The sequence below is a fragment of the Mya arenaria genome, chromosome 17, assembly GCF_026914265.1.
Source record: "Mya arenaria isolate MELC-2E11 chromosome 17, ASM2691426v1".
NCBI classification, from domain to species: domain Eukaryota; kingdom Metazoa; phylum Mollusca; class Bivalvia; order Myida; family Myidae; genus Mya; species Mya arenaria.
In genome coordinates this window covers 28,838,269-28,982,447 of record NC_069138.1, presented here as the reverse complement: position 1 = coordinate 28,982,447, position 144,179 = coordinate 28,838,269, and the positions used below count along the sequence as shown (strand labels likewise).

Below are 144,179 nucleotides of genomic sequence, written 5' to 3'. Positions count from 1 at the left end.
TTTCAGAAAAAGAACGAAATAATGTACAAATATGTCATACGTGCGGCATAGGTCCGGACTGTCAAACGTATATTCCGTTGACTGTCCTTTATGCAAACATTCCTCTTAACTACAAGTGCCATAACGAGTGTAAGGAAACACAGGACTGCAAAGCCACGTACTATTATGAAGCGAGCAATTGTTACAATTATCAGTGCAGCCAGGTTCAGCAACGCGTCGGTGGAACAGTGTACAGACTTACAAACAGTTCAGGTATATATACATGTCTACTAGTTTGGAATAAAACAACAGTCGAACACCGTTGGCTCGAACTCGCTTGATTCCAATTCCTCGTTGGCTCGAACTGGATGTTAAGGACCAATTTCGTTATACTCTTTATACTAAATGTACGCATTCCCACTTGGGTCGAATTTTACGAGGCTCGAGTTATTTTTGCCGGTCCCTGGGAGTTCGAGCCAACGGGGATCGACTGTGTTTAACATAAACTTTATGAGTTAGGTTGTGTTTATCAACACTACAGTTTGCATACCAAGTTACTTCGTTTTCGGGTTAGGTTTGCACTAATGTGTGGATATTTCTTTTTGTTATGTTTTTCATAATTACATTAATGAAAAACATGTTAAATGTTTGATTCATAACTTAAGTGTGATGAAAGTTGGATTCTAGAATTTCGCTTTCGGTCTAGCCTTCGCCTAATAATTAGCATCTGAACTATGTTCTGTGTGTCACTGCTTGTGTGTGTATATAGGTGTGTGTATAAGTACTTGTATGTCAAATATGATACTCTTCATATTATGGAGGGAAATAAAATATATATCCAATATATATCTAATCGATTATAAGTCCATTTTAGTCTAGGCGTGGTATTCAATATTCAACTTAAGTAGATCTTATGGCCATGCACCATTGACTTCATTCACTATATTAGTCAGTTATAAATAACAAGTAATCCGATAAGCTACATCGTTCTTAGATCCAATTAAGACCTATACTGAATACCAGCCCAGACCCAGTTTAGACTCAGACTCAGAAAATCACTTTCATTTAATTACAAAGGATCATTAGTATTCCTTTCGTTTCCGAAAATAAATGTATAATTGTACAAAGACAAATAGTAATACAAATCAGCACATTTCATACTCATTATTTAACTAGAAGCATATCAACAGTAAATGATGATTTACAGTTTTGCCACATAAGTTTGTATCTATGTTCGTTTCGATGGTCCAATGCCTCAATTTCACAAAAATACTTTTGTATGGGAGGCCACAACTGTCTTATGTTGTGACATCAAACGTTCATGTCACTCATGATAACATGTAAGTTAGACACGATAATATGTAAGTTAGACATGATAACATGTCAGTTAGACATAATGACATGCTAGTTAGACATAATAACATGTCTTACATGTTAGACATAATAACATGTCGGTAAGACATAACAACATGTCAGTTAGACATGATAACATGTCGGTTAGGCATAATAACATGTCTTACATGTTAGACATAATAACATGTCGGTAAGACATAACAACATGTCGGTTAGACATAATAACATGCCAGTTAGACATAATGACATGTCGGTTAGGCATAATAACATGTCTTACATGTTAGACATAATAACATGTCGGTAAGACATAACAACATGTCGGTTAGACATAATAACATGTCAGTTAGAAATAATAACATGTCGGTTAGACATAATAACATGTCAGTTAGACATAATGACATGTCAGTTAGACATAACAACATGTCGGTTAGACATAATAACATGTAAGTTAGACATAATAACATGTCAGTTAGACATAATAACATGTCAGTTAGACATAATAACATGTCTGTAAGACATAATGACATGTCAGTTAGACATAATGACATGTCAGTTAGACATAACAACATGTCGGTTAGACATAATAACATGTAAGTTAGACATAATAACATGTCAGTTAGACATAATAACATGTCAGTTAGACATAATAACATGTCTGTAAGACATAATGACATGTCAGTTAGACATAATGACATGTCAGTTAGACATAACAACATGTCGGTTAGACATAATAACATGTCAGTTAGACATAATAACATGTCAGTTAGACATAATGACATGTCAGTTAGACATAATAACATGTCTGTAAGACATAATGACATGCCAGTTAGACATAATAACATGTCTTACATGTTAGACATAATAACATGTCGGTAAGACATAACAACATGTCGGTTAGACATAATAACATGTCAGTTAGACATAATAACATGCCAGTTAGACATAATAACATGTCAGTTAGACATAATAACATGTCAGTTAGGCATAATAACATGTCTTACATGTTAGACATAATAACATGTCGGTAAGACATAATACCTTATCAGTTAGACATTTTCATGTCAGTTAGACATAATAACATGCCAGTTAGACATAATAACATGTCAGTTAGACATAATAACATGTCGGTTAGGCATAATAACATGTCTTACATGTTAGACATAATAACATGTCGGTAAGACATAACAACATGTCGGTTAGACATAATGACATGCCAGTTAGGCATAATAACATGTCAGTTAGACATAATAACATGTCAGTTAGACATAATAACATGTCGGTTAGACATAATGACATGTCAGTTAGGCATAATAACATGTCAGTTAGACATAATAACACGTCAGTTAGACATAATGACATGCCAGTTAGGCATAATAATATGTAAGTTAGACATGATAACATGTCAGTTAGACATAATGACATGCCAGTTAGGCATAATAACATGTCAGTTAGACATAATAACATGTCAGTTAGACATAATAACATGTCGGTTAGACATAATGACATGTCAGTTAGGCATAATAACATGTCAGTTAGACATAATAACATGTCAGTTAGACATAATGACATGCCAGTTAGGCATAATAATATGTAAGTTAGACATGATAACATGTCAGTTAGACATAATGACATGCCAGTTAGGCATAATAACATGTCTTACATGTTAGACATAATAACATGTCGGTAAGACATAATAACTTATCAGTTAGACATTTTCATGTCAGTTAGACATAATAACATGTCAGTTCGACATAATAACATGTAGGTTAGACATAATAGCATGTCAGTTAGACGTAATTACATGTCGGTAAAACATAATTACATGTCAGCTATACACAAAAACATGTCGATAAGAATGCTAGTTCGACATAATAACATGTCAATTAAGCATAATGACATGCTAGTTAGACATAATAACATGTCTTACATGTTAGACATAATAACATGTCGGTAAGACATAATAACATGTCGGTTAGACATAATTACATGTCAGTTAGACATAATAACATGTCTTACATGTTAGACATAATAACATGTCGGTTAGACATAAGTACATGTCAGTTAGACATAATAACATGTCTTACATGTTAGACATAATAACATGTCGGTAAGACATAATTACATGTCAGTTAGACATAATAACATGTCTTACATGTTAGACATAATAATATGTCGGTAAGACATAATTACATGTCGGTTAGACATAATTGCATGCTAGTTTGACATAATAACATGTCACTTAGGCATAATGACATGCTAGTTAGACATAATAACATGTCGGTAAGACATAATTACATGTCAGTTAGACATAATAACATGTCTTACATGTTAGACATAATAGCATGTCAGTTAGACATAATTACATGTCGGTTAGACATAATTGCATGCTAGTTTGACATAATAACATGTCACTTAGGCATAATGACATGCTAGTTAGACATAATAACATGTCTTACATGTTAGACATAATAACGTGTCAGTTAGACATAATTACATATCGATAAAACATAATTACATGTCAGCTATACACAAAAACACGTCGATAAGAATGCTAGTTCGACACAATAACATGTCACTTAGGCATCACTACATGTCGGTTTGACACAATAACATGCTAGTTAAACATAATAACATTTCATTTAGATGTAACATCATGTCAGTTAGACAATAGACAGTAGCATAAGACATTAGATGCCAAAACATAAGACGGTTGTGGCGTTTCATAAACTTGTCTAAATATAGGACACTATTAAAATCCTCTAAATAGTGTAAAAGGAAATAGGTCCGACCGGTTAGCTCAATCGGTAGAGCGTTGGACTGTTAATCGGACAACCCGGGCTCGATTCCCGGGCGTTCCAAGTCACTTTGGTTGTGATTGGTTATAAAATCCTTTCTACGACCATTCGCCTTGGCACGACAGAAGTTGTCAGTTCCTTGCAGAGGTGAAAGCACCTAGTACTGGGTCGGTGTGCGGTGGTTGAACTGTCACTCTGGGACCCTTCAATGTGCTCACGCCGGAACCAGGAGTATAAACTACTAACACCACCACCAAAAGGAAAGAGGATTAAATTAAGGGCATTTTAAGATATCTAAATAAGGCCCTTAACTATACAAAACAAAACTGAATGCAATGTGTTGTTTTTGAGTTATTTCTATTTGATCGTTGTGCTCTAGAATGAGTTTTCTTCAGAATATTAGGAAATGTTAATCCTTACAATACATAAGAAAATATGCTCTTACACTAATACTAGTACTGTTGATCGTTCTATGTTACTTATGCGGAAAGCAATAGTTGAGTTTAAAACTGAGGAATTACTGTGTGTGCCAGTTCTTGCGTATGTTTTGAGAGAACAAGAGATCGCTACCCTGGTGGCCCCCAACGAAAAGCCCTTTTGGTAACATCACCTATACAGTCGAACTCCGTTGGCTCGAACTCGCTTGGCTCGAATTTCTCGTTGGCTCGAACTAAATGTAAAAGACCGATTTCTTTATGATAGAGGTTAACAATCCCTCTTGGCTCGAATTATTCGAGACTCGAGGTATTTTCGCCGGTCCCTAGGAGTTCGAGCCAACGGTGTTCGACTGTATCTCCATCCCGCTTGTTTACTTTGTAAGGATCAATCCCATCGGTTTGTAAAAAAAAGGTACCTAAAAGTGTCAATATCTACCAATCAATGCAATAATACTACAATAAACACTACAAGAGCACATCCCCAAAAGCTAATATTTTAAAAAAAAAAAACCCTAGATGCCATATTATCTTATTTCACAGCTTGTTTGGAGTTCGAGCTTTTCACGTATAAAGGCTACAGAGGAAGCTGCAATGATATCAGAGTTGACGAAAATGCTGGGGGCCCACATTACTGCCTGGATATTTGCCTTGAAATGGACAACTGCACTGGTGAGTTTTCTATATATAAAAAATATATTACAGCCAAACCCCGTTGGCTCGAACTCATTCGGCTCGAATTCCACGTTGGCCCTAAGCATTTCCGCTTGGCTCGAATTTCCCGAGGCTCGAGGTATTTCTCGCCGGTCCCTAGGAGTTCGAGCCAACGGGGTTCGACTGTATTTATGTTTGAATTTGTTATAAAAAACATAAACTGCTACTTTATACTTAGACAATAGCTTTTAGTAACAATAATTTAGTTCAAACATGAATGAAATAAATTGACGTCAAAAAAGACGTCAACATAAATAATTATAATAACTTCTAGTACGACACATCAGAAAAAAAATAACAATTACAGTCTAAACTCGCTATGTCGACGTCGGATATCTCGACTTTCCGGTTGTGTCGACTTTTATCTCCGGTACCGAATTTATCCCTTCTTATTCTATATATTATAGTATATTGTATAATAATTGTCATTATCGAAGTTTTATTATTCTTAAATTCCTCATTCTTGATTTATAACCCTGTAAAGAATCACGTGATAAACACATTAAAGTGAATTTCTGGTGAAAAAACACGTAACAGAAAATCAATGAAATATAATCAACTTTTTAAGCTAGATCATCCTCGGCACCCCGGCGTATCATAACCTATATGATACCCTGGGCAAATCAGGTGTAAAAATCTTGTACTCCTGAATAATTAATGAGGTGAAATCCAGTCGCTTGATTGGTCGCATGAGACACACCTTATGCGGTGCGGAAATGGCCGAGAAGTTACGGATGTAATCTCGGTTCAAAATAATCCAATTAGATCACGGCTTACAAATCGTTTTAGGCAGGATATTGTTAAATGTGCCGTTATCTCTTCACAAAGGAGATTCTTTGTTACGTTTTGTTATCGGCTACTTCTTGGTCAGAAAATGCTTATGAATATTCATGATTTACGAAGTTTTCCTAGCAAATTTGCCCAGGGTATCATATAGGTTATGATACGCTGGGGTGCCGAGGATGACGCTAGATATGCCTTGTAAAAAGTTTACTTAAACATAACTGACTTGCATTTTCGCTCTACCAGGGACAACATATGATTCAACAACCAGGGGGTGTCAACACCACGGAACATGCACTGGGATGACAAGTGACTCGTCGGCAACTTATATCAAGCGAGTGTGTTGGGATGGTAAGTAAAACTCGCACTCGCGCACAAGGTTGAGGGCGGTCTGGTGGTTTTGGCGTCCGTCCCTCATCCAAGAAGCTTTGGTTCGACCCCTATCTGGTTGAGAGTGGTATTATGGTATTGATGTCCGCTTCTCAGCCAGAAGCCGCGGACTCGATCCCCGCCTAGGTCAGAGTGTTCTAGTGGTATAGGTTAGTGCCTCCCAACCAAGTGTCGTATGTTCAATTCCCACGAAGACGACATTCTTTCTATTTTTTCAATAGGGAAATAAAGTTGCTAGTAATCTAATCCTCGCACACGATATTTTGAGCGGTTGGGTGAATATGTTTTACCTAAAAGAGAGCGATAATGAACCGAAACTAGTTTTGCGAATTTATAATCCATACCAAAGCATAATATTTCTATGAACTAAAGACATTTCTTCATCATAGAAAAACCCAAATAGCTTTTGGGTTGATAATGTATAAGACTTAAGCTTTTTTTAATCATTATTAGTATCTTCCATGGCCGAGTGTGTAAGATAGGTTCATTCTGGACAACCCGAGCGTAGGGTGGTTTGCGGAAACGAGGTTTACATGTTGTCATGGATATGTGCGCAGTGATTCAGATTATGTTAATAGCCAAATCGGTCTTTAGATAGTTCTAAGGAGTGTGAAGCATTATTTCTTGAAAGGTGCGTGAAAACTGTTTTATGGTGACTTGGTAAACCTCGTTTCCGCTAAACACCCTACGCTCGGGTCGGAATGACTTTATCTTTCACTCTCGGCCATGGAAGATACTTATAATCTGTTGGGAGAAAACGTTTTCTCCCACCTCAGATAAGTAGATACATTAACTTAACCATGCTAGAAATTCTTATCTTGCCCACGGGCGAAGATAAAATGCCCGTATGGAACTTCTTTTAATGGTCACCACATTGTAATTACCTCCCTTGTTGAAGACTGTCGTCTGTAACGCATCATGGAAACCTTGTCTGGTGGCAATATTTGAACGCGAGTTAATTATTGCTCGCTTCAAATGTCACCAGAAAACAGTTTTCACGCACCGTTCAAGAAATAATGCTTCACTCTTCATAGAACTATTTAAAGACCGATCAGACCATTTACATACTCTGAATCTCTGCGCGAATATCCATGACATCCACGAATTATTGCATATCCGTACGCAATTATTTTCACTAAGCACAAAAGAGTTCCGGCAAAAAAATACTTTTTTACTTATTTTTTTTTTAAACTGAAGTGGGAGAAAAAGCATCTACCATAGCCGCTCGTGTAAGATAGGTTCATCCCGACCCTCGCGCATGGTGTTTTGCGGAAACTCGGTAAACCTCGTTTCCGCAAAACACCCTACGCTCGGGTCGGAATGAACCTATCTTACACTCTCGGCCATGGCAGATACTTATAATCCTACATGATTCTTGTGGTACGATGTATTTTCAGGAAAAGATCGCTTAAGCTAATTCTTGAAATATGTTCAAAATATCGTGTAACTTTGATGGTATGCATTTAATTTTGCAAAGATGTAAAATTAATGTATCAATTGATTTGGAATAAACAAATTAATCAATATATAAAGCAGTTCTGTTAAATCTTTAAACGTCCCTGCTAATGTAAAAGCATTTACAACGGTTGCGTTTCATAGACGGTCATTAATGTAACAGTAGGTTGATTGGGTAGTACGACCGAATGTAACGATCGGCACCGTTTCAGAGACGGTCGTTAATGTGATAGTAGGTTGTTTGGGTAGTACGACCAGATGAACGATCAGCACCGTTTCAGAGACGGTCGTTAATGTGATAGTAGGTTGTTTGGGTAGTACGACCAGATGAACGATCAGCACCGTTTCAGAGACGGTCGTTAATGTGATAGTAGGTTGCTTGGGTAGTACGACCGAATGTAACGATCGGCGTCGTCCCAGAGACGGTCGTTAATGTGGTAGTAGGTTGATTGGGTAGTACGACCAGATGAACGATCGGCACCGTTTCAGAGACAGTCGTTAATGTGATAGTAGGTTGTTTGGGTAGTACGACCAGATGAACGATCAGCACCGTTTCAGAGACAGTCGTTAATGTGATAGTAGGTTGATTGGGTAGTACGACCAGATGAACGATCAGCACCGTTTCAGAGACAGTCGTTAATGTGATAGTAGGTTGTTTGGGTGGTACGACCAGATGAACGATCGGCACCGTTTCAGAGACAGTCGTTAATGTGATAGTAGGTTGATTGGGTAGTACGACCAGATGAACGATCGGCACCGTTTCAGAGACGGTCGTTAATGTGATAGTAGGTTGTTTGGGTAGTTCGACCAGATGAACGATCAGCACCGTTTCAGAGACAGTCGTTAATGTGATAGTAGGTTGATTGGGTAGTACGACCGAATGTAACGATCGGCGTCGTCACAGAGACGGTTGTTAATGTGATAGTAGATTGATTGGGTAGTACGACCGAATGTAACGATCGGCGTCGTCCCAGAGACGGTCGTTAATGTGATAACAGGCTGATTGGGTAGTACGACCGAATGTAACGATCGGCGTCGTTTCAGAGACGGTCGTTAATGTGATAGTAGATTGATTGGGTAGTACGACCGAATGTAACGATCGGCGTCGTCCCAGAGACGGTCGTTAATGTGATAACAGGCTGATTTGGTAGTACGACCGAATGTAACGATCGGCTCCGTTTCAGAGACGGTCGTTAATGTGATAGTAGGTTGATTGGGTAGAACGACCAAATGAACTATCGGCTCCGTTTCAGAGACGGTCGTTAATGTGATAGGAGGTTGATTGGGTAGTACGACCGAATGTAACGATCGGCGTCGTTTCAGAGACGGTCGTTAATGTGATAGTAGGTTGATTGGGTAGAACGACCGAATGTAACGATCGGCTCCGTTTCAGAGACGGTCGTTAATGTGATAGTAGATTGATTGGGTAGTACGACCGAATGTAACGATCGGCGTCGTCCCAGAGACGGTCGTTAATGTGATAACAGGCTGATTGGGTAGTACGACCGAATGTAACGATCGGCTCCGTTTCAGAGACGGTCGTTAATGTGATAGTAGGTTGATTGGGTAGAACGACCAAATGAACTATCGGCTCCGTTTCAGAGACGGTCGTTAATGTGATAGGAGGTTGATTGGGTAGTACGACCGAATATAACGATCGGCGTCGTTTCAGAGACGGTCGTTAATGTGATAGTAGGTTGATTAGGTAGTACGACCGAATGTAACGATCGGTACCGTTTCAGAGACGGTCGTTAATGTGATAGTAGGTTGATTTGGTAGAACGAATAAATGTAACGATCAGCACCGTTTCAGAGACGGTCGTTAATGTGATAACAGGCTGTTTGGGTAGAACGACCAAATGTAACGATCAGCACCGTTTCAGAGACGGTCGTTAATGTGATAGTAGGTTAATTGGGTAGAACGACTTAATGTAACGATCGGCACCGTTTCAGAGATATAGCCGTATAGCTCATTTAAGTGAATGCTTGACTACAATGTGCAGTGGCAGTCCAGAGGGGGCACAACCGTCAATCCTCCTCAAATCCTTTATTTCACTGAGTTTTTGAAAGGACACGTATAAAATCCTTGAAGCATTTCAACCCTTTTCAATTATACTTTTACTTTTATACAAAATATAAACAGGAAATTCTTATGAAAACATAAATATATGTACTATTGTTAAGGTATCAATTTAAGGTTAAAATTACGTGTTTTAAGGTTCATTTGCAGGCAAACATGGGGAGCACGGATCCTTGTGTACCACTCTTGAACCGCCACTGCTGTGCTACATGTTATACAATTATAAACATGTGTAATAATTGAAGGAATGTACACTTTTTTCAGTGTTATTTAAAACTGCACTCTCACAGATTGAACATTTTGACAACTTTTTTTATTTGTTGTCTTGGAACGAGCCAATTTTTGCGAAAATCCATGGAAACCAGTCATATAAGACTGCTGACAAAAAAAAGATCGCAGTGTTAAATATTTAAGTTATTTTTTTTATGTTTTATGCTTATTTCTTAAACGGTTTAAGTCATAAAACATTAATTTTCGAACAGAAATATGAATATCTGCGATCTGATCTTTTGTCAGCAATCTTATATCATTGGTTTGCAGATAGTTACGGAAAGATTTGCTCTTTCCCAAACAAAACATAAAAAGATGTAAAAACGGAATATCTGTGAGAGTGCATCTTTAAAGGAAAGATACAGTTTTTCAGTGTAATTGAAGGGTTTATTAGAACACTTTGTACTTTTTGTCGGCTTAATTGGTGTATGCCCTATATTTATATTTTAAGGTTCTCAAGGCTGCGACAGAATTTATATTCAACAATGTCTCAACTGTATTCCGGGACCACAGTGCCAGTTTTACTTCAGCTACAACGACAGTTTCGAGGGCAAGCCACATACGCACCCCGTCGTCAATGCTGTGTACAAACCGAAATTGCTGACTAATCCGGATGCCCTGCTGCTTGAGTATGCGTTTATGTTTTATTGTGGTTCAAATGCATAGATCTGTCATACATGTTTGATAAGCTTTTTACCCAAGGCTGTCCAGTGGCCCTAAAATTCCTAAAAATTCCCATTTTTTTCATTTTTTGCTAAAATTATAAAACTTAAAATTCATTGGGAATTTCTTAAATATCTCTTAATTTTTATGTCAATTTCTATTTTTTTCACTTTTCTTCCCTTAATTCCCTTCAAACAGTTTTGAAAATACAAACTATGCTACGTTTACACTATGTTCCCGGTGGCCACGGCAGCCCCGTTTCAGACCACCGTGGAGAAAACGGGATAAACGTGAGACAGCGCGGGTGAACGAGATATGCAAACATGACAGACCGTTATTGCCGTGAATGCCGGGCCAGAATTTTAAACTGTCAAAAAATTTGCCACGGCAGCCACGGTGTGGATGAGAAACGTAGTAGGTCGTAGTAAAACGGGGTAAACGTAATGACACGTGACAGTACGTGACAGTACGTAATAGGCCGTTACACAACTTATAAATCGTCCGTAGGGGGGGGGGGCGGGAATCATATGTTATCCCCGGCATCTGAAGTTCCTTTCCAGTTTTGTCACGTTGTGCTTCGTTTTGTCACGGTTTTCACGGCAAGCTAGGGTGAACGATAGCCGTTTCGTTACGTTTCATTTGCGGTGAAAACACAAAATCTTCTTCATCTTGGGAATTCATGTTTACTTGTCGAAGTATTCTGATACAGTGATTGCTGTTGTTCGGGGGATTTTATTTATACCGTGGACACAAACGTAATCCAAAGTTCTGCGGTGTTCGCGTTCGATGCATAGGAAGCCTTGACAAAACGTGGAAAACGCGTCAGACCTGGCTGAAGACGTGAACAACGTGAGGGATCCCATCAGAACGTATCGGACCGGGACGCAACGTACATGCATCCCTGGTAGACCGCACCCGGACCTTAGTGCGCCTTGGACGAACCACTTGTTCGCCCCTACGGCTTGTCACGGTTACCTTGATAAAACGTGAGGAAACTTAGCACAACCTAACAAAACTTGTTTATGGAGACAAAAATGGCCAAAATCCCACAGCGAAATACGCTTCGGGCAAACGGGGCTGCCGTGGCCACCGGGAACATAGTGTAAACGTAGCATATTTAATACAGTGAATGGCAGATGAGCAGTGGATCCATGTCGGCTTGTTTATTGGTTCTGACCTTGTGCATGTTGTGGCAAAGATTTAATTATAAAGGTTAGAGCCAATTAACAGCTGAGACAATGGAACCCTGGTGTATGTCATTCCTATACTTAAAAGTGCTGAACAGCCTGCTACCCCTACAAGATGTTTATAGTATTTTTAGACTGGCCATATTTCAAAACCAACTAGACGCATATTAATTCATATGATTAATGAGATGGTACATTGTTTAAAGTGACACTTTTATTCAAAGTCAGTACATACACATGTATTTGAAACATACATTTTGAGTAATAAACCTTTAACTACTTACTATGTAATGCATTTATGGAATATTTTAATTACTGATAACAAGATAGTAACCGTGTATTTAATAACTGAAAACACACAAATATTAAATGATTGCTTAGTGCGATCTACTATGGTCTCATAAGGTGTAGATACCGTTTTTTCTGCACCTTTCTTTCAAACTAAACTCGATATCCTTCATAAGAACCTTTGTTTTTGACATTTATTCATCGTTTTTTGGTAAATTAAAACAATTGTTTGAATACAGAAGAATTGGTCAATACTAAAGGGCAGTGACATGGGATAAGTGGCCGCTACTTAGTGTTTATATGGCTTAATGAGGTCAAAACATTGTTACGTCGGCCGCGTTAAACAGTTGGCCGCTTAATGCACGTAATATCATATAGTAAAAACGTAAGGGGGATTTGGAGTAACCCGATATGGCAGGTGGTCTTTTAAAGCAGGTGGCCCTTCAACCAGGTGTGACTGTACTATAACATCTTTGAGTACAAACGAATCAAAACATTCAGTAAAATTATTTGAGGCTTTTTTATTATAAATCGATTAGCTTTTAGTTAATATTATTGTCATATGTTATAAATATAGGGTAGGCATCTTCGTAAAACGAGAAGTTTGCTATGATACTTTTATTCCCATCCCCGGCACCCCATCGTTTTCATAACCAATATGATAGGTTATGGAATACGCTGGGTTGCCGAGGAGGATTTAGTCCGTGACGCATGTGATTGTTCTATGTTTAGACTATCCTGGTGGCCGTTCTTTTACCAGTATAAACAATGTTCCCAGGTGGATATGTGGCCCAGCAGAATGCTGTATAGACGAGCTTGCACTTCAGGTAAGCTATTGTAATAATCGCATTGCCTTGTTACTGCATTGTGTGCTCTGACCGAGTAAAAATATCGTCACTGACTATTAGTATGACTTAGGAAAATGAACAAATCTCTTGTCACTTTCATTTATCTATTGCAAGGAAAAAAATACAAACTGTTGCTGTGTTTTCTATGAATGTTTGATTAACATACGTTTTAAAGAAATAGCGTGCAGGTTTATGCGTATTCTTATGCCATCACGTTTTTAGGCAGTCCGTTTGTCCGTCTGTATTACCAAAGTGCTATTTATTGACAATTTATAATATATATTATTTTCTTTCATGCTTTTCGATGAAATATGGGGTTTTATCAGTGAAATAACAACAGTGAAAATATGAATTTGATATTTTCACTGCAAAATAAGGAGTGAAAATATCAAGTTTCAGAAATACTTTTTAAATCCTTTATAGTTTCTTCCCATTGATCAAAACAGAACACTTCACTTTGAAGTTGGGTTTGAACCAAAAAATGTTGGCTAATTATAGAAATGTTTTAGAAATTTAAATAAATATATATTTGGAAATTAACAACTTACCGTTTATTACCGGTTATCCCGATTTTCAAACGTTTTCTTTATCTTGAAGCTGAATGTTCGAACATTTGCTTTGAAAGCAAACAAATTACAGACGAAAACAACTGTTCGAACATAAAAGAATGTTACATCATCGTTCAAATGTTTGTCGTTGTAATTTGTAAAACGAGCTTCTCGGAAAAATCACACAACAATTTACAGATAATCGGATATTTTTTACCCCACCCACGACTCAAAATATGTCAACAAACTAGCGGGGTCCTCATCATTACCTAGAAACCGACCTGTCTTCAAGCAAAACAGACTGGTATCGGACAGTAAGATGATTGAATAACCATGTATCATGAAACACACTCTAAAACTATGAAAAATGTTTAAAATCCAATGATTATCCGCATTTGTTTTGCTAACATATTTGACCTTCCAAATGTTCATTCATTAAATCGCGGCGTAGTAATTAGGTTATGTATTCATGCCCCGCTTAAAATAAAAGTGTTTTCAATATTTTTTTGAACATATGTTGACTTATAAAACTTCACTGATTACTTTTCATAAAGGCTTTGCACTAAACAAACGAGCGAATAATAAAACTGACCGCAAGCTAGCAGCCAATAAGTACAGCAGCCAATAAGGGACTTAGCAGCCAATAAGCTATTTTACCACGAAACACGAAGTGTTAAAGGAAACTACTATTTTCTAGTAGCCAATAAGAACACCTGTTACACAACAACAATGTTTCATTGAAACATATCCTAAACTATAAGAATGAATAGCAGAGAATTTTTTCTCAACAAACCGGAAATAGAAAAGTTGACAGGTATAATTTTGTGCGAGGGGCGCCCCACGGGTAGCTTCGCCTCATGAAAATATGTTTTCCTATGACACTCGTGAAATAAAATACGATCTTACACTGAAATAAACAAATATCCTCTATATAAACTTGTATTTCACGCTAGTGTCATTATATATGTTGAGTGTTAAAGGCATCCGATATAAGATTAAGTTGATGATTTTAAGGTGATCCCGAGTCATTTTATTTTGGTATCATTTGAAGGTATGTGTTTAAAGAAAGAATATGATAGAATTTGAACAGAATAAATATTCTAAACAATCTTTAGTTGTCTTCATAGAACGTAAAATAGGCAATTTCACATCCGATTTGACTTACAATAAACACACACACACACACACTGCCATAACTTTAGCCGTCGAATATAATCGGCCATTTATGCTACATATAAGTAATCCGCAATACTAATAATAATTAATAAGCAACACTATTTGAATTATACCAAAATTTTATGGGATCCGAGGCATCCAAATGATTCGTCTTTGCAATTACTCGATGAAAGGGCAATTGCCTGATACTTTAAAAGCATTACTTACTAAGGTCTAACTTTTTTCTCCGCTTCCAGACTGTAATGAATTTGAGATGTTTGTTCATCAAGACACAGCTGGGACATGCGATCTTGTTGGAGAAAACATGACAGGTGGAATCAATCTACACTACTGCATGGAGATATGTATGGACAGATCCAACTGCAGGGCTGTCACGTTCGATACAGCGAAGTTAGCGTAAGAAAGCGATAATAAGTGGACATATATTTTAATATTTAAACCTCAACTTCCATTCCTTCCTTCAATGAACGGCCTTTCGGCAATTGAGAATATTTTTCGATGAACGCAACATCTTCGGATATGTTTGGATCGCGAATTATCGCGTACTAATATAAAAAGCATACTTTTGTTTGTATTGTGTCAGAAGTTGTGTTATTCGGACTCCACACTCTTTAACCAGCCCAACTGCGTTCATACCCTGATAATGACATCGATCACGCAATTTATTCTCAAATTTTCGTTATTCTTGTTACTGAAACACACGCATTTTATAAGAAAAAATGTAGATCCTTTTTGGAGTGAAAAAAGGATTCACTTGTTTTATACCATTTGTAGTTCATTCTCAGTTGGTGTTTCTTAGCTTATTGGTGCCTCGTTGTAACGAGTTGTTCTGTATGAAACGCTGGTTTGGAATAGCATCTGGAAGGCCGAGTTATTAATAAATAAATAGTTGTATTTATCGTTTATCTTTTTTGTCAAATTTAAATGATGTTTGTTTTGAAACAACTAGGTGCGTATTCCACCATTGCACGAACTACACTTCCGAAGTTGGATTTACGTTCATGAGAAAAATGTGCTTTAATACTTCACAACAAGGTAATTCGAATGTTTGTCCACAGTGTTAATCCTCTATTTAGTCATTTCGAGATTTTCTGACATAGTGAAACTGCAGTGATTTATAGTGATCTTATGCTAGATAGTTGGTAGGAGTGACCCCTTTGATAAATCTGAGGAAAAATAGGTATTTTAGGTTAAATCTCACTAAATTTTGTACAGGTCAAATGATACCAAAGCAGGAGTTCATTCCCATTAAACCACTGTGATCGTGCACAGCTTCATGTCGGTACTGCAAAATGTTGATGTATATTTTTCAGCATGTATTGCTAATGTTACACAAATGTGTGTAGGCTGCAGAACACAATGTCACTCCTACTTTGGACTTACAGAAAGACTTAATTACTTCAATACGAACTGCTCTTCGACATTGAATAACGGTAATTTATTTCAATCTCCACTTAATTTGCAATAATATCATGTTTACCTAATAGATGCAGCTTATGTCGCAATTTGGTAACCAAGCAAAATATATTATATGGGCTGGTATTCAATATTGGTTTTATTTGGATGTAGCTAATCGGATTACTTGTTTATTGATAACTGACAAAAAGAGTAAGTGATGTATTACCATAAGATTAACTTAAGTTGAATATTGAATCCCACCCCTGACCTATAAAATATTCCATTTTACTTCACAGATTCCGATGCTTATGCCGTGTTCTATAACAGGACGAAATCAGAATGCTTGAAGTATCAATGTTCAGAAGTTGACCAAGACGTAGGATATTTCGTGTACAGGAGGACTTGCAACCCCGGTACATATTAGAGTTATATATTCACACTCCGGTGGTATGTTTGTGGTGTTTGTACATATAATATTGTATCACCGGTGCTACGAAGGCTTACTCAAAACGAGTGGTATATTTAAGCTATATACCTGACTTGGTAATATCACGTGATAACATCGACTAGCCAATCACGCATAAGAATGAATTCTACTTGGTAGACATACCAGGTAATCTTTTTTAATGGAAAGATACGAAATAACTGCTAAACTTAATTTAATTTTTAACGATGTGGTACTTCAGTTAGTAAGTTTCAATGCATTGTACACATTAATACCAAGTTTATGTCAGTTTTCGACAATTTTCTTTTTTTCTTGCAAATTTATCATCTGGTGCACAGTTGCTTTAAAGCTGCACTCTCACAGATTTACGGTTTTGTCTAGGAACGAGCTTTTTTTCGTGCCTGTCTGGAAACCAGTGACATAAGACTGCTGGCAAAAAAAATTAGATGGCATATTTTCATATAAACTTTCGAAAATTGATATTTTTTGGCTAAAAGCGTACTAACGATTTAGAAAAAAGGTTCATCGGCATAAAACATCAACTTCGAACAGGTTTCCAATCTGCCGAAACCCTTGATATCAAAACTGAAACTAGTTACTCTACCACCTACCATTTAACGACTGTAGACTTACGTTTACCTGTTTTTGAAGGCTTAAATAACAGGGATATCATAAATTTGATTTCCTTGCAGATTGCCCACAGTTCGAGATGCTGATTCATAAAAATGCCAGTGGTACTTGCGATGTAATTGGGTTCGAAGAAGGAGGAATAGATTTAATATATTGCATTCGACGATGTCTAGATATGCCCGGTTGTCGCGGAACTACTTTTAATACGCCGCTTGAACGCTGCGATTTCCACAACTGTAGCACATACGAGTATTGGGCGAACGCCACTGGAACTAACCAAGTTCAGTTCATGGAAAGAAATTGTCTAGGTAATTAGTTATTTTATAGTTCATAATCGTAAACAAATCAAATAAAACACATTTACAGTCGAACCCCGTTGGCTCGAACTCCCAGGGACCGGCGAAAATATATCGGGCCTCGGGAAATTCGACCCAAGCGGAAATGCTTACATTGAGTGGAAAGAATTCTGTCCCTTACATCCAGTTCGAGCCAACGAGGAAATCGAGCCAAGCGAGTTCGAGCAACAGGTTTCGACTGTATTTACAAATTGGTAAAATACCCATGTAGAAAATCAATTGATGTACGAGTGTCCATATAACTCAGACTCATTTGTGTAAGTAAACATTTTAATGAAACAGAGACTGCGCAATGAATATAGTACACGTCTAACAAACAAATCTTAACGTCAAGGGACCGTTTGATTTGTACCAAGGAGAGATTTTCCAACAGCACGACGCTGAACATATCTTCAACAGTGTGTGCATACCGCGTGATAAATTGCGTCATTAATGCTACGTCGGTAGGCATTTTTTTTGCTTCGATTGAAGACTTGAAACAATGATAACTTTTCATTTTCTTTACCTTTTTAAATGAAACATAGCGCAGTCTTTGCCGCTTACGGAGCCCCGCCTTCGGTCTTTTACCAAATTTTGATTGAGAGTTTAGTTTCTTAAAACACTTCGACAAACCTTTTCACAATACGGCCGTCAGACAGAGTACTGTCAAAACATTGTTTTAGAAACAGGTTTGTCGTAGTGTTTAATGAAACTAATCACCTTATCAAACTTCGATTGTAAAACAAAGGCGTGGCTTTTTAAGCGGCATATACTGCCCGTTGTTTTATTTAAAATGGTGTAGTAAAAGAAAAGTTGTCTTTAAGTTTTCATTTTAAGCAAATTATTGCCTTCCGACGTAGCATATATGACGATATTTATCACGTGGTACACACACTGTATAATGAACAAATCCGCGCCTAGTATTCGTGATTTAAAGGTCTCCACTTCAACTAATATTTAATATTAAATATGACAAATCTTCTCATTCAAAAAAGACGTTACAACCAGAATATATATATGAATGTATACATGTATTTCAGATGAACTGTTCAAACCTCGTCCGTTCAAGCAAGTTTGCACAAATTGCAAGCAGGCTTACTTTTGCCAGGAGAACTCGGATTTCGTTTCATATCACGCTACATGGCAGGAATGTGAAGACTCTTATGACAGTGTCGTCGGCGGCGGCATTCGCCCGCATGATATGTTTATTTATGACAGAGAAACTTCGCGCTGCTTCTTGACGAATTGTTCGGCCGTACAACACCATTTTGGAAGTGTTGCCTTTAGATCAGCATATTCGCAAGGTGTTTATGCATTATTCACGGAAACAGAATAATAACTAGTAATCCGATAAGCTATGTTTTTTTATATCCAATTATATTGAATACCTGCTCTGGTGTATTTGGATTGCGTTCAAACCCCGTTGGCTCGAACTCAAAGGGACCGGCGAAAATACCTCGAGCCTCGGAAAATTCGAGCCAAGCGGAATTGTTTACCTTCAGTATAAAGAAATCGGTCCTTGACATCTACTTCGAGCCAACGAGGAAGTCGAACCAAAAGAGTTCGAGGCACCGGGGTTCGACTGTATTTAACCTTTATGAGTATTTTAATGTGTACCTAGTTGCGCTACAATAGAAAAAAAGCATCAGAATAACTTATGAGAGTAAAGAATATCATTTATATTTTCCTGCTTTTTTACTTTGTAGATTGCCCAAATTTTACGATCCATGATATACAAGGGAAAATCGGAAGTTGTCCAATAATAGGAAAAAGTGAGGGCGGTATTACGGTTGAATATTGTATTGACAAATGCCTTGATATGGACGGATGCCGTGGTGTAACATATACCAATAACAAGATTTACACGAATTGCACCTACCATAACTGCAGTGACGTTGATCCTAAATGGTTTGGTAACGGATATCAATTTATTGAACGCATTTGTTTAAACGATTCGTTGACAGGTAAGGATTCAAAATAAAATAAAAACGGCATTGTGAATTACATTGTGTGTATACCACGTAATAAATTACGTCATGTATGCTACATCGGAAGGCAACATTTTGCTTAAAATGAAGACTTCAACAGATAGTTTTTCTTTTACAACACCATTTTAAATGTAACAAATGGCAGTCTATTCCGCTTAAAGAGCCCCGCCTTCGTTTTATTACCAGAGTTTGATAAGATGATTAGTTTCATCAAACACTTCGACAAACCTGTTTCCAAATAATGTCATGACAGTGCTCCGTCAGGCGGCCGTTCTGTTAAAAGGTTTGTCGAAGTGTTTTAAAAAATAAACTCTCAAAAAAAATCTGGTAAAAGACCGAAGGCGGGGTAATCCATAAGTGGCATTGACTACGCTATGTTTCATATAAAATGGTGAAGAAATAGTGAAGTTATCTTTGTTTTAAGTCTTCATTCGAAGCAAAATGTTGCCCCCGACGTAGCATTTATGACGCAATTTATCACGTGGTATACACACACTGAATTAGTTCTCAGGGAATCCAGGATTTTATATTAGAGGCGGCGTAACTTGGGGGCGTAACATTTGACTTTCGCCCCTCCCTCAGAACCGAAATTGTCTGTGTTTTAAAATATTGGCAATGGGGTTGGGGTACATCCCTAAGACTATTTCAACAATTTATAGTCCGAAATGGTGCATTTTGAGCGTATTACCTTGTTATTACTTTTCTCCGATATTGACAAAAAAGTAAAGTTGGGCGATTTAGAGGGAACGCGCGCTGGATGCCCCCCCCCCCCCTCCCCCTGGATCCACTAGTGTTGTTTTATATAGCTAATGGATACTCTGGCATAATATAAGAATTTTGTTTCATGGAATTACAGTTTGTGTTTTTATTACAATATCAAATAACCTAAAACTGTTCTAATCCAAATACTTTCAGAACTGGAGCCGCAAAAGGAGTTCCCACAAATTTGCCATAACTGTCATAACTTTTGCAACGGGAATGCTCTGTCGAATATGACATCAGTCTTACAATATACAAACCAATGTCAATCTGTAACAACAAGCGCTTATTCGGTATTCTATAACCCGTCCACTGAGGTGTGCCAGGAGCGCCAGTGTGACCATCCTTTTCCTAGTTACAAAATTGAAGGCAGCAGGCTGCACAGGATGTCTAGCGACCCAAGTGAGTGTACCAGGCTAGCTGGCCGGTTTATAGTTCATCAAACTACGCTCTTCTGTGTATTCCGTGCCACAAATCGGACTAAATTTCTCATAAGGTCGAAATACCGCGTTTTATGCACATTATTTTTTTCAAAATAAACTCGGTATCCTTCATAAGAACCATATTCCTTTATGGTATATTAAAACAATTGTATTAATTGTGGTAAATATTATTTGGAAGTAAGAGTGCATCTTTAAGATGTCCACTTAATATCTCGTTGTAGTGTTTTAAATGCGTGTGTGATCTGTTTGTTTTCTTTGTATTTGTGTATGTGGAGTTTATACGTTTGTGTCTCTAGTTCATTGTCGTGTGTACCTTTGCCTGGAGTCTCTTAACATGTTTTTTTTTCTAACGTAAGGCTACTAGGCTTGTCCCTGCAGTCTTCATTGTTTTAAGTACGTCGTGTTTAAATATCTCTGGCAGGTTGTCCGGAGTATACCCTTCATCTCACGCGATATGCGAGGCCAGTCTGTGACCCGTTCTACGAGAGGACTGGCCTGGTGAACAGACATTGGTCAGGGTTACCTGACGGCCTTCTCTGGTGTATCCGCAAGTGCCTTGACACAACAGGTAGGCGAAAAATATATCATATTGAAACACATTTCTGAGTTGCATTACGTTACAAATACTAGCTTCAACCATTTTGTTTCACCACAGTGATATCATATCATGAACTTCAGTTACATTATTTTACATATAGGGAAATTTAGTTTTACTCCATTCTGTTATTCAAACATGTTTTTCAATAAAGTAGTAGTAGTAGTAGCAGTAGCAGTAGCAGTAGTAGTAGTAGTAGTAGTAGTAGTAGTAGTAATAGTAGTAGTAGTAGTAGTAGTAGTAGTAGTAGTAGTAGTAGTAGTAGTAGTAGTAGTAGTAGTAGTTTTAGTAGTAGTAGTAGTAGTAGTAGTAGTAGTAGTAGTAGTAGTAGTAGTAGTAGTAGTAGTAGCAGTAGCAGCAGCAGCAGCAGCAGCAGCAGTAGTAGTAGTAGCAGCAGCAGCAGCAGTAGTAGCTGTAGGAGTAGTAGTAGTAGCAGCAGTACCAGTAGTAGTAGTAGTAGTAGTAGTAGTAGTAGTAGTAGTAGTAGTAGTAGTAGTAGTAGTAGTAGCGGTAGCAGTAGCAGTTGCAGTAGCAGCAGCAGCTGTAGCAGCAGCTGTAACAGCAGCAGCAGCTGTAGCAGTAGCAGAGCAGCAGCATCAGCAGCAGTATCTTTATTGTATTGGTATGTCCATTTCAGAGTGTTTAACCGCGTCTTTCTACTCGCGTCTTTCTACTTGTCGTTTGCATGCATGTACAGGGTACACACTACAACCGAATCCATGGCAATACTTTGTTTCCCGTACCTGCCGCCAAAGTAAGGAATACCCTAAACTAAGTTTTATTGTTTGATTTGTTCTTTTGACCTCAATTGTAAAGATGTATATATAACTATCATAAATCGCCGTCAAGAATGTATATACCAGTACTGTTGTTCATTGTTAGTGACCAAGAGGACGTGTCTTTAAGAGGAAACGGCTCGATCGCACAAACCTCTTTGGCGTAAATCTGTACAGACTCAACGTACATTATATTTACGCATTTCAAACAAAGGTTAACTGAATTGCACCTTTTCGTATCCATAGTTGGATACCTTTGATACACGTGAGTTATTAACACGTTCTTTTCCCTTTTTACCAGATAAAACCGTTCTGCAAGGTTGCGCCAACTGTGAGGCTGAGCCTTTTTGCCAGAATGCATATGTAACCAGTTATGTTGACCACCAAACATGCTATAATGAATGTCAACAAACGGCCGCGTGTACCGGGGTTCAGTATAGCAATATCACGGGCTTGTGTCAGAGATATCAGTGCAGCACACCCAATCCTCAGTTAATAAATGAGACCAACATGTTTTACAGGCGAACTGACAATACACTAGACGGTACTATATTTTCTTTACTTAATACTAAGTTTATACTTCAGTTATTTGATTGTTGATGCTATCGTTTTTCTCTATCCACGCTTTATTTATTTGACTTTATTCGACAAAAACCAGGTTATTAGAATTAGGATATCGTTGGGCGGTCGGACCGACTGGCGGGCGGACGGGCGTCATTACATTGGTTTCCATCCCAACAACTTAAGCTAGTTTCGTATCTAATTTGTTAAATTGAAACATTCTCATTCTATGAAAAGGTACATGCCCATTGAATTAATTTTGTTTATATATTATATAGGTATGTCAGTACCTGAATGCCTTGTTTGAATAAATGGAAGATTTTCATATTAACCTGATAAAAGTCATTCAAGTCCGTTTTTTTTTTTCTGGGTGTTAACTAGTAATATTTACACCTCAACTTCCATTCCTTAAATGAACTGCCTTTCGGCAATTGCGTTCATCAATCGATGAACGCAACATCTTCGGATATGTTTGGATCGTAATTCATTGCATAACAATATACATGAAAGCTATTGATCTTGTTATTGGTTGTATTGTGTCAGCAGGTCCCGTAAAATATAGATCAACATTTTAGGAAGTGTTAGTTTATTATATTTTAAATATATTGGTGCCAGAAGTGTTTCAATTTTTACGTTTTAAAGTGATTTAAAGTGTTTAATCTTTTCCCGCGTTATTGTGACGTCATTTGAAAAAAATGTTTCCGGTTATAGTCGGGTCGTTCTATTTACAGAATGGGTAAGAACGGATTACTGAAAAGTTTTCTTAAATGAAATTTAATAGTTTTTTAACAATTCTTGAATGAAATAATGAGCTATTGGTGTAAATATAAGGAATGAATTGCGGGGTTGATGTCATTATCGGGGATATGAACGCAATTGGGTTGGTCAAAGTACGCGTGGAGTCCTTCGGACTCCACACACATTGACCAACCCAATTGCGTTCATACCCCGATAATGACATCAACCCCGCAATTCATTCCTTAAATAATGTCATTTTCATATTGTAAAACCTGGTTATCAGAATGGCGTACGTCGTTTCTCGGTCGATCGTTGTTGTTCGAGGCGGTCGTCGGCATCACCTATTAAACTGAATTACTTAAATTAGGGTTGTCTTAGTATGACCAAACATGGTATATAGGAAAAGTTTAAGGAAGCCTTTCATGGGATCTTGTTTGGGACCGCTAGGATCAAGGTCAAGGTCCCTGTTAATTGGTTGAAACTGATTTACGTAAATTAGGTTTGGCATATTGTGACCAAACTTAGTATATATGAAGATATTTCATGGGATTGTGTTTGGAGCCCCAAGGGTCAAGGTCAATGTTACTAAATATAGAAAATACATATAGGTTGAAACGAAATAATTTTGTTAATGTTGACATATTATGACCAAACTTGGTGGGCCTGTATGATAAAGATTACTCTTACTATTGATGCCCAAACTTAGTATATGGAAACAGTTTATGGGGGCCATTCATGGGATTGCGTTAAAGGCCCCTAGGGTCAAGGTTAGGGTCACTGTTACTAAAAATAGAAAAACGGTTGTAACTGTGGTTAACATATTGTGATGCATTTTTTTTAAGTTCGCTTGAGAGGTTTCGAAACCTGTGTAGGTATACGCGTGAGGTCAATGATACTTACATACAATTCCCGTATAACCCATTTTACCCGTTGCATCATAGTTCATTCTAGACCAGTGCAACGCACAGATACCTGGATGACAAAAAGTACTCCATACACTTATTCGTTCGGCATGAACAACACACTAAGTAACTTCGGAGCTAAAACAGTATTGCAACAAACATAAAAGTTAGGAAGCGTTTTATTCGTGTATATCTTTAAATATTGAAATTAAATGGACATTTTAAAGGATCATAGCTCCGACTATGCATATTCGAGTGTGTAATGAAAAGACCCTAGTTTGAAGATTGTTAGTATTTACTTACCTAAATAAATGGCTTGATGCGTCACTTGTAGTCGCATTACGATGAAGTTAGTGTAAGAACATACTAACAGTATTTTACTTTCAGTGGTGTTTATAATACGTTGTCGTATTGTATAAATTCCCACAAACTGGGCCACCCACTGTTTATATATACCGCTTCACCTGATTAAAAGTAATAAGGGCTGATTTACTGGAATAAATGTCCTGGAAAACTTGATAAAAACTGTCTTATCATTAGACAAAATATAATGTTGACCACTATAATAATGTATCTCATGCTGATACCATTCGAACAAAAATGTTTGCGTCTTCCTTGCTATGCCTCTTATAATATTAAATCATATTCTCCTCATTATTCAGATTGTCCGATTTACGAGATATTTAGCGCGGAAAATGAAATCGGTGAGTGCACCGAAGTTGTTGCACCGGAATGGCCCATGTTCTTCCCAAACCTGTGTATGGAACGCTGCTTGGACATGCCTGGGTGTAGAGCTATATTGCACAATACCACATCGAGCACTTGCCACTATTATGACTGTGACTGCACAACGTATTTTGAAAACGGAACGTCTTGGTGGGGTCTGACTTTCATGTGGAGATTCTGCATTCCCGGTAACAAGTATACTATTAGTCTAGTACTTGGTTAACACAATGCATGCAGATGCTTCCATAATAATAAAACTTGAATAGTCCAGTAGTCTTTAGAAGTGTAAACATTAAGCTAGTCAAACCCCAATCGGAGCACCATGGATTTTCTATCGAAAACAACGTCGGATGTATATGTCAGAAATCTTTACATTTAACTACGCTGAAAGTAGATCGCATAGTAATTTCAATTTAGCAGTTAAACCTAATGACTTTACTCTTAGAATTCTTTATTAGTTGTGCAATAATACACAACACTGGCAATCAATTTGAACTTAGTAATACAAAATACACGTTAAAACACTCAAATTAATTACATGTAATACATGTAACATTATTATTTAAAATTTAACGAACTATTTCTACTGATGTACCGGCATACATCCGAGATTGTTTTCGATGGAAAAAACCGAGGTGTTCCATATGTGCAAACCCAATAAAGCGGTTACATTCCTTGACGACGACGACGACAACGACGACGATGCTGCTGATGATTATGATGATTATGATGATTATGATGATGATGATGATGATGATGATGATGATGATGATGATGATGATGATGATGATGAAAATTGCATGACGTCATTTCTTATTTCTTTCATATCAAATTTAAATGTATGATCTAAACTTTGAAAATAACTTTATTTAGTGAAACTGTAATACCATATCGTATTGAATCGTTTCAATTGCTTTACAGTAATTAAAATTGTGTGACGTCATTCAAAAAGTCATTAATTTCTTTCATTTGAAATTGAAGATTTATCTTTTAAACTTTGAAAATAATTTTGTAACAAAAACGTATCCAGCTATTTTCGTACGTGACGGCAGAGATTTGCTCGTCAAGGGAGATTACTGCGTAGGAGATTGGCATCCAATGTTTCTTCAACGTTTTATTGACTAAAAAAGCTGCACGCTCACAGATGGACCTTTTTGACAACTGTTTCGTCTTAGAATGAACCAATTTTTTTGCGTAAATGTCTCATAACCAGTGATATAAGACTGCTTACCAAAGATCTGATCGCAGTTTCTATTATTTACGTTCGGAAATTGACGTTACCTTTGTAACGCTTTTGGTCACAAAACGTCAATTTTCGAACGTAAATTTCATAACCTGCAGTCTGATATTTTGTCACCAGTCGGATATCACTGGTGTCCAGATATTTACGCAAACATTGGTTCATTCCAAGACAAAAAAAAGAAAAAAAATGTCAAAACGGTCAATCTGTGAGAATGCATCTTTAAAGTACAATGTATACGTATCTATAATCGTTCCACATAGCACATAATGTTCCCATCGCTCACAAGGAATGCGTTGACCATGTTATATGGCTTTATGTACTATGTGAGTATTTTAAGGTTTCTTTTGAATCATGAACAGACATCTTCCGCAAAACAAACATAACGGATCCTTTGAATGTGACCGCGTACCCACGGGCAGGTGAAAACTGCATCAATTACTTCCCAACAACTACCAGCACTACCACCTCCACCACACCAACAACAACGACTTCAAGATTGCCATATACACGTAATACCATTTTCTTCTTGTCTAGGTAATATGAAATTAAAGTGACACTCAATTCAATATCAATGCATACACATGTATAGCAAACATATAGTTTGACTAATAAACCTTTAACTACTTACTTAATGATGCATTTATGGAAAATATTAATTACTGATAACAAGAATGTAACCGTGTATTTAATAGCTAAAAGTGCAAAAATATTAAATGATTGGTGAATGCTAAAAGATTAATTTACTGTGGTATACTATAGTCTCATAAGGTAGAAATACCGTATTATGCTCATTTCTTTCAAATACATTCGATATCCTTCACAAGAACCATTGTTTTCGACATTTATTCATAATTTTCGGAATATCAAAACAATATTATTAATTGTGTAAGATGTTATTTGGGAGTAAACGTGCATGTTTAATAATACCAAAAATACTGTACACACTAAGTGTCGTTTCTCAAATGGTAGAAATACTGTGTTTTATGCACATTTCTTTCAAATTAAAATAGGTATCCTTCTTTAGACATTTATTCATCCTTTTTGGAATAATAAAACAATAGTATTAATTGTGGTACATCTTATGTGGGAGTAAGAGTGCATCTTTAAGAAAATCTAAAATTATTTCATGTACCATACCGCTATCAAACTTGTATCAAATTTGAATTTTGGGGTGGAAGCCGTTCACTCCATTGCAAAAGAAAGTGTGCAATCGCAATGGAAACTTCTCTAACACATTGTTTTTTTCTTATTTTTTAAGTAGCTTTAACATTTCCTTTTCCACCCCAAACTGCCTTGTAATTAATTACTTTAATTTGAAAAACTTTCAAAATAAAGAATGAAATTAAGCAAAAATCGTTCTCAAGTGTCCTTATATTTCTGTTAAAAAACAACACTCTTTTGCATGTGAACCCAAACTTTATCAAACTTAAGAAGCAATCGAAGCTTGATTGTTATTGGTGAACCTTTCAGCTTCTACACTGAGTATGATCATTGGCGAAGCTCGACCCAAGCAATATAAACCGTGCATGCACACGATTTTCAAAAATATTCGTAGTATTTTCAAAAAGTCCAGAAAATCATTTAAAGCTGTTTAGCGTGTTTCATTTCTATTATTCAGCAATATAGTTGAAAACTCATTAATATAATATGCGCATTCTGATAGCATCATATTTTCTCATAGCTTATATTAATATAGAATTTGAGTCAAAAGAGCAATAAATATACATGAGTGATTACTTAAACAATAGTGATTTTAATTGTGTGGTTTTTTTTTAGATTTTATGACTTTACAAAAGAGGTTTACGCTCAAAATCATATTTGAAATATTAAGAATCAGAATTCATTTTCTTTATATTTACAATATACACAGGACTTAAAGGTACTCGCTCATGTTTTTGGATAAAAAATAAGTTTTCCCTGTAATCTATCTGAAATCACTTTTTTTCGTTATTTTACTCTATGGTGTCGAAATTGCAGAAAAAAATACAATTATAGTATAAAAAAACTAATTGGGATCTAATGGGATGTGACCACACGCCGGAAAAGTCAAGAAAAAATAGAAAACCGACGCCTGAACCACAAGACCAGATCGAGGGACTGTCACCAAACTTATAGATATTTCGACCTCTTAACAATACATTGATAACATCACGTGATAAAGTCAATCAACCAATCAAGCAACAACAAAGCTATAATTAAGTAATCATTAGCGTCATTAACGCTTATGAAAATTGTGGTCTTCAGACAGTATTTTAGCATATATCAACATTTGCAGAAGGGTACCAGCTTTTGGTATCTTAGCTTTACAAAAAAAACATTAGCGAGTACCTTTAAATACTGTACTGAGTTGGGTACGCTCATGAGGAATTTCGAGAAACTGTGGCCAGGTTTTGTATTTGTTTTGTTTACAGATCCGGCCGGTTTCAAGCCCATCTATATTTGGCCATGTCTCTGTGGAACGAAAGCTTTCGAGAATTTGACGAACGAGCAAATAATCGATATTCTGGTGAAGAATATGACGCTAGACGCGCGTGATCTATCTGCGTACCGTCGGAAACATAGTTCAGCCGAGGATAATCGAACATCGTCCATCGCGATTGGATGGATAGGATGTGGTGTTTTATGTGTAGTCTTTGGGACGTTTGTTCTGTTAGACCTCGGTAAATTAGTTAATTTTATCCATGGACTACGAAATGGCATGAATGGTATCACGGCGAAGAGTGCTTACGAAGTAGGAACACAAAGTAATGAATGTGATGTTAAAAATAATCAAAATGAAAACGTAAATGATGGTAACGAAGACTCTAGCGACTTCAAACCCGACGAAGATGATCAGCCCGCTGAAATGAAAACACCGTCTGAAAACATGCAGGATGTACCGGAAAACAGTCTGTTTGAACCGAAGAGACCCCCATCTCGACCAACAAATCCGTTATTCAAAAAATTCAAATCGCCAAAGATAGTGCCAGCAAAACCACACTCAGCATAGACCATTTTAACATGGACGCGTTGTTATTGTACTTATTTGAACTTAATATTTTATTTCTATAGAAATCTGACATTTAGAAATTGGGCGACCCTTCATGGTTTTCGTTTATGTTTTTTATGTATAATGCATGACAGGCGTATTCAATTTCAGTTACATTGTAACTTGATTAAAGCCAGGTAAATTTTAATCATATCTGTCATGCGCAATAACACAAACAAGGGAGGTAACTTTGGATTATATTTTCAAAAATTAATTCAATTTCAAAATTGAAGTCAAAAATGCGCTTAAAATATGTGCAAATGTACATATATTTATATAGTTTAATAGAAATGTATATGCCTTATCTCAAATAATTTCCTATTATTCTATTTTGGCTGAGAAATAGGAACAAAATCAATTTCTTATATTAAATGTTTTATTTGGCCTTTTTAATACACTATCTACGCATGTTTAATAACTGTGATTTTTATTAGATAAGTGTGTGTGTATATGGTTACAGTTTATGCATTTAAAGGTGCACTCTCACAGATATACCATTTTTAGAACTTTTATTTATTTATTGTCTTCGTAGATTTTCATATATCTGTTCGAAAATGAATGTTTAATGGCTTAAACCGTTTAAGAAAAATGCATAAAACATCAATTTTTGAATTTAAATATAAAAATCTGCGATCTTATTTTGTTGTCAGCAGTCGTATATAACTGGTGTCCATGGATTTTCGCAAAAATTGGCTCGTTTCAAGACAAAAAATAAAAAAGTTGTAAAAACGTTCAATCTGTGAGAGTGCAGCTTTAAAATCATAACGAGGAAAAAAATCAAAATTTAAACTCTTTGAACTAATATTTCAAATTTTATTGTACATAATTATAACTTTAACCTTTATCTGTAACGATTGCAATGCATATAAAATAAGCATGTGTTTAACGTGTTGCTTGTCAAAGCTTCTTTATGTATATATTTGTTAACGGGGTGGTATTGAAAATTGGTCTTAATTGGACCCAAGAATGATGTAGCTAATCGGATTACTTGTTATTGATAACTGACCAAAAGTGTGAATGAATTTAATGATGTGTGAACATAAGATTAACTTATTTGGAATATTATCAAATACCACCCCTAAATGTTTTTTTCATTCTTTTTGATGTAAATATTTTTTATAAATTGGACCGTGTTGTACACTGGAAAATGATGACATACGACTCCCAATGCACGGTTATTTAATATGTGTCTTTGCCGGTCACATTCACATGAGCTTATGTCAGTTACTTACAAAATGAGTCTTCGTGTGCTGGGCTTGAAAAACGAGATTCGCTGGTATTTGGATTTGAACCCGGCTTATGCTTAAGCGAATGAAATGTTATACTATTCTGGAATTTGTAATAACCAACAAGAGGACATGCTTGTAATTACCCTGGATTTTTCGCGCTCAACTGAAGTAGGGAGCTCTTTTAGGAATGACATTTTGATTACGCGCATGATAGGAGCAGTTATTATGAAATTTATATTCATTGTTTGCTGTAATATTTAGCTCATTGTTTGCTGCCATTTTAAAAATATATTGGAACAAAAATAGAAAAAGTTACATTATTTATTGAATGCGTCTCGCATGTGCTCTTTGTGTGTGTATTCGTACTTTTCGTAGAAATGATATTTGATTATATTTTAACAACTTTTTCCCTCAAGTTTGGTTTTCTTGTCGTGCTTTTTTGTAGACGTAGGCGAAAGTTGTTAACTAGAGTGTTCAATAAAACAACTAACTTATTCGTCTTTCCGAAGCACGAAACTACATTTAAAAACATAACAGGAGAAAATATAACAGTTAGAATGTTTTATATCCAATGGCAATAAATATATAAAGCTGGATAGAAATAATAGGGTAATTCTGGAAACAGGAAACAAACAGTTTTTTTTAGTTACGCCTAATACACGTAGATATAATTTTATGATAAATAGTATATAAACTGTTTTGTGTAAATGGAAACTTTAAGACATTTAATTGTCAGGTAAGTTTGCTATGTCATCTTCTTTAAAGGGACTGTGTCACAGATTGGCACCAAAAAAAGTTTTTTTCTGTAACGAATCTCAGTACAATTATCTTATAGAATGTGTTACGCTTTGATATCATAATTGTAAAAAAAAATACCAAAATGTAAAAAAAAAATTGTGTCGGTGACCGGGTTCGAACCTGCGTCGCCGAAATAGAAGTCCAACGTCTTATTAACTGAGCTACTAAGGCTTACTCTAATCGGGTGACATAATTAACCTATACACCTACCTCGGTAATATCACGTGATAACACCGACTAGCCAATTACGCATAAGGAATGAATTCTACCTGGTAGACATACCCAGTAATCTTTTTTAATGGAAAAATACGAAATAACTGCTGAACTTAAATACATTGTAAACTATGTGCTACTTCAGATAGTAAATTTCAATGCATTGTACACATCGATGCCAAGTTTATGTCAGTTTTCGACAATTTTCTTTTTTTTCCCGCTATTTTATCATCTGTGAGACAGCCCCTTTAAAAGCAGTGGTTAGAATATGGTGATGCAATTAAAATTAGTTGATTGATACTTACACTTAATCATTTCCTCTTCGACAATTATCACTTTTCTGTTAATAGTATATATTTATATGTGACCATTGAATATACAGTCAAAACTCGCTATGTCGAATTCGTTTGGACCGCGGGAAATTCTTCGAGATAACAACCATTTGATAAAACCAAAATACAAAAAGAGTATAAATAAATCCAACACATTCGAAAAAAGTTCGACATAATCAGAACATCGATGTAACAGAGTTCGACATAGCGAGTTTAGAATGTATCTGGATATGTATGTGTTATGTTATAAGTATGATAATTGAATAATTGTAATTTAGCTTTGCTGTTTGTATTTCGAGACACGATACCATATTACTGCAATTGAGTCAAATTAAATTTCCGTGTCATTCTGTTTTGTTTTGTTTTCTAGTTTATAAGAATTTCTTTCAGCTCGATCGTGACGAAAATTGATAGCGTATAGAATCACTTAAAGTTATTCTGGTTACAAACAAATACTGCTGTAAATTTCGCGAGGCCATGGGAAAGAACTCCTGGTATGGATCGAAGCCACAACCTTTTAGGTGAAAGGCGGACAATTTTACCCTTTGAACACAATCACCTTGTTCTGTAAGAAGAGCGTGACTAAAAATTGGCGAGATATCGTTTTGTTCATTTTGTTTAAAAAGTATACAGAATTAAATGGCATAAACATACAAGCACAAAATTTCATATTGAAACCGTGTGTACATCGCACTTGTCTTAGTTTTCTGCAATCGAATTAAAATCATTTTCGTTTCATTACGCTGTGTATGGTTATTGTTCACTGCGGTTGGACAATCTGGGGTATATAAAAAAGACACACCGTTATGGTGAAATACATCATTGAAAAAAGGCTGATGTGATTGGAAATAACTATAGACCCTATGTTACTTTTTGGTGAAAATCTTATCTTTTTGAAGAACAGAGAATGGGGGTACCAGTCTTGGAATTAAACGTTAGTTGCACGTCATTTAAGTAATGAATTGCGGGGTTGATGTCATTATCGGGGTATGAACGCAATTGGGCTGGTCAAAGTGTGTGGAGTCCAAAGGACTCCACGGGTACTTTGACCAGCACATTTGCGTTCATATCCCCGATAATGACATCAACCCCGCAATTCATTACTTATATTTACACCAATAGTTCATTATTTCATTCAATAATTGTTAAAAAAATACTTTATTTCATTTAAGAAAACCTTTCAGTAATCCTTTCTTACCCATTCTGTAAATAGAACGACCCGATTGTAACCGGAAAGTTTTTTTTTCAAATGACGTCACAATAATGCGGGAAAGGATCAGCCACTTGAAATCACTTTAAACGTAAAATTGAAACACTTATGGCAACAATTCATTTCAAGTGCAATAAATTAAAACTTTCCAAAATGTTGATTTATATTTAACGGGACCTGCTGACACAATACAACAATAACAAGATCAATAGTGTTCATGTATATTGTTATGCGATGAATTACGATCCGAACATATCCGAAGATGATGCGTTCATCGATTGATAAACGCAATTGCCGAAAGCCAGTTCATTTAAGGAATGGAAGTTGACGTGTAATTATAGCGAAATATCCGGTAGAGTAACGTCAGGAAGCGATTCCTTGAAATCTAATTTTTAAGAGAAAGGGTTTTTTTCTGAAATAAATCGCCTACATTTATGTTATTGTGTGTTTCGCATACTACAAAGAATTACGGTACATGTTTTTTCAATCTGTAATCTGAAGTGTTTGATCATTTTAGCGAGATTTGGAAGATATCGATAAAGTGGTATTTAAAAAAATGTCCAAATTTGTTTTGAAATTCAGTGGGGGGCGGAGTTCCTTTCAATGTCAAAATTTATAAGATTTAAAATATAAAACGACATTCAAACCTGAAATGCTCGGTCGTTCGGTCTGTATCAAGAGAGAAAAACTCACAATATTATTACTAGCGCATCGTATTGGTCGACTTGTAAATGTTGAAAGCTGGGAATGCCATTGCCCGAATAAACTGTATGTTTTTTTTTTAATGTTTCTAAAAAATCTTTATTCAAACATATATGATCTTTTCTAAGATCAATTTATTGTTTTGACATAATTTACGTGTTCAAAAGTGAGGTACTCAGTCTTAAAGTTGATATGTTCACTCCTTAGTTTGCAGTGAAAAATATAAATTGATATTTTCACTACTTTTAATTAACTGATAAAAAAGTCTGTTTTACGATAATTCGAATTGACAATTATTAGAAATTGACAGCATTGGCGACAGAATCGGTGACGTGAAGTATTTAATCGATAAGATTGTAATGTCGGCTACACGTTACCATTCTACATGTAAACTTATTAATAGTCCCATGAGGTCCCCTGCATAATTATGAAAGTAATATAAATTACTACTAAGATATTCAAAAAACATTTAAAAGAAGTTTTTGATCGGATATGCAATTAATTGGAGTAGCGGTCGATGTTTCACGACTTTAAAGAGGGACATTGAGAATTGATACCCCGCTATTGGTTTGCAAGATATACTTTTAATATAAACGTATGAGTTACCACCTTTATTAACTAGATAGATAGATCATATATGTGTTACGGACAGTCAGCGTACTCAGGCTATATGTTTTATTCTAGCAGCTGCGGCGGTACCATCCCCTGTCTTAGTTATATATATATATATATTATTGAAGAAATAATTGGAACACTACATTGTTGTTATCTCCAAAGATATGACACTACACGACTTACAATTTACTTCTATTTTCAAAGGTTTAGCTATATAGTGATGTGTTTTAATCTTACGCGTTTGCTTTCCTTGAAAACGCTATTTCTTGGGCTACTCGATGCAATTTGCTTCCTATATGATGTCATCGAACGCTAAACGTCACGAGTTCTGTGGCAGTCACTGTCATACTTATGGGTACAAATAGCAGATTTGCAATAATAATTATTTTCCTATGAAATGTTGTCTATTTGAATTCTGTACCTTACAACTTATTGAGAGGTCATCCCCGGAACAACCAAAATCTAGATTTGCAAACAGCTAGAGGACCAGTTAAGCAAAAAATACACTCTAAAATTATATCTTCTTCCACATCTCCGAATAAATAAAGTATTTTATCTAAAAAAAATCATTAACCCTTGTTCACGAAAATTTGAGACCTGTGCGTAATTTTTTTTATTTTGTTTATTGACCGTTTGGCCGTTCTGACTGAAGACGTTTTAAAAAGAGTTCATGATTTCGTTTGAACCAATAGAAATACGTGTTTTATGGCAAACTATCCAATGAAAACCACCGATAGATATTTTGTTTGCATTGTTTACAAAATGGTGGAACGGGTAGCTCTGCTTTAAATTGTAATCGTTAGATAGCGCATACAACTTGTAATTCAACGTTCGAACGTGGTGACATCTACTGTTCTGTTTACCTCAAAGTATGATTTAATGTTGACATGCTGTTCGATATAATTTTATGGAGATATCTGCAAAATTGGCACTGTCCTGTAGAACTTGTTCAAACATGATTTTTTTTTATAGAACTTGATTATTATAAGAACGTATACTGTACATCTGTATAACTATATCGAAATGATTATAGTTATAGGTGAGGTAATATATTGTTACAAATATTGTAATTTTTTTAAATTGTGGGTCAATCTCAAAGTTCCGAGTTTCGACTAGCACATCAATAAGTTATAACTGATGATACAAAAACAGTGGTTGAAATTAGCGAAAGCCGGGAAGCCCTGCACAGGTAAAATGTCTTTCAGGCTTGCTCAATTTCTGAATTTTATATAGCAGGGCTTGTTCAAAAATTTGATGCCAAGCAATAGTATAATAATTCGGGCTTGTTGATCCAAAAGTCTAATTTCGATGACTGCAAAAATAGTCAAATCACATGTACTTGACACACTTATGCATCAATGTTTTGCCCTATTCCCAAGGGATTGGCAGGCAGATCAAGAGGAGACAAACTGCAATTTTTTTTGAAATACCAACCTTGCAGAATGGAAATGTGTCAAAATCCCTGGTTTGGGAGTTTTTTCCACAGTTACCTGACATTTTGATTGCAATTTTGGCCAGTCCAGCTTACTTAATCAAGCGTTAAGGTTCCTGGGTTGATGTCTTGGTCTGGGAATTATAAAAATGTGTTTTTGTTTTCGGATGCTCTGAATAAACAATTTGAATAACAAAAACTTTCAATGTCTATTGTTTTAGTGGTTTAAGAATTCTGCATATCAAATCTACAAAATAATCTTTTTATAAAATCATTTAAAAAAAATATATGCATTGAATTTTGTGTAACTCTCTAAAACTTTTGTAAAATATTAAAAAATAGCGATTATATTTGTGTTTTGTTATCAATGGACCTGAGATCCTCATGAATCTATTCTGGGGTTAATATGGTTGTATAATAATATATTTTATGTACAATTTACAGAATTAATCATCATTCAAGATGTCATTTGTGAGTTCTGCGAGTGACGTCAGCATCCCGGACATGCCACCCTTGTCCCCAGGGAGCAGTGTCTCGACCAGACTTCAGGTAACAATGAAAACACAACTTTGCAACAGTGTTGAGTCAGACATTTGAGTTAAGTAATGCTTAAAGGTTATTACTGTGCACTTTCTTTATAAAAAAGCTTGCCTGGCTTGTCACAGTCACCGAGCCTATTTATTTAATAATTGCATACAAAAATGCTTAGTGATTGAGATTATTTGTTTGCTACTGATAAAGCATCAGTTTAAATCTACCAATGCACCTGATTAAAATTGATAACGGCTGACTTACCAAAATAAACGAACAGCAGATTTTAAAAAAACACTGTCATCCAATCAGATAAAATATTTTTACCATCACTAAGTTACGTAAGTAATGTTCTTAATTGGTAACTGACCCAATGACTTCAGATAATAAATATATGTTATTTGGTTAGAGTATTTCATAGGAATAGGCACCTGCAGCCAATCAATATTTTATAGGATTTCTTGCTTGGGGCCAATCAATTTTTTTTCAAAATAGAGGGCTGATTGTTCAGTACTTTGTTTAAGTTGACAATGTTGTGAACATTATCGTTACTGGTCTGGAAGTTTAATAGATACAATTTTGATTTTCTGTATTTCTAACAAAGTTTGAAACCTCTGTTTCAGCTGTTGTTTATATTCAAATATTAACTATTGTAGCACTTCATCAAATATTTCACATTTAAAAATTAACGACGATGTCATTAATCTCGTTGTGGGCTAACCACAATAAATAACGGTACATTTGTCTTGCGTGGTTTTAAAAAAAAACTTCTCATTCAGGTCACCAACCCCTGAAATAGTCGCATAACAGTACATTTTTATAGCCTTGTACAGTTCAACCCCGTTGGCTCAAACTCCCAGGGACCGGCACAAATACCTCTAACCTCGGAAAATTCGAGCCAAGAGGAATTGTTTACCTTCAGTATAAAGATTCGGTCCTTTACATCTAGTTCGAGCCAACGAGAAATTCGAGCCAAGCGAGTTCGAACCAACAGGGTTCGACAGTAGTTTAAAAAGCTAATCATTGAAGATTACCTAAATGCCATTCTGCATTGATGACAATATAGTTCTAACATGGAGTAATAATAAAAAAAACCTATCCTACCTGTTTTTGGACAAGATATAACCCTTACCAAACCATTTATTTCTTTTGCATTATTGCCAAAAATCTTTTCTATATTACAGGATGAATATGATGAGCTTCTGAAGTTTGCAGTTGTTATACCGAAGTATGACCCTAATCAGCTACCTCAGACATTGATGGACCCTCGGGAATCCTTCCTGCAGATGAGCCAGCGTTCGGCATCTAGACGTGAACCGCCCTCACAGTCTAGGCAACAGGAGGATGATGGTATGTTGGGTTTTTAAGGTATTGGCGTAGCCTTGATGTTATAATGTAGATGCCAGTGTTGTTGTGCAAAAATTTGAACCTTTTACAAGACTCGAAAACTTTTTCAGATAGTCATATGCTTCTAATGGCAACATACATGTGTGTACCTTTGCCCATTTCTCTCAGTCTAAAATAATTGTAAAGTTATAACCATTGACTGATGAAGGAAAATGGGCTAGTGTTGGTTTATGCTTGTAGTGCTTGAGTCAATATGTACAAAGTTATGTTTAATTTAAATAATTCTTAATAAAGTTGTTGGAATACGCACCAGCAATGTTATACAATCTGGTTTGTTGTTACAAAAGTATAATTTTAATGACTGATGACACATTATTGTCTTAAACTTTTATTGTAACCTCTATTTCACAGAGCTGTCTGATGCGACAGATGTGACCCCTATCAACACTGGCCGGTCCCCGAGAGTAGAGCCCCTCCCTGACTTTGGGGGTCATAGCCCCATTGGGTCCCAGGCCCGCGATACCAGTGATATTGAGGAGGAGCGACCCCATGGTGGGTGAAACTTCAAGGGGATTTTAAACGATTTTGTCCATTTACATGCTATATTATAACATCTTTATATTTAGGGCAAGTGGCCTTCATCATATAAACTTTCAATTTTATTATCTCAACAAAACCTGTGTTTTTAATATGTGAGTGTTGTAGTTTTTTGGCACGCAAACATGATCATTTTAGACTACTTATGCCTTCTGGCATGATCTCTAAGAGGGATAAAAAGCCTCGGAAAATTTCATCTATAATGGGCATTAACAATGAAAACAATATTTAAATTTTTCATATGCTTGACATTTTATGTATGTTGCAGACCCAATCCCCAGTCACTACCTGGTTTCGCGGGGCTCCTCTAGGAGTTCTGGGCCCAGAGATCGAGAAAGGGAGGTAAATACACTGTAGCCACAGTTTGCACTAGTTTTACATAATTTTATTTATTTTTTTAGCTAATTTTATTTTTTAGAAATAATTGTGTTGCATAGCCTTGGTGTCCTCTTTGTTCTTCATGGTGTAAACATGTTGGCCCTTAAAACCATTCAAAATACCATAATAATTATTATGAAATGTGCTGCAATTATTCACACATGGTACTATCCACATGTAATATGGAAAACATTGTAGTATTTTATATTCTTGCAAACCTGACCAGTGTTTCTTGTCATGTGACCAGTGCTGGAAAAAATAATTCCACCCCATGTAAGTGAATGAGCTGCTTCAACATGCCAATTTAAAATATTTAATGTATAATTTTATGAAAACTAATTCTTGATGTTTCAAAAAAGCAAGTTCAAATAAATGGTTAGTCGAAAAGGAAAATTACCTTACAAAATCGGATTTTTCAAACTCTTTAAAAAAAAATCGGACATTGTTTGAAACTCTGATTTTAAATCAGATGTGACCTATTTTGCAATTTTTCAAGGCGAGAAAAGCTTGTTTGTTCAGTACTTTTTTGTATAAGTGTTACATTTTCTGTGTCTGCACCTAAATTACTTTCAATTGATGCCAAAACAATATGGAGTCGCAAGGCATTCCCATATTTGTTTGTATGATACCTTAACTGAGCGAACAAATGATTTATATCCAAACCTCCTACCCTTTAACTGAGCGAACTAATGACTTATATCCATACAGGAGGTTATTGGAGAATATGAGAAGGTTTACACAGCAACAGTTGATCCGGACGTAGCCAAGATGGAGAACATGATGGACCAGTGGTGTCTCGACCTCAAACGCAATGTCATTGTACGTGTACATGGGTTGTATTCTTTATCGAGTGTTCAACCTTCAAATAAAGCCCAGGGCCTGTATTCTTAAAGCATTTTAAGTAATTTTCTATCATACATCACTTTCCTTATTTCAGTACAGTACCGGTATTTTTCTGTTCTTATGATATTAGAACATTATATTTTACACCTCAACTTTTATTCCTTCTATGAACAACCTTTTGGCAAATGGGAATATTTTCTGCTGAACACAACTTCTTCGGATATATTTCGCAAATGACTGCATATTGATAGAAATAAATTACCGGTTCAATTGTTTGTATTTTAGTAACAGGCCACAATGTTTTTTTAATCAACATTTTGAAAAGAGTTAATTTATGATTTGTTAAATGAATTGTCGCGTTTCAATTTTATGTTTAAAAATGATTTTATTTTTGACTATACATTCGGATATGGAAGTTTATTTATAGACAAAAGCAAAGCAAACATTCTCAATTATAGTACAATACACAGTTATACCCAAAAGTCACATAAAATGCCAGATACAATTGAAATATGTAATTGTTGAATGAACAATACTGATATAGAAATACATACTTCCATGAATTGAATCATTTATACACTAAGGACCGCAGTATAGGTTGCCACAAAAAAATGTTTTGATTTATGATGCTTTAAGTAAAACTAGTTAAACATAATCATACATTAATTTAAAAAACATTTTTTTAAACATTATTTATATAACAGGCCGAGTTCAGCCATTCAAAGATCAGGATCGTAGAGCAAGGGAGATTACAACTCATCAAAGAACAAGAAAGGTAACAGCATTATTGTAGTCATTTACTGCCCTTTTATTGAAAGTTCCAACTGTGAAAAACTATTTCCGTCATAGATACTAGTGTATGCATTTCACAAAACTAATGCACTCTAAAATTAAAGTAGATCTTTCTCACAGAAAGACATTTTATACCTGTGTATTATGAAATAAAAAGTGTATTACACTTCAGAGTTACAGTGTTTGTTGCCTGATTAAGAGTTGAGTTATTTTGAATGTAGTATTCCTACACATGGGAGTTACCAACCATGCTTTCTTAGATAATAAAACATTGTTATGCATACTTTACAGACACAAAGTATTTCAATTCTAACATGACAGATTAAATTGAATATTTTGGTAAAAGAAGACCCAATCTATCTTTATCCATACCCACCTTATAGACACGCATCCGAAAAGACCAAACTTCTTGAAGAAATGGACAGCCTTAAAGAACTACTTGCCACCTATGAGAAATCGATCATGCGTAAAGACCAAGTCATCTCAAACCTGACCAATGCCCTACAGAAACAGCGGGACCGGGTCGAGATGACAAAGACATTTTGTGAATGGAAGATGAAACATAATGACATGAAGAGAGAAGTATGTGTTGTACAGGGCCCTTATGGTACCTTTTCAGGACCCTCAATCTACCTTTTTAGTGCTCTCAAGCTACTTTTTTTCATGGGCCCTTAATCTATCTTTTCCCAAGGCCCTCAATCTACCTTCTTCAAGGCCTATCATTCAACCTCTTTCATGTCCAACAATCTGCATTTTCGGGACCCTCAACCTGCTTTCAAGGCCCTCAAGAAGCCTTATTAATGGGCTCTCAACCTACCTTTTTATGCCCCCGAAGGTGGGCATATTAAAATCGCACCGTCAATCCGTCCGTCCGGCTCTGTAACTTTCCCTTGTATGGACAGATTTTAAAATAACTTGCCAAATGTGTTCCACATACCAAGACGACGTGTCGCGTGCAAGACCCGTGTCCCTACCTCAAAGGTCAAGGTCACACTTAGTGTTTATTCACAATGGAGTGCTGCATATAAGGATATAGAGTATAGGTTGTCGTGTCCGGGCTGTTACTTTTTTTTGTATGGACAGATTTTACAATGACTTGCCACATGTGTTCCACATACCAAGACGACGTGTCGCGTGCAAGACCTGTGTCCCTACCTCAAAGGTCAATGTCACACTTAGTGTTTATTTACAATAGAGTGCTGCATATAAGGACATAGAGTATAGGTTGTCGTGTCCGGGCTGTAACTTTCTCTTGTATGGACAGATTTTAAAATAACTTGCCACATGTGTTTCACATACCAAGACGACGTGTCGCGTGCAAGACCCGTGTCCCTACCTCAAAGGTCAAGGTCACCCTTAGTGTTTATTTACAATGGAGTGCTGCATATAAGGACATAGAGTATAGGTTGTCCTGTCCGGGCTGTAACTTTCCCTTGTATGGACAGATTTTAAAATAACTTGCCACATGTGTTCCACATACCAAGACGACGTGTCGCGTGCAAGACCTGTGTCCCTACCTCAAAGGTCAAGGTCACACTTAGTGTTTATTCACAATGGAGTGCTGCATATAAGGACATAGAGTATAGGTTGTCGTGTCCGGGCTGTAACTTTCTCTTGTATGGACAGATTTTAAAGTAACTTGCCACATGTGTTCCACATACCAAGACAACGTGTCGCGTGCAAGACTCGTGTCCCTGCCTCAAAGGTCAAGGTCACACATAGTGTTTATTTACAATGGAGTGCTGCATATAAGGACATAGAGTATAGGTTGTCGTGTCCGGGCTGTAACTTTCCCTTGTATGGACAGATTTTAAAATCACTTGCTACATGTATTCCACATACCAAGACGACGTGTCGTGTGCAAGACCCATGTCCCTACCTCTAAGGTGAAAGATACACTAAGTGTTTATTCACAAGGGAATTCTGAATATAAGGACATAACAGTGTAGGTTGTCAAGTATGGGTGGTATTTTTTTATGTTTAGAGGCAATTTAAAATAACTTGCCATATGTATTTGACACGTAAAGGCAAGATCAACTTTTCATGTACTGACCTTGTTCGTAGGTCAATGTCACATTCGGGGGCATTCGTCACACGACAGCTCTTGTTATTGCTTTCAATCTACCTTTTTATGGGCCCTCAACCATAAAGATTTCAGGGCCCTCAATCTACCTCTTTCAGGGCCCTTAATCTTCTTTTTTCAAGTTCCTCAGTCTGCATTTTCAGGGCCCTCAAGCCCTCATTTGGCCTTTTTCTGGGCCCTAAATCTACCCTTTTAAGGTCTCTCAATCTAACTTTTTTTCAGGGCTCTCAATCTGAAAGATTTCAGGGCCATCAATCAACCTTTTATATGTCCCTTAATCTACCTTTCTAGGGCCTTTTACAGGGTTCTCAATGAAACTTTTTCAGAGCCCTCAATGTACCCAAATGTAGCACTGTTTCCCACTAACAAACATTTTCAGGTAAAAGGGTTGTGATTTCATTTTAGGATATAAATGGCAATCGCTGTTGACAGACTGAAATGTCGTCAATACTGTAAAACAGTTTCTGCCCATCAAATAGGGAAATCCTTGTCTGCTTAGATATTGATTGTAGACAATCTTTAACCATGACTGAGCTAGTGCATAATTTACATAAGTTCGAGCTAGCAACGTTGTCAAGTATCATATACATTCCGTACCTTTAAAGGTTAGCTGATGTGAAAGACATTTCTATGAAAACATTGAACTTTGTCAGTTTGTGGACAGCTGGTTCATAACTTAAAAGGTCATATTTTTGTTGTAAACAGTTTGATATTTTAAAGCCCACCAGTTGTTTTTAATGTTCTGCAAACATCCTTGAACAATCCTTTAGGTCAGTAGAGGTGGAATGCGTCTTTATTTTATATACATTTGTACATGTAATGACCTTTCATAAGAACATGAAGCTGTGATGTAATTTAAAATGATATAGCAAAATTATTTCTTTGTAAAAAAGCAAGAACTCCCTTGTTTTATAATCTTCATTACATAATGATAAAATATGATATCTTTTTAAAATCCGAAAAAAAACTTAGAAATTAACAAATTAGACCAAAGCTTAGTCCCATTATAAGGGTCCTATTATAAGCGTCTTGTTATAGGCACTTTCAAGAAATTGTGGCCATGATGTTATTGACTCTTTGATAAAACGTTTTATTCACTTCATATTTCAGAACTTCTGCTCAATGCTGGCTCGGAAGCACCATGAGCGGTGCCTGTCTCGGCGTGTATGGGACGCCTGGCACTCAGTCATTGAGACAAAATGGCGGGTGAGAATTGAGAAGGCATGTCAGGCGAAGGCTCAGGAGGTCTGTGTGCAACTCAGAGAGGACTATGATGCTAAACTAGCTCAGGTGAGGATAACTTTACGAGAGAAAAATAAAACCAGGGTTAAATACCTATCACAGTCTGGTGAACATGCAGTGGGTCTTGAGCCATATTCACAAAGCTTTTAAGTAAATGAATTCAACTGAGTAGAAAACCAACAATGTTCTTACTGTAAAAATATGAAAAAGGTCAAAATAGTAAATGCATGAGAATAGATTTGAGGAAAAAGTGAGTGCTCCCGGACCCAATTTAGGAATAGTCTCATGTCTGAGTCATTTACACTCAAAATTGTCTAGTAAACATGTATTTCATCTGAGCCCATGTCTCAATGCTTTCATAATGATCCAGTTGCCGGGAAGAAAAACCAGCAAAAAGTGTTGGCCTACCTGGCTCCTTTTGCCCCTTTAATACCTGATAGGGGATGTCCCCCAACCTCGGTCTAATTTCAGCAATTATCAGCAAAAATATTGCTACGGTACTTTCAAATAAAATAAACAACTTGTGTTTAGAGACAGACTCAATCTATGTTCAGACTCAAAACTGAAAAATCTTAAATTCATTGAAACTTCATTGTTGATGCTGAATTTTGCTTAAAAGATTACCATTCGAATGTTTCACTATGATTTAATTTGTAAAAGAAATGCAATCATAAAAAATGTCTTAATAAAAGCACATAAGTTGCAATTTTTGATGTTAGCAAATATCAAATATCTCTTAACACTATGTTATGCAATTTTTGATGTTAGCAAATATCAAATATCTCTTAACACTTTGAAAAACATCAATTTGATATGCTGTATCATGAAATTAATTCAGAAAAATATTCACAAAAAAAAAATAATAATCATAATGAAGATTTAAAACAATTGTTTTGCTGGCAGCAGGGATTGAACATCATACAGGAAGTAAGTTTTTTTATCTGGTAAAAGCTTGCAGTCATTTGCAATCTCTGTTTTTTGTAAATAGCTTTTAAATGAATAACCTATCAACAGGTAAATGATGAACTAGCAGCTGCCCAGCGTGAGGTAGCGTTCATGCGGCAGGAGCGAGAACGCTACGAGGAGATGATGAAGAAAGCATTTATGCGCGGCGTGTGTGCCCTTAACATTGAAGCTATGTCAATCTTCCACAATGGGGAAGAAAAAGAAAACAGGGATACAGGTGAGATTTTGTTTGAATTGTTTAAACAGGGAATTAGGTTGGTCAGTTTACATGTCCCAGCTGTCGAAACAATGGCCAAATGGTGATATCACCATTTAAAGATGCACTCTTACTCCCAAACAACAGGTAATTCAATTAATACAGTTGTTTTATTTTACCGAAAAGGATTGATAAATATAAAAAATAATGGTTATTATGAAGGATACCTGTGTTTAAATTGAAAGAAATGTGCAGAAAACACAGTATTTCTAGCTTTAATGTGAGACGATAGTTGATTACTGTAAATCTTAGACCAACCAGTCATTTAATATCTGCATTTTCAACTATTAAATACATGGTTAGAATCTTGTTATCAGAAATTTATGTTTTCCATAAATTCATTATTAAGTACGGTAAGTACTAGGACCTATTAACCATAGGTCCGTGATAAGTAGTGAAAGGTTCATCAATCATAACTTATGTTTGTTATACATGTGTATGTATTGATTTTAAATATGAGTGTCACTTAAAAAAAAATCTTGATGTTATTGTGTGTATATGTACTTTGAGATTTTTTCCTGATACAAAGGTCTTAAGTTTAACACTAATCACATATCACTTCTGTTAATAAATGTATTCTCCATTTTAGTTTCAAACCATCCTGATGATGTTAATATGGAGGGCAGTCTTCCAGAGAAAGATTACGGTGGTGGGAAAACCCTTCCTGCTCAAACCACTGCCCCACAAGTCATTGTTGAGAGGATAGTTACTAGTGAGGGGTCCCGTCCTACTACGATACAGTCAAAACCACAGGTTAGAAATGATGATGTTTGTTATGTATACAGGCTTGGTAGAACCCTTTACCCTCAAATAGCTGCCCCACAGGTCACTGCGGATATGTTTGTCACAAGTACTCCGGCACAAACTAAATTCCAGGTAAAATGTACATGTAAGCATGGGTTAACTGTTTCAATCGGAACACCTCTGCCATTTTCCATCGATAACAACCATGGATGTTTATGTAAGACTTCTTAACATTTAACTACGCTGCAAGTAGATCGCAAAGTAATATTAATTTAGCAGTTTAACTTTAATAATGACTTTACTCTTAGGAATCTTGGTTACTTATGCAATAATACACTTCACTGGCAATCAATTTATACTTAGTACTAATACATACACATTAAAACACCACAGTTAAATAATACTATTATTTAGAATTTTAAGAACTACTTCTACTGATGTACGGGCATACATCTGAAGTTATGAGAAAATGTCCAAATTTGGTGAAAATTTGACTGAGAGAACTTGAAATGGGTGCAAAGATGTGTAGAACTGTCCCATTTGATGCTTAGAATGCCATTTGAGTCAAGGTTCAGTTCAAAAACCTCAAAGAATGGCATTTTGGGCCAAAACGCCTTAGAAAATACAGACGCACAGGCACTTGGGTGACAGGCAGTGAAACTGGAAAACCTGACACAGACTATCAGACTGAGCTAGCTTTGGGTGTATTTATGTATGAAGGACTAATCGAAAGTGTTTTTCATAAAAAATGCAGGGACGGGTTTAGTTATAAGGGACCAAACTGCTTTGTTTAAAAAGTGTTATTTTTGGTAAGTAATGTATTGCATTTCACTATTTCTGGCAAATGTTCACAATTAAATGCATTTATCTTGTCCGGTTGATCAAAATATGCTATTTCTTGGTTTTCACAACTTTTGCCTATTTTTTTTTTTAAAATGAGTCGTCTGCAATTGTACGAGCACTGAAAATGTCCAAATTTGGTGAAAATTTGACTGCGAGAACTTGAAATGGGTGCAAAGATGTGTAGAACTGACCCATTTGATGCTTAGAATGCCATTTGAGTCAAGGTTCAGTTGAAAAACCTCAAAGAATGGCATTTTGGGCCAAAACGCCTTAGAAAATACAGACGCACAGGCACTTGGGTGACAGGCAGTGAAACTGGAAAACCTGACACAGACTATCAGATTGAGCTAGCTTTGAGTGTATTTATGTATGAAGGACTAATCGAAAGTGTTTTTCATAAAAAATGCAGGGACAGGTTTAGTTATAGGAATGACGTCACCATTACGTCATATGTACTTCCGTTGTGTGGAAAATTCTCAAAAAAATAAATGTTCTTATGATTGATAGACATGTTTTCACATGCTCAATACACTGTCAATCAAAACTATCATTATTCCTGAAACTTTTATACCTTAAGTATCTATTCTTGCTTGATTTATCATTTAGAGTAGAGATTAAAGCATAAACCGCTGCCCTATAGTTGAAAGGTCATTTTGGAAGATCTGTCATGGCGGACGGTACAATTTTTAGAGTTTGTTTTTCAAGTGGAGTGATTTTTCTGAGGAATAACTTGACCCCCCTTTTTTATTGGCTTAAAAGGTAATTTAAACTTGTACTTTAAGAATATATGTGGTTATCATAGCCTGCATTCGCTCGAAATGCCTTTAAATGTTGTCTAAAAATTATAATTTTACATTGAATTACATAGGGAATAACAATGGTGGTGTGTAACCAAAACCAGATATTAGTTATAATTCATGTATACAGGCTAGGTAAAACCCTTCCCCAGCAAACAACTGCCCAACAAATCACAGAGGAGTTGATTGGTCACTGTGTAGTGTCCTTGGAGCTTTGTATTAAGACTCCTAAGATAAAGGATGTGATTTGTCCGCAAATTCGCGGAATTCCGCGGATCTTATGGCCCCAGAGACCCCCCCCCCCCCCCAAAAAAAAAAAAAAAAAAAAAAATAAATAAATTAAAAAAAATAATATATATATTATTTTTTTTACCTGAAAAAAATTATTTGGTTACTTTTAGTTGTTTAAGTTAAAATTCCAGTTTGCTTCAAATTTAAAGTCGGGAGAGCCCTCAAAAGAGCATCTAAAAAGCCATTTTTTCTTCTACAGCAGTGCGCTTTTGATCCAAAGAGCGCCCCATAAACCCATGGCTGAAAATGTTTCAGCCCTCTGGCTGCCAGGTCAATCACATCCCTGTAAGAGCAGTAGTACTGCCGTGATGTAGACCTCGACCAGGTACGAACTTGATCCAAGGATCATTAATGCAACAACTCGTTATCTCCATGTCACAAAATAAACTTTAGATGTATCACATGCACTGTCTCTATCATAATATATATCATTTATTTCATGTAAAAAAAAAAGAAGATACGGTCAATCTTTCGAAAATAAGTTGGCATTGATGACTCATTCAACTTTGTTTTTTGATGAGCATGAAAAATGTACAACTTTTTTGTGCATTTCAACAAGAATCACATACAACATCCCTTTCTTTAGGTGTAAAAAATAATTGTTTTCGATTTCACTTTCTAAATATAGGTTAGGTTTGATCTTTTTTTAGTAAAGTCAGGCCTTTGCCTGCCCATTTCGAAAAAAAGACCCTACACAATTTGGGAACATTTACGTTGCAAACAATGCCATTTTGAGAAGAAATTATAGCTTTACATAAAAAAATGAAAATTTTACACTTAACAGAACAAGCTTTTCTGTCTTCTGTAAATGTAGAAATTATTAAGATATTAGTTTCTTCTTCCTCTTTCAAAAGACCTGAAATGGCTGAAATATCAATCCATGTAAGTATAAATATGTATTGCAATAAATCATGACAGTTAATATTGCATATTGATCTCTGAATGTGATGAAAAACAAGATCTGATTGTCAATAATCCCCAAAACTAAATTACATCACACAATTCATTAAGATGTTGAATGAATCATTACATGCAAAAAGACTTTCATGAAAAAAAATGTTGTTGTTTTTTTACTTTTGATTGGGATTTTTTTTGGCCAGATTGGGAAAATTATCACATTTTGCTAGTGGAATGGGTCCATTAATCGGACCCGTGGGAACTATAGAAAAAGGCCTGACAGTTGTGTCATTATATCATTTTCACACAGAGAGCTGGCTGTGGCCATATCATATGACTACATTAACACATCTTTCTCCGGTAAGGAATTGCCGAAAATTAATCCTAAAGAAGAACAATAACGGTCATAAAAAAATATCTACTGGCATGTCCAAATATTAATGTAGGTCTAGAAACCAAATCCCAACAGTTGTTTTTTTAAGCCTGAATGGAAAAGAAATAATGTCTCTTTGATTTATCTTTCTTTTTCAAAAACATTTAATTTTCACAAAAATGGCATTCTTTTAACAAATATGGCAATGAGGGCATCTTGAGTCAAAAGTCACTGGTTTTATAAACCTATAAAGTTATATTTAATTCAGCTAATTATGTACCAGTCAATTGTAACCACGGCCCCCCAGGTCCGGGGGATAGCGGGGACTTTGACTTTTGGTCCAGCCAAGCCCGGGTAAAATCCAAGCCCTGCGGGGACAAACTGCTGGTAAAATCCCCGCCAAATGCCCACACACCCCAGGGACCCTAGGTAAGGCTCATTCCCCGCTATTTTGGGCACGAAGGCAAAATCTCCGCTCACAATCGGCACTGCGAGACCACCTGGTAGGTAAAAACACGGCCCATTCCCCTGGTCATTCCTTATAATTTGAAAGGGAACCTGTTTGTATACATATTATTCAAATATTGTGATCTAGAATAAATCTATGGAAGTAAAGTACTATGAATCATTACATTTATGACAAACTTTTTTCCCCAGAATTGTCATAAATCAAATGCCTGCGTTTCATATTTGGTATTGCTTAATTTTATCTTTTAGTTGTTGTATGTTTAAAGTGAATACACTTTAGTTGTGTACTGGTGTCGGGGAATGTACATTCCCAGGAATTGAGGGTGTTTATTTACATTTATTCACAGTTTCTCATATATTTGTTTACCTTTATTCACAGTTTCTCATATGTAACGTTTGTTTACCTTTATTCACAGTTTGTTCGCCAGTACAGACAGTTTTCTATTTGTTTATTCACCGGTATAGACAGTTTTTTATAAGTTGGTTGACCACCAGCTTTTTTTGTATTCATGTACATTTCAATTTTTGTCTACACATCGTTCTGGGTTTTTTTCCTGCAATTTCCTTGTAACAAAGTTAAGGGGTCGAGTACAAATAAATGTTTCATTTTATCCAGCAATTGACGATTATAATGTTGAATTTTGATTATAATAAGGATACCCCATTATCTGTAGTATAAGTTGAAGGGCAATTTCTCGCTGATAGCTTAATTATATATAAAGAAAATTACCTAACATATATATGGATACCTTTATTACAGTTTTTTATTCCAACTGCAATGGATGTGAAATGGTATATTTTAGCAATCTTTCAAAACCTTGAGTTTGTTAGTACAGTTGAAACCTGTTGGCTTGGTATTACTCGGCTCTTAGTTATAATAACCTCGTTGGCTCGAACTTGATGAAAAGGCCCATTTTCTTTTAACTATATGTAAGCATTTCTGCTTGGCTCAATATTCGCGAGGTTCAAAGTATTTTGGCCTGTCCCTGGGATAGGGAACCAACAGGTTTGACTGTAATGTAATTTTGGTACATGTTTTTACATTCATGTAGAATAGTATAGGGTCCACCTGAGGCATCCAAAATACACATAACTGTAAGTTACCTTAAAGGCTGTTAACTGCAGAATTGGTCAGCTAAGTAATTACATTTATTATATACCCATCATAAATCCACACGCAATACATATCGCAAAATACTGTAGTCCGTATTCCACTCCAGTGCAATACGGCCTTATTCTACTCTTGTGACGTCACATCATAACAAGTATCATTGCGTGATGTTAATAAAAATGACATCATAAAACAAAATAGTGCGTCTTAAAAATGACATTTATTTTGAAAACATGTGGCTTTTAATTATCTAACCAGTAATGTATATAATAAAAGGGTTATTAGTACTGTGTTATGATCCGGAATGTCGTATTCAACTCACGTGGATTTTTGCAGATTTCTGCAAAATCCACTCGAGTTGAATATGACCTCCCGGATCAAAACGCAGTACTTATAACCCTATTGTATTTACATTACCTGTCATATTTTTCAAAAGGAAAAGTATTCCAATTATATTGCTACGAGCTGTAACATGTAACATCACGTTGGCCATCTAAATTTACAGGCCAATCAAAACACTCAGTTTCTAAACTTAAATTTAAGTTCAATCAAACTAGCTTATTGAATATGGCCCCTGCCACAAAAATACTTAAAACAATTCTCAATCTAAGACTCAACTTGTTTTACCACAAACAACATTAAGTTAATAAGTATTATTATTACATGCTTTTGTACCTTTTAAAAGTGCAGCCAAGAACATGCTGATTCAAAACTGTGGTTAAGATACTAACGAAGAAATACTCTACAGCATAAAATGTAATCGAGTACAGCTCAAAGATTTTAACAATATACTGCAGTGTTTTTTTTGCCCCCCTTTTTTGTCTGGTCGATTTCTTCATGATGCATGGACCGATTTAAAAAAAAATAACCACTTGAAAACAATGTGTGGCTTTCAAGACCTATGATAATTGCTCAACAGCAGGACCACAATGAACTTTTGCCCTTTTTCTTTATGTAACGGTGCCATAAGATGGTGCCATTTGTGTTGACTCATAATTTCTAAGATGATAACTGGAATTTAGTTTCTTACTGGGTTAACGTTCACCTCATTCGGACAACACACATATCTCATTTTTGAGCTTCTCCGACTGAAGGCCATCATGTCACCGTTCAATGTAACAGGATTTTGTATCTGCCCCAAACAAGTCTTTAACCATTTGAAGGATTCTCTTCAAACTTTGGTCAAATGCCTAACTTAAGACAAAATGCGGAAACAGTGTTCCCGGCAATTGCACCAAAAAAAATGGCAAAAAGATACCCTATGGACAACTATACTAAAGGTTTATACACTTTGCTGCTGTGTGCTAGCAAACAACTGACTTTGAGACGACTCTTGACTTTGATCACATCCTCGCTTCCATAATTTAACTTTGGATTACCTTGGAGCCTTGACGTTGTACCGACTAATAATATCTGGCATGTGTTCCCGGTCCAAATAGAAAAATCTGACCCGAGAGCACCAGTACATTGCCAAGAACAGAGGCTTGCAGAGTTACTGACTAACACAGCATGCATGAGACTCGATTTTTAGTTCACCTGTCACTTTGTGACAAGGTGAGCTTTTGTGATTGCCTTTTGTCCGTCGTGCGTTGTCCGTCAACAATTTACTTAAAAGACATCTCCTCCTTAACCGCTGGGCCAATATTAATAAAACTTCATAGGGATGTTCCTTGGGTGGTCTTCTATCAAAGTTGTTCAAAGAATTCAATTCCATGCAAAACTCTGGTTGCCATGGCAACCAAAAGGAAAAACTTTAAAAATCTTCTTCTCCCAAACCACAAGGCTTAGGCCGTTGATATATGGTAGGTAGGATCACCAAATGGTCCTCTACCAAGACTGTTCAAATTATGGCCCTTGGGTCAAAATTGGCCCCGCCTTGGGCGGTCATGGGTTTTCTCTATATGTTTATAGTGAAAACTTCAAAAATCTTCTACTCTGAACTTACTTGGCCTAGAGCTTAGATATTTGGCATGATTCATCGTCTAGTGGACCTCTACAAAGATTGTTCAAATTATGGCCCTGGGGTCAAAATTGGCCCCGCCCCTGGGGGGTCATGGGTTTTATCTATATGTTTATAGTAAAAAAATCAAAAATCTCCTCTGAACTTATGTTGCTTAGAGCTTAGATATGTGGCATAATTCATCGTCTAGTGGACCTCTACAAAGATTGTTCAAATTATGGCCTTGGGTTGAAAATTGGCCCCGCCCCGGGGGGTGAGGGTATTCTCTATATGTTTATAGTTAAAACTTCAAAAATCTTCTCCTCTGAACTTACTTGGACTAGAGCTTAGATATTTGGCATGATTCATCGTCTAGTGGACCTCTACAAAGATTGTTCAAATTATGGCCTTGGGGTCAAAATTGGCCCCGCCCCCTTGGGGGGTCATGGGTTTTCTCTATATGTTTATAGTGAAAACTTCAAAAATCATCTCCTCTGAACTTACGTGGCTTAGAGCTTAGATATTTGGCATGATTCATCGTCTAGTGGACCTCTACAAAGTTTGTTCAAATTATGGCCCTGGGGTCAAAATTGGCCACACCCTGGGGCCTTAGATATTTGGCATGATTCATTGTCTAGTGGACCTCTACAAAGTTTGTTCAAATTATGGCCCTGGGGTCAAAATTGGCCACACCCCGGGGCTGATGGGTTTTCTCTATATGTGTTATAGTGAAAACTTTAAATAAATCTTCTCCAAACTCACAAAGACAAGTAACGTCATAACTTAAACTGGATAACATATTTAGTACACATACTAATTTTCAATATGGGCCACATACAACAATTAATAACAAATATACATATATAGATACACACGTAAAATCAAGTAGTGACAAGAGCTTAGATATTTGGCATGATATATCATCTAGTTGACTTGTACCAATATTGTTCAATCTTTGGCCCTGGGGTCAAAAAATGGCCCCACCCGGGCGGTCATGGGTTTCCTTATATATGTATATGATGAAAACTTATAAAATCTTCTTCTCCGAAACTAAAAGGCGAAGGCCTTACATATTTGGTATGAAGCATTGTTTATCGGACCAATATTAAGATTGTTCAAACTTTAGCCCTGGGGTCAAAATTGGCCACGCCCCATGTTCATAGGCTTAGGTTTTCAATATTTTTATATAGTCTTATATAATAAAACTTTAAAAATCCTCTTCTCCAAAATATAAGACCTAGAGCTTTCATATTTGGTATATAGTGTTACCTAGTGGACCTACACCAAAGGTATTCAAATTATTGTCCCGGGGTCAAATTGGCCTTGCTCAGGGGTCATTTGTTTTTACATTGTCTTGTCACTTAAACGTCTTTTCCTCTGAAAGTAAAGGTCAGAATGACTCCATACTTGATATGTAGCATCCTTACATGGTCCTCTCTCAACTTTGTTCAAATGGTTTTGTTTGGCCCCTTTTAGGGGTCACCAGAGCAAAAAATAGAAAAACCTTTAAACAACTTGATCTTATTAACTGCTTGATAGATCTTCAAGTCTGAAGCATCCTAGCATGGGCCTCTGTCAGGTCTTTTCAAATAATTTTGTTTGGCCCCTTTTAAGGGCCACCAGAGCTAAAATTAGTAAAAAATACTTAACATTTTCTTCGCATGAACCCCTTGATAGATCTTCAGCAAATTTGGTTTGAAGTGTCCTTGCATGGACCTCTCTTAAATTTGTTCACATAATTTTGTTTGGCCCGGTTGCCATGGCAACCTAAAGGAAAATGTCAACAATTGGTTATAATCATCTTCTTCTCCTAAACCGCTTTGACAATTTTGATGAAACTTCATTGGAATGATCCTTAGTTGGTGCTTTTTCAAAATTGTTCAAAGAAATTAATTCCATGTAGAACTCTGGTTGACATGGCAACCTAAAGGAAAAGTGTCAACAATTGGTTACAATCATCTTCTTCTCCTAAACCGCTTGGACAATTTTGATGAAACTTCATAGGAATGATCCTCGGTTGGTGCTTTTTCAAAATTGTTCAAAAAATTTAATTCCATGCAGAACTCTGGTTGCCATGGCAACCTGAAGGAAAATATAGGCTGTCATGTCCGCGCTGTGACTTTCTCTTATATGGACAGATTTTAAAATGACTTGCCATATGTTTTCGACATACCAAGACAACGTGTCGTGTGCAAGACCCATGTCCCTACCTCTAAGGTGAAAGATACACTAAGTGTTTATTCACAATGGAATGCTGAATATGAGGACATAAAGAGTGTTGGCTGTCATTTAGTATGATTGTGTTTTTTTTCTATGCTCAGAGGCAATTTAATATAACTTGCAATATGTATTTGACACATAAAGGCAAGATCAACTTTTTATGTACTTGTTCATAGATCAATGTCACATTGGGGGGCATTTGTCACATACTTTGACAGCTCTTGTTCAATATTCTTTGAGAAACAAGCTATATTAATAACAAAGGTTAAACTCTTTTACTCAGGTGAGCGATTTAGGGCCATCATGGCCCTCTTGTTTTTGTATATTTTAGATGTATTTTATATTGATTAACGAAAAAAAAACTCATGCCGTCATCAAAATTATGATCTTAACTGAAGACACAAGAAAGTCGGGCTAGTACATCACAAATTTTCACTACCCCTGGTCAGTGAAAATCCACTAGCCTTAATATTTCTCTGATGTAAATGTCTTAAAATCACTGATAATCTTGCTTTGGTAGCTAACTTTTTCCATAAATATTTAAAAGTAAATCTCAATATTTGTCTTCCTAAACAGGGTTCAAGCTAGCATCAAAGTTATGGGAGAAGTGAATTATCTATCTATATCTGTATAATGTCAACTCCTCTTTCGAGTGTTACTGACATGAAAGATGTGTGCAGTAAAATAGCATGCCCAGTTTATTACATCTCCCATTTTGATAGTTTACATTTTTAAAAGATATGTTACTGCAAACACTTGTTATAATACTGAGTTCATCAATAAAAGCAATTTAACTAATTCTTGTTGTTCATTCACCAGACTCAATGTTACCATCACTGTTCAACATATCATCCTCTTACTTGATATACTCCATAAGTCCTAGCTTATTCTAGACTTTTAAAAAACCTTTACTACTTTGAACCATCCAGATTTCTTATCAAACCAATGTGCAATATATGACAGATGAGCGATTCAGGGCCATTTGGCCCTCTTGTTTTAATTCTGAGAGATGCACCTCTATATTTAGAGGTGTTGGTCCTAATATTTAGGTATATCCAAAACATGTTCAATTTACATCTAATAGATATAGACGTACCTCTAAATATAGACATACAACTCTATTTTGTATTTTAGAAATTGAAGTGCACCTTTGTTTTCAGAACTGCACTTTTATGTATACAGGTGCACCTCTAAATTAGCTATAGGTGAACCTTTTAATTAAGGAACTTCTTGCTGCATTTACGAACTGATATTCACTCAAATATACAGTGACTGGTTGCTCAAATTAATGAACGAGCAGTAAACAATATGTGAAAAATTTGTTGGTACTAAGAGGTGGTGAAAAAGGGGGTTAGAATAAGTTACAACACCTTTGTGTGACATATTCGTATGTTTGAAAAATACAGTTCAACAATGGGCTACCAGCCGGATAAGAGGGGCTTTTTCAAGGCCAGGGCCCTCATTATGGACTTATGTTTTGTGCTATTATTGTGCTTATTGCGTATTGTGCTTCTGTTTTTAACCAGGATACAGATCAGACTGTTATTCATATCAACCTTTAGCTTTTTTCCCAGTCAAGCTTAAATAAATCAACTAAACTTATGACAAAAAATAAGCAATTAAATTTATAAAAATATTAGCATAATGATGCTTTATTGTCTTCTTTAGTGCACTGTTACCTGCAGTTTGGTCAGTCAAGCTGTTTTTGTTGAGTTTTTGGCTCCCCAAGTTGATCTCTTTGCCTAAGAATTTAGAATAAATTAATTATATGATCTATAACAGTTTAACTCATGTATTTTAGTGAATAGGGTCTTTTAAATATTTTATACATTCTGTACAATCAAGAAATCCAATCGCCCCATAAAAATACAAGTGACCAAGATGCAGATAACTGTGGTTTAATGCATTATAGAAAAAAGTGTGCGGCACATTGCTGACTAAGTTCTTTGTGGTGTACTGGGTGAGTACCTAAATCGGAACACTTTTGGCACTATTTTTGAAATATTTTTAGTTAGACTTGCACTACAACTACAAAATTTCCCATCAGCATACTCAGATTCAAGACCAATTGGTTGATAGAAATGGCATTTTTCAAGATACAACTTATCTGCATGAAAATTACTTTATTAACCGCACAATTAAGAACTGCAATTTTCGTCCTTAGAGTACCTAAATATGGAACAGTTTTAATTTGTTATTTATTTTCATTTATTTTTTTAAAATTATTGCTCCATATTTTGTTTAAGTAAATTAATAATTTATGTTATTTCCAGCTTGTCTTTTTTTGTCATTTTTGTCAGTAAAATTTGATGATTTCAGTAAAATACAGGCTGTACCAGTATGCTGTGATTGTGGCAAGCATGAAGTCTTTCCCCCGCGTGCCATGTATTGACATTTGAACATGAAAAACTTTAAATGATCGCAGTATTTGAAATACTGACCGGATGAATGACTTTTGTGTTCTTTGGAACTTGTATCTGAAGCAATCGTCTTTATTGATTGAAATCGTAAATAACCTGATCTCGATAGGAAAAACACTTTTATAATGGGTGTTCCATATTTAGGTACTGTTCCGATTTAGGTACTCGCCCAGTATTGATAAAAAAAAATAAACAGAATTTCCTAAAAAAATAAAGGCCATTCAAAAGCAAGCTGTTGGGTAAAGTTCTGAAAATAAACATAATTCCAAGTTTTTTTACAAACTGTCCGAACCATAGGACTGGTGTTTCTCTCCATTCTTTCTATATATAGGGTTATAATAATGAAAGAACCCCCTGTGGTCGGAACAGCTGTTAACTTGTAAGTTTCAGTCTGTTTATGATTTTTTTCTGTAGGAAACAAACATATTGCACATTCCAGGGAATGTTGTACTTCTTGGATTGGTCAGAAAGCCAGTACTGTAATACCAACATGTTGAGTACTGGTACTGTAGGCCCATATTTTTTAAACTTCTTAAGCAGCACATTGTGTCTGGTTATGGTTTAAGGGCAAGTTGGGTTTTTCTCTGATAACTTCTATACCCTTATTCAATTCACTTTAAACTTCACACAGTTGTTCACGACTATCACACAATTATGCTTCTAAACTCCATATAAATAGAAATTATGGTTGGCCTTTCATTTCCATTTTTTTATACTTTTTTATTGTTTTTGACAGGTACATAATTTACATCATTATTGCACATTTCTTAGACAAAGTGGCGTATAGTCGCGCCCACTGTCCTATAATCGCTCTTGTAATAACTTTGGGTATGATACAGTTAAAGTGTAACCATTTATTTTTAGTTTTTGTAAAGAAAGAACACAGGCTGCCAACATATCAATAGTATATTAGTGATGCATTTATAGATAGAGAATTTACAAATAATGATTGTTATACGAACTATTGGCCCAATGGCTATGTTGGTATGACGGAAATAGTATTACAATACCTTATCATAGGACAGAATATCGATATTATAGGTATCTATCATATGTTTCCGGTACGGATAGAAAAATCTGACCCGAGGGCTTGCAGAGTTACTGGCCACGCAGCGTGCCCAAGGGTCGGATTTTTCGATCCGGACTGGAGAAACATAATTGATATTTTTGCGTGCAAATCTAAAATTATCAAGTTGTGGAAAAATTGACGTAAAAAACGCACTTATGTATATTACATCAAAAAGCGTGTGCAACGCTGTTTACTGACGTCATAAAGCGCAGAAATTTTAAATCACTTTAAATGTCAAAAATTCCTCTAAAAATCATGTTTTTACGATTATCTATTTTAAGTTTAATTAAAAGTCTTGCGTACTTAAATTATGTTTGATTGCACTTTATTGAAATGACATAATGTACTTTTCATTAACCAATTACATTAAAAGAAATAAGAAGTGGCGCGTTGTTGTGCGTGACTCATCTTACATGGGGGGTGTAAGACAGGTTTTTCCAGCACTGGTCACATGACCGGAAACACACGCCCGGTATACAAGAAATTGATATATCTTGTGGTCCTATCACAGAACCTCTTTATTTTGATACAAACGTTTACAGCTACCTTAGACATAATAAATAATTGAATGCTGATTCATGGCACAAAATGATACTCTAGATCACTGGGTTCATTATTAATTTTAGTCTAAAAGCGGTTTTAAAATCATCGATGTTGCTGTTTTGGCAAGTTTGATCTTGTCTTATCCAGATGCCTCCAGTAACTCTGAATTGTACAGAATAAAGTTGCATAAGTGATTCACATTGGTTATGCAAGACATGACTATGCTATATTTTAGCAATATTACACAACACTGAAGGTTGTATGACATTATAAGGTATGGCCAGTCTGTTCCCAAAGTTGTATATGGATGGAGACATTAGGCAAGGTTCATTCACCTTTGGGGGCTGACTGGCCATTCCTAATACATTGTTTAATGTTATATGTGTCAAAGTTGTGTGTCATATGTTTTATATTAAACTTAAAATTGTATATAACCATTCAATATTTTAACCGTTGTGAAAACCACAAACAGTTTTATGATGTCAGCAGTCCATGAAATATCTTTCGCTGGTCTGGACCTGCCCAAAAATATTTTTTTGGACCACTGACGTCAAAGAACTGGATTTTTATTAAAATACAGTGATAAAGGGACCAATTCACTTGCTATATACAAAGAAGTGACACATTTATGTAAGGTCAACTATTATGCACCAGTCAATTGTAACCACGGCCCCTCCAGGTCCGGGGAATAGCGGGGACTTTGACTTTCGGTCCAGCCAAGCCCGGGTAAAGCGGGGACGAGCTGATGGTAAAATCCCCGCCAAATGCCCCCGCACCCAGGGGACCCTAAGTAAGGCACACTCCTCGCTATATTTGGCGCGAATACAAAATCACCGCATTCACCCGGCACTGCGGGGCCACAGGGAAGGTAAAAACACGGCCCATTTCCCCGGCTGTCCCCGGTATACCCCTGGACCTTGGGGGGCCGTGGTTACAATTGACTGGTGCATTATGTTTTCTATCCACTCTACTTTTATATTTTATAGAGCAGTAAATCAAAACCGGCAACAGGTCCAGCCAAGTCTTCATTGGGGACTTCCAAGGTAACCTCCTCAAGAGTTGACAGTGGGAGGTCCCGGTTGGGAGGGGGCTCATCTGGCACACCCCTCGCCCCACCCATGAGCTCTGTAGTTGTAGAGAGACATCAACCAGTCAACAAGGTGGGTAGATTTCACAATATTCCCTACCATTAAAGGGAGAAAGAATTATATACACAATATCCATTAAATTTCAAGGGGGATTGAATTATATACACAATGTTCCCAAGAATTGAATGGGTAAGGAATTATATACACAATATTTCCTAAAATCAAGAGGTGAAAGGAATAATATTTCACAATATTCCCTACAATTAAAGGGGGAAATAATTATTTTCACAGTATTTCCTTCCATTAAAGGGGGAAGGAATTATGTTTTTCAATATTCCCTACAATGGGGGAAGGAATTATGTTTTTCAATATTCCCTACAAAGGGGGAAGGAATTATGTTTTTCAATATTCCCTACAATGGGGGAAGGAATTATGTTTTTCAATATTCCCTACAAAGGGGGAAGGAATTATGTTTTTCAATATTCCCTACAATGGGGGAAGGAATTATGTTTTTCAATATTCCCTACAATGGGGGAAGGAATTATGTTTTTCAATATTCCCTACAAAGGGGGAAGGAATTATGTTTTTCAATATTCCCTACAATGGGGGAAGGAATTACATCAGTATTCAAAAGCCTTTTATAATGTTCATGACAGCTGTGGTTTTGAGTTTTAAAGTCTTTCTGCACCTATTTGTCGCATTTTGGCTTGACCTGGTAGTGCGTCCCCGGTTAGACTAAAATTATAGACGTGTTATACGGGATCTTTATAATCCCTAACTTGTACGTGAAGGATTTGCCATATCAAAAATTGTAAAAAAATCTGTCAACGTACAATTGTTTGGACTACATCCCTGGTATAAATCCAGAGTGATTCAAAAATTTGGCTTGGAAGAAGTGGTTGAGAAACAATGATGAATGACATCTAAAACATTAAACAACCAAGAAGAGGGAAGAAATATGTGTCATGGTTAAATAGGGGCCGACCAGGCTCTGTGTTCAGGGTTGGCACAGACTTGAAAAGTACTTGAATTTGGGACTCCTGGATGAAAAGTCCTTAAATTTGCAAAAAAACTCCTTAAATTTTTATTTTGCCTTGAAAGCTGCTTGAAAAGTGTTCATAGATTTAGAAATGGTCCTTTAATTTTCTTGTTCTGCTCCAAATTAAGTTTCTGAAGTGAAAGGTCCATCTTCACAATGAAATCTGATCTTGGTGGAAGCCTCGCATGTAGCTCTTTGCTATTCTCTGTTGGCTAGTTAACCTCGAAAAATAAACACAAAACAATGTGTAAACATTGCATACATTTTTTTATTGACATCAGTTCAATGTGCGAGTCCGCCCTGAAATCTGGAGTGTATCTGATGCAAAGTCATAAAAACACATGATAAATCTGCCTTCCTTAGTACTTTAGTTATACCGTAAAAAGGTCCTTGAAATTTCCTTGAAAACTCCTTGATGTGTTTGCCAGTCTGTCTGTATGAACCCTGGTGTATGTCTCCTTGGTGTGGTTCCAATATATAACCATGGAGGTTCAAAGCCTTGACGTAGTATCATCCTATCTGGTGATAGTCAGAGCTGCTGGTTAATGTCAGCTGCTGTTCCATGTCAATTTTTTATACATTTTAATGATTTTCAATCACAGTAGGGATCAGCTGTCACATTTGCCCTGCCCATGAACTCCATAGTGGTTAGAGAGACACCAACCTGTCACCAAAGTGATTTGTAGAACTTTGTAAGGAAATTTTACAAAGTTTTTGCGTTTATTTTTTAAATATCATGGATTAGGGAAAAAAATTGTCAGAAGGGCAAGCAACTTCATTAATATGTACTTTTAGGTTAAGGTTTCACTCGTCACGTCATGCATCACTTCACCATATTTAGTTGAAAGTTAAATCTAAAGGACATGACATAAAGTTATCAAGTTTCATAACTCTCTTGAGTTTGACTACAGTTATGGCCCCTATTTCATATAATTAGTCTGGTGTATATAAGTTATGAATCTGAAATATATTGCTTACATTCCATAGAGGATAATTAATGGTTTGGGTGTAAGATCACAATATATTTCACCAGTTGAGCAACAACAGTTATATTGCAAGAGGGGCGTAGAATAATCATTTGCGATATCTGTCAGGTATAATTCAGCTAAAACGCTTCAGACGCTCTTGTTAAAATCCATAAATAAAAGTTTTGTTTACTTTCAGCAAACCATGCCACATGCAGTAGCAGGAAAGTTTCCACGCCATGGTTCAGCCCCTATAGGAGAGAAGGGGCGAAAGCTTGCTGGCCAGGGACAGATAAATGTGCACACTGTCAAACATGTAGAGTGACCTCCCTTTGAGGAATGAAAGTAGCCTTTTAGAGTGACCTCCCTTGATGAAATGGACATACTCTGCAGCCATTCAATATGAATAATATATGATTAATAGAAATACATATGTATGAAATATCATTGGTGACATTATGATTCATGATTCACTCTACACAATTTCATGCTTCGTGCGATTTCGTTCAAAAAGTGATTTTGTGAAGTATGTGATAATGAAATGTGGAATCATGGATTTTGGGTAGAAATCGTAAGATGTGATTACATTTTTTTTTTTAAATTGTAGAATTTGTAAGAAAAACATGATATTTTTATGTGATAACGTGACATATGAAATACTTAAAGTTTTTGCTTATATCATGAAATGTGAAATATTAAGTCAACATTGATCTTTCATACATATGTATATATGCCTGAATGTGATATGTAAATGTTCCCTCTTTTTTCATGTTTTAGTCAACTGCTAGAAGTTTAAAAAATGATTTTTCTTGGTGTTTTGGAAAAGAGTATCTGCACCTAAATTTGGGGAAATTCGTTTATGTCAATTTCAGGAGTTACCTATGGAATATGGAATTCTGCATGATTTAAAGGGATCTTCACTAATATCTAACCTGTAGGGAGTGGGAAAAAGGGGAGGGGCCATTAAATCAAGTGATTTCATAACTTGGAGAGGTTATTATCAGTACAAAACTACTTCTAGAAATCTCTCCAAGAAACTATATCGCTCCTAACATTCTTGATAAAAAGGTCTGTTACCCTGCATTTCAACCATTGGGGACAATGACCTTTTGACCAGTCTTTGAGGTTCTCTGAGTATTTGACCAAACTGTTCACAAATCAATGCCATAAAAACAAGAACTGTTGTTTTTTTAGACTTTTCAATATAACTTCAGGAGGAAGATAACTGTATACTTATGTAAATATAAAAAATATACTATAATGCTTTTAACAGTATTAAATATTGACAAAAATAAATAGAAGGCCTTCATTCCACTTACAAAATAATGTTGAGTGTTTAGTTATTTTATTTTGTCATCAAATTGTTTCATGATATACAGATTTAACTGTACCATCAAACTCCATTGGCTTGAACTTGATTTCCTTGTTGGGTAAAACTGAATGTAAAGGAACAATTTTTTAAACTGAAGGTAAGCATTCCAGATCAGCTCGAATTTCCTTAGACTTACGGTATTTTTGCTGGTCTGTGACGGTTCCAGCCAACAGGGTTTGACTGTATGTGTACTGTTGTTGTTGTTTTTTTAATCATAGCCTTGGTTGTTATAATATATTTCCAACAGTAATGATTTGACAGTGATTAAAGAATTATAGATGTGATAAAATTCCAGATGCTAGACTGAGGAAAGCTTATTTTCAATTTTGTTTTTTGAATTTTGATTAGCATTTGTTTAAGCCATATATAGCAGTATTATTCAGAGATGGTTGAAACACCTGTTTTATTCCTAAGGAAGATAGAGCTATGCTAAATGTGTACTATCCCATTCAAATATAGGAACTAGTGTTGTTGTGTCTAATTATAAAACATTTTAAAAGACTGGTTCTTCAATAATCTCAAGCTTCTGTCAGGCGCGTAGCTGCCTATACATGAGTTCGCGACTGAATCCACATGATTCTAATAAAAAAATCAGTCTAAGTTGCAGTATGCGTTCTTGACTACATGATCCTAAAACTATCCATTTTCCAGTACTAAATAAAACACCTCAAAACGCCCAGAATGCACCATGGTTTTCAAAAAATTTCGAGGGGGCATGCCCCCGGTCCCCCCTAGCACAATTATAAATCCACATGAATAAAGGGCTGCCCTGTCTGTAATAAGTCTCCCTGTGGATTATTGGACAAGGGGTGAAATTAACAGTCAGGGAATCCTTTTTATTCTGTATATAAATATATCTAAAACATTTTCAAATTGTTAATACTATCATTTATTGTTTTCGCTGGCAAGATAAGTACATATGTTTTTAGTGTAGATTGTTCAAAATTGTATGGAAGCAGACATTCAGAAGTATTAGTATAGGTTAAATTTCATATGTTACAAAGTTAAAAAAAAATCTTCGGAAAATTGCTAGCGACTGCTGGAATAAGTTTGTAATACATGAACTATACCTGACTAAGTCACATACGCCAATAACATAATAGAGTGCGAAAAGTTCTTGGCTTTGAAAGACTTGCTTGAAACGATGAAGTTTAACTTGTATTAGTCCTTCCCTTTTTTGTCACACAAATCTCAATTTGTCGTAGTAGTTTTTGTGTTTATGAAAGAGAGCGATATTTAGAATAGTTCTTTTGCTTTACATGTTTTTTGGCTTAGCTGTACACAATGGATTTTGATTGAGATTTAAAACCAGTGAAATGTGGATATATTAAGCATGGTGTTTAAAAACATAGCAAATGAAATGTTCGTTAATATTTAAAACACAGAGGCATCAAAGGGGTAATTTCTAAAAAATATAAGTCACTATTTTTCTAGTCTTTATTTACAATGAATGCCAATAAAGGTTTTTAAATAAATGATATTTGTGAATTTTTGATCAAAAGCTGATTTTTTTTTCTCAATTTCACAATTTTATTAAATTATTATTTAAATTTACTTAATTTTGTTTCGTCCCCCTTTTGGAAAAGGGCAAATCTTTTGAAAGCCATCGGGGCACCTTTAAAGTTTGCCGCGGATTGTCGAGCTGTTACAATTGTTAAGACACAGATAATTGTGGGAGGTGTTGTTTATATAATTTAAAACATATTCAATGTATTTTATCTACACAACAATATGCAAAAATATATCTTTCATACATGTATATTTACATCTGCTCCATCAGTCTGGTAGTAAATGACTGCTTGGGACAATCTTAAACCTGTTGTATATCACATAATATGTAGTCTATGCATTTGCCATGTATATAAATGAAGTTGATTCAATATGAATGAATTTGTATGCTATTTATAATGTATATTATTATAATTCCAAGGTCTGTAATTGACACATTTCAGATTTATGATAAAAATAGTATTTATTTATTTTTCTCTGTTAATGTAGCATAGTTAACATTGATGTGAAAAGCTTGTACAAATGCATTTACTCGACCTTTTTTTACATGATCAATACAGTATGATGATGCAAATAAAACGTGAAAATAGTTTCCATAAGTTGTCTTAGATACTTTATTATTTTGCTTAGTGCGTTTTAACTATTTGCATAATGTTCAAGGTGCAACTTGTAATGTATAAAGAAGAGCATAAACTATAGTTAAATCCTTGGGTGCATGGAATTACCAAAATCAGAATTAATCAATATATATATTAGGAGGGGGTGTCTAGTGTCTGTGATTATTCAGTTCCCTATTCATGCAATCAATCAATACATAACATTAACAAAAATATTAACTTCATTATCTGAAAAACAAACCTTAGCTGAGTGTTCTTTAATTGTTAAAGTTAACACTGTTGTTTATTTCATTGTTAACCCTCAAATCTTGACTGAGCTTGAAGCTTCATGGAAAACTAGTGACATGCAGCAATCAAAACACCTTGGCAATTTGCGCCATTCGAAGAGCATGTAAAATGGTCGAGATGCTCCAATTGGACCTGCAGAAGATTGAATCAAATATTTGAGCATATCATAAAAATTTCAATTGTAAAAGTTAAAGATCGGTCTATGAATGATATATTATTGTCGAGCTCGATTGCGGTCAGCGAGATCTACATGTAGTTGTCTCAATGGCGGTTCCATGTATGTGCGTGCATCCGTTCGTCCGGACTGAATTTTGTCCGGGAAGTATCTTGACCATGCATTATAGGATTTTTTTTAAAAATGCCATGAAGGTTAACCATGATAAGGTGGTGTGTCGCACACAAGACCCTGGTCTGCATCTCTAAGGTCCAGGTTATAGGTCAAAGGTTAAAATGATCATACTCCAGGCTGTATTTTGCCCATGCACTGTACGATTTTCAAAAAGAAATGCAATGTGGTTTAAAATGATGATACATGCCGCGCATAAGGCCTGTACCACAAATGTCAAGGTCAAGCTTGGAGGTTAAATTTCGAAATGAGTAATGTTAATAGGACTGGTCTTGTGTGAGCCGGGCTGTATAGTTACAATGCATTTACGAAGTTTTTTTTTAAATCTTAGCATAGGGTTCACCATGCTGAGTCGTAGTTTCGCAGGTAAACGTTTTGTTCAACACCATTTCATTCTGTGCTGCAATTACATGGAAGAGCATTACGTCTGTGTTAAAGGCTCTTTCAACGGACTCTAATATCCGTTCGTCCGGATTGCTGAGATTCTAGGACATTTGCCCCCCGGATGTTTGCCCCCCCGGATGTTTGCCCCCCTTTTGGACCATCGCGGACATTTGCCCCCCCGCCGTTTTCGAGGGGGCGGACATTGCCCCCCCCGCCGTTTTTGAGGGGGCGGACATTTGCCCCCCCCCCGGTTTTATAAGTTTATACCAAGATATTAAAAATATATTAATATATAAAAAAAATGAACATTTTTTTCTTTAACTATTTGTTCAATTTACGTGCAAACTGCCAACCGATTTACACCAGTTTGTATGTTTGTCACTAATTACATATAAATACAGATTACACCGTTCAGGTCACACATGTGACGATGTAGGCTTAGGTAAGACAACAATGTAAATCCTTTTATAATATTTTTATTTCAAATCAGAAGTCATATAGCACATTTATAGCACTCATATATACAAGTATATACAGCAAAAAATACGTTTCTGTTCTCTGAATGGTATGATAAGTAATTCACTAATCAAGATCAAAATAGCACATTCATTTTAGCACATTCATCATGATTATTAAAGTTATCGCAAATGTCCGCCCCATCGAAAATGGAGGGGGGGCAAATGTCCGCCCCCTCGAACATTGAGGGGGGGCAAATGTCCGCCCCCTCGAAAACGGCGGGGGGGCAAATGTCCGCCATGGTCCAAAAGGGGGGCAAACATCCGGGGGGGCAAATGTCCGGGGGGGCAAATGTCCGTTTACCGTTCGTCCGTCCGGCCGGGCCAACGAGGGGGTGTTTAGGGGGTTAGGTCATTAGGATTAGGAGTTTATTTGGTTATGTTTTCTATTAAAAGGCCGTATAAAAATACACGTTTAGGGGCTTTTTTTAAAGGAAAAACCCCATGAACAAGAAATGTTGAAATGTTCGTCCGTCCTCTGCCTGCCTGCCTGCACGTTACTACAAGATGGTTAGGAATATAATTAAATCAGAGTTAAAGGAACTCAATCACACTTTTAATGTTGACGATTATGATTTTGAAACGTTGTTGAAATTGTTTTACTTTTTCTTGTTTTATGAACAAACCTCACACAGCTTGATACTCTCTGAGAATAATTACGTAACCCAAGCTTGAAATCATTCAATTTTCAATGAAGCTGCTTACTCTTTCGAAAAAAATTTTTTTATTACAATAGATAGGGCTCGTAAAGGCCTAGTTTAAGCCTTCTATAAGTGCCCCCCCCCCCCCAATCTGTGTACAGTACTCAACCTTTGTGTATTGATCTTAATCTACTTGCCTTGATCCCTCTTATCAGACCTCCGATCTGAGTATACTGTTATGTAATTTTGGAGGTTTTATTATAGAAATGGACCCTAAATGACCCTGAGCCAATAAACGAATACACAGGAAATTCTCCCCTACTGTGACACCAGTGCAATTAGCAGGATATGCACAGCAGGGGTTTATCATGCAAAACATTCGTTAAACCAGGCCTTAAATTCTTGTCTGACCCTATTAAACGTAAACGAGCAGCTTTAAACCAGCGTGCAATTAATACTTACGCATGCTTACTGTGGATTACAATACCGCGACAATTAATTGCTATTTGATGGGTTTTACAGATAGTCGAGACTGTAACTCATTTGCCCCGGTCTAGATGGTGAGGTAGATAAGTTTAAGATAGAATTTCAAGTTACACGGTTGACGAAGCAACAATATAATTTGTTTCATGAATTGAAACAAACTTAAGATGTGACAGGCTTACGGTATAGTGACTAACATATTTATGTTTTGGTTACTGAACTAAACTGCTAAACGTTCAGGTATTTTTATCGTATATTCAATAGAATAAGTTTAACATCATAACTCCCGATGCTTGTTCTTAATGCATAAGTCAGATAATTAACTCAATAAGGTAGATTAGAAACCTGCCGAGAGTTTATGTTAACTCTTTCAACTATAAATATTAATACATTTTGGATATCAGGGGCTGATCCAGGAATTTACGTCAGAGGTTCTTTGAGGTTCAGCCTTTTGACATCCTCCTTGACATGGGGGTTGGGGGTAATCCCTTCAGAAGGTTTTAACCATTTTTAGTCCGAGATGGTGCATTTTGAGCGTTTTAGTCCAGATAGTTCATACTTGGTATGCGGGTTGGTCATGGCCAGTAGATGACCTCTATTGGTTGTGAGATCAGTAGGTCAAAGGTCAAGGTCGTGGTGACTTACAGGTGAAAACGATATATTGGTGGTGAAAACCTGAAGCTGAAAAAATGGTTTTCGCCCAATAACCAAAGAACGCTTGCACCCAGGAAATTCATACTTGGTATGCCAGTTGGTTATGACTAGTGTATGACCCCTTTTGATTTTGAGATCAGTAGGTCGAAGTTCAGCGTTGTGGTGACCTTGAGATGAAAACTCGGTTTTCGTTGAATAACTGAAGTCTTAGCTGTATACGATTGATTTAGTACAAGATTTAAGACCAGCCAAATGTTGTATATGAGGAAGAGTGTTTAAATGTATAGTAAATAAAGCGTTTTGTAAATATTTAGTTTCGATTTTGAAATTCAATTATTTCATAATAATCAGGTGGTCGAAAGGGTACGGAAGATCATAGTAAAGGATCAATCTACTGCATTAACAACAATTTCTTCCTGATGCAGATATTTATCATTTGAAAGTTGGAAATTTCATTCAGTGATATTCAATACATCGAAGAAATCTAGAGTTAAATTTTGTTAAAATGTGTCATGTTCACGATAAGGTTGGATTATAGGATGGCAAGCTAGAGTTGACACATGAAAGGAAATTAGCCTTGTGCAAATATTGCCGATAATTCGCACACAATCGCCAAAGCAGGATATGAGAGGAAATAGCAATTCAGGTTTGTGGACCTTAGATGTTTAATAATGAATGTTAAAGGTATTATTTTCTTATTAGAGCATCTGTTTGTGACATCCTTGGTGTCGTCGTCGGCGGAAGGGTCGTCGACAACAGCGTACACTAAAAATACCTTTTGTCACAACTCAAACACAGTTCAAGATTTGCAAATGAAACTTGGTACACATGTTGCCAGAAAAATACACGCATGCATTGCAATGCCTGTTGCAGCATGCCTCTTTTTCGATTGAAACATCAACAAAACAACAACAACAACAACATCATCATCAACAACAACAGCACAATAGACTAGCGAGCGTTGGCGTTCGCACCGTGGAGCTCTTGTTTTGTTTACAGATTCATTTACTTCCGCGTTGAATATCATAGTAAAATTGTGCAGTTCATATTATTAGAACAATTAAGTGTATTTTTATTTGCAGTGGTAATTAATGCCAATTAAAATGTTTACCACAAATGTTAAAACTAACAGCCTACGGGAGAGTACATTAGCTTACCATGTATACCAAATTTAATTGTACTACATAAAGCTATTTTATAAAAAATATATACTTGAGAAGAATTTAGTTGGGACACGCATAGTTAATGTACCGTGCAAAAATATCCAAACTAAATTTGCAATCTTAATTTTATAATTAATCATCGAACCAATTATATTTTCAGAGATTTCGCAATGTTTAAGGTGCGCTAAGTTTAACAAATAAACCATTAATGCAGTTTAACTGACTCGTTCTTCGGCATGAATTCAAGATTGTACCTCGATGATTTAGTACCCGCTAGGGACCAATTAATTTTATAGTTTTCCAATGGCCTGCTTGTTATGTTCGCACAATATCACGTAGCTAAATGATTAATTGTATGAATAAAAAAAACTGCTCTATCCAAACACTCGTCAAATATTTAAATTCCGAATACTGAATGCCATATTTTGATTGTATCTTATGCTATTCATTCAAATATTTCACAAGGTTTAAAAAGAATATAATTAAACTTCATTTGAATAGGCAATCTTTGATTTTTCATACACATATTTTTACAACTATACGATACGCAGCCTAATCCGGGATATTTCAACATTTTGTGTCCAAAAGTCAATAAAAATATTGATGTTTTCGATTTACGATCGAGGATTAAAGTTGACTAAATTTTATCACTTACGTTTTTCATTTTGATCACGTTTTAACCTAGGAAACGGATATACAAGATATTTAGGTACGTTTCTTTGTTTGATCTTTGCGTAACAATACATTAAAAAGCTTGGTTAAACATCCTTTATGATGTCATATCAAGTTATGGTATTGTTTAAATTTATTGATATTGCAGATATGTATTGTAATGAGTATTTTATTACACCGTCGGCCAAGAATTACACATTTTAATAATACAATGTGCTTTGTTAAAGGTTCGTTGGCTCGTGGACAATGGGCCAATTGTTCAGAATTTTGTTAAAGTTAACAACTGTGTTAATGACATCATTGTTAACTTTAAAAGGATATATGTTTTCAAATGTGATCAAATGTGCTCAAATATGTGTATGAACACGTACAGCTAAAATCTTGAAGAATATTGTTAGAAATACTTTAGATAACAAGTGTATAGATAACAAGTGTATTAATTCAACTTCCAGTACAGTAGCGATTTTAATGTTAACAACGATGACCGTAACAACGTTGTTAACTCAGTTAACAAAGTGACAAAGTTTAGTGAGACAGGGGTATATATTTGTGCCATTGAAGAATTTTGAGCTAATAGTTATGTACGCATATTTTGACATATCCTTTTGACTTTCTATGGTTATTCACATAATGTAAATACACCTGAGGCTTTAATCTAATTATAATATTTGCCTTAACATTTCTTTCCATTTACTGTAAATATTATAGTTCAATTAAGTTTTCTACCGAGGGAAAGGGGTGGAATTTGTACGAGATTTTGGAAGAATACATGTAATTAATGTGTTCTATGTTTTAACGTTGTCAACGCTTGAGATACGTTTATTTTACAGATACCCTAAGGCTCTAGCCTAAGAGTATTGGCCGATTATTTAAAACGTTGCTGAAGGTTGCAATGCTGTTAACGTCACCGTTGTTAACTTTTAAATAGCTTCTTCTCTGAAAGGCTCGTTGACAACTGTTTTATCTGTGCTTGTTTAATTTAATACCATAAAATAGTTTAATTTCAAACGTTAACTGAACAGAATGGCATCTTTGTAATCATTTAAAGGGAAAATATATAATATTGTGGTCATATACTTAAAAAAATAATCATACACAGCTGAAACAGTTGTCTCAAAGCAGATCACAAGTGTTACCATTAAACTTCCCAAGTTATACAGATTTGAAACAGTTCTGGACAATAGACCTATATCCATGGACAATAGGCCTATATCCATGGACAATAGGCCTATATCCATGGACAATAAGCCTATATCTATGGACAATATGCCTATATCCATGGACAATATGCCTATATCCATTGACAATAGGCCTATATCCATTGACAATAGGCCTATATCCATTGACAATATGCCTATATCCATGGACAATATGACTATATCCATTGACAATAGGCCTATATCCATTGACAATAGTCCTATATCCATGGACAATATGCCTATATCCATGGACAATATGCCTATATCCATTGACAATAGGCCTATATCCATGAAATGACGTGGCCTAGAAACATGGAATGACGTGGCCTATATCCATGAAATGACGTGGCCTAGAAACATGGAATGACGTGGCCTATATCCATGAAATGACGTGGCCTAGAAACATGGAATGACGTGGCCTAGAAACATGGGATGACGTGGCCTATATCCATGAAAAGACGTGGCCTAGAAACATGAAATGACGTGGCCTATATCCATGAAATGACGTGGCTTAGAAACATGGAATGACGTGGCCTATATCCATCAAATGACGTGGCCTAGAAACATGGAATGACGTGGCCTATATCCATGAATTGACGTGGCCTAGAAACATGGAATGACGTGGCCTATATCCATGAAATGACGTGGCCTAGAAACATGGAATGACGTGGCCTATATCCATGAAATGACGCGGCCTAGAAACATGGAATGAGCTTATCAAGAATCTTGGAAACGATTTTCCACTTTAAAGGAGCTAGACACCAGATGGTCCCAAAAACGGCAAATACATTATTTCCACTAAACAAGCCTTCAATTGTCAAAACGAGCTAGTATGAGGCCGATAATGCATTATTTTACACGATTAAAAGTATATTTTGTTGCTGTCTCAGCTGAGTTTACCCGTTTCAAATAGCACATAATGGTTTCCTAGTATATAGTGTGTGTATTTAGCATGTGCAAGTCAAGTGATTAGTACAGATACATATACCGACGCTATTTTTGAAATAACTGGTATTTACGTGGTAGACAAACCCAGTAAAATTTGAATTGGAACAATTACGCAAAAACTGCGAAAGGTACATGTTTCGTTAGCGATGTGATACATCAGCAAGTAAGATTCAATGCGATGTACACAACGATATCAATGTTATGCAAGATTTTGAATTTTTTCTCTCTTTTTTTTTCTTGCAAATGTATCATCAGGTGTCTGTTCCCTTTAATATGACACTTCAGTACTGCTCTATTGAAAATCTAGGTACGAAATGGTTATTACCGACGCTATTTTTGAAATAACTGGTATTTACGTGGTAGACAAACCCAGTAAAATTTGAATTGGAACAACTACGCAAAAACTGCGAAAGGTACTGAAGTACCACATCGCTAACGAAACATGTACTGCTCTATTGAAAATCTAGGTACGAAATGGTTCATAGGATTATTTGATATAACGGCCCTAGGTTCTTACGTTTCTTCCGTATAATTTGAAACTATACAAGTGGTTGGTTACATACAAGTGTTTTCTCTAATTTGTCCACAAATCAGGGACAGTCTACAAATAAGAAAACAAACTTAAATGATTGTGATTATTTTACAAAATATATTTACAGCAACATATGTATGGTTTAGTGTTCACGTTTCCGCTTATAATATTGTCGGAAGGATTCTGATTTAATCCTTTCAAAACGCCTCTTACTAAAACAACAGCCAACTTACCATCAAGTCATTAGATTAGTATATTTTATTCATTATTTAAAAAAAAAAAAAAAAATTGTGCGGGGGTGGGGGTGGGGGGCATTGAAATGGTTATTTAACGATTTGCGCGCGTACATTGGCTAGTAAAAACTATTCACGACTAACACTGAATCATTTATTAACTGATTTGAATTAATATTTCTAATTAATGGTTAAACAAACCACAACTAACCAATAACTAGCACATACTGTGCCTTTAAGAATAATAACCTGGAGGAAACATTGCGAGTTTGTTGAATTAAGGTCTCTACTCAAATATTGAAACATTGGAACAAATAAATGGCGACCGTACACTCAGGAAGACCATAAAGTGACCATTTATGTTTGGTTTCCGCGTTTAACTGCATAATTGAGCCAGTTTATGTGAAATTTGTGATACAAAGTGATCTATGAATGCTGATCCATTTGCTCCATATACCTCAGTTAAGTAGAATACTATTTTAATGCGTTCGTTTGTTAGTTGACTCCGAGATCATATTTGTTTTAATTATTGAGATATTGTAAGTAAAGTACACTGTTTGTACAATGTTCATGACGATAAGATAATTTTAAGTTCCAAAATGTCTTGTCTGCCCTTCCCCATTACTTGCAGTATGGCTTGATCACAAAGTATCATATGTGCGGTGGTCAGCCTATAGGTGGTCAAGCCAAAAATAATCATTTAGAACTGAAACAGTGGTTGTGCTACAATGATGAATTCATACCATCTCAAACGTTCCATAACCGAAAGAGAAGAGAAAGGAAAGGGGCCAGCCCCAGATAAACAAAGGCCGGTCAGGCTGTGTACGCATCAAATCGGTTCTGTTGGATGCACAAGGACGGCTCAAACACTCTATTAAAGTTAAGCTATTTGTCAGTCCAACATTAAAACATTCTTATCCAGCCAATAAAATAGTGTATCAGCCATGTACTATGGGCGGGCCCCACTCTTCGACACGTACTTTTTTCTCCTAAATTGAAATAAAAAAATAGACTTGGTCGATTTAAGGGGGGGGGGGGCGAAGAAGAGCACCGGGTGCACCCCCCGCCACCCGGATTCGCTTGTGTGTACCGTGTGTACTAAGCTCAATATTTTAGTTTTCACAAACGTACTGACATGGAGTCAGAATTTGGTTCCCCGTCTGGTGAAAACATTTGACATCTAAGACATTTTGACATACGAGGTAAAATCTCAATGACTAAGAAGGGTCGCTTGGTCTGCCTTTCTTTTTTAATTATTTAGAGTTTACCTGATATGCCCTTACCATAACTTAAACGTTCAATTGCGGGCTCGAATCCCAGCTTCAGCGCGTGGGAATTTGGTTAGTGGTCACCAAGCTGGACAAGTGGGTTTCCTCAGGGTACTTCAGTTACTCACCAACATAAGACGAAACTCTCGCGCAACATCGTGCCAACGCGAGTGACTTAGTATAAGTAATCAAAACGTTCTTCACAATCATTGAATATTATACAATGTTTAACTAAACACGGCGGAGGGCCATTTTCGCAAACCTCGCTGAGTACGTTGATAAACAAATGATATTAAATATCACGAAGTCCAAATGATGATATCAAAATTAGATACAATGATCGATGCCTTTAATAATGGAACCAAGTATCTGATGGCACCGGAGGTTATTCGTAAAGTACATTGTTGTAAGGCAAATCAATGGTGAGTCATTAAGTTCTGAAATCACTTAACTAATTATATAAATGGTTTACAGTTGAACAGGACATGTGTATGTGCTTTTCTTTGTCAACGGAATGGAATATATTATAGGACATTTTTTTAACTTTATTCATTTCTTGTCTAGGAATGAGGCATTTTTGCGTATTTGTCTAGAAACCAGTGATATAACACTGCTGGTAAAATGTCAGATCGCAGTTGTTCATATTTACGTTCGAAAAATTATGTTTTAAAGCTTAAAGCGTAAATACGCTTTAAGAAAATTGAAATTGTCGGCAGTTTTCCAGCCAATTCAGATCTGTTATATTGGTAGTTATCTATATGATTTAATTAACTGAAGGCATTGATACCAAAATCAGCTAATTTTGAAACAAAAACTAAAGAAAATGTAAAAAATGTCAATGTCTATGGGAGTGCAAATTTAACGGCGATTCTTTGAGTTTGGTGGATTGTCTGCTAAAAATAGGAACTTAATATACATTTATGGGATAGGCTGAAAAAGTGGTGACAATAATTCATGTTATCACTATTCCGTTATAAGTTGTAGTGCCTTTATATCATTTTTCAAATGCTTATACCAGCCGAGTTAAGTGTTCCCAGGTTTAACATACAGTATACCAATTAAGTTCAAGAACTCTTGAATTGTAAATTTCAAAGAAGTCTATGAATAATATATGAGAACATACTCAAGTTGTTAAATAGCGTGTCATGTTACACATGAAACAATGATCGGCTATTAAGTTTGAAAAAAGCTTTACTTTAAAGCTGCACTCTCACAGATTGATCTTTCTACACGTGTTTTTATTTTTGTCTATGAATGAGCCAAGTTTTGCATAAATGTCTTGAAACCAGTGATAGAAGACTGCTGATAAAAGATCATTTCGCAGTTTTCATATTTCCGTTCGAAAATTGACATTTCATGGCTAAAAGCGTTACCAATGCTTTAAAGAAAAGTTTTTCGGCAATTTTCAAAACAACTGAGATTTGTTTTATTTTGAGTTATCTCATTTGACTGAATTGAAGGCATTGACACCAAAATCAGCTGATTCTGAGACAAAGCAAAACGTCAAAACTGTCAATCGGTGAGAGTGCAGCTTTAAAGGACTACTGAATAATTCAGCAATGCTTTGTCTGCTGAGAGGGGTTTGTGTGACAGATGAAAGGTCTGTAATTTCTCCCACTCCACTTGAAGGGATAGGATATAGCAAAGGATCAGTAAAACATATGGATATAATTGACAGGTATTGTAAGAGTATTCAGTTTTACGCCGTTATGACATGTAAGATTATAAGTATCTTCTATGGCCGAGGGGTTTTTTTTAAGATAGGATATTCCCGACCCGAGCGTAGGGTGTTTTGCGGAAACGAGGTTCACCGAGTTTCCGCAAAATAACCCTGCGCGAGGGTTGGGATGAACCTATCTTACACGAGCGGCTATGGAAGATGCTTTTGTTTTTGTGTTGAACCAGTACTGAGTACACCACTTTTCCAAGCACTACCCTTTAAATGCCGAGCGCCAGGCATGGGAGCTACTTGTACCAAATTTTAACGTCTTTCGGTATGACGCGGTCAGTAGCTCCGTAGGCGGATGCCTTTACCACTCGGTCACGGAGACGGTGATCCACCTGTTCGTCTGCCCGTTCCTTTTTATATCCCGCTCTTGAATACATCTTCAGCAGCCACCGTAGAAGTACTTCGTCAGCTCCCACCAATGAAAACGCTGCATTCACCAATTTCCCTCTCCTCAGCCAATCAAAAGGACGCGGCAAAAGTCTTCCACATTGTGTCAGTCCGAGGTCCAAGAAATAGTTATAGGCCAAACATTTTAGATATTGCTAATTTCGATATCAGTAATTTGGGAAATAATTGACGGATTGTTCAGAAGTTAACAACGTGATAAGTTACGTCGTTGTTAACTTTTAAATGTGAAATATAATTTGATGAGCTCAAATATCTCATATCGTGTGGGATCACTTACACTCTTTTTCCATTTCATTATTCAATAAATCGAGGAAACGACACCAAGTGTGTACAGTATTTTTGGTATTATTAAAGATGCACTCTTACTCCCAAATAACATTTAACACAATAAATAATATTGTTTTAATATTTCAATAATGATGAATAAATGTCGAAAACAATGGTTCTTGTGAAGGATACCGAGATTAATTTGAAATAAATGAGCATAAAAGACGGTATTTCTACCTTATGAGACTACAGTAGTTAGTTAATCAATTAGCATTCACCAATCATTTAATACTTTTGCGCTTTCTGCTATTAAGTATATATTTAGTAACTAGTAAAAGGTATATCAGTCAAATATGAACACAGACTTTCAATTCCACATAACGCTAACGGTTGAGCTAAAACTAGCAATTTTGGAACTCCAGAGCATTTACAATATAATTGGTGTCAAGTCAAATGGCTGTTGTTTTTACCACGTGCGTTGTGCTGTATAAACTGCTATAAACATTCTTAGTACTAATAAGTTATGGCATTGAAGAGAGCACAACACGACCGGATCCTGTTGTTGATTCTGCAGTTATATGACAAAGCATCATTTTTGTCTTCCAGACTGTTAAATTCCCCGCGTTGGTCACCGTACGGGATGGCAGATATAATGTCACCAGCTGACCTCTCAACCATGGACGCCATCGACGATCCGGAAGCCATATTTGGTGGGTTGCTTTTATAAACTTACAAATCCTTAGCGCCATTTTCACAGTATTTTGAGCAGTTTTTTTTACAAAAAAGTTCTTTAAATGGTTATAAATTTAGAACCAATGGTTTGTAATTATTCTCTTTTTCATGATATGAAGTAATTTTAGTCTGACAATTCAGGTTTTTCAGATATGGCCATTTGAAGAGTCCGTGATTTTTCTATATATTTCGTCCGATTTTATCGGCTATGTAAATAATGCGTTACGGACACTACAACTGTTGGTTTTAAACAAGATTGCCGGCCCTATAGCATAACTATAAGACCACTGCGGCGGCATCGCGATATTTCTATGTAAATAACTTCTTATTTGTCTGAATGTTTAGCCCCTTGAGAATGGGGAAAATCAAGGTCATTGATTGATTCGCCAGGTATGAAACAGTCTAGAATCGTTACGTTATATGTACAGTGTTCTGATGTAACTCACGTAACAAACTAAAAAATGCCTTTGCGCGAATATAGTTCTCCTAAACATGTGTGTGTGCTTTTCGCCAGATTTCATCACAGTGCGATCAATGCAGGAACGTTATGGTAAAACAGAATCCCCACGTGCTCGACTCGGCCGCCATGACACTTCCGCTTACCAAAACGATGCCATATACCAAAACGAGGCAGAATTTGAAACCTTTGTGCAGCAGTTTCCGATTGATGATTCGATCGCAGAATGTTTTGCAGCAGCCAATGAAGATTCAGAAAAGCTAGACGGCAAATACCTTTCAGTATGATTTTTGATCTATCTGGTGATTAAGTATCCACTTTGATTTGAAGTAATACGAAACAAATAACTGACTTTTCTTCATAACGTAAAAATGTCTTCGATGGCAATTTGTTGTAGTACATGCAGTTGATAAGAGACGCAATTTGAATAACCCCAGTAGTTCTACTAACAAACATTAACATACTGTATAGACTAAATCTGTTTTCAGGGTGGCAAACGACCACAGCTCACTGCAAAATACAACAAATTCAAGAAAAGATTCGGAAGGAAACCATCGGACGATACAAGTCTACTGTCTGACGAGGAAATCCGTTCACGTGACTCTAAAAGGCGTTCTAAAAAGGCGGGAGGTGTCTTCAGCAAACGTTACAAATGGCGAAACTTCGCAGTTACAGGAACAAAAAAGAATTCAGTCTCACCAGATAAAAGGGACAAATTTCAGACGGATTTTGCTGATGAGGTTTTTCTCCCGGGCGTTCAGTCTTCTAGTCAAACACGGTTTGCGCCTGGTATTGTAACAGCCGAGGTACACCACGTGAGCAGTTCCACGAGTGATTCCCAGATTACGTCATTCTCCGAGATGGTCGCGCGTGCGCAGACGTCACAGGGGAATACCCCAGTTTCAGTTGGAACCAGTAACGCATCGGAGGACGAGTTTGCAGCCATTCTTCAAGGCAATACGACTGACACGGTGCGTTCAAACTATCCTAATAAGTTTGTTTTTTTAAAATGGCCGTTTTATTAATATGATTTGGAAATGTTTGTTTTCGATGTATTCGCTTTAATAAAGAAACTTTCCGCCGTTACCTGAAACCCGTACAAGCTTGTTGGAAACAGTTCGTTTGTTTATTGTTGATACTTTAAAAAGAGTATAAAATACAGCAACCAATCATTTCATTACCATACAATAATTTAAGAAAAAACACCTAAAAACAGGTATCAAAAATAGAAGACCTCCAACTGGACCAGGTTCTGAAAATGCGGGATTACCATGGTAACACACTTCTCCATCGGAGCGTATTGCTAGGCAACGCCGATGTTGTGAAGTATGTCCTTGAAAAGTTTCCGGAAATGACGTCAGATCTGAATTCTGATAACGAGACTGCAGTCGAGGTGGCAGCAAAGGTAATTAGTATGCTACGTAAAATAAAATAAAATATTTAAGACTTTGTATCCGATATACGATTTGTTTGTCATTTTATTGAGCCATTGTTACAGTCGGAACACCTCGGCTATTTCCCATCGAAAACAGCCTCGGATGTATGCCGGTACATCAGTAGAAGTATTTTTAAATAAAAGTATTAATTAATTGTAGTATTTTGACGTGTATTTTGTATAACTATGTTTAAATTGATCGCCAGTGAAGTGTACGTATAATTGTATAAATAATTAAGATTCCAAGGGTAAAGTCATTAAGTGTAACCGCTAAATTGAAATTGCTACGCGATCTACCTTCAGCGTAGTTAAATGTGAAGATTTCTGACATTGTAAACCGTTTTTATTTATCCGAGGTTGTTTTTGATGTAAATGATGATTGTTTTCATATAACTAGTCACCCCCTTTATTGTTTGTACATTGCATACTGATTACTTGCAGAGATGACCGAAAATGCACAATTGAAAAAGTTATTGTTTCGAGCGCATATGCCACAAAAAATGCGATACAGTAGAAACTAGTTTAATTCAAGATATATCACAGGTCGCCATTTCCATATCGTCTCGATCAAAACGATCATATCAAGATAATATTTTTTCATAGTTTAACAATATTTCTTTTATACCGTATTGTTATTCCATAGAGCGGTCGCGTCGAGTGCCTGCGGGTGATGATAGAACGATCTAACAGGCGCCAGTCCCCGGGGCCCGCCATAACCAACCGCCTTCTCAACATATGTGCCCAGTACGGACAGGTATGGAAATCATTAACACCACCTTACCCCCTTATAGAACAGGCAACCACACGTTTTTTTACGTACAGATAGATATAACGATCGATCTGACCCCACCCCACCCCTCATCCTCATAGACCCGGCAACCACACCTTCTCAGCACATATAAATATATTGATACGATTTTGATCATTGTATGCTGCTTCTCTGTAAATTATGAGTTGATATTTTATATATTTTATGTGATATTTGAGGCAGGTAAAGAAACACTCGGGCCTTTATTACGACCGTCTCCCTTCCAGTGTCTGTGTGTGCTGTACTAGAGCGACCAGTCCGCGAGTCCCGCTGCCTGACGCTACAATTATTTTTCCTATTTATTACTAGTTATTTTTACTGTTTCATAATAGACGACACTAGTCTGGATTTTAACTTTAAAGCAGTCCCAGTTTAAAAAAGGTAACTGGCAGCAGTAGAAATATCCAAGACACAAAATTCAATCACAAGAAAACATCATGTTCACCATTGACTGTCAAAATGAATATTTACATAACCAGAAGCGTAAATTCATCGTTATTCGGCTTAAAACATCCAGTTGGCTTCCATAGACCTTTCTAAATATTTACACTGGAAATTATCATTTGGTCAGAGGGGGCGATAACTGTGGTCTAGTCAACGAGGGGCAGATCACTATAGTCTGGTCAACGAGGGGCAGATAACAGTGGTCTAGTCAACGAGGGGCAGATAACTGTGGTCTGGTCAACGAGGGGCAGATAACAGTGGTCTGGTCAACGAGGGACAGATAACTATGGTCTGGTCAACAAGGGACAGATAACTGTGGTCTTCTCAACAAGGGGCAGATAACTGTGGTCTGGTCAACGAGGGGCAGATAACTATGGTCTGGTCAACGAAGTGCAGATAACTGTGGTCTGGTAGATAACTGTGGTCTGGTCAACGAGGGGCAGATAACTGTGGCCTTGAACCATAAAAGTGCGCCGTACAGATAACAAAGAGTGTATGTTTGGCGAGTTTGATGTGTGGTCATTAAACAGGACAAGTGGGTTTCCGACGGGTACTCTGGGTACCCCACAACGCAAGACCACACTCTCGCGTAACATCTTGCCAACGAGAATGATTTATATAATCGTTGTAAAATAAATAAGTTTAAACATAGATTGTATTAGCATTAACTGTTAAAACAATATCGTAACCATATAAGAGGGTCTGAAAGTGAAAGAAAAACAGTGGTACAAGTACATAATGATTAACATGGATTTATTTTTTTGATAAAGTACTTTCGTACTCTTACACATGACACTAGACGTCATAATGCGAATATAAAAAACCGATTTTTGAAGCGCTTGTACAAATTCACACCGTTGAAAAAAAAACATGTGCGAGGATAAAACACCAGGTATATGATAATATGTACTTTCTATATGTAACGTTCTATAGAAGAAAGAAAAGTCTGCAATGAGGGCGTTGCCATACCAACGCCTATTATTCACAGAACGATAAAAACATATTAATGTTAGCGGCGTAGCTTCCGCTAGGCCATAAGGCCCGGGCCTGCACATCAAGTTACCTTTTTAATAATTGATCAATTGATTTGGATAAACTGCTAAAAGGTTTTAATTTGTCTTCGATTTTTTAAGCCTATTTCCCTCTTGATTCACGCCAAAACGCACCTTTTTCCAGGGAGGCTTTTGTGCCTGCACGTCAAAATGGCTCTAGCTACGCCCCTGTATGTACTTCTATGTTTAATGGTTGCGAATATTTGTGAACTGATGAAAATGAAGTTTTATTCAAATGTTTGGTGTCACAGCATTTCAAGTGACACTCTTTTTCAAAATCAATACACACACATGTATAGCAAATATAAATTTGAGTGATACACCTTTAACTACTTACTTAATAATGCATTTATGGAAATATTAACTACTAATAACAAGATTGTAACCGTGTATTTAATAGCTGAAAACGCCACAATATTAAATGATTGGTGAATGCTAAAAGATTTACTGTGACCTACTATCATCTCATTTCAGGTAGAAAACCCGTGTTTTCTGCACCTTTCTTTCAAATTAAACTCGATATCCTTTATAAGAACCATTGTTTTTCGATATTTATTCATCCTTAGTATACTTAAATAATTGTATTAATTCTGGTAAATCTTATTTGGGAGTAAGAGTGTATCTTTAAGGGAATTGTTAAAGCTCGTATTTTCTAAGCGTTGATTGCGAATGCGGTTATTCTGCATCGTCGGAGACCCCCCCCCCCCCCCCCCCAATACATTACTACGCTATCCGTTGTGTACCGTGGGCAGTTCGGCTATGAAAATCTCGTTATAATGACAAGGTAACACGTACATGTTGAAAAATATTCAAATTACTTGCGTGTTCTAATGAATCCATACTAGTTTAAACATGATATATTTAACAACGATTGTGAAGAAAGTTATGATAACTTATACTAAGTCACTCTCGTTGACACGATTTTGCGCGAAAGTGTGGTCTTGTGTTGCGGGGGAAACTGGAGTACCCGGAGAAACCCACTTGTCCGGCTTGGCGACCACTAACCAAACTCACATGCGCCAAGGCCGAGAATCGAACCCGAGTCGCCTTGGTTCAAAATCCATATTGAATAAGTAACTATACATTAAGAGCCAATTATCGGGGAAAACATAACAAGGTTTTTGGCATTTCAGGCAGACTGTTTGAATCTGCTGTTGATGTCGATGTCACGTGATCCACATGCCACGTGTTCATTGCCTGGCGACGCACGCGGAAACACTGCTGCGCACCTGGCAGCCAAACATGGCAACGTCCAGTGTCTCCATGTATGTCATCAGGTTTTACTTGTAGTGATGATTTGCCAACTAAACTCCATAATTTATGCAGACTCTATAAATACATTATTTAGAAATTGATATCAAATTAGAAAGTTTTTGTATTTTTAAATTATTTACAGTTTGAATACTATTTCCGTTGCCTGTTGAGGATATGAATATTGACTGGTCTAACAAATTGAAAATATATGATAGAATCTCCGTCATAATTCATTTTCCCACAGACCCTCGTCGCAAGCGGATATGACGTCACGTCGGAGAACCTATTACGTCAGCGACCTCTGCACGTAGCGCACGTGAGCCGCTCCGCAGCTTGCTTCGAGTACTTACTTCTGGTGAATGTCTGTGGAGAGCTACTGACAGCCATGAGGGAGCAAGCGGACGTATGTGATAGGTAATCTGATCTGTAGAGTCATTATGTCATTATAATACTTGTGTTACTCTATGTAACATATAAGTGTAAGCCCTCGGGCAATTATTCTTCACCCTCGGGAAATTATCAACCAAAAGCTATGCTCAGCAATGTATTATTCTATAAGTATTTCAATGCCCAAGCATCGAACTTTCATTATGTGCGTTTTAGGACCTTAATCACACTCTGGAAATTACCTTTAAATCATGTTTGTATATACCCTGACAAATTAATAACGAATAAAATGCATTTAATTTACCATAATGTCAAAACATGCGATCGGATTCAGTTACTTCATATTGAGTGATATTCGCACCGGTTTATTAATATAATCGACTACATTGCCCGTTTTAGGCCGTATTCTTTTATTGCTCCGCGATATTTAATATTACTAAAAACGTATTTGTTTTCATTTCTCTCAAGGCTTCATGAGCAGGTGTCTGGTTGCCGGGCGACACTTGAACATGTGCGCGGATGGCTTGGGCGGCAGGGAGCTCTGGTAGGAGAGACGGACTCGGCGCTGCGGGAATGCACACAGGCCGTGGTTGGGAGTGTCCGCGGGATACAGGGACGCCTCATGGCCATCGCAGAGACACTCAGGCCGGACTCCCACGTGCAGGAAGATATCAAGTTGGTTCTACATATAGAGCTCACATTAGCCTTACTTTTTTAAGTTTGAAATGGCTGTTATCTGAGTGCTTATAAGTGAAATCTTCACAAACATGACCAAAATATATTTATTTTTCATTAACAGTCGTTTTCTTTCCTGAATAAATCTGCATCTTAAATTTGGAAAAAAAGTAATTGTTATATAACTTGAGTATCATAAGAATTAAACATAATTAAACAATAGCCGTGCTCGTACATAAGGAGCGCAGTACATCAATTCAACAAAAATGTTTCATTCTTTTAGTCGGCGGCTCGGTGAGCTACAGGGCGAGATGGAGCGACTTGAGGACATCTGTGACTTCTCTCCGCTGACAGACATGGAGGCTTCAGTCCGACGCCTCACTTCCGGTCTGGATGAATCGCTCTCCAGTCTCTGTGACGTCACTTCCGGCTCCAAAGATTCTGAAGATACGTCCAAAATAGTGTGGTAAATTGGTAGTATGTAAGCCTACATATAAACGCAGTCTAATCGAAATTAAAAATATCAGCTTTGAAACCAGTATTGTAACATCACTGCATAAACTAACCCAGTTAACATTTTGCAAGATGAATCCTTACCATCTGTACTAATTTGTACTGCTGAGTGCTCTTATTGTAAACGGACTATGATTCTTATTCCTGTGTATAACGATCTTGCTCAACGCTATGGCGATTTTGCTCATCGCATTATTACGTCTAATTGATATTAGACCATTTTCAATAGCACATGTATAATGTTTCTCTTTCAGTTCGCTTCTGCGAGATATTCATCGTGAAAGTCTGTTAGAGAATTGGGATACAAGTCACGTTTACGAAAAACATTTGGCCCATGAGGAAGTAGACAGTGAAACGACGGAACCGTTTAATGTTGTGTCTGTGTTAAACGCTGCTACTAGAGACAATCCTGGTAAACATGGGCGATCCTTAGTCAAAGAGACTAATAAAGATGCGGGTAATCACAGGGTAGAAGATGATGACGTTCCTGACGATGTGTTAAGAGAAAATGGAAGTAATACCAGACATGACAATCAACTTGCCAAGGCAAATGGTAAAAAGAATATAAGTGACGATGAGCATACAATTTTGAAAAACAATAAAGATGCTTCACAAACTTCTGAACCAGACGGCAAAAACCGATATGAAAACGCTAACGCGGAAAAAGAATATAATAAAGCTGATAACACAGTCAGCAATTTGGAAAGTGATAAAGAAAATGACAATGAAAATCACATGGATCCGACTGAGCGGCCCTTCACAAGGCTGCTTTCACTTGACGAGAGAATAGACCTTCTTATAGCAGGTGAGCGGGAGAGAGAGAAAGATGAGAGTGCTGACGCCGACCACAGAACTTCCAGTGAAAGTAGGGATTCGTTTCAATCACGCCAACCCCCTTCTTACACATCAACATTCACCTCCATAACATCAAATGCGTCATCGGCCTCAGACTGGTGTAACAGACTACCGCTAACCAGTCTAGAGTCCACAACAACTGATGACATAATCAGTACCGATGCATCACGTGATCACACAAATAGTGAATCGACCTCATATTGGTGGGATATTGAGGACAATCCATACGGATCTCACCAAGATCTTCAAGTCAGAGCACCATTGAATCAGGATATCAGGAGACGAATCCATCTTAACCTTGAAAACGATTCATCTTCTTACCATGAGCTTAGACAGCAGAGAATAGTAAACCATCTCAAATCCATTCAGCAAGCAAGGTTGGTTTTGGATAAGGGTTTCGAGTTGTTGTTTTTGAATATATTATACTCAGCCAGGCAATTAATCCACTACTTAATACACGTCTTAAAAAGAACTGTTTCTGAACAACGAAGCAATTTCTAAATAATTACTCGCCAAAACATTTTTTTTTGTTTTCCAACGAAATTGGTATATAATATTGCAAAATAGGATAAAGTTTCAATTTTAATTATTGTGAGGTGCGGTATGAGTAAGCGATGTTAAGCATCCTTTTATAAAACCATGAAATAAGCCTTATTTCGACTCATCTTTAGCCTTGAATTATATTTTATTTTATGCGGTCATTTTGGGACTAAATACTGACAAAAAGTCCGACCAATGGCGTTTCATGAATATCAACAGTGTTTTTGGCACTAAATCAGAGTATTTCATGAGTCAAATTCTATGCTTGACTACAGGTTCAGTTCGGACAATTACCGTGAGCGGATAACTACGTCCTCAGGAGAAGTGATGGGCGGGTTTGACACGCCCCCGGAAACGGACGTTCCCAGTCGCAGAGTTCTCGTCGACGTCAACGGCGCATTACAGAAACGGAATCGTAAGTCGGGCCGGGCTGTATGTTAAGTTCGCAATGTTGAATGTTCAAATGTTTTTAGTGAATTCTTATGCAAGTAATTCGGTACTTTCATTATGTTGTATACTAGTGTGTAATCGGCATACATTGTTTAAATGGTGTAATAAAAGAAAAGTTATCTTTGTTTTTGTCTTCATTTTAAGCAAACTGTTGCCTTCCGACGTAGCACATATGACGTAATATATCACATGGTATACACACACTGAATACTATCATTCTTTAATAATAATCAAATAAGGACCATGAAAATATCCATCATAGTCAACTCCATGAGCAGAGGAAGTGATTACGAACAATCACAAGTCTCGGATTTGACTCAGGACCAAATCACTTGCTTCTAGAAAAACATTGATGGTGAACGTTGTTGAATTATATAATTACATGCAAAGAATGTTGTATTACCATTTGTATATAATTTATAAACGATTTTGAAAAAAAAACATTATTTGTTTGTTCCTTCATAAAATACTGTTTTGTGTCTGAGTCCAACAATTTTGGTTTGCCTTTCAAATGAAAATTTTTCGTTTTAGAAAACAAGCCCGTACCAAAGTCACGCAAACGTGGAAAACCCCGTCTGTTCACCTTAGAGGATGCCATAGCAACCAAACCTTTGAGTGAATCCGACTTCCGGGAGCGATTCGAGCGTTCACTCGGTCTGAACTTGAAATGGGAAGAAATGTCTATCACTACGGTAAAGAGACACTTATATTTATTAAAAGATCATAGTTTCACAAGGTGTCTGATGTGAAAATATGTGAAATGGTGATGCCTGGGAACCCTTTATTATTTTGGTATTAGATGAAAATCATTTTTTTCATGCGAAATATAAACAAATATGTACAAGAGGCCAACGAGAATAATTAATATAAAGTTGTAATAACTTGTTTCAGAATCGTTGTAAAATATTTAAATAAATATGTAAACAATGCTGATATTATTATTACAAGTAAGCTAGTTCGGCCTTTAAAACTTGCAAAATAGTCCATTTATCGTCCGATTTCGGCTGAATTAAAGAATAAATATACAAGGCGATACTTGTACATAGTGTATATGTGCGATCATTTACGTACAATATGAATAATAAGGAAGAACATTCATGATATATTCATCAAATTGGGAAAAAATATATAATTTTGGGAAAATGGACAGTTTTTCGCAGGAAGAAACAGCCTTTAGAAGGCAGTAAATTGCACCAAAAACACTGAGCTTGGTTGCAAATGGGTTAAAGAATTGACAAATCGAAACTGCTCGGCCATTTTCCATCGAATATATGGACAGTTTACACTGTCAGAAGTCTTTGCATTTAACTACGCTAAAGGTAGATCGCGTAGTAATTTTAAATAGCAGTCAAACCTAAGGACCTAATTCTTGGTAATAGTAATTATTTATGAGATAATACACCTCACTCGGAATATGTTTGGACTAAGTTATTCAAATTACACATGAAAACACTGAACTTAACTGTTAAAATTATGTTTAATAATTTTACGAACTATTTCTACTGTTGTACCGGCATATATCTGAGGTTTTTTTCGATGGAACATGGTCGAGGAGTTCCGAATGAAGAATTGACAAGCCGCATGTATTGTACATGGGATAACTCAAGTTGTATCACGGTTACTTCCATAAACGTTTTGTACTTTTTTAATTTATTTATTTTAAAACGATTATGAAACAAGTACATTTGTGTAATTACAACTTTAGGTTAGTCACTGTCGTTTGCACGATGTTGTGCGAGACATTGGTCTATTGTTGTGCTGGAAACCAGAGTACCCTTCCCGGCTTGGTGACCAAACTCAAAATAAAAAAAATGCGACCTGGCTGGGAATCATATCAGGGACGCCTTGGCGAGAAGCAGTGCGCCAACCACTGCGCTAACCAGACAACCTTGTCTTTTTTTACCAAAATATTGACAGAGATTAAGCAATACTGTCAACAACTCTTTGCTGTCGCACATGTTCAAGTGTAAATTATGTTCTTTGACTTGAAGGGTAAGAAAAAAAAAACATGTTTGCATTAAGTGCATAAGAAGTGCGTGTGTATACCACGTGATTAATTACGTCATATATTCTACGTCGAAAGGCAACTTTTTGTTTAAAATGAAGACTTTAATTAAAGATAACTTTTTTTAATGCACCATTTTAAATGAAACAAGGGACAGTTTATGTCGATTAAAGAGCCCCGCCTCTGTTTTATTACCGGAGTTTGATAAGGTCATTAGTTTCATCAAACACTTCGACAAACCTGTTTCTAAAATAATGATTTGGCAGTGCTCCGTCAGACGGCCGTGTTCATTCGAAGCAAATTGTTGCCTTCCGAAGCAGCATTTATTACGCAATTTATCACGTGGTATTCACACACTGTTAATTAATACGTGCGGACTTGATTCGTAAACCGTGACGTTTATCAGAATGTCTCTGTTTAAATGTTTGTTGGGCCTTGCTCCGTGTTCCTAAATTAAACAGGTTCTTGATTAAATTCAATATACTGGGCATGATTTGTTTTACTGTTTCACTGCGTAGATACTGATTTAGTCGGCACTTATTCCTTACATCGCTTGCTTGCATAATCCCTGGCCTGCTTAGTGGTCAACATTATATTTTGTCAAATGAGAAGGCAGTATTTCAGTTTTCCGATACATTTATTTCAGTTAGTATGGAGTCGGCCACAGTTTTTATTTAAGTCAGTTTAAGCAGTAATGTAAACAGTGGCTGGCCCAGGTAGTACATACATTAAATGCCTAGTTCAAGGAATGTTTGGCATGATAATCCCATGCTGTACATCTTCTGCTAACTGCACTGATGTCACAGTAGGGGCCAGTTTCCTGTATATTGGTTAGTTGGCTTAGGGCCATTTAGGGTCCAATATTATAATGAAAACTCCAAAAGTTCACAGCAAGATACTCAGATTGGAGATCTGATAAGAGGGATCAAGTCAAGTAGATTAAGATCAATACACAGAGGTTGTGTACTATACCCCGATTTTATTTATTTATTTATTTATTTATTTATTTATTTATTTATTTATTTATTTATTTATTTATTTATTTATTTATTTACTTATTTATTTATTTATTTATTTATTTATTTACTTATTTATATATTTATTATTGTTTTTTGTTGTTTTTTTTTTTTTTTTTTTTTTTTTTTTGGGGGGGGGGGGTACTTATAGAAGGCTTAAACTAGGCCTTTAAAAACTTTAAGAATTTTGTTATTAAGTACATGCTAACAATCTTTAACTACTTTTACTTACTGCAGGTATAGCTATACTAATTACGTGCTGTTTGTTTCAGGACGAAGAGGATCGTTCGCTGACCTGGTGAGTTTGTGTGTGACACATTTGGTTTACACATATTTTATTATTGAAAGAAACACACAAAGGTCATAAACATCATTTTATAGGATAGGACTTGAAGATGGTAAACAACTTATGAAAGTAATTTCCCAACATATAACACATACATATGTATCCACAATACAATACATGTTTATTTCGCATACAACCTTACAAAGTTTATAGCAAGCAGCACACAGGATGGTAATAAAAAGGGCAATAACGTTCACAGGAAAATATGTTGTTGCAAAACAGTTGGCATGTAATACAACAAGGCATTTAAGTACACCAATCTGATACAAGTAATTATATTATAACAGTCGCATGTTCATTAAGTAACACGTGCTACCTCATACGGTGAGCTATTTTTATCGGCTATCTGTCTGCAACATGTGCCATCTAGATGCTTCATCGTGACAGAGTAGTGAAACCATATTTATGAAACTTAATAAAGAATATATGCGTCTTAATAAAAAAAAATGCCAAGTACAATTATGGGTCAAGTAGGACTTAAACGGACTCGTCCATAGTTTCTAAAATGCATTTTTACGGATTTGTTTGTATTGTTACAAGATAAATTGTGGCATTAGTCATTAGCAGCGTCAAAACTGAAATACTAACGGCTGGACTCTTTCAACAAATGTTGACATATGCTCAAATATTGTCGTTGAAGTCCAGTTCTTTCATATGCGTTCCTAACGCGATTCAACAAAAGGATCTAGCCTGATTGGTTGTTTGACCTTATCACGTGATACTAGCAATGTTTTAATAAAGGTTTAAAAATCCATCAGCTTAGTATCAGTCCTCATTGTACATGTACCAGCGTTGGTTTCTTTCCCAGTACGTAGAATGAGGATGTTTTAATACTTTAATTCTTAATAATTATAAGGTTTTTTCAGATGCATTACCGAGGAAATTTATTGTTTTGCCAGAGCATGAGCAGGTCCCTAACGTAGGTCAATAGGTCAAATATAAAAGAACAATATTATTCACTGTAATTTACTGACAACCTTCCGACTCATTCGTTATGAAACTTGATTCGAGTTCGTCTCTTTATTAACAAAAATGTCTATCATAACATAAAATGAAGTAACTATTTTATTCTCCTAATGTGAAGTTCATGATCGTTTTTTTTGCAGGTTGGACCACGTGGACAATTATGGGAGTCCACTAAGTGAGTCAGACACGCTAGACAGTTCCCATGAGGCCCAGAGTTTCGTCTGAAGTATTCAAGGGTGAAATATCAGAGCAGATCAGTTGTTGTTGTTGTTGCTGTCTAAATTAGAATTTCGACCCAAGGGTTGTCCCTGCCTGGTTCAGGATGATATGTTATAAACGGAACATTTACCACAACATATACAGTGGAAATTTATTATCCTGATGTCAGCTGGACCGCGCAAAAAGCTTCGAGATAACGAAACTTCGATATTTCCGACAATCACAGAGTCTTGTTTGACCGGATATGGAATTGTCGCCCTGATCACTAGATGTTACAGTTTAATTATCATGTACATCTTATTTTGATTAGTATTTTTTGTGTAAAAATGACTCATAACACATTGATATTTTGTTTATGTTTCTGATTTTAAACGGTATGCTCACACTCATGCTACGGGCATATAGTCAAAACGGCTTAGTACCGTTTTTTTTTTTTGTATCGGCACACTTCAAATGGCGTTTTCCTGTTAAGAACATACATGATCGAGGCACCTTTTTGTCGAACCCGCTTGTGGTGGGCGAGACATAGTTGTCACAATCGCTGTTCCGTGTATGTGCGTGACTGCGTCCGTCCGTCCGGACTGAATTTATCCGGGCTGTATCTTACCAAGAATGATATATACAGGATTTTCGAAAAAAAAACTTCCATGGAGGTTCACCATGCCGAGGCGTAGTTAGGTGCAATTTTAGAAATGCTTCTAAAATGAACTTACACGTGACCAGGTGTTATATGCAATATATTGGAAACTCTAGTTAGTATTTTGTTACATTAACCTTGACTTGTATTGTACATCAACTCCGGCTGTCGCAACCAGAGCATCTCGACCATTTTTAATCAAAAACAATCTCTGGCGTATATGGTCACTTTACGGTGTCAGAAGACTTTACGTTTCGCTACGCTGTAAGCAGATCGCGTGATTACAATTTAGCAGTTAATCCTTAGGACATTACTCTTAGGAATCTGAATTGTTCATAAAATTATGCACTTCAGTGGGATTGAATTTGAACTTACAAATAACACGTTAAAACACTACAATTGATTAATATTATTATGCATGTATTAATTGTACGAGCTTCTTCTGTAAATGCATACATCCGAGGTTGTTTTCGATGGAAAATGGCCGAGGTACTCCGATTGCAGCTGATGGGTTTAGGCCGCAGACAACAGTTAATTATTATTCTGCAAAGGGTGGCCTATGGACCAAACTCTACAAGAAACGCCGCTTGGAGCTGCAGTCAACCTGAAATAAGAAAGTAACATTTTCGGATTAACACCAGGCTGTGGATGAAGTTCAAGCTTCTAAGACTCGTCTCCGCCTTCGCCCATATCATTGGCTCCATTCGAGGCCAAGGCTGGTGTTCTTAAAAACAAATTCAAGTTAGAGAAAATTAAAATGTATATTTGGTCAAACATTTTTTTTCAAATTAAGGGCATATTTCCAGTGATAATCAGGCGGTAGGTCTGTTGATCAAACTCACTCGAGGTATAAACATTATGATAAAGCTTGGTAAACAATGGATAACAAATGTTAAACATAGAAAGCCAACAAAGTTGGTGTTTTATTGTACATTTCTAGGCCCATATCTTTCTTTGCGATAAAAAAACTAAACAATGCAAAATTGAAAAGTGCCTGAGCCACATATTCTGCATTTAAGTGCGTTGAACTTGCTTATCAAACAGGTTTACTATTATTTAAACCGTGAAAAGAGAACTATAATGAAAAACTACATATGGTGAGATTGGTGTTAATCTGCACTCTCAGAGATCGAAAGTTTTGACAACTTTTTCTATTTTTTGTCTTGGAACGAGACAATTTTGCGAAAATCCATGGAAACCAGTTATATAAGATTGCTGACAAAACATGAGATCGCAGATTTTTATATTTAAGTTCAAAATGTTTTATGCATTTTTCGTTAATCGTTATTAACGGTTTAAGCCATAAAACATTGGTTTTCGAACGGAAATATCTGCAAATCTGCGTTCTGATAATTTGTCAGCAATCTTTTATCATTGGTTTGATGATATTTACGTAAAAATTTGCTCTTTCCAAGACAAAAAAATAAAAAAAAAGTTGTAAAAACGGTAAATCTATGAGATTGCAGCTTTAAAAGCTATTTATAGTATGTTAAGCTCAAAAATGTGTTTTCAGTCGCCTCAAAGCCAGAGCGACGACAAACGAAAATGGATTGTTTATCAACTTCTTTTCCTTTGTTTATGATAATGCTAGAATATTTGACAGTTATGATCGTTCTCATTAGTTCTCAAGTACCGATAACACGCCATGTACATGTAATGCACCAGTCAATTGTAATCACGACCCCCCACGTCCGGGGAATAGCGGGAACTTTGACTTTCGGTCCAGCAAACCCCGGCTAAAATCCCCGCCCTGCGGGGACGAACTGCTGGTAAAATCCCCGCCAAATGCCCCCGCACCCCAGGGACCCTAGGTAAGGCCCATTCCCCGCTATATTTTGCGCGAAGACAAGACCACTGCATTCACCCGGCACTGCGGGGACACCTAAAAGGTAAAAAACACGGCCCATTTCCCCGGCTATCCCCGGTATATCCCCGGACCTGGGGTGGGGGGGGGCGTGGTTACAATTGACTGGTGCATAACGAAAACTTGTAAGCGAGATAAACGTGACGTACATTGGTGTTTGCACTAATTTATTGTCCAACGACATTCGAGGATTTGTCCAATTTTCTGAAGCTCAATTATTTGTAACTCGATTTTTGACGGTGGAGATATTGCCATTTATTTGTTTGTAGAATGAAAGCTGTTGTCTATTTTCTGTAGATCGCCTTGGCGTTTGCATGTGCGCTGGATACCTTTAGTTGAAGGCTAAGGGTATGCATGGTTAACTCAGGGGAATTGGTGTTTACGCCATGTACCTGAACTAAGAAGCCACTTAATCGCGTCTTGTATGTATTTCTTTAGACCTTGCGGTCAAGGATAACCCGTGAAAGTGCAAGCACTCATTTCCAACTGGTCCCTTTGCTTTTGCTGAAGAGACAGCACGCAGAAGAGACAATGGTGGGATAAAAGGAAGTCCGGTTGCAATACCCTTGCTCTTTTTCAGTGAGACCCCTTGGTTCTTTTACCTGCCCGGTGTAAAGCACCGATACACGGGGTACAACTTTCCTGGGTTAAACCAGTACTGAGTACACCGCATTTCCCAGCACTACACTTTAAATGCCGAGCACCAGACAAGGGAGCTACTTGTACCAACTTTTAACGTCTTTTGGTATCACGCGTAACCACTAGGCCACGGAGACGGTTACTGTTTATTTATTTCAGAACACATTCAGATCAGAATGGATCACTAAAAAGTAGTACTCCACCAAGAACCACCATCAACTGTCCAGCTTGATTATATAGTTTGGATTATCCGCGGACAGATTATTACTACTATTACTTTTAACGAAAAGCAGTAATCATTATCAAAGCCAAATTCATCGCAATAATTCGCTGATCGTTCATTGCATTATGAGAGTGTGTAAATGAAAATAATGGAAGATGAAATTAATGATGCCAAATAATAATCAATAAATATGGAAAAAAAACCTGACTTATATTTATATCCAAACAACAAAAGAATGTTGATTTTCATGAAAATGAACCGAAGCCTTTTTACGTGTGGATGTATAGTCATTATACAGAACATCTCATCTGCATTTTTTATTAATCCCTCTTTATCTTTGTAGTTTAAACTAGTATACCATATATCGTCTGCTTTTTCGTCCGCAATTTAGAAGACAATAAAACTACTGTACATATTTTCATGATAGTGATACAATACTCGTATTGTTCTGCCAAGGAACGTAGAGAACTCAATTTTACAAGTTTTATGTTTCATATTTGCAAAATCATAGTAAACTGAAGAGATATGAAAACGCAACATTGGAGAAAGAAGAGTATATAGGTGGAATGAAAAAGTGACAATAACATCAGAGGTTCCAAATTATTCAGTCTCTATTAAACAGACAATTAGAAAACAAGAGGCAATTCATTCGAAAATGTTATCTTATCGTCCTTCCTCTGATCGCAAATTCCTAGCATTGACTTAAGGTCACAGTTTCCTTTACGCAGATTTTGGAATAAAGTTCGTTACAACTACAGACTATCCTTAAGCTACCATTGGCGTTAATCAAATTGAATCAGGACTTGTCCGAAAAATTATCACGATTCCAATATCGGCGGTGTGCGTTATTACGGACCCATTGTAGTCTGGCGCATCGATGTTAAGCATTTCAAACAGGTACCTTCGCAGGCCTTCCGACAACGTATCCCGTTATTCCGCAAATATTTTGCTACTGTGGAACGGTGAATTAGTCAACCTATCGTTCAGACGACTTATGCTTCAGTCAGATTTCCCGACCGTTGGCCGTAGACCGGTGATAATCGGTGGTAATCGGTGGTGTGAGCGATGCCCCAACATCGGTCCTCATCGGTCAAGTAATCCTTAACACATCTGTCACAGCAACAGGCATAGTACTGAGGCCGTGCATACCCCCGCCGATGATCGTTCGGCGAGTGACTCCAGAGGGAAACATTTTTTGACCAGCATGGCACCGATTACCGGCCGGACATCGACCGGACATCGGTCAGTCTTCACTGATCATCCTACAATGCTCGGCCGGTAACCGGACTGTGAATCGGACATCGTACGATTATTGGCCGGCCATCTTACAGACATTGTAGGATGCCCGGGAGATGGTCGGCCGATGTAACTTGAACTCCCGTGACCGATGGCGATTCTTTCGGACAATAAGTATAAAATGACCACCCTACCTAGCATGGTCAATCAACCACAATGGCTTTGGCACAGAGACATCTGAGATTGGTCATGCTGCAGCACGACTCGCACAAGCCCGGCTTCAACATGACGTTATCTTGGTGGCGTTGTTAGATGAAGCAGAACGAGAGCGACAAAGAGTTCCAAGAAGAAGAAGAAGAAGGTGATGGGTCCGAGACTGGATCTTGAGAAGAGCCCTGTTTGGGCAGTACGAAACTCTTATGAGAAAGCTTGAGGCGGAGCATTCGTCAGACTTCAAGTCTCGTAGTTGAGTGTTTTTGTACTTTGGTTCGGCCAGGTCAAAGAACATGGGCATGCCATCGAACCAGCTGGCTATCCTCTTCATGTTGTCCATGGATATTTCTTCTAGTGGCATCCCCACACGCTGTCTCTACTTGGAGCCGGTGATGGACGAGGTAGTGGAGGCTTGCGAGGCGTTGTCATCGAAATCTTCTTCATGTTCGATGGTGTGGTCAGGGTCTGTGCTCTCTGGATCCTGTTCCGGTTTCTTGTGGGGTGAGGTCCTGGTCGGTGCTTGGGTTGGCTTCTTCGGCGCCTTGCCATTACCCTTGTCACTCGTCTTGCCCTTGCCCTTGTCACCCCCCTGTGGTGGTTCCTTGCTGTCTTTCTTCGGCCTTGGCATTGTTGTAGTCTGCTGAATGAATGTTGTACATGCGAAAAATGGTGCGCTTATAAAAGCCCAGCGATGCATCGCCAATCATAGACCGATGTTCGAGCGGTAATCGACCGATGCATATTACATCGTACATACATTGGTGAACATCTTTCGTACATCGGTCGAACATCGGTCGACTATGGGCCAATGTTTGGTCGAACATCGACCGATGTCGGTTACCCACCACTTACCCCCGATGACCTCAGATTCAACGGACACTGGACGATGCTCGGCTATACATCGGCCGATCCTTGAAAGATGTGTTAATGATAGGTTGCCGATGAGGAGCGATGTGGGGCATCGGTGGAGACATCGCTGAATTTTAACTACAACTTATTTTCTCCCGATGACCCCAACCGATTCGCCTGATGGCCTCAGTCACCGTCCGATTACTATGGGTGTCCGGCCGGCAACCACGCCATTTTTATATATAAAAAAAACGCATCGGTTGCCCATCGTATACTCCATCGCTGGATAATGTAACTGATACATAAGTTTGCCGCCGATGTTGCAGTCAAGAAGAGATGGTGGAGATCCCGTTTACGGATATAAACGTCTTGACGTGCCGTCGTTGTACGCATTGCACTCGGTCTTGGACGGTCAGAAATGGAGGCGGTAGCGTTATATCAATGAACAAGGCGAGATATAGTGAACGGTTTACGTTGAAACGTCTAGTAACAACAGTTTTTCGTAATCCACTTTGCAAGAGTCCCAAAATATTGTTTTTTTTAAATTTCATTATTAAATATTATCATTTCGTAACTATTCAATATTTTCAATGATTTCCTCATTTGCAATCCGAGTACACATATATTACAAAAAATATATATCAAACCAACCGCATGGTAAACGTGCTCGGAGCGCACATAGATATGTACCCCAATTCGAACCCAGGATTACATTATGGAATATTTATAATAATACACTTGAAAACGCAACAGGAACAAGCAATTTCAGATTTCTATCCTGGTCAAAAAGGTACAACTTTAATGTTTAGCACACATGTATATAAATATTGTATATACAACATATATCAACATTAATATTAAATCAATGACAACATGTTTCTTACTTGTGTCACCCTGTGGCCTTTCTCTCTCAAGTTATGTTAAAAATCACTAACATACTTGTCTTTGATAATGTTTTTCTATAATATTTAATTTCATTATATTCAACTTTCAATTCTCTGCATATAATTCACGTACAGGCAAATCCCTGGATTAACGGCAAAATGCACGCCACGTCAAAATGTGTGACTTCAACACGGTGACCCCCTGCTAAACCGGAGTGAATAATACAGACCCGTTCCGACACCGCACGGCTTAACCGGGATGCGTGGTTGCAGGCAAACAGGGGGTATAATCAATTTCCGCATGGATTTCGACCTCGGATCGCTCAACCTAAAAGCCAAATGAACAACCGAGAAAACTACACACCAATAATCCTGATGCATGTAGGGTAAAGTGTGTGTCAAGTGCTTATAGTGAAATGTGATATGAGTGTTATGAATATACAACGGATGAATAAAATTTACAAAACCAACGACAAATTCAAGAATTTATCATTCCTGGAAAGAATATCTCAACAGTTTCAATTACAGCTAATTCAAGTGATCTAAATTGCATAGCAACCATTTCAACTAAACGTTTGAGAGTACCACAGTAACTTTCTGTTTACCTTATTAGCAAGAAATGTGGATAATTATGAAACAATCCCCCTTGTTGAAAATAGCAGGTGCGTGCAGGGAAAGGCATTATTGTTGTGGCAGAAGCTGTGGAGTTAACACTCAACTGTGATAAAACATTTATTTCAATTATCATTCCAATGATAATGCAATTTCAAGTGTTACGAAATCTACAGGAAAAGTGCTTCATCATTAAACCTGATTGAGCTTGCATGAACCGGAAGTGCCGCCACACAGTAAAGTCTTTTTTTTTCAAGTTAAAAAAGGATTTGCAGACAGCTGAAGCGTGTTACTTTAACAGATGGGATGTAATTGAGCAGTTCGCTAATTTACTAGACGCACTACACTCTGAATTGTAAACAATGGCACACACTCGATTTTGGACCATTAATCCCACAGATCTCGAAAAATCAATAAAAAAATAGCAAAAAAACCCTCAACTAGTGGACTATGAATAAGCTTTCCAAATACAGAAACAACTAACTACGTGCTGTTTGTTTCAGGACGAAGAGGATCATTCGTTGATCTGGTGAGTTTATGTGTAACACATTTGGTTTACACATATTTCATTATTGAAAGAAACATACAAAGGTCATAAACACCATATCATATTATAGGAGTGGACTGGAAGATGGTAAACAACCTATGAAAGTCCTTTCCCAACATAGAACACATATATAATACGACAATACAATAAATGTTTATTTCGCATATTTCGCATACAACCTTACAATGTTTATAGCAAGCAGCACACAGGCTGGTATTAAAAAGGGCAATACTGTTCAGAGGAAAATGTGTTGTTGCAAAAGGGTCGGCATGTTATATATCAAGGCATTTAAGTACAGCAATCTGATACAAGTCATTATATTAAATGTATAACAGAGGCATGTTCATTAAGCAACACGTACTACCTCTCGCGGTGAGCTATTCTTAGCGGCTATCTGTCTGCAACGTGTGTCATCTAGATGCTTCATAGTGACAGGGTAGTTAAACCATATTTATGAAACATAATAAAGAATATATGCGTACTAATAAAATAGTACGAATTATGGCTCAGGTAGGGCTTAATGGGACTTGTTTATGCTTTGTTAAATGCACTTTTTTACGGATTTGTTTTGTATTTTAACGAAAGAGTGTGGCAATGCATTAGCAGTGTCAAAACTGAAATACTGACGGATGGAACCCTTCAATAAATGTTGACAAATGCTCAAATATTGTCGTTGAAGTCCAGTTATTTCATTTGCGTTACTAACGCGATTCAGCAAAAGGCTGTAGCCTGATTGGTTGATTGACCTTATCACGTGATGCTAGCAATGCTTTAATAAAGGTTTAAAAATCCCTCAGCTTAGTATTAGTCCTGAGTGTACCAGCCTTGGTGTCTTTCCCAGTGCGTACAATGAGGATGTTTTTTATACTTTAATTCTATTTTTTCTGTATCAAAGAGTTAATAATTATAATGTTTTTAGATGCATTACCGGGGAAATCTATTGTTTTGCCAGAGCATAAGCAAGTCCCTAACGTAGGTCAATAGATCAACTATCAACAAACAATATTATTCACTGTAATTTACTGACAACCATCCGACTCATTCGTTATGAAACTTGATTCGAGTTCGTCTCTCTATGAACAAATATGTCTATCACAACATAAAATGAAGTAACTATTTTATTCTCCTAATGTGAAGTTCATGATCGTTTTTTTTTTGCAGGTTGGACCACGTGGACAATTATGGGAGTCCACTAAGTGAGTCAGACACGCTAGACAGTACCCATGAGACCCAGAGTTTCGTCTGAAGTATTTGTGAAATGTCAGAGCAGATCAGTTGTTGTTTCTGTTGTTCGTTCGTTCAGCTGCAACATCGACAAGGCTAAGGGAGTCTAAATTAGAATTCCGACCCCAGGGCCGTCCCTGCATAGCTCAGAATGATATTTTATGAACGGAACATTTACCACAACATATACAGTGGAAATGTATTATCCTGATGTCAGCTGTCCTCGCAAAAAGCTTCGAGATAACGAATCTTCGATATTTCCGACAATCACAGCGTCTTGTTTGACCGGATAAGGAATTGTCGCCCTGATCACTTGATGTTACAGTTTAATTATCATGCACACCTTATATTGATTGATATTTTTTTGTGTAAAAATGACTCATAACACATTGATATTTTGTTTATGTTTCTGATTTTAAACAGTATGCTCACACTCATGCTACGGGCATATAGTAAAAACGGCTCAGTACCGTTTTTTTTTTGTATCGGCACACTTCAAATGGCGTTTTCCTTTTTAAAACATACATGATCGAGGCACCTTTTTGTCGAACCCGCTTGTGGTGGGCGAGACATAGTTGTCACAATCGCTGTTCCGTGTATGTGCGTGACTGCGTCCGTCCGTCCGGACTGAATTTGTCCGGGGTGTATCTTACCAAGAATGATATATACAGGAATTTCGAAAAAAAAACTTTCATGGAGGTTCACCATGCCGAGGCGTAGCTAGGTGCAATTTTAGAAATGCTTCTAAAATGAACTTACACGTGACCAGGTGTTATATGCAATATATTGGAAACGCTAGTTAGTATTTTGTTACATTAACCTTGACTTGTATTGTACATCAACTCCGGCTGTCGCAATCAGAGCATCTCGACCATTTCCAATCAAAAACAATCTCTGGCGTATATGGTCGCTTTACGATGTCAGAAGACTTTACGTTTCGTCACGCTGTAAGCAGATCGCGTGTTTACAATTCAGCAGTTAATCTTTAGGACATTACTCTTAGGAATCTGAATTGTTCATAAAATTATGCACTTCAGTGGGATTGAATTTGAACTTACAAATAACACGTTTAAACCCTACAATTGATTAATATTATTATACATGTATTAATTGTACGAGCTTCTTCTGTAAATGCATACATCCGAGGTTGTTTTCGATGGAAAATGGCCGAGGTACTCCGATTGCAGCTGATGGGTGTAGGCCGCAGACAACAGTTAATTATTATTCGGCAAAGGGTGGCGTATGGACCAAACTCTACAAGAAACGCCGCTTGGAGCTGCAGTCAACCTGAAATAAGAAAGTAACATTTTCGGATTAACACCAGGCTGTGGATGAAGTTCAAGCTTCTAAGACTCGTCTCCGCCTTCGCCCATATCATTGGCTCCATTCGAGGCCAAGGCTGGTGTTCTTAAAAACAAATTCAAGTTAGAGAAAATTAAAATGTATATTTGGTCAAACATTTTTTTCAAATTAAGGGCATATTTCCAGTGATAATCAGGCGGTAGGTCTGTTGATCAAACTCACTCGAGGTATAAACATTATGATAAAGCTTGGTAAACAATGGATAACAAATGTTAAACATAGAAAGCCAACAAAGTTGGTGTTTTATTGTACATTTCTAGGCCCATATCTCTGCGATAAAAAACTAAATAATGCAAAATTGAAAAGTGCCTGAGCCACATATTCTGCATTTAAGTGCGTTGAACTTGCTTATCAAACAGGTTTGCTATTATTTAAACCGTGAAAAAAAAAACAATAATGAGAAACTACATATGGTGAGATTGGTGTTAATCTGCACTCTCAGAGATCGAAAGTTTTGACAACTTTTTCTATTTTTTGTCTTGGAACGAGCCAATTTTGCGAAAATCCATGGAAACCAGTTATATAAGACTGCTGACAAAACATGAGATCGCAGATTTTTATATTTAAGTTCAAAATGTTTTATGCATTTTTCGTAAACCGTTATTAACGGTTTAAGCCATAAAACATTGGTTTTCGAACGGAAATATGCAAATCTGCGTTCTGATATTTTGTCAGCAATCTTTTATCATTGGTTTGATGATATATACGTAAAAATTTGCTCTTTCCAAGACAAAAAATAAAAAAAGTTGTAAAAACGGTAAATCTATGACATTGCAGCTTTAAAAGCTATTTATAGTATGTTAAGCTCAAAAATGTATTTTTAGTCGCCTCAAAGCCAGAGCGACGACAAACGAAAATGGATTGTTTATCAACTTCTTTTCCTTTGTTTATGATAATGCTAGAATATTTGACAGTTATGATCGTTCTCATTAGTTCTCAGGTACCGATAACACGCCATGTACATGTTATGCACCAGTCAATTGTAACCACGGCCCCCACGTCCGAGTAATAGCGGGGACTTTGACTTTCGGTCCAGCAAACCCCGGCTAAAATCCCCGCCCTGCGGGGACGAACTGCTGGTAAAATCCCCGCCAAATGCCCCCGCATCCGAGGGACCCTAGGTAAGGCCCATTCCCCGCTATATTTTGCGCGAAGACAAGACCACTGCATTCACCCGGCACTGCGGGGATACCTAAAAGGTAAAAAACACGGCCCATTTCCCCGGCTATCCCCGGTATATCCCCGGACCTGGGGTGGGGGGGGGGCGTGGTTACAATTGACTGGTGCATAACGAAAACTTGTAAGCGAGATAAACGTGACGTACATTGGTGTTTGCACTAATTTATTGTCCAACGACATTCGAGGATTTGTCCAATTTTCTGAAGCTCAATTATTTGTAACTCGATTTTTGACGGTGGAGATATTGCCATTTATTTGTTTGTAGAATGAAAGCTGTTGTCTATTTTCTGTAGATCGCCTTGGCGTTTGCATGTGCGCTGGATACCTTTAGTTGAAGGCTAAGGGTATGCATGGTTAACTCAGGGGAATTGGTGTTTACGCCATGTACCTGAACTAAGAAGCCACTTAATCGCGTCTTGTATGTATTTCTTTAGACCTTGCGGTCAAGGATAACCCGTGAAAGTGCAAGCACTCATTTCCAACTGGTCCCTTTGCTTTTGCTGAAGAGACAGCACGCAGAAGAGACAATGGTGGGATAAAAGGAAGTCCGGTTGCAATACCCTTGCTCTTTTTCAGTGAGACCCCTTGGTTCTTTTACCTGCCCGGTGTAAAGCACCGATACACGGGGTACAACTTTCCTGGGTTAAACCAGTACTGAGTACACCGCATTTCCCAGCACTACACTTTAAATGCCGAGCACCAGACAAGGGAGCTACTTGTACCAACTTTTAACGTCTTTTGGTATGACGCTTGACCACTAGGCCACGGAGACGGTTACTGTTTATTTATTTCAGAACATATTCAGATCAGAATGGATCACTAAAAAGTAGTACTCCACCAAGAACCACTATCAACTGTCCAGCTTGATTATATAGTTTGGATTATCCCCTGACAGATTATTACTACTATTACTTTTAACGAAAAGCAGTAATTATTATCAAAGCCAAATTCATCGCAATAATTCGCTGATCGTTCATTGCATTATGAGAGTGTGTAAATGAAAATAATGGAAGATGAAATTAATGATGCCAAATAATAATCAATAAATATGGAAAAAACCTGACTTATATTTATATCCAAACAACAAAAGAATGTTGATTTTCATGAAAATGAACCCAAGCCTTTCTACGTGTGGATGTATAGTCATTATACAGAACATCTCATCTGCATTTTTTATTAATCCCTCTTTATCTTTGTGGTCCGCAGTTTATTAAACTAGTATACCATATATCGCCTGCTTTTTCGTCCGCAATTTAGAAGACAATAAAACTACTGTACATATTTTCATGATAGTGATACAATACTCGTATTGTTCTGCCAAGGAACGTAGAAAACTCAATTTTACCAGTTTTATGTTTCATATTTGCAAAATCACAGTAAACTGAAGAGATATGAAAACGCAACATTGGAGAAAGAAGAGTATATAGGTGGAATGAAAAAGTGACAATAACATCAGAGGTTCCAAATTATTCAGTCTCTATTAAACAGACAATTAGAAAACAAGAGGCAATTCTTTCGAAAATGTTATCTTATCGTCCTTCCTCTGATGTCGGACAACAACACTCTCAGTACCGGGTATGACTATGATCGAATCGCATTGATCGACAAAGTGTTCTGTATACCCGACGTGGAAAACGATTCCACTCTTCGATGAGTGCTGTCGCGTGAGCTCTGTTACGGTGGTATGAACGTTCGAACATCGACGTATCTTACATTCTAACTCTTTCCACATGTGCTCGATAGGTTTGAGATCCCGAGGGAGACTATGACGGACAGACTAAGATGGTTCTTCCATACTTGTTAAGAAAGTTTACAGTAACTGCCCGATGAGGGGCGCGTTATCCTGTTAAAACGTCAACCCGTTACGGTCTTACTATGTATGGACACTACTATGGGTGATATACCGGTTGGCGTTCAAATCCCCATCGCAAATTCCTGGCATTGACTTAAGGCCACAGTTTCCTTTACGCAGATTTTGGAATAAAGTTCGTAACAACTACGGACTATCCTTAAGCTACCATTGGCGTTAATCAAATTGAATCAGGACTTGTCCGAAAAATTAACACGATTCCAATATCGGCATTGTGTGTTATTACGGACCCATTGTAGTCTGGCGCATCGATGCTAAGCATTTAAAACAGGTACCTTCGCAGGCCTTCCGACAATGTATCCCGTTATTCCGCAAATGTTTGCCACTGTGTCAACACATCATACAGACGACTTATGCCTCAGTCAGATTTCCCGATCGTTGGCCGTTGACCGGTGATAATCGGTGGTAATCGGTGGTGTGAGCGATGCCCCAACATCGGTCCTCATCGGTCAAGTAATCCTTAACACATCTGTCACAGCAACAGACATCGTACTGAGGCCGTGCATACCCCCGCCGATGATCTTTCGGCGAGTGACTCCAGAGGGAAACATTTTTTGACCAGCGTGGCACCGATTACCGGCCGGACATCGACCGGACATCGGATAGTCTTCACTGATCATCCTACAATGCTCGGCCGGTGACCGGACTGTGAATCGGACATCGTACGATTATTGGCCGGCCATCTTACAGACATTGTAGGATGCCCGGATGATGGTCGGCCGATGTAACTTAAACCCCCGTGTCCGATGGCGATTCTTTCGGACAATAAGTATAAAATGACCACCCTACCTAGCATGGTCAATCAACCACAATGGCTTTGGCACCGAGACATCTGAGATTGGCCATGCTGCAGCAACAACTCGCACAAGCCCGGCTTCAACATGACGTTATCTTGGCGGCGTTGTTAGAAGAAGCAAACGAGAGCGACAAAGAGCCCCAAGACGAAGAAGAAGGTGGTTGGTCCGAGACTGGATCTTGAGAAGAGCCCTGTTTGGGCAGTACGAAACTCTTATGAGAAAGCTTGAGGCGGAGCATTCGTCAGACTTCAAGTCTCGTAGTTGAGTGTTTTTGTACTTTGGGTCGGCCAGGTCATAGAATATGGGCATGCCCTCGAACCAGCTGGCTCTCCTCTTCATGGTGTCCATGGATATTTCTTCTAGTGGCATCCCCACACGCTGTCTCTTCTTGAACCGGTGATGGACGAGGTAGTGGAGGCTTGCGAGGCGTTGTCATCGAAATCTTCTTCATGTTCGATGGTGTGGTCAGTGTCTGTGCTCTCTGGATCCTGTTCCGGTCTATTGTGGGGTGAGGTCCTGGTCGGTGCTTGGGTTGGCTTCTTCGGCGCCTTGCCCTTGTCACGCGCCTTGCCCTTGCCACTCGCCTTGCCCTTGCCCCTGTTATTCCCCTCTGGTGGTTCCTTGCTGTCTTTCTTCGGTCTTGGCATTGTTGTAGTCTGCTGAATGAATGTTGTACATGCGAAAATGGCGCGCTTATAAAGGCCTAGCGATGCATCGCTAATCATAGACCGATGTTCGAGCGGTAATCGGCCGATGAATATTACATCGTTCATTCATTGGTGAACATCGTTCGTTCATCGGTCGTTCATCGGTCGACTATGGGCCAATGTTTGGTCGAACATCGACCGATGATCGGCCGATGTCTATTGCCCACTACTCACCCCCGATGACCTCAGATTCAACGGACACTAGACGATCCTCGGCCATACATCTGCTCGGCCATACATCGGCCGATCCTTGAAAGATGTGTTAGTGATAGGTTGCCGATGAGGAGCGATGTGGGGCATCGGTGGAAACATCGCTGAATTTTAACTACAACTTACTTTATCCCGATGACCCCCACCGATTCGCCTGATGCAGTCACCGTCCAATTAATATGAGTGTCCGGCCGCCAACCACGCCATTTTTATCAAAAAACTAGGGATGGAAGCGAATATCCGAGTATCCGGATATCACGCAAGTATTCGGATACCAAAATGGGTATTCGCATATTCGTTAAGAATTAAAATTTCAATGAAATAGCTTAGCAGAGACATAGCAATTGTTATAAAACTTTTCAGATGAAATATTTCATGTGATCAACAATGTCTGTCGCAAAGCGGGTATGTGTCACAATTACGTGGTAAACGTGTTCGGAGCGCACATGGAAATGTACCCCCATTCGAACCAAGCATTACATTATGGAATATTTATAATAATACACTAGAAAACGCAACAGGAACAAGCAATTTCAGATTTACAACTTAATGTTTAGCAAACATGTATATAAATATTTTATATACAATTGAAATACGACCAATTCAAAATTAATATTAAATCAATGACAATATGTTTCTTACTTGTGCCACCATGCGGCCTTTCTCTCTCAAGTTATGTTAAAATCACCAACATACTTGTCTTTGATAATGTTCTTCTTTAATATTTAATTTCATTATATTCAACTTTCAATTTCCTGCATATAATTCACGTACAGGCAAATCCCTGGATTACCGGCAAATTGCACGCCACGTCTAAATGTGTGACTTCAACACGGTGACCCCCTGCTAAACCGGAGTGAAACCGTCCTCTCCTGTTTTACTGTGTGACCATCAAGTTGATTGAACCCCGTGACTATGTAAGAGCGCTTAGTTGCTACTTGAGCTTAACTGTCTACAATTGTGTGTTCCAATCAGATAGCTCCCGGAGAGAAATATCATTCTTGGCAATGATTTAAGAATATTTGCAAATAAGGATGCATTTAATGCAGCTGATCAATCTATATGACCATTTACTCCAGCACTTGAAAAGAACAAGATTCATATTTAAAATAACAACAATTTTGTGAACTGTTAAATTGACACTGGAGTAGTGGCTAGTGCACCAGAAACTTTCTGTTGAACTTATTAGCAACAAATGTGGATATGAAACAATCCCCATTGTTGACAATAGCTGGTCTGTTCAGGGAAAGGCATCCTTGATGTTACGAAATCTACAGAAAAAGTGCTACATCATTAAACCAGATTGAGCTTGCATGACACAGAAGGGTCGCCACACAACTCTTTTCATGTTAAAAAAGGGATTTGCAGAACCAATGGGAATCAGTTCGGCAATTGGCTTATTAACTGGATGCAAGAAACTCTGTTGGTGAACATTTATAGCCAAAACTCGATTTAACCCAACAGATATCGAACTTTTAGTGTGTGTTTTTTTCTTAACAATAATTATAATGTTCGACACGAAAAAGATTACTGTGCTTGGAATAAATGTGGTCAGTAAAGAAATTTCAAACGAACCCCATAAATTATCACTTAACTATCTACTAGCAAGAAATAGGGATACCAATGCAAATAATTGATCTGAAACCGTATGTCTCCAGAAATAAGGACAGTTTTGGATACCAAACTTGACAATACCAAACCATTTTAAGTGAACAAGCTCACTGTTGTCATGGTGAAGAAGCTAAATGGGAAATGGAGAGTTATCATTGATTACCGCGAACTCTGTGAATTCACCGAGCAGATGTCGTATCCCGTTCCTCATATTACAGTTGTCCTGGGCACATTAGTTGAATCAAAAGCTTTAATCTACTCAGCCCTCTATCTTCCTTTTGGTTTGTAGCATATACCTCTTTGGGTGTAAACAAAACAAAGAAGCGGTGGTTTTTCACACACAGAGGGGTCGTTGAACTCAATATGCTCAGTTTTTGGATGACCAATGCCAACATCACCTCTTATGCTCTGACGAGAGTACTTCGAAACCCCAACTACAAGATTGCCTTGTTCTATAAAGATAACATTCTATTTTCCTTCAAAACCTTTGAAACAAGTATTTATCTTCTGGATATTATATTCAACAACCTGAGATTTCATTCAACAAAGTGTAATCTTGCGAAAACTAGTGTCAAATATCTGGGACACATTATTTCAAAGGATGGATTTTTCTACATATCCAGACAATACTGATGATATAACGAAAGCAAAACATCGAACCTTCGACTGCTTTGAAAAAAAAATTGGTAAAATAACTTAAATTTTCCTATCAGACAAACGAATAGCATAAATTGAAGGAATTCAGCATTATAGGCATTACCTTGCCAACTGGCATCAAATATCTACAAATCAAGGCCCAAAGAGAACTTTAAGTATGCATTGACCTGGCCATACACACAGCATACGAAAGCACCATATTATGATCCAGATGAAAGTCCTACAAACATTCCAGTAGCTAATTGTAGAATACTTGGATAAGTTGTCCATAGGCTATATTTAGACTAGTTTGCATTTTAGATTTGCTTTGTAGTGTCGACACTGTCAGACAGTCGACACAAAACCTATTTTACTTTTTCTATTTACGCTTATTCTATATGACCGCCGGCCTGAGAAAACGACTATTTTCGCATATTTTATCTTTTTTTAGCAAGTATAAATAAATATATGTGTGTTCTAAGGTTCTTCCATACTTGTTAAGAAAGTTAACAGTAACTGCCCGATGAGGGGCGCATTATCCTGTTAAAACATCAACCCGTTACGGTCTTACTATGTATGGACACTACTATGGGTGATATACCGGTTGGCGTTCAAAACCCCATCGCAAATTCCTAGCATTGACTTAAGGTCACAGTTTCATTTACGCAGATTTTGGAATAAAGTTCGTTACAACTACGGACTATCCTTAAGCTACCATTGGCGTTAATCAAATTGAATCAGGACCTGTCCGAAAAATTAACACGATTCCAATATCGGCGTTTTGCGTTATTACGGACCCATTGTAGTCTGGCGCATCGATGCTAAGCATTTAAAACAGGTACCTTCGCAGGCCTTCTGACAATGTATCCCGTTATTCCGCAAATGTTTTGCCACTGTGGAACGGTAAATTAGTCATCCAGTCATACAGACGACTTATGCCTCAGTCAGATTTCCCGACCGTTGGCCGTAGACCGGTGATAATCGGTGGTAATCGGTGGTGTGAGCGATGCCCCAACATCTGTCCTCATCGGTCAAGTAATCCTTAACACAGATATCTGTCACAGCAACAGACATCGTACTAAGGCCGTGCATACCCCCGCCGATGATCTTTCGGCGAGTGACTCCAGTGGGAAACATTTTTTGACCAGAGTGGCACCGATTACCGGCCGGACATCGACCGGACATCGGAGAGTCTTCACTGATCATCCTACAACGCTCGGCCGGTGACCGGACTGTGAATTGGACATCGTACGATTATTGGCTGGCCATCTTACAGACATTGTAGGATGCCCGGATGATGGTCGGCCGACCGATGTAACTTGAACTCCCGTGACCGATGGCGATTCTTTCGGACAATAAGAATATAATGATCACCCTACCTAGCATGGTCAATCAACCACAATGGCTTTGGCACCGAGACATCTGAGATTGACCATGCTGCAGCAACAACTCGCACAAGCCCGGCTTCAACATGACGTTATCTTGGCGGCGTTGTTAGAAGAAGCAAACGAGAGCGACAAAGACCCCCAAGACGAAGAAGAAGGTGGTGGGTCCAAGACTGAATCTTGAGAAGAGCCCTGTTTGGGCAGTACGAAACTCTTAAGAGAAAGCTTGAGGCGGAGCATTCGTCAGACTTCAAGTCTCGTAGTTGAGTGTTTTTGTACTTTGGGTCGGCCAGGTCATAGAATATGGGCATGCCCTCGAACCACCTGGCTATCTTCTTCATGTTGTCCATGGATATTTCTTCTAGTGGCATCCCCACACGCTGTCTCTTCTTGAACCGGTGATGGACGAGGTAGTGGAGGCTTGCGAGGCGTTGTCATCGAAATCTTCTTCATGTTTGATGGTGTGGTCAGTGTCTGTGCTCTATGGATCCTGTTCCGGTCTATTGTGGGGTGAGGTCCTGGTCGGTGCTTGGGTTGGCTTCTTCGGCGCCTTGCCCTTGCCCTTGTCACTCGCCTTGCCCTTGCCACTCGCCTTGCCCTTGTCACTCCCCTCTGGTGGTTCCTTGCTGTCTTTCTTCGGTCTTGGCATTGTTGTAGTCTGCTGAATGAATGTTGTACATGCAAAAATGGCGCGCTTATAAAGGCCTAGCGATGCATCGCTAATCATAGACCGATGTTCGAGCGGTAATCGGCTGATGTATATTACATCATTCATACATTGGTGAACATCGTTCGTTCATCGGTCGTACATCAATCGACTATGGGCCAATGTTTGGTCGAACATCGACCGATGATCGGCCGATGTCTATTGCCCACTACTCACCCCCGATGACCTCAGATTCAACGGACACTAGACGATCCTCGGCCATACATCTGCTCGGCCATACATCGGCCGATCCTTGAAAGATGTGTTAGTGATAGGTTGCCGATGAGGAGCGATGTGGGGCATCGGTGGAGATATCGCTGAATTTTAACTACAACTTACTTTATCCCGATGACCCCCACCGATTCGCCTGATGGCCTCAGTCACCGTCCGATTAATATGGGTGTCCGGCCGGCAACCACGCCATTTTTATAAAAACAAACTAGGGATGGAAGCGAATATCCGAGTATCCGGATATCACGCAAGTATTCGGATACCAAAATGGGTATTCGAATATTCGTTAAGAATTAAAATTTCAATGAAATAGCTTAGCAGAGACATAGCAATTGTTATAAAACTTTTCAGATGAAATATTTCAGGTGATCAACAGTGTCTGTCGCAAAGCGGGTATGTGTCACAATTACGTGGTAAACGTGCTTGGAGCGCACATGAAAATGTACCCCCATTCGAACCCAGGATTACATTATGGAATAATTATAATAATACACTAGAAAACGCAACAGGAACAAGCAATTTCAGATTTACAACTTAATGTTTAGCACACATGTATATAAATATTTTATATACAATTGAGATACGACCAATTCAACATTAATATTAAATCAATGACACCATGTTTCTTACTTGTGTCACACTGTGGTCATTCTCTGTCAAGTTATGTTAAAAATCAACAACATACTTGTCTTTGATAATGTTCTTCTATAATATTTAATTTCATTACATTCAACTTTCAATTCCCTGCATATAATTCACGTACAGGCAAATCCCTGGATTAACGGCAAAATGCACGCCACGTCTAAATGTGTGACTTCAACACGGTGACCCCCTGCTAAACCGGAGTGAAACTGTCCTGTCCTGTTTTACTGTGTGACCATCAAATTGATTGAACCCCTTGACTATGTAAAAGCGCTTAGTTGCTACTTGAGCTGAACTGTCTACAATTGTGTGTTCCAATCAAATGGCTCCCGGAGAGAAATATCATTCTTTGCAATGATTTAAGAATATTTGCAAATAAGGATGCATTTAATGCAGCTGATCAATCTATATGACCATTTACTCCAGCACTTGAAAAGAACAAGATTAATATTTAAAATAACAACAATTTTGTGAACTGTTAAATTGACACTGGAGTAGTGGCTAGTGCACCAGAAACTTTCTGTTGAACTTATTAGCAACAAATATGGATATGAAACAATCCCCCTTATTGACAATAGCTGGTGTGTTCAGGGAAAGGCAGCCTTGATGTGGTAGAAGCTGTGGAGTTAACACTCAACTGTGATAAACATTTATTTCAATTATCATTCCAATGATAATGCAATTTCAAGTGTTACGAAATCTACAGAAAAAAGTGCTACATCATTAAACCAGATTGTGCTTGCATGACCCAGAGGTGTCGCCACACAGTGAACTCTTTTCAAGTTAAAATAGGGATTTGCAGAACCAATGGGAATCAGTTTGGCAATTGGCTTATTAACTTTTTATTTTTTTTCTTAACAATAATTATAATGTTCGACACGAAAAAGATTACTGTGCTTGGAATAAATGTGGTCAGTAAAGAAATTTCAAACGAACCCCATAAATTATCACTTAACTATCTACTAGCAAGAAATAGGGATACCAATGCAAATAATTGATCTGAAACCGTATGTCTCCAGAAATTAGGACAGTTTTGGATACCAAACTTGACACATTTTAAGTGAACAAGCTCACTGTTGTCATGGTGAAGAAGCTAAATGGAAAATGGAGAGTTATCATTGATTACCGCGAACTCTGTGAATTCACCGAGCAGATGTCGTATCCCGTTCCTCATATTACAGTTGTCCTAGGCACATTAGTTGAATCAAAAGCTTTAATCTACTCAACCCTCTATTATCTTCTTTTTGGTTTGTAGCATATACCTCTTTGGATGGAAACAAAACAAAGAAGCGGGGGGGGGGGGGGGGGTTCACACACAGAGGGGTCGTTGAACTCAATATGCTCAGTTTTTGGATGACCAATGCCAACATCACCTCTTATGCTCTGACGAGAGTACTTCGAAACCTCAACTACAAGATTGCCTTGTTCTATAAAGATAACATTCTATTTTTCTTCAAAACCTTTGAAAAAAGTATTTATCTTCTGGATATTATATTCAACAACCTGAGATTTCATTCAGTCAACAAAGTGTAATCTTGCGAAAACTAGTGTCAAATATCTGGGACACATTATTTTAAAGGATGGATTTGTCTACATATCCAGACAATACTGATGATATAACGAAAGCAAAACATCGAACCATCGACTGCTTTGAAAAAAAAACTTGGTAAATTACCTTAAATTTTCCTATCAGACAAACGAATAGCATAAATTGAAGGAATTCAGCATTATAGGCACTACCTTGCCAACTGGCATCAAATATCTACAAATCAAGGCCCAAAGAGAACTTTTGAGAGCTTTCACCAGCAAGACGCATCCTATTCGCTAATAGAAAGTAGACCACAGCCAATGTAACGATTATCCAAGTATGCATTGACCTGGCCATACACACAGCATACGAAAGCACCATATTATGATCCAGATGAAAGTCCTACAAACATTCCAGTAGCTAATTGTAGAATACTTGGATAAGTTGTCCACAGGCTATATTTAGACTAGTTTGCAAAAGTAAATGCTAAGATTGGTTACAATTAAATTTTGGGTAAATATTGACCAATCAATAATTATCGTGGTAAACATTGACCAAATAAAAAAAATTAACCAGTTTTATACAATTACCCACAGATGATCATCATATTCATGCAGCAGACGAAATGGACTCCAACAAGCGCAATGACGAGACGGATGATGGATTTGAAGACAGAAACCTCTACGCACAAGGAATAAACAATAACACACTTAGATATCGGTGAAACTGACAAACATAAAATATACTCTTTGCTATATTATATTATGAATCTTTAATCAGGCAAGACGAAAACATTGAAGAAATCACAAAATGTGGGCTTTTTGAAGAATTTTATCTCTTTTAATGAAGAAACACATATCCTTTGTTTGAGACTCAGACTAAAATTTTAGACGGACATTTTAGATTTGCTTTTTAGTGTCGAAACTGTCAGACAGTCGACACAAAACCTATTTTACTTTTTCTATTTACGCTTATTTTATATGACCGCCGGCCTGAGAAAACGACTATTTTCGCATATTTTATCTTTTTTTAGCAAGTATAAATAAATATATGTGTGTTCTAAAAATACTATCTTATATGTGTATTAGGTATAGATGTTATAATACAGTCTAGGAAGGGCTGACACTTATGTTGCTTTAACCTGTAAGCCCAACATATTTGTTGTATATACATTGTAACCAAATTTCGTAAAGATTGGGTAGGAATGTGTGGCATCTAATGTGTCAATGCGTCTTGAAAATTTGCTTAGAGCCCTACTATTTGTAACAAATTTTTCATCGTGAATAACTTTAAAAAGACAAGCATTGTGGCAAAATTTCAGTATTCTATTATTTGACTAGTTTTCGATTTACTCGATAAAACATGTAGCTTTACTCAAGGTCATGAAGATCGGGTAGAAATTGTGGTTGAGAGGGTGTTGTCAAAGCAATATGATTAAAATAATCCACACTATACGCTCTGTAAGCAAGGAGATCGTAATTTTTAGTACGCTTGGTGATCAAACGAATTATTGAAAAAAAAACCCACAAGCATTATCCTAATCGCAATATCATTTTTGCACCGAGGAGGCCAATTCATACCGAACCAAAAGAAGCTTTGAGTCTTCAAAACGTTTCACCTCCAGTGCTCCATTCTTGCGAACGTTTAACTTTCAGCCATACCATTTATTGGTTGGTTCAAACAAAACCAAGTAGTTTCACCATATACGTCAAGGTGTACGATCAACCCCGATGTGTGGTATAAGCCGTTTTATTTCACATTCACTGTGTGGATTGGGGCGGAGCTATACTCGTTTAATGCTTTACAATCTTGCAATGCTAAGTTTAAGTATTGATAAGTGTAAGCTTAAAATCAACCTTTAAGTGTAAGGCCTGAATACATTGAAGTATAATCTTTCTCTATATAACAATGTTACACTTAAATCTATATTGCATGTACTTATAGATGTAAAGAACAACAAGAGCTGTCATCGAGACAACGCGCTCTTCTATTTCTCCTCTTTTAACAGGAATTCCAAAGTCAAGTAAAAAGGGACAGTATTTGTATTTTGTGCAATATAATTATCTGACTTGACTTGTTAAGTAGGTTGGATGGTTGGGTGTTCTTGTATCAAATGTCAATGGAATCACTAACGTAATTGCTGAGATATTGACATATGCCTTCAAGGGCAATTATAATGTGCATTACATGCAAAATAGACTGATTTAACTTTTAAGAATAGCAGATGTCTTAAGTTTCATTTCAATACATGCAATAATAATAACCTTAATCACAATTCCTAAGTCGAATCAAAGCGCGAAGCGCTGAAAGACCATCTGTGGGCAAATACTAGTATGTGAGAGTTGCAAATTTTATTTGAACTATGGGAATGGGTGAAGGGCACATAGATAAAAGTGGAAAATGTGCTGAGGGCCAAGACCGCTTGTGCCCCCACTGGGCGAGGAAACAAATATATCTTTATCTATTTTAGGGCGTCTTGTGTCATTTTGTTTATGTAAATGTCACTTCAATCGTCGTAATACCCCTTCCGCATGTATTTAATGTAACAATGCACGCCCCTTTCAATCGTTTCTAAAGGGTTTTCGCTGCTTTGATTAGATATCATACAATAGGAAAATACAATACATCATATATTTCATTTCCTTTTATGAACATACACGTTTTGTTTAATGAGAATAATTTCTTAACAAACAACTCCAGCAATAATTCCATTCAAAATGCACAGCGTATCACTTCAGTCGACGTCATGATCCCGGCCCATCTATTTAAAATTACAATGCATGCCCCTTTCAATCGCTTCTAAAGGTTTTTCGGTGCTTTGATTAGATATCATACGTAAGGCAAGATTTATGAACATACACGTTTTAAATGTTTGAGGAAAATATTTTTATTTTTACGAGCAACTTTAGAAATAATTCCTATCGAAATGCAGAGCTTATCAGATGGGTCGTATTCCCGCGGTGAGGATAAAAATGTGGTTAGTTAATGTATGTAGAAACTATTTTTAGAAAATCTGTCAGTTTATGTAGTTGAAACTATTTTTAGACTATCGGAAATTGTCTGTTCTAAGAATGGGTTCTAAGAATGGGAATATGATTGTGCTTTTTCAAGTTTTATTGATAAATAAATGGTATTTATGTGTTACGTAAATATCCGTGTAGAAATAATACAAGTATGGTGATGAAGGCTTCGCACACTTTAGATGTTTTACAGATTAAATCCGAACTACTTTGCTTCATCAAGCGTATGCATGACTCACTGTCGTATCAGGGCATGCATGTTAGAATAAATTGAAAGCCTTATGTCCAAAACAATGGCAAGAATTCACCGGAACGAAGCTATTACGCAAAAAATGAAAACATCTTATTAGAAAAGTATACGCCTAAAAATTACAGAATGAATAGTATTATGTAATTGTATAGCAAGCAAATCATAGTATTTGAAGCATTAGCAACGAGAAATTGAGATACAACTATTTTGACTTTCAGACAATCATTTTTGTTTCTTATCTCAATAAAGTAATATCAAATATACACCATTACAAATATGCGTGCTTCAGGGTCACTACAGGTTATAATAACCAACCCTGCAGGCGATGGGACACTTGCGGTCGGTAATAATTTCTAGAACATATTGGGCTAAACACAGAGTAAATATCAGTATGTTACCTTCCAACCAGAGCCTCCATTATTTTGACCCATTAATCTGATAAATATAATGATCTAAAAATAGTTATATCCTGCTAATAATAAAACGCCGGGATACAGAAATACAGCGCGGAAATGGCCGAACAACCAAGAACTCGTACTCGGAACACAATACAACTAATCTATTTTTATGATTCCGTCGTCATTCTGCTAAACATAGAGCGCATTGAGACAAAAAATGGGTTAAAACGACATATTTACACCTCAACTTCCGTTCCTTAAATGAACTGCCTTTCGGCAATTGCGTTCATCAATCGATGAACGCAACATCTTCGGATATGTTCGGATCGTAATGCATTGCATAACAATAAACATGAAAGCTATTGATCTTGTTATTGGTTGTATTGTGTCAGCAGGTCCCGTAAAATATAGATCAACATTTTTAAAAGTGTAAGTTTATTATATTTTAAATATATTGGTACCAGAATTGTTTTAATTTTACGTTTTAAAGTGATTTCAAGTGGTTGATCTTTTCCCGCGTTATTGTGACGTCATTTGAAAAAAATGTTTCCGGTTATAGTCGGGTCGTTCTATTTACAGAATGGGTAAGAACGGATTACTGAAAGGTTTTCTTAAATGAAATGAAGTATTTTTTTAACAATTCTTGAATGAAATAATGAACTATTGGTGTAAATATAAGGAATGAATTGCGGGGTTGATGTCATTATCGGGGATATGAACGCAATTGGGTTGGTCAAAGTACGCGTGGAGTCCTTCGGACTCCACACACATTGACCAACCCAATTGCGTTCATACCCCGATAATGACATCAACCCCGTAATTCATTCCTTAAATGAATAGAAGTAGTTTTTTGGAGTTTGCGGTCTTAAGACTACCTGCACGCATGCGTAGATAGTCTAATAATAAAGGGCAATAATTTGCATTATATGCAAATTAGAGTTATTTAACTTGATTAATTAAGTAGATTGGATGATTGAGTACCGTAGTATAAGATATCATTGTAATACATCACGTACATTAATTAAGTAGGTTGGATGGTTGTATGAAGTATAAATGCAATAAATCAAGCAGTTTCTTAGATATCAACTTATGTGAGTTTAAATGCAAAACCAGAACCAGAATTTATCATTTGAACAATAAAGGTCAATAATTTGTATTATATTCGGCATACGAGTTATGTCAGTTCATGAAGTAAATAGGTTGGATGGTTGGGAACTCTTGTATAAAGTTTCAATGCAATATTTTATTTATTTGGTGAGATATAGACTGAAAATTGCTTACAAGCTAAACCTAAACCAAGATGTGACGCTGATGCCAGGGTGAGGCGTAAGGCTCTCTCCTTATTCTTTTAATAGTCATGCAAATAAAAAGGGAACTCAAGCGAACTCAGTCGATCAAAGGGCATCTATATTTCAACAAACAATTCAGTCTACAAATGGTTAAGCAAGGGCCATGTGACAAGCTATACATGAAGGTCTACCATATTAAGAACAGCTGTGTGAAGTTAGCTAAACATACGACATTGGACATTGGACATTCAAAATCGAATGTTGTGCTGGCACGACATTGGACATTGGACATTCAAAATCGAATGTTGTGCTGGCACGACATTGGCCATTGGACATTCAAAAGTGAAAGTCGTGCTAGCACGACATTGGACATTGGACTTTCATAACCGAATGTTGTGCTGGCACGACATTGGACATTTGACATTCAAAATCGAATGTTGTGCTGGCACGACATTGGACATTGGACATTCAAAAGTGAAAGTCGTGCTAGCACGACATTGGACATTCAAAATCGAATGTTGTGCTGGCACGACATTGGACATTCAACAACGATTGTCGTGCCGGCACGACATTGGACATTGGACATTCAAAATCGAATGTCGTGCTAGCACGACATTGGACATTCAAAATCGAATGTTGTGCTGGCACGACATTGGACATTGGACATTCAAAATCGAATGTTGTGCGGGCACGACATTGGATATTGGACATTCAAAAGTTAAAGTCGTGCTAGCACGACATTGGACATTGGACATTCAAAATCGAATGTTGTGCTGGCACGACATTGGACATTGGACATTCAAAATCGAATGTTGTGCTGGCACGACATTGGACATTGGACATTCAAAAGTGAAAGTCGTGCTAGCACGACATTGGACATTGGACATTCAAAATCGAATGTTGTGCCGGCACGACATTGGACATTGGACATTCAAAAGTGAAAGTCGTGCTAGCACGACATTGGACATTGGACATTCAAAATCGAATGTTGTGCTGGCACGACATTGGACATTGGACATTCAAAAGTGAAAGTCGTGCTAGCACGACATTGGACATTGGACATTCAAAATCGAATGTTGTGCTGGCACGACATTGGACATTCAATAGTGAAAGTCGTGCTAGCACGACATTGGACATTGGACATTCAAAATTGAATGTTGTGCTGGCACGACATTGGACATTGGACATTCAAAAGTGAAAGTCGTGCTAGCACGACATTGGACATTGGACATTCAAAATCGAATGTTGTGCTGGCACGACATTGGACATTGGACATTCAAAAGTGAAAGTCGTGCTAGCACGACATTGGACATTGGACATTCAAAATTGAATGTTGTGCTGGCACGACATTGGACATTGGACATTCAAAATCGAAATAGCACGACATTGGGCATTCAAAATAATATGTCGTGCTTGCTAGTTGTCTTGGTAATAAATATAAATTTTGGACCCATGATAGACAGAGACTTCGAATGGTCCTTTAAGATAGATTTGAGCAGTTCACGCGTCCATTAGCTGAATAATATGTGGCCAGTATTGTAGTCGAATTGAACTGCTTGTTTTATATTTGAACATTTATTGAGTGCGACATTTATAAAATGTTGCAGATGTTAGCCCCAATAAATTGAAATCCAAAGTGTACATATAGTCATTGTATACATAAAGGCAGTAGATATATCACTAAATAATGATCCTTTACAATTGTAATTGTATAACCTCAATATGAATTATTGTATGGTGGGACGCAATTTTGCAATCGATTGTGTTTTCTTTTACTCATAAATTGTGTTTATTGCTTTAATTGTTGATATACAACATACGCCTTATTTCAATTTGGATATTTTTAATCCATCAAAGGTGGACACCCTTCTGAGAGCCGGAATATGTTCAGTAAAGGTGTTATATTTTTATTGCTCAATATAATCCGCAGAAACAATAGCGCTTTAACTAGCTCTTTCATTTCACATTTTATTACTTTTATAATCATCAAAGACTTTTGTTTAAAAAATAACTTATACAAGGTATGCATACTTTTGGTGACCAATCAAAAAACCTGATATTAAAAAGGAATCGGCCATTTTGTGAACAGATCTAAGTAAACCTCAGAGAATGAATGAGTGTCCAGCGGATGATTTCAAACCGTTATTAAGGTCCAATGTCCAATGTCGTGCTAGCACGACTTTCACTTTTGAATGTCCAATGTCCAATGTCGTGCCAGCACAACATTCGATTTTGAATGTCCAATGTCCAATGTCGTGCTAGCACGACTTTCACTTTTGAATGTCCAATGTCCAATGTCGTGCCAGCACAACATTCGATTTTGAATGTCCAATGTCCAATGTCGTGCTAGCACGACTTTCACTTTTGAATGTCCAATGTCCAATGTCGTGCCAGCACAACATTCGATTTTGAATGTCCAATGTCCAATGTCGTGCCAGCACAACATTCGATTTTGAATGTCCAATGTCCAATGTCGTGCTAGCACGACTTTCACTTTTGAATGTCCAATGTCCAATGTCGTGCCAGCACAACATTCGATTTTGAATGTCCAATGTCGTGCCAGCACAACATTCGATTTTGAATGTCCAATGTCCAATGTCGTGCTAGCACGACATTCGATTTTGAATGTCCAATGTCCAATGTCGTGCCAGCACAACATTCGATTTTGAATGTCCAATGTCCAATGTCGTGCTAGCACGACTTTCACCTTTGAATGTCCAATGTCCAATGTCGTGCCCGCACAACATTCGATTTTGAATGTCCAATGTCCAATGTCGTGCTAGCACGACTTTCACTTTTGAATGTCCAATGTCCAATGTCGTGCCAGCACAACATTCGGTTATGAATGTCCAATGTCCAATGTCGTGCCGGCACGACAATCGTTTTTGAATGTCCAATGTCCAATGTCGTGCCAGCACAACATTCGATTTTGAATGTCCAATGTCCAATGTCGTGCTAGCACGACTTTCACTTTTGAATGTCCAATGTCCAATGTCGTGCCAGCACAACATTCGATTTTGAATGTCCAATGTCCAATGTCGTGCCAGCACAACATTCGATTTTGAATGTCCAATGTCCAATGTCGTGCCAGCACAACATTCGATTATGAATGTCCAATGTCCAATGTCGTGCCAGCACAACATTCGATTTTGAATGTCCAATGTCCAATGTCGTATGTTTAGCTAACTTCACACAGCTATTAAGAACATGTACCAAGTTTAATTGTCACGTCATCTTTCTTTTGACGGTTTTCAAGTTACGCCTTACAAAAGTGTATGCATCACAACAACAGCCAAGACATTTGACAAATACTTCAGTTATCAGCGCAGTGGTAACCACACTCGCTTCTCACCAAGGCAAACCGGGTTCGATTTCCAGCTGGGCGCATGTGAGATTGGTTAGTGGTCACCAAGCTGGACAAGCAGGTTTTCTCAAGATTCTCCAGTTTCCCCCACAACACAAGACGACACTCTTGCGCAACATCGTGCCAACGAGAGTGACTTAGTATAAGTTATCATAACTTACTTCACAATCGTGGTAAAATATTTGTTTTCATACTCATTTAAACACTAAACATTTTAGTATTTTCTTTCAAAATTCAGGCAAGCAAAACATGGTTTATTTTAGTACTTTTATTTAGTTTTTGTACAGAACATATCGTTCAATGACACAATTATTCATGAATGTTAAGAATATAAACATCACAAAAATATAAGCTAAAATAAAATCCATGTAAATGGGAACACCTACCATATTTAAAATGATCACAATAAAAACAGCTAAAAACAATATATTAGCACAAAGCTTTAACCACTAGTCATAAAGATAATACAAAAGAAAAGACGCCATCTATAGAAACGTATGTCCTGAACAGAGCAAAAAAAAAATGCCTGCAAAAGTGGTAACACATATATATATATATAAAGTTGTTATTAGGCAGAAATTAATAAGTTGAAAATATTAAGAATTTGAGGCAGAAAATAAGACGACCATGTAATTTATTTGGGATGTTCACTTATGTTCTAAATAATAGTTCATTGCTAATACTAGTTCCTTTTAACATTAAAGCTGCACCCTCACAGATTGAACGTTTTAAAAATAAATATATATATATTTTTTAAATCAAGTATGTTAAAAATATTATGTTTTATGAATTTTTCTTAAAGCGTAAGTAATGCTTTTAACCATAAAACATTAAATTTTGAACGTAAATATGAAAAATTGTGATCTGATCATTTGTCAGCAGTCTTATATCATTGGTTTTCAGACTATTACCCAAATATTGGCTAATTACAAGCCAAAATAATAAAAACAGTTGTCAAAACAGTAAATCTGTGAGAGTGCAGCTTTAATTTAACAATATAATTCTATAATTCTTTACTTTTAGGAATAAAGAAATGAAACGAAAATCAATTAACATGCAGTAATGCTGACGAGAAATGATGATCATTACATGTATATGCCCTATATTAAGTATTGAAAATATGCAAAAGTCTGTACACAAGCAGAAGCGATGCTTTCAAAAAACACACTTGAACTTATCAAACAATTGACAGGACGCCAAAATACCCTGATAAAAATATTCATGACAGAGACACAATAAAGGCTGATGCAAAGAGAAATAGCTTTTATAAATGTGGTTTTTAATTAATATCTACGTGCCTACAAAATCACCAGTTAAAATCGTAAAAATATTGCTTATTTTTTGTTTCATTCATACTTTTCGATGAGATATGGAGTGTATCAGTGAAATAACAACAGTGAAAATATCAATTGGCACATGATCACTCATGAAATAGAATACGATCTTACACTGAAATCACCAAATATCCTCTATATCTGTACACAATTCATAAAGTTCATTTTGTTTTGATTTATCAAGTCAAATGAGGTAAACATAATAATGCATCAAAAATAATAATTGTGTTGCATCTATGAAGTATAACCTATATTGTGCCCTTTAAGCCGATGCAGTGATTGTCTAGCCAGATAATGACCTTGACCAAACAGATGCATGTTGACTTTACTTGGATTTATTATATATTATTTAGTTAATCAAACTAGATATAAATCAAGTGTCGAGGTAAACAAATAATTTAAGGTCGAGGTTAACAGATTAAAGCGTCATTTCAATTGTTCAACAATGATAACAAAATATCCAGGGATAGCACAAATCTGTTTAAAATAGCATATTTAAATATTAAAAGGAAAAAAGAGAACAGAGAGTAAAGTAGCAGCACTTATAAGCTATAGATAAATACTAAGCACATGTTCAGTAGGTTGAGAAATCCTACTATCACCCTCCTAGGATAGTTGTAAGAGACATTTAAATATGCTCCTAAGTATGCTTTACTGTGAAGAGACATTTTAATAATCTTAGCTGTAAAGAAATATTAAAAATACCTAGTTTAAACGACAAATTTAAATATGCTGAACTGTAAAATGACATTTAAAAATGCTGAACTGTTAACAGACTTTTAAATATGCTGAACTGTTAAGAAACATTAAAATATACTTATCTGAGACATTTAAATATACCTAAATGTTATGAGAACTTAAATATGCTTTACAGATAAAAGACATTTAAATATGCTTAACTGTACAAAACATTTTAGTATGCTTAAACATAAAGAGACATTTAAATATGCTTAAACTAGCTCAGCCGAGGTATGACCTTTAGCAATTGTACATATTTAAGTACAACCAAAAGAAATCTGTGTCCTAATATCACAAATGGAGAACATACTATTTTTCTACATCGCTTTTAGTTTGAAATTGAAAAAAAGAAATACAAGATTATTATATACACACCAAGAATAAAGTTTACATGAAATAGCATGTATTCATTATGAGTAAATGTCTAGACCAATTCAGCTTTCTGACCAGTGAAAAATATGCTCGTAAATGGAATGCAAAATGCAAGAGACTAAAATCTACAAACAAATGAGAATATTGATCCAGTCTTTCTGTAAAGATAACTAGAGAAAAGCTAGTTTTTACAGAAAAAGTAAAAAATAATTTGGCAAACTATGCTTTACTTTTTTTGTTATGTTAAAACTGTTAATAGGAACATTACATTGCAAAAATTCAATTCCATGAACTTCAATTAAGATGAAATACCTATTTTCAAATGTTTGATTAAAAAATTAACTTTATTTGACAGCTGTTGCATTAGGAATGAAATATTTTCATGATATGAACAAACATGTAGCCAGCAGTCTGTGCACATATAGGCTATTCCATTTAAACATATACCCCAGGGAGAAAGCACTTTTAAATTATGCCACCCCTACAGAAGCAAATTCACCCTTGTGGGGTCCAAATTAGGGAAAAAAGACACCCACCTATATACTATTTAAATAATTGCCTTCCCCCTGGGGGTTATATGTTTTACTGGAATAGGCCTAAGTCAAAATCTGCACTTGGACATCACTTTTAATGTTTATCAAGAGAGTTTGAATCAAAGTTACGCATTCATGCTTAACAAAGGTATAAAACATAACAACAACCCTGGGGGCTTAAGGGAAAAAATGCTTTAACAGTATATATGTATAACAAACACAAAAAAATATATCCTTCTCTATATATACATATACTGTTACAACACGATCAATTTTATCACATGAGTAAAAATGATGCTTATACTCTCGTGAATGTTTTAGCACATAAATATTACATGCTACATTCAGAGTGAAAGTCGAGTAAAAAAACTAAGCCTGGGGCCCATCAAGAACAATTAACTTGTTTCAACTAACTATTATAATTAGATTATAACCTACAATTATGGCCAATGAAATCGCCTTTCAGCCTTAAAGATAAGTACCATGCTTAGTCGTTAAGATTTTTAGTTTTACAACTCAGCAAACATTGGGTCGATTGTTCAAAACTTCCTTAAGTAGAAATAAGGAAATGAAAGTTAACAACGATGACGTTAACAACATTGTTAACTATCGATTCATTTTTTCTATGGAACTAAAATGAAAACACATTTGTTGTATCAAAATATATAAGCATGTTACAAAATATACCACCTTTTAAAATTAACGATAATGCGGTTAACATTGGGCCGATTGTTCAGAACTTTGTTAAAGTTAACAAGGTTATTAACGTCATCGTTGTTAAACAGATACACTTATGATTTGCATTATTCCTAACAAGAGGTGAGACAACTATTTCAGCTGTACCTGTTTTATTTAAATACATGAGCACATCATAAAATATTTCACCTTTAAAAGTTAACGATGAAGTTGTTAATCAGGTTGTTAAGTTTAACCAAGTTCTGAACAATCGGGCCATTAATGGTGTTAATTTTAACGAAGTTCTAAATGATTGTCCCATGTTGTCATAATTATATCCCCCGCCTACTGTAACAGGTTATGATCTAACACATTTAGAACATACTTAATAGGTAAAATCTTCTAATTTATATATAAGTAAAAAGACCATGTACAAATACTATTGACAATAAAATAGCAAAATATTTATAATATTTTGAACATGTATACAAAAGGTAATGTACATAAATTAGATCAGTTTGTCATGATTCATTAGATCAAAAGATTTTATTTCATCATAAATAATTTCATTTCTTAAAAAGATATATCTAACATAATTACATGTATATGTAACAAGTAAAGAAGTATGTGAAAAGTAGTTTTTGGCATAATTATGTATTTCTTATACATACATGCATGTGGCCATACCACTGCAGTTTTCATTAATAAACCTTCTATTAAATTATATACTTAACAGTATAACGAGTATTATATCATTGTGGCCTTAGTGGTAATAATTTCGTAACAAGTTAACAAACAGAAATTTAAAAGTTTAAGCTGAAAAATAAACATAAATTCATGAACAAACTGCATTCAATGATTCATTTACATGTCAGATACTAGAACCGTATTAAAGAAGAGCTACGTTCATAGGAACTCTTTTCTTCTTTTCTTCTTGTGCAGCAATTTCATCACATGACTTTTAGAACTAATTTCACAGGAACTATTTCTTCTTCCGTTCCTCTATGGCAGCATTTCCATCACATGACTTTTAGAACTACTTTCACAGGAACTATTTTTTCTTCGAATGCAACATTTCCATCAGCAGTGTTTGATCAGGCAGTTCACCGGATAAGTGCTTATTGTATAAGAACTCCTCGCCACACATGCTAGCGAGCTTGATGTCAGGAAGGCGTAACAGGACTTGAGAGAATTTGTCCTTCACAGATGGGTAGAACGTGATACAGTACTCCATCAACACGGCCTGGACTTTCTCCTGACAGCCTTCCACAAACTCTTGACAGTCAATCTCTGCAACATCTGTGGAAAAAAAAACAGAAATTCAATGATAAGTTTATGCCCTTAAATCAAATAGAGTCATTGATTTAAGGTATTTTGTTTATACCAATTTATATATGCTTGATTGAGGTTGGGTATAAGCTTTTTTATATGAGTGGTAAGCTTAAATAAATATTACCAGGACCTTTTCCTGGGTGGAGATAGTAAAAGAATCCCTTTTGGGGGGCCATGAAAATGTTCCTATGTTTGGTCTGAACTCACAACCTCTTAAATGAGAGGTTTACAACTAAACCACTATACCACTCTCAACGACCCCAAATTCTTAACATTACTACTCTTTTTAATTATATATATTTGAACCAGCCAGGCTATGTAAAGTTGAAATATTGTTCAAACCTTAACAAATATTGTTCTCTTGAATTTAAATGCACAGACTATTGTACTAATTTCATCCGCTGGACTCGGTTAAACCTCTCTTATGGCTCATTGTTCATGTAATTATCATGTAATTAACATTTTCATAGACTCATATATGAATCAGAAAGTATCATGGAAACATAAGGAAACTTGTCGGTTACATTTCTTTTGGGGAGTGTAAAGCACAAAGATGTTGAGAACTCTGAACAAATGTTATCAATACTTAAAAAAACTGAGGCTGTACCTGGGTTAAGCAGGATCAGAAACTTGAGGCAGGTGTATTCATGCTCGTCAATCTTGAGCTCCTTCATCTTGCGTGCGATATCCAGTATCCGCTCCTTCATGTCTGTCAACCCGAGCTCATCTAGACTATCTAGGCTCAACTTGTACCCGTTACTCTGGAAACAGAATTGTTGGAAATATTGTCAAAATTCAAGGTCATTGAATGTTTTTTTATTCAACTTTAACTTATCCAAAATTCTATCTGTATGGCTCTTCTCTTAACAACTATTTGCAATCCATTAGATCCACAAGTATTGATAAGAAGACTGTGTACAGAACATATAAATAAATGATGCTGCACTGAACTATGCTTTGTAAACATTTTCTTCCCTATGTATATATCTTTCTATACATGTATATATCTACTGACATGGCAAAGATTGAGAAAAATCTTGACTGACTTTTAAGTGATTTTCTGTTAGTGAAATTGGTCTGGCGTGGACAAAATCAGTCAAAACCAGCAAAATGTCAGATTTCATTAGATCTATAACTAGATATATTTATATATATATATATATCTATGTCTGTGCGTGTATAAATGTACTCACCAGAATGAGCTCTCCTCCCCAGGCATGTTTGAGCAGTCGCTGGGCCAGGTCGAGCAGAAGAATCTCGCTCCAGCAATTCTGTAACAGCTTCATCTGATCTTCAACCTGTAATCAACCAATAGGGGGTAAGCTGAGGTACTTCTCCGGGTGGATTATACAATATTGTGTAAAAAAACATCGCCTTCCCAGGGTTCTCAATAAGTTTCGGTTTAACTGTCTCAAATAGTAAAGTAACGGACCACTTTCTACTTATTCTATTTAAAATTCATTTAGTTTTTCATATTTGAACCGCCCAATTGCCATTTGAACCGTCCATTTTGGCCGGCAGCAGGTTCTTATTGACAACACTGCTTCCTTAAAAAGTCATTATTTGTTTTTGTTAACTTATACAACTAAGTGTAATAACTTTTATTGTGAAGTGAAGTCAATGTGAAACTTGTTTTCTTAAATTGATCGCAGAGGCTTGTTTGATTACTTGATTACTTTAATTTCTTGTTTAATAAATTCCCTATTGCATTACAACAAATCAATACTGATGAGGGCCTGCAAGCCTGACACGGTTTTGCATAAAGTCTGAATTTGGATGGATCGAGTGTAATTACTCATGGATTATCAATTTACTACCGTGACATGTCATATGATTGTCATTGGTTGACTGGCCCGATTACACATCAGAAAACATGAAATAGTTTGTGAGTGGTTAATCTAATAATGGGATACACAATTTTGATTAAGTGTCCTACCAGACCATTTCCAATATGATACTCAGTGTGTAACATGTGGTAAAATTATATTTGCATGACATTTGCCTTTAGTTCCCTCGCACTGGGAGGCGCATAATATAGGTTGGTGCAAAGTTTATTTAGTTTTTTCTTTTATTTTAATGCGCTTTCATGTTTCACTCATTTAAATGATCAAAACAAAAAAAGATTTAAGAACAGATAAAATCATATAAGCAATATTTTCTTGCTTTTTAAAAAGTGGAATTTGTGGCCACATAGTAAAAAACATAATACAAAACAAACATTTATAAAGGTTAATATTTTTTTATCAGTACCTTAATATCATATATTTCATTTTCGTTTTGATCATTAAAGTCAAATAAGTTAAACAAGATAATGCATTAAAATTAAAATAATAAAATTGCATCACGCTTTATTGTTCACCTTTACCCTATAACATCATGTCAGACTGCGAGGTCGTTGAACTAAGCAGTTTGTTTAAGCAGTGATTAAATGCAAAGAGCAAAAGCTGTTACAAATGATTACTACTGTATACTGTCTAATTCAAGGACAGCAATAGTACAAAGTCCATATATACAAATAAACATGTTTTCAATGAGATGGATGCAGCCAGAATATGACCATGAAAAATTCATTGCAATGTCTACCTCAATAAACCCATAAATAGAGGTGTTATTTATCTCTATGAGTTTTCATCCAGGGTTATTTGGTAATTATAGATCTTCAATGGTTCACACTCAATAATCGATTATTTTCTGAGTCCATGGGATGCAAAATAAGACCTTAAAAAAATACTTTAATGCTTTTTCGGGCTACCAGACCCTACCTACGAAATTGGCGACTACCCTACTGTTTTTATAGTCAGATGGTAAAAATTTAAAATAAAAAAAATTAACTCTTTTTTTTTGGTGCGTTTTAATATTAAGTTTAAAAAGCCTACATATCCTACCTGTTTATGAAAAGGATGTAACCCTAAGCAAAACATTTATTTTTTTTGCCCTAAAATAAAAATCATAATGTGTCACAGACTCAGGTTTTCAGTGTCATGACTCGTAGAAAACACTGCATAAATGTTATCGTTCACAAAACTAACAGACACATACCTTTAATTCTCTGAAGAACACAGAAGTCCGCGCCCATTCCACCATCAAGAATAACAACTGATCAGACAGGCGACACAACATTCTTAAAAGTTTAGAATGATAGTCAGAGGATGAGTTGAAATCTTCATGACCAAACTCTGTATTCACAAACGATAAAAGTTTACTTTTCATCTCTCGTTCGTCCATAGCACTAGCTTTCAAGTCAACAATGAGCTGAGGAAGTAGAGGCATGTTCGAGGAGTGGGCGGCGTTATAAAATGGTTGATACATATTATGAGTTGGGGAGGATATGGCCGATACTGAGGCGGGCGGTGTGTTGTAGTAATTCCCGTTGTTATTTGAGTATGGGAGCGTTCCCTGATGGCTCGAAGCGTTCTGAGGTGAATGCGGCAAATTCGAAGAACTAGAGTGAAGACGTAAATCATGCGGGGAAGCCTCTGACGCTGTCGGCGAAGGTATATTCGATCCAGGCGGCGAATTTGTCGCCGACGGATGTGAATGAGCTTGTTGACTAAGGTTGTTGAGGTTGACACCACCACTCACAGTGTTCATACCATAACCTAGACTGTTTGCCACTGACATGAGAAACGCAGGGTCCGGCTTTATGTCGGGGAGTTCTGCTCCTGATGTGTGATTCGGGAACATTTCCATCCCGTTGGCCAGTCGCATTTGGCAGTTTGCCATCATGTGATGTTGTTGTCGGATGGCTTGTTGTTTTAAGGCGCGGTCTCGTTTGTACATTGGGCCGAACTTGTTCCTTCCACCACGCATTCTGTCCGTTCGTACAGCTGAAATGGTCAAAATAAGATTGAATGTAAAAATCATTGCAACATATTTAAATTATTATTATTGCCTGCTCAAACATTTGAGTACAATGTATCTGATCTCTCACACAGAATCATAAATTCAAACTCCTTACAGTAATACAATGATATACAATAAATTATAATACTATGAAAACAAGCCTACCAATAACCAATTTTATAAACAAACACAAGAAACCACACACGCATCAAAATAGCTATACTGATAAATGATTGGATTAAGGCATTGAAACTGTCAGTGAAACCCCAATTCACCGTAACACGAGACTACTGAGGACTAGACTACATTTGCATATTTAATAATCAAATTAATCAATATAACCCTGTTACCTTCTAGTTTCATGCCGACATTGAGGCATTTTTGGAATCTGCAGTATGGACATCGTTTTCGTTGGCTCTTGTCTATATGGCAACTGCGATTGTCCACACATGAGTACACTTTCTTGTTCTGAACAGTTCTCTTGAAGAAACCTGAATATGGCAAAAAATAACTTGCAAATGACTGTTTATATAAAACATAATTAATAACAAACCACTAAAATATGCAAAATGGTAATTAACTTGTTACCCACAGCGTTGTTACCAGACCTTTAAATACCCGGAAAGCTACATGTACTATATATAGCAGTAGATGTTTAGGTAATATCTGTTATGAATTTAAACAAGACACTGCAAAGCTAAACCACACAACTTAAACTTGAAGAATAAGAGTCAAGTTCTTTTATATGCATTTGGTTTGTGGTCACAAGCCGGACAAGTGGGTTACCTTCGGGTTACTCCAGTCGCCCCCCCCCCCCCCACAACACAAGACCACACTTCGTGCCAACAAAAGGGATAAAGACAATGTTGTTGTACCATATTTCACAATTGTTGTTAAATAACAAAGTTTACACTAAGCTTAAAAAATATAATTGGGCCCTTTAGTACCTAGAGCCTCCATAACTGTTGCCATTAAAGGCGTGATATAGCTCCCCACCACAGGGATGGGATTGACCTGGCAGCTGACGGGCATAAACCATTTCAGGGAGGGATTTGGGACCTGCTTTTGTCCTCCAAAGGGAGCCATTGGATCCCTACCACCACCATGCTTTACTCCCAAAGGAGTGATATAGCTCACCACCACAGGGATGTGATTGACCTGGCAGATGACGGGCATAAACCATTTCAGGGATGAGTTTGGGACCTGCTTTTGTCCTCCAAACATCAAAGGGAGCCATCGGATACCTGCAACCACCCATCCTATACTGCCCAAGTTTTAATGAACATTACATACCTTTACAACTCTCACAGGTAAGTAGCCCGTAGTGATATCCCGACACCTTGTCACCACAGACGGGGCACAGATCCTCAAACCCATACTTGTAGTCTCCCGAGCCCAGCTCTCCACCTGACGATGACGCTGGAAATAGAAAACAATTCTAGTTAGATTTTTTTTGTAAAAATTATATGTAGTGATGGTCGTCAGTCAGGAATCAGTCATCGAAATTAGACTTTTGGATGAACAAGCCCGAATTCTTATACTATTGCTTGAATTTTTTTTTAACAAGCCCTGCTATATAAAATTCAGAATTTGAGCAAGCCCGGAAGACATTTTACCAGTGCATGCATGGCTTGCGGGCTTGTGCTAATTTCGACCACTGCAGGATTCATGAAAAGTCAAATACGAAAAGGAGCTGTGATATAATTCTTAAGACCAATTGTATTAAACAGTACCATAATATCAACAAACAGACCTTCAGTTCAAAAATTTAGAAGTAAAGTTCAGTTTATTTCAAATTATTCCAATTAGTATCTATTTCCAATCTGAGCGCACCCATTGATTTCTTTAACAACACTGAAATTAGTGTCTTCTTTTTAAAAAAGCTTGATAATTATATCAAGTCTTATCAGGAAAAGTTTAGTCTGTATAAAAATGCCTTTGTAATCAGAGTTTGTATTAAATAAAATTAATTTTTAGACTTAAACCTACATGTATACTTTAAATTAAATTCTAACAATGAAGACATCCATTCGTACATGTAAGATAAAAAATTAACTAGTGAAATATTTTAAAACATCTTAACACAGAAAATATAATGACTGAACTTCACAAAACTGACAACGAAACAAACATCCATTATTAACGCAAATAAATCCATGTTCATGTTTGGGGGTCAATGACCCTACTGGCCAAAGAGAGGCTAACAAAGATTGAACTGCAGAGGGCATTCACTTTCGCTTATCATTAATGACATTATGGAGATTGTTGAACTTGATGATAGAGATGGAGATATGCATGATATATCCTACATGTTACTATGATTTCTTTTTAACATGTATACATGTAACAACATGAACTTAACTACATCATTCAATTTGGCTTTTTTTTATCAGAGTGGAATAATTTTCACTTGATTGTGAGAAATAGTTTTAAGTGGCACAACATAGGTTGATGCAAACTTTTTTTGTTTTGATCATTAAAGCTAAATGGGTTTTAACATGCTTACATATTCAATTTTTCTTTCAAGATGTTTGCATGAAACTTCAATACTTGATTTTCATATTGATCAGGAAAAAGATGGCTCATAAAAATAGGAAAACATATTGATGCTTACACATACATTACTTTGAAAAACATTAATATATCAGATAACCTCTTCCTGCAAGAAAATTCTCAATATTAAAGTGGTTTTTTTAGCATAATGAACATTTATGAAAAATACATGAAATCATAGCATTTAAAAAAAGGCTCAGTAAAAATATAAACACAGTCCTTCATGAACTGACAAATATTCCACATTTTAATAATTAATATTTCAAACTGTCTTCTGACCCTTTCCATTTTTGGTGAATTCGATAAAGTTATATACAATTAAAAATTGAAAGCATTTCAAAGCAAGACCATACAAAATGCATACAGCATACTGATGGATGTTTCACAATTTTTAGTAGGCAAGAAAGGAAAAAATGTGCATAAATATCAATTGCTTAAGGCTACACAATATTGATAAATCAATTGATTTATGTTTATTTGAAGGTTGTAACACTCTCAAAATTGTTGTTCATAATAACGTACCGGTAGATAAATGTTGACATTAGAATATGTACACTGTACTTGAAAATATATTATTCTCTGAGTATTGGAATTCTAATTTCTGAAAAATAGTCCATGTATGAGTTTTCTGCATTCAATCTGTGCAGTATTTCTAGAGACCATTCTAGGGTATTTGTTCAAAAAGGCTGATAATTCAGGGGAATTTTGATAGTATTCAGGTTTTTTTAGCAGGGTTACGTTGGCAAAATATCAAAATAATTTTTGACACAAGTATGAAAAAATGTATCCCCATATATTTATTGCTATGAAAACCATTTTTGTACATACAGAAGTATTTTTTAAATCATCATACTCTTATGAGACACTGTAATGTCATATGCAAATACTTACCTTCCTACAAAGTCAATTTAAAATATCTGCATACTATCAGCAATGATGACTTTCAGACAAAAGAAAATGGAATACACATGCTAAATATTGTTTATTTCTTCCATTTCTCAAATAGTCATAATTGTTTGCCTTTGATAATAATTACAAATTAATTTATTATTAAATTAATCACTTCTTGTAAAGGTTGATAATCATCTATGATGTATCCTTTAGGCATTTAAAAAAAGATAATTCATCGTAATCCTTGAAGTCATTTTCTCCCATTTGGAGTTGATTGTTAACATTCAATTTCACTAACAGACTTGTTTTTACTTTGTCATTATAGCCGGTTATGAAATTTCCCTATATACCGGTAAAAAAAAAAATTAATAACGATAAAAATCTGCCCAATTCTCCTACCCCGCCAGGAGACGGGGGAAGGATAGAGATTACGGGGAAGCCTACATGTATACATAATTAACTCCTAGATCAGAACCATAACATGTAGGCACAGACTTTAACTGTGCAATGACTTTCAAGCAAATATAAAATTATGCTCTTCAATAATTTCTTGGTATTAAAACATTCCATTGATTAGAAAAAAATGAATAAATCAATCAAAAATACTATGCATGGGAATTGGGTAAAAATCGGCCACCAATTAGCTCAGTCAAAAGAGCCCATGCTAGTTTTCAGAAGGTCTGGATTTCGAATACCATATCATGATGCTAGTCCACCTACATGGCCGTCAACAAGTCTTTTGACAATTTTTTTACTCATGACGTCCACCAAAAAGTAGCAAACGGTCCATGCGCAGAGAATCCACGCGGCAACAATTTCGAAATTATCTCCGTTATAAATTCAAATTTCTACGAAAATATTATTTCCTACCATTAAACACTTATTTATTTATGTCATTATGCAAAAAAAACATTTTCAGATATCATAAAACAGTAACATGTGTTGACTGTTTATCAAGTATCCCGATAACTGTTAATCTGGGACAAATCTGACAAGTTGTGTACGTGTAAAACAATATTCGTAACCCAGAATATATTAATGTGAAATTAACAACTCTATTGACAAATTCAATCCAGTTTAGATCACTGTCTGGTATATACTAAACAATTTTGTCATTATTATTCAACATCAATGCATATTATTACTATATATTATTTCGCCCAGTGTTAATGCACAAATCAATTGTTACCACGGCCCACCCAGGTCCGAGGGTATACCGGGGATAGCCGGGGAAATATGCGGTGTTTTTACCATCCAGGTGGCCCCGCAGTGCCGGGCGAATGCGGTGGTTTTGCTTTCACGCCAAAAATAGCTCGGAACAGGCCTGACCTAGGGTCACTGTGGTGCGGGGGCATTTGGCGGGGATTTTACCAGCAGTTTGTCCCCGCAGGATGGGGATTTTACCAAGGCTTGGCTGAATAGAAAGTCAAAGTCTCCGCTTAGTCTAAAATAATAGACGTGTTATACGGGATTCTTCCAATCCCTAACGTCTAAACGGGAATGTGCAAAAAACGGGGGTGTTTTAAAAATATTGAAATTGTTTAAAGGGAAGTATTTTATGGTTGAAATTGATCATAAAGAGTTATATTCATATTTTACCATGTAAGTGAAATGTTATTTTGCACTAAACAAGCATTTTATGCATTAAAACAAGTTGTTTACCTTTCCAATAAAACGAAAGCTGACTGACACAGACAACAATTATGCGAAGGGGAACAACTCGATACAATCGTAATAGCTCGGCCTCCTCCGACAAAGCTTCGAGATAGACCTCGTTATACAATCGTAACAACTCGGCCATGGCCGAAATGTTCCGAGTGATTTAAAACTGTGCCCTAAAGCCTTGCAGGTGCCCTTCATGTATATATCGTTATGTTTTGACAGAATGAAATGAAAAAAAGCCGTCAAACTCATAACTATAAGTTGGATATTTATTTTTTTGTGTACGGAACTAATATAAAATAACATTATCTGGTAATATTTCTTGTTTTTATGATATTTTATAGACGCTATATGCTTTAACCCGGAATCCTGATCGAAACAACTACCCACTTTTGATACTAAACAATTTGTACGTGAAGAATTTGCCATATCAAAAATCTAAAAAAAATCCGTCAACGTACAATTATTTGGACTAAGTCTCCGCTATGAACAGAAAGTCAAAGTCTCCGCTATTAATAAAGTCAAAGTCTCCACTATTCCCCAGACCTGGAGGGGCCGTGGTTACAATTGACTGGTGCATAAATGGTAGAGAGTTGTAGCGTTACAGGGATATATAAGAAATGTCAAATTAATAAAAAGTATCCCTGATCGCTCATTATTGTAGCTAGCTAATCATGATGCATAAATTGAACAATCCTAAGTTTATCTTAAATTACAGTACAAAAAATGTGAATGGGATTTATAATATATAGATTTTTTTATACAACAATTTCATTTAAAATAAACAGAACACTTACTTACTGAGTGAGTAATTTATAATATATATATATTGTAACAAGTTACTTCCCTTACACAAAAAAGGCAAAACAGTGCAGCCACATTACATTAAATTTAAACTTGAATCACTGCAAAATTACTTGCAGATCATTCTTAAAATAAAAAGCATATGATAAATAAACATGTACCCTAAATATCTAAGTTATGCATACACAGATTGCAAGGTGGGAAAGTGGTTGACAAGTTAAAAGTTTGACGCACAGCTTTACGGTTTTACCTTCTGCATTCGGTTCAGAATTTTCAGCACCGGGTGCAATATTTAACTCCGCTACGCTATTTTCCTCATTCATCACCGGTAGAATTGTTGTTTCTAGCTCATTTGTATTCTGAATCATTGTATTTACTTAATTGTCAAGTCACCAAATAAAGGAACTGAACAAAAAACAAAGATTTTATCCAATTTTCAAGATTGTTGTGTTGTCCGCCATGTTTATTTTGTGTTCAGCACCGAATTACGCATGCGCAATCTTTATCGAGATATTCGATGGAAAGGAGTCACACTGTGAACTCACAGTCGACAGTTTCGGATCCGACAGTTAACTTTAAAGGTATTATATATTTCAAGACAATTTTCAAATCCTGTTTATTATCGTCATTATCATGTGCTGTATATTAAACATTTGCTCTGATTAAATGACACATTTGTTAAACTTAATTTAAATTGAGTTTAAAAATGTATTTCATTTACTTTACCACAGTAACTCGCATATTAAACTCAGAGTATTTTTTTTGTAAGCCTTAAATCTCCCGATATTAATAAGCATGCATAACATTAGTTAACACTTTTTGGCCGTATTTATGAAGCATTATTATTGACATTTTCAAAAGATCGTAGAATCAAAACGTAGACACATGATGGCATTTTGCCATATCTACATTCGAGTATGCCGTTTTCATGGCTGTCAGAACATTTCAAACTGGACATTACAAGAATCCCTTTAAACATGTCCTTATAATGAACAAATGTAGCAACCATCATGATTGTTTTTAAATGTGCCATTGCTAGTCATATGTTTGGTTAAATTATTGTGTCAAAATATATGTTTAAATAATCTTTAGTGTTTATAAATATGCCCTTGGACAAAAATGGAAATTATATTAGATCGGTTTCCACGTGCTTTTTGAGTCGATTGTTCTGCACCTCAATTCACGTCGATATAAATGTTGGTTGTAAATACGAGACATCATCTCGTTCATAGAAATAAAGCATGCATGTGGATAGGTATGGTATCAAATATATAATGTGGTTTTATTTCACTTTGAGATATAAGATATTTCACTGAAATCTAGCGAAAATCCTTCCAATTTTCACCTCATGGATACTGTTAACAGTAATCCTTCCAATTTTCACCTCATGGATACTGTTAACAGTCAGACAGCACAATGAGCATATGAGTTCATTTATCACAAAGTTGTATTGTAATGGTAACTTAATCTTTCAAAACAGATTATTAAACAGAGGGATTCATTGTAGGAAAAATATGAATTGTAAACAGAAATGCATTTATTACCGTGTGAATGACATTTCTTAACTCAAAAACATATTGGTAGATAATAGGAAAACAACTGCAATGCTACAGCTCCCGTGAATTATTATCACACAATATGTTAGGGCGCCATATTACTTCGAGATGGTTATCTCGGCTATAGATGATGGGAAACTCGCATGTTGACGACGATTTTTGTGAAAATGATATATTATGATTTCTTACACGTATTTGGAGTTTTCGTTTAATGTATTAATTGGTAAATAGTATTACTGTTCAATTTTAAGTGAATTATTATGTGATTAGACAATGTACGTTAGTATAAGTCTTAATAAATATCTGTTCTGTTCTGTTCAATTTTGTGTTTCCATTGTATGTATGTATGTATGTATGTATTTATTTAGACATTGCGGTCAATGATAACCCGTGAAAGTGAAAGCTCGTATTTCCAACGCGGTCCTTTTTTTGCTGAAGGGACAGCACGCGGAAGAAACAGTGGTGGGATACAAGTAAGTCCGGGTGCGATACCCTAGCTCTTTTTCGAAGAGACCCTTTGGTTCTTTTACGTGCTCGCCTTAACCACTGGGCCGCTGAGACGGTTCAAGGTGTGAAATTGAAATATAAAAAAATAATTGGCATATGACCCTTTATCGCGTTTAATCAATGCAAATATTAATGTACAAAGAAGGTATCTTACCTCTGAGGATGTAGTCGACTACAACTGCGTCTTCTTCTCGTGCTGCTATTGCGTCCAGCGTGAGTGATGACGTCATACACGAGACAGGAAGACTTTCGGGCATCGTACCGTCTAAAAGTGGACATCATATTTTGAAAAAAACTATTTTAGAATAAAACAAAATGCTCTTGCCGACCATACTGAGTCTTGTTTTATTGTAAAATTAATACGATGTTTTGTTGCAGGGCAATTCTCTAACACTGTCTTGTGTATTCTGACAGGCACTACTAGTCTACTTCTAAAAACGTATTCATAATTGAACTTAATTACGAATACCTCATGCCCATTAATATGGCTAGAAAAAAGTATAAAAATGAAAATATTTCAAATTTTTATTTTTATTTTCAATATTCATGATGCCCTTGAATGAATATTGCCCTTGAAAGATAGAATTAGTCGGTCTTTTTGCTACAGGTCGTTGAGACTAATGTGTTAATAAACGGATTTGTGACAGTCTACGAAATGCGCTTTTTAGCTGATCCTAGTCCTCGATTCTACTTACTACCTGTTAACTGTGTGCAAGTTAATTGATACATGTATTATATTTTCAACAAGTTTAAAACCAATCAAATGCCAACCAAAACTGGGCGATAACTGTTCGATTATTGTTATTATTTTTATTATTATTTTATTATCATCATCATCATCATCATCATCATCATCATCATCATCATCATTATCATCATCAGTATTATTATTATTATTATTATTATTATTATTATTATTATTATTATTATTATTAATTTTTATTAGTATTAGTATTATTAGTATTATTAGTATAATTGTTGTTGTTCTTCTTCTTATTATTATCATTATTATTATTACTATTATAATCATTATTATTATTATTATTATTATTATTATTATTATTTTTATTATTATTATTATTATTATTATTATTATTATTATTATTATTATTATTATTATTACTATTATAATTATTATTATTATTATTATCATTATTATTATTATTATTATTATTATCATTACTATTATTATTATTATTATTATTATTATTATTATTATTATCTGATATCGGATACTTGTAGTGTAAAGAGATTAAAAGAACTTACTTATGACTTGAAAAGTTTAAAAAGTTTTATTTTTCACTATAAATCCATTTCCGTTCTTTTCATGTTACTGACGCGTTAGCGTTTTGCAAAATAAATTGTATATAATAAAGATGAAATCCAATTTGGCTATTCTTAATATGTTTCCCTCTTTAAACGCATCGCTCTACTTTGATGTATTGAAACATGTGTATTTTTCGAATTTCAACAATTCTCAAAATGTTATATACAACTTTCAAATGTAAACATTAAAACTATTTGAAGTATCTTAAAAATTAAATCAATCATTAGGGGTATAGGGGCGGTTGTAAGCTTTTGAATGAGTGCTATTGAAATAGGAAGATAATTACATCTCGGAGATCGCACGAACCAACCATACGGTTAAGAATGGTTGAAACCTGTAATTATAGATGTCATGTAAAAAATTGACATTTTTCTTTTCATATGCCTGTTCTCAAACTGTTTGATGTGGCGTAAAAAAGAGTAATAGATAATAAATTAATAACGAAACGGGGATCTAATTTATTGCCAATGATTATAACGAGTAATATTCCTGGTTTAAGTAGTCTATATAAATAGACATCTATTTTAATTCATTTTGGTATCGACATACTTGCATATTACTCTTTTATGAGGTTCACTATTTTAGTTTAGCTTTCCTTATAAAACGTTATTTAAAAAGAGCATGCTATTGGACGCCCGAACGATGGCTAAACCCCTTGACCAGTATTCAATATTGATCTTATCCTTATCCTTAGATATGCCTCAGTGACTCCATTCAGCCTATTGGTCAGCTAAATATACAGACCAATCAAAACACTTAGTTTCTAATCTTAAATTAAAGTTCAGTCTAAGTTGATTATTGAATATGGCCCCTAATTCCTACAGGTTATTGTGACCTTCACATTACCCCTTTATAAGCGGTCATCTCACCTGGTGTGTGCGACCAAAGACCAGCTAATTTTGCACCCATTACTCGATTTCTACCCAATACAGCGGCCATATGGCAGCTGCGGAAAAATTACTTGCCAAAAAACTCGAATCAAAATCAAGACCGAAAACAAAAACAAAACAACCTAATTTGTCGTGATGTAAGCCAGATAGTATGCACGATTACACAGACATTGTTGATTGTAATTAATGGTAAAATATTCTGCTATCATGACATGAGTCTAAAATTAACTGTTTGCTCTGGAGGATTTCTCCAAGGCTAATGCTCATTTGCATTGGTACTTAAGTTATATTGAAATTTACACAGAAATTTTTAATTAACTTAACAAAATTCGTAAGCAATTTTCACCGACTCAGTTGTTTAGAATTCTTATGAAACGACAAAGTAGGGGCGTTTGATGGCGACCGGTTTGTTTTTAAGAAATAATATAGTGAATGATTTCGCAGCAAAACAATAGATCGAGTGACAACTGCTTCAAATTATTGTAAAATCATTTTTCGTCTTTCTATAAATTACTTAAACAGGAAATAACTCGTTCCTTTAACCGAAAATTTGCACGGTACTTTGGACATTTAATGTAAATGCTTTGACAGCAAGTAGAGACAAGAAGAGTAAACAATAGGTCCACATCCAACGACAAATTACCCTGGGATGTCTATATAAGAACCACGCCACATTAGGGCCGGTCATATGATACCACAAAATTACAAAATTGGGGCCCTTTCATTGTGCGTTAACATGGTCTATTACTAAAATAACGGATATTGATGAATCGCTAATTTTCTAAAATTCTGTGATGTCTTTTGCTGATTATTTTGTCTTTTTTTTGAGTCATTTATCAGTCTGTGATAGTAACCCTTAAATACAGCTTTTAAGTCTTAAAATTACAATCATCATTGGTAAATGATGCATGGTGTTTATTTGATTTATATGCACTGCACTTATATTGATAATACCTGCAGTGTTATAATGATACACGTTACGAAACGACTTGAAAGATTAAAGGCAATATTTAATTGCAAAACGGTTTTGTTAAATTTCAGATCATGTCTTTACGAACACTGCCATTAATTAACCAAATAAAACTCCACAGAGGGGCTACTAATTAAACATTAGTCCAGTTTAGAACAAGAGTTGCAGTCAGTTTGGCTACCGAAGACACAATTTGGACTGTTTCAGATTAAAGAACGAATGCATCATTAAAGCGACCCAGACTGACCCCAGTAGCGTCTTTAGTAGTTTGCACTGTGTGTTTAGATATCTGATATTGCGTAAAATGTATTTCTGCATTTATGTATTACCAAGGTTTTTTACTGAACTAAATAAGAAATACATAGCTAGCTATGATATTAAAAGAAAAAACTAAAAAGGAAAAATAGCGGACTACATGTATATTATATACCCTAACATAAATAAGCCGACGGACTTGTAAATGTTTTTTTAGTATTATGAAACTAAATCAAAGGCCAATACGAAAGTAGGTTGATGTGAAAACAGGCCCTTTGAGAGTAAAAATACCAACACCTTCAAACAAACTGTACTAGTCCGGTTAGCGCTGTGGTTAGCACACTCGATTCTTACCAAGGCGACCCGGGTTCTTTTCCCGGCCTGGGCGTATGTGAGTTTGGTTAGTGGTCACCAAGCCGGACAAGTGGGTCCTCCGTGTACTCCGGATTCCCCCCACAACACAAGACCACACTCTCTCGCAACATCGTGCCAACGAGAGTGACTTAGTATAAGTTAGCATAACTTTCTTCACAATCATTGTAAAGTATATAATGTTTAAACTTATTACAACTTTGCGCACAGTCCATCCCATATATCGCCGTTAAATGTGAAAGATGTATACATTTATAAGTGTTCGCCACACATAAAAGAGACCCGTGACAGAGGCGTAGCCAGGCCTTTATTCATGAGGTTTTATAATTGCGCTAGTGGGGTCTGGGGTATGCCCCAACCCCTTAGAATTTATGAAAACAATGGTGCAATCAGGTGCATTTTGTTCGGTCTGGGGTGCTTTATTTAGAACTGGAAATGGACAGTCTTATGATAATAAATTAATAAATAACCCCTTTACTCGGCAGATGTTTTCCCTCAAATAGCAAACAAGTCCCGATTATGTTGATAACATTAAAATTGTCTAACAGAAGTGTAATTTTTTGTCCTTTTTTGCCATTGAACTGTATAATGAAATTTTCAATGTCCACATGTCTGTATCAGCATGTAAAGTCAAGTACGAAAGCTGTAACTTTGGCTGGATTGTTTATTTTTTTTTGGTTAGGATCATGTGGATTCGGCCGCATACTCGCGTATAGGCAGCTACGCGCCCCACGGTGAGTCAACTGCATGTGGGTGCTGCATTGGTCCTTTTTTAACAATGCCCATTATCTGTATCGTGATGCCTGCTAACAGTGATGTAGCAAGTTCAGTTCAGGCATCCTTCAGGCATCAGACAAATAATTTTTGTGTCAGTTATTGACGGCCAATTTCACCTATTGAAACTAATTGTTGCCACCCATCTAGCGATACATGCCAAAAACAATCGGTAAGCGTCGGTTGTAACTCTGGTTTTAATACTTTCATATTTGGTGACTTCCATTGAGTCAGCGATAGTTTTCTATTCGACGTCATATCTTATTGTCATACATTGAGATAAGTATGGTATAAGACATTTAAAGATTAGGTGGTTTTATTCAGATATTTATCTGGGTACACGCACCTGACAACTGCACGGAAAGTCTTTTTTTACGTGCCCGCACTTGCGCAGTGTGAAATGCACTTCAAAAGTTCTGTGATGTTTCATACATGTACGAATTATGATAACTATTCGATCTTTATCTAGCAATAAGCACATTACGTCAAGTGCACGTGCCAAGCGCCCATATTTGCCAAGATATCTGGCGTAATATGGCCCGTACCTCCCGCAACCTTTATCTTCCTCCGTGTCATCAAACGCATGGTGTTGACAGCGACCAATACATTCGTATAATTTCTTTATTAAGTGCTTGTTCCGTTTGACATTATTGAATTTTAATTGCTCCCTTTTTGTGTTTGTTTAATTTTTATGTTTGATACCGATCAGGTTAATTTTTACCGTCTAAAGTATTGAAACGTTAACTTTAAAGAATATAACAGACATTCATGATGATTAGAATGGCTTTTTGGAAATTGATTTGTTTCATTTATCATTTTAGGGTTTAACAATGGTGTTCTTTATCGTCGTTGATCTTTTTGGTACAAAATTGTTAATTCATTATTTCGCTTTTGATTTATGACACGTACCATAAAGGCGCGATACTCACGATATAGGATATTTCTAAGAGCAATCAAGAAATCATTAAAGTGGTTGTTTCTCGCGTTGAAAAGCTAACAACTGTTATTAGAACCTCCCATCTCTCTCTGATCTTTCAGTCTTGTATCAAAGTCGAGTGTAACGATATCATGAGTACCCTCAAAGACGAGACCGAACGTTACAGGATTATTTTCTTAATAATAATTTAAATCTTCCTTATTCAATGGTACTCCACATCTTAATAAATATATACAATACGTAAATATATACAATACGTACAACCAGCAAAAGTTCTGCCACGGTATTTTGCACCAGTCAATTGTAGCCATGCCCCCCCCCCCCCCCCCCCCAGGTCCAGGGGTATACCGGGGATAGCCGTGGAAATGGGCCGTGTTTTTGCCATTCAGGTAGCCCCGCGGTGCCGGGTGAATGCGGTGGTTTTGTCTACGCGCTAAATATAGCGGGGAATGGGCCT

The 144,179-nt window shown here is 36.6% G+C and overlaps 3 protein-coding genes across 7 annotated transcripts; 2 read left to right on the top strand and 1 right to left on the bottom strand.

Annotated features, from left to right (window-relative positions):
- Positions 1–35,395: 35,395 nt before the first annotated feature.
- On the top strand, positions 35,396–65,362 carry LOC128222690 (centrosomal protein POC5-like). The gene is made up of 13 exons (XM_052931776.1): positions 35,396–35,497; positions 36,505–36,609; positions 37,776–37,941; positions 38,350–38,490; positions 38,804–38,877; positions 39,622–39,732; positions 40,461–40,531; positions 40,932–41,130; positions 43,742–43,921; positions 44,888–45,056; positions 45,685–45,848; positions 59,797–59,970; positions 62,102–65,362. Exons 2-13 carry the CDS (start codon positions 36,523–36,525, stop codon positions 62,225–62,227), a joined length of 1,662 nt encoding a protein of 553 aa, XP_052787736.1. The 5' UTR covers positions 35,396–35,497; positions 36,505–36,522; the 3' UTR covers positions 62,228–65,362.
- Positions 65,363–69,081: 3,719 nt separating this feature from the next.
- Positions 69,082–92,320, top strand: LOC128222741 (protein phosphatase 1 regulatory subunit 12A-like). Of its 4 annotated transcripts, XR_008259215.1 has the most exons (16): positions 76,373–76,404; positions 77,737–77,840; positions 78,377–78,600; positions 78,808–79,290; positions 79,536–79,724; positions 80,398–80,508; positions 83,192–83,323; positions 83,557–83,726; positions 84,168–84,374; positions 84,658–84,840; positions 85,142–86,119; positions 86,558–86,697; positions 87,264–87,424; positions 90,026–90,051; positions 90,966–91,018; positions 91,206–92,320. XR_008259215.1 is itself a non-coding variant. In XM_052931844.1 (15 exons), the coding sequence occupies exons 2-15, from the start codon at positions 77,771–77,773 to the stop codon at positions 91,288–91,290; spliced, it is 3,159 nt and encodes a 1,052-aa protein (XP_052787804.1). In that variant the 5' UTR covers positions 69,082–69,357; positions 77,737–77,770; the 3' UTR covers positions 91,291–92,320. The 4 variants fall into 4 exon arrangements, 3 of the variants coding, with proteins under 3 accessions (XP_052787804.1, XP_052787805.1, XP_052787803.1); XM_052931844.1 differs by lacking the exons at positions 76,373–76,404; positions 90,966–91,018 and adding an exon at positions 69,082–69,357; XM_052931845.1 differs by lacking the exons at positions 76,373–76,404; positions 90,966–91,018 and adding an exon at positions 70,422–70,583.
- A 29,336-nt stretch (positions 92,321–121,656) lies between these two features.
- Positions 121,657–139,690, bottom strand: LOC128224207 (nuclear receptor subfamily 5 group A member 2-like). 2 transcript variants are annotated; one of them, XM_052933974.1, is made up of 8 exons: positions 139,464–139,690; positions 138,352–138,462; positions 131,518–131,643; positions 130,575–130,715; positions 129,421–130,208; positions 127,575–127,679; positions 126,989–127,142; positions 121,657–126,348 (listed from the first exon to the last, which is right to left on the bottom strand). In XM_052933974.1, the coding sequence occupies exons 2-8, from the start codon at positions 138,452–138,454 to the stop codon at positions 126,101–126,103; spliced, it is 1,665 nt and encodes a 554-aa protein (XP_052789934.1). In that variant the 5' UTR covers positions 138,455–138,462; positions 139,464–139,690; the 3' UTR covers positions 121,657–126,100. The 2 variants fall into 2 exon arrangements, with proteins under 2 accessions (XP_052789934.1, XP_052789933.1); XM_052933973.1 differs by lacking the exons at positions 138,352–138,462; positions 139,464–139,690 and adding an exon at positions 136,385–136,604.
- Positions 139,691–144,179: the final 4,489 nt, after the last annotated feature.

Excerpts from the sequence above, each read along its gene's own strand:
- LOC128222690 (XM_052931776.1), top strand. The coding sequence starts at position 36,523 with ATGTCATTTGTGAGTTCTGCGAGTGACGTCAGCATCCCGGACATGCCA. Across the intron at positions 41,131-43,741 it reads ATAATGACATGAAGAGAGAA|AACTTCTGCTCAATGCTGGC; the intron begins GTATGTGTTGTA and ends TTCATATTTCAG. Across the intron at positions 45,057-45,684 it reads AAAAGAAAACAGGGATACAG|TTTCAAACCATCCTGATGAT; the intron begins GTGAGATTTTGT and ends TCTCCATTTTAG.
- LOC128222741 (XM_052931843.1), top strand. Across the intron at positions 80,509-83,191 it reads TATGTGCCCAGTACGGACAG|GCAGACTGTTTGAATCTGCT; the intron begins GTATGGAAATCA and ends TTGGCATTTCAG. Across the intron at positions 83,324-83,556 it reads GCAACGTCCAGTGTCTCCAT|ACCCTCGTCGCAAGCGGATA; the intron begins GTATGTCATCAG and ends ATTTTCCCACAG.
- LOC128224207 (XM_052933973.1), bottom strand. The coding sequence starts at position 136,502 with ATGATTCAGAATACAAATGAGCTAGAAACAACAATTCTACCGGTGATG. Across the intron at positions 127,143-127,574 it reads GGGGAGGAGAGCTCATTCTG|AGTAACGGGTACAAGTTGAG; the intron begins GTGAGTACATTT and ends TTCTGTTTCCAG. Across the intron at positions 126,349-126,988 it reads TCTGATCCTGCTTAACCCAG|ATGTTGCAGAGATTGACTGT; the intron begins GTACAGCCTCAG and ends TTTTTTCCACAG.